This window comes from Coffea arabica, chromosome 2c (assembly GCF_036785885.1).
Source record: "Coffea arabica cultivar ET-39 chromosome 2c, Coffea Arabica ET-39 HiFi, whole genome shotgun sequence".
Taxonomy (NCBI): domain Eukaryota; kingdom Viridiplantae; phylum Streptophyta; class Magnoliopsida; order Gentianales; family Rubiaceae; genus Coffea; species Coffea arabica.
In genome coordinates, this window is record NC_092312.1 from 10,899,197 (window position 1) to 11,040,000 (window position 140,804).

Below are 140,804 nucleotides of genomic sequence, written 5' to 3' on the forward strand. Positions count from 1 at the left end.
TAACCTTACTTTCTTAGGAGAGTTCTACTGTAACTTTTGGATATGGTATCATTATGTATCAATTTATCGTTGGATGTATAAAAATAGATATCAACCCTTAGATAATTTTAAAAGTTTAAATTATTGAATAATGTGATAAGAGTTTATTGAATTATAATCATCAGTATCAGTATGATATATAAAAGGGATGGTAGAATTTGCATTAAAACTTGTATAAATTTTGCAATTTGCAGAGAATGTCTCCGTTGAATTAAGGAAATTCATTTTTCCATTAAAATCAATAATTGCATTAAAAGTTGTGATCACGAAGACTCATGCACAGTACGTGATTCACTGCCATTTTATGAAAGACAATAGTTGAAGTTTCTTCTGGAAGCAAACGGCCATTTCATCACCAAGAGGCCTAAAAGAAAATTTTTTTAGCAAAACCACAACCTACCCAAATTAATGGACCAAATTCGCTGTTGCTTTTGGAGTTCAACCAGCTAATCCAAACTTTGAAGGGTTTTCTGGACAAGATTTCATGAATAATAGCATGAAAGCCAGGCATGCCATCCTCATTGGTCATGAGCAGCCCAAACCTGGTTTTCGGCAAATGATTCTTCCTCTTTGTCTCTGTCAGACTCCGGATCAGGCACATCCATTGTCATAATATCAGTAGCTTCTATGTTTGAACAATTGGATGAAGCAGAAGACAAATAGGCAAGCTCCCCAGTGCATGATCTGGCTCAAGAGTACAAATGGTGGCAGCTGTGATGCCTAATTTAAGAGAGGTTTCTAAGTTAAATGCCAAATTAAGTGAGCTAGTTAGTGAGCTATTTGGGCCTTTACCGTTAAACCTTTTGTGTGATTTTGGATTCTCTTCTAGTGTTTTCGACATTGGGTGCTTTTAGGTATAGAAACTCTTTTCTAAGGTTTTATACCCTTTCTGTTATAATAAATTTGCTGTCCCTTCATATGTGAATGTAAGTCATCTGATTAAATTATATAAGGTTTGGTGTCTCTTTGTTTGATTTATTTGTTTGTTATTGTCTTTATTGAGTTGTCAAAAGTCCTATTATTCTCGTTGTTCAATTTCTTGAGAATACGACCAATCCTAACAAAAGATTATTGACATACTTATTAATAAAACTCAACAATTTTTCCTTAAAAAACAAGAAAAAAAATGAAATCTAAAAGTCTCCAAAACCTGAAACTTGTGAAAAACCGTAGGTACCAATTGTGCGAAAGACGTGGTGATTTACAATGACGACGCCCAATTTACTGTCGAAAAGGGCCTGAAAATTTTACTGGCTTTGTAACAAACACTATCTGCATCCAACATAGTCAAGTCTCTAGTTTTCCTGGACCTAAACTTACCAAATGGAATCACAAAACAACCTCACAATCTCTTCTAATAGCCTTACCCTTTTTTAACGTATCCTTGAACTATTTTATTCGTATTACTTGAAAGATTGGATATGTTTACTTTCCAATGTGCGTTATTCACAATTCTAATGGTTTCCAAGTTTCACCAAAATAGTATTTATTTACATGTTTCTATATACTAATAGAGATAATCTAACTTGTGTTTGGCTACATGGCTTCGTAGTAGTGGCGGAGCCAAAACTTTTATTCATGGGGTGTAATAATAATAATTTAGACTTATAACGTGTTGGTTTGTAGATTTTTGAAACAACTAAATATTTATTATAGCAAACATGCAACTTGAGATTCATTATTTTTCAACTCATCTAATGGTATAAATTTATGCATAATAATACAAGATATGTATTCTAATTAAGATGTACAATTGGCAAATAATTTATACACAAATCGAACTGTCAAATGAATATTTGATTGGCTTGTATTATAGAATAGCTAAATATTAAATAAATAACATTTTCTTACAAAAAAATTACATTTAATAGAAAGGGAAAAAATAGTATCACTTAATATATTGTAGTTCAAGGTTTACCATTGTGGAAATGGGGAAGACAATTGTACAATATTTGTACAATTTTGGGGGGGCAATTATGAGGTTAAAGGGAATACCACCAAAATTCAGGAGACCAAAAGTGGGGCAATACTATAATTTTATAGGCTATTTTACAGTTTCTAAAAATTGAGCTGGTGCAATTGCACCCTCTTCGACTCAACGTGGCTCCACCACTGTTAGGCCTGTCAACGGGTCGGGTCTAGACCCGGATCCGGACCGGATCCGTTTTGTCAAACAAAAACGGGTTGGATACGGAATATAGTATTCCGACCCGTATTAGACCCGGATCCGGATATAAATGAATTAATAATTTAAAAAATATATATTTATCAATATAATTTGATTAGGGTGATGTATTTGAGTAAAGTCAATTTGATTTCTTTTCTTATTTGGTTTTTTCTTTGCATTAGTTAGAAATTAGTTTACAAATATATTTTTTTCTCATTTTTATTAGAAATTATAAATTTTGCTAAATTTGTGCGGGTAGAACCGATCCGGATCCGGAACATAGAATAAAAGACCCGTCGGGTAAACGGGTCGGATCCGGTTCCGGAATAGTAATTCGGGTCCGGGTCCGGAATAATGAATTCCGGCCCGGACCCGGCCCGTTGACAGCCCTAACCACTGTTTCGTATAGTAAATTATTGAACCAATGCTTTTCCGTATAAATCCTCTATAATTTGGATTAAAGTGTAACTATTAGTTTTTTTTTTGTTTTTTTGTTTTTTTTTCCAAACAAGATATCCTTTTTTTTATTCAACCAACATCAACTTACAAACAGAGACTAAGACTAGTCAAGCGGATGGAATCCGTACCGACGGATGGAAGGAAAACCTAACTTATCCATCCTGACTTCCCCTTTAGCCAGCTGCAGAAGGTTGTGAGCCTGATCATAAACCGTAACAGGAACCTGCGGGTGTAAAAGACCTTCATTAGCTAGGATGTCAGCCACCTTGTTTGCTTCTCTAAAGCAATGAGAAAACAACCCTGGATCGTCGATGATCTGCCAAATGTGGGTTACTTCTCTACGAATATGCCAAGGGCACTGGAACCGCCGTTGCAGGATGCCCACTAGAACCAATGAATCAGACTGTACTCGAACCTGTGTATACCCTTTGTGGACACAGAGACGAAGGCCCGTTAACAACGCCAAGGCCTCAGCACACAGACTAGTATTGATCCCCAAGAAGGCCGAGTACCCCACCAACACTTGCCCGGCTGAGTCCCGTAGGACTCCACCCCCACCACTAGGACCGGGATTGCCCTTGGAGCACCCGTCAGTATTAAGCAATATGAACCCACCACTCGGTGCATGCCACCGGACTAATCTGCAGCGCTGTATGGGCCTGTGGGCAGAAATTTGATCAAGAAACTGGTTGAAAGTCAATGCCACCGTCACCTTGCCGAACTTACCCGCGACCACCTCGGAGACATCCCGAAGAATGGCACGACAGACTTCCCCGCACGACAGGTATACTCCTTCCCAGACCGCCTTATTCCTCGCCTTCCAGACATGCCAACAGATAAAACTCGGAAGAATATCAACCACTAATCGCTTATGCACATCAGATTGGGAAGACAGCCACCAAGCAACCAATGTATCGCGCAATGGGACTTGAGATAGAAATAGACCACAAGTGGCTCCAAAGAAATCCCAGACCGCCTTTGCCAACTGTCCTTGTGCAAAAATATGCTCTATAGACTCCCCTTCGGACAGTGAGCAACAAAAACATTTGGATGGACCTTGGATGCCAAACTTCCCCAGTATGTCATCCAACGGTAGCCTCCCCCTTAGAAGCCGTAACATAAAGAATAACACCTTCAGTGGGATTTGAGGATGCCAAATGCGCGAAAATAGCCAGGAAGCATTCCGAGCTTGCCTCACCTTCTGGAAGGCGGATGACAAGGAAAACTGCCCAGAAGGCGTTGGCATCCAAACAACCTCGTCTGGCCGCTCTCCCTCTGGGGTTGGGTGCTGCAAGATTAGTGCCATGATGTCACTTGGGAAATATTGGGCTAGTACCAGTGAATCCCACCTCCCGTCTCTGATAAAGTCCTTGAATGTCAATGCCCCGTTGACCGGAGTTCTAAGAAACAGAGCTCCAGAGCCCAACCAGTTGTCGTGCCAGAAGTCACAGGTTCCCGCATTAACCAGCCACCGCATGGCTAACTCCATTTGTCGACTCGCATTGACCATTCGTTTCCAGGTAGAAGACGACCCTGCCCTATACTCCACCTGACAGGGATGACAGCATCGACAATATTTTGCTTGTAAGAAAACGGCCCAGAGAGAAGAACCTGTGCGAAACTTCCACCCCAGCTTATGAGAGAAGGCCGTATACACGTCCCTGAAATTAAAGACATAATGGCTACATTATGTTGCTCAATCATTCAACAACAGGTTTTTGCAAAAGGTTTTCATTCCTCGACCGAATCCGATGTATACTTGCCCTTCTTAACCAAGTAAAGCCCAACAAGAAGTACCGAAAAGTCTAGTACTATAGTACCCGTAGACCTCAAAGCTGCAACTTTGTTTCAGCATCCACTCCGGAAATATCTTTTTCTTGAGTGGTTTTCTCAGATGCTTCAAGAATTGGAATAATGGGTAGCAGTGTTAAAATCCCTCCTTTGCAATTAAATTCCAGAGGAACCCTTCTTCTATGGGATAAAAATAAAGAAAGAAAAAGTGGATTTGAATTGGTTCAAATAAAAAATGGAAAATCAAAGAGATGAGTATTGAGTTTAAAGAAAACTATGTATGCAGTTGGTAGGGTGATAGCTCATGCATTCCTTCTAAATTCAGCAAAACCGAACACCAACTCAAACAATCAGTTTCTTTTTGCTCCACAATTTATGAACATTTCATGCCCGCATGATCAAACAATAATGATATGTAAATCTCAAGTCGGTTTCCTTGGATAACTGAAAGCTCTCTGTCTCACTTTTTAGTTGCAAATTCATCTGGTCCAGACTCCAAACTGAATTAGAATTTGACAAAGTTTTGTTATGTAGTTTGGTCTATTTTGAAATTAAGTCGAAGGCATCCATGCATGTTTTGAATCGTTGTATAATTTGCATTAAAACCTGTATAAATTCTGCAATTTGCAGATATATGTATCCATTGAATTAAGGACATTCAGTTTTCAAAAAAAAAAATTGCATAGTACTTGTGATCATGAAGAGTCGTGCGTAGTGCGTGATTCGCTAACAATATCAACTGTATTAAAATTTCTATACAATCTACCAAATATTTGTTCAATTTCTATGGCTTACTTTATCCTTGTTTTTTTAGCCTCTTTACAAATTCCATACTTAATTGGATAATTCAATTTCTATCATCGACTTCATCTTCAATTTTTTTAAAAAAACTTCCCTATATCACAATTGGTATCAAAGTTGTCAATTTTGTAAAATCACAACCAACCATTATGGCAATTGGTATAGCAAGTTTAGCAAAACCACAACTCACACCAATTTAATGGACCAAGTTCGCTGTTGCTTTTGGAGTTCAACCAGCTAATCCCAACTTTAAAGGGGATTCCTAGAGAGGACTTCGTGAATGAAAGCATAAAAACAAGGCATACCGTCCTTATTGTCATGTGCAGCCCAAACCTAGTTTTCAGCAAATGATTCTTCCACCACCCTGTCTTTGTCAAACTCCTGATCAGCCACATCCATCTTCATGATTCTCATGAATATATCAGTAGCTTCTGTATTTGAGCCATTGGTTGAAACAGAAGGCAAGCTCCCTAGTGCAACTGGCTCAGGGGTACTAATGGTGGCAGTTTTGTCTAAGAAGGTGGTTATTGAAGAAATTGACTTCCAACAGATTCTGTGGGAGCAGTATTGAAGTTGGCTTCTCCCTTGCTTCTTTACCTGAAGACTTCTGTACAGAAGCCATATTCCATTCCTGTAACTTCTTGTGGATTTCAATCCTAGCCTTTCCCCTCAGCATATCTCGAATTTCTGACTGTGATAATTCCCTTAAACTTCTAGGTTGGTTATCAGAAATAATGACTTTCTCTGCTCCAAACCTACCCATTTGGTTTCCATAAGAATTTCCTCGTCCACTATCCACTGTCAATTTTGAAAGATCACAAACTACTTTTATTCATATCTTCCATATCACCACTAATACGACAATCATTCATGATCTTTTTCTCTTATTGCTGTCCAATATGAGAAGATTTACCGCGGTTGATTTTGTAGGTACAACAACTTTGAAGATATTTCCTGATTTGTTTACTTTTCTATTCAGAAAACTACAGAATCAAAAGAACACATTCTTGATTCCAAGATCTTGAGATGCTGTGTCGGACTGAATGAGCTAGATCATTAGTGTTGAAGACCGGAAGTGCTATGCATTTTGTACTTTAATCTTTCTTGAAGCCATGTTTAATTACTCTTAAAATGTGCTTGAAATATTGTCATCCAGAATTTTCGTGCAAAGTACGTGATTCACAATCCATAAATTTGAACTGTCTTATTGGTATCACTTGAACAAGAAATTATATAGGAATTTGAAAAACATAGCAAAAACCTCCCCATAAAAAGAAAATCATCCAACAAATTTGATACTTCCAAAAAACAGTGCAAATAGAATAAAAAGGAGTAGCTTTGGAAGTTAAATCAATCAAAAGTTCAGTAATTAGTGATACATCCAAAAAAAAAAAAGCAATATTTCCTTAGTTTCACCAAAATAATCACTATTTGTATGCTTATATCCATACTCCTTTATACTAATAGAATAATCTAACTCGTATTTGCTTCCATCACTTAATTAATAGAGTATATTCTGTCAAAACATTAGAAAAAGTCATTCTCAAGATTTAAATGACATATGGTTCCCCATAGCTGAGCATCAAAAACCAAAATCTTTCACTGTTACTAGTAGAATTTCTGTCATTTTAAAGAAATTGATCTTGTATAGATGTTATAAATACAATTGAAGCTATAGGATATTTATTGCTTGATTTTTTCTCACCTACGTTCTTGGAATCTTAACTATTACCACATTGGAATTTGTGTTCTTTAAGATGCATGGCTCTAAAATTTAGTGGATATAAATAGATGTTACTCCCTCCGTCCCACTCTGATAGTTCTGTATTTCTTTTTTATCTGTCCCAAATTATAGTCCACTTTCCAATTGAAGAATGTAGTTGTATTTTAATTTTTCTAAAATACTTTTATTCAATGTAAGTAGTTATTACTATAAACCTACCTCATTTAATGAGAGTTGATTCTTTTTTTACCATCAATTCAAGTTCCCATAAAGTTGTACCATATTTAATGTGAGGGTATTTTAGAAAAATAGCAATCTAAATTTACTTTTCCAACAAAATTAACTACTTTTTCTTAAACTGTGTGAAAAAAGAAACGGGACTATCAAAGTGGAACGGAGGGAATAGTTACTCCCTCCGTCCCACTTTAATAATCCTGTTTTCCTTTTTCGTCTGTCCCAGATTATAGTTCACTTTCCAATTGAAAAATGTAGTTGTATTTTAATTTTTCTAAAATACCCTTATTCAATATAAGTTGTTGTTACTATAAACCTACCCTATTTAATGAGAGTTGATTCTTTTTTTACCATCAATTTAAGTTCCCATAAAGTTGTACTCTAATTAATGTGAGGGTATTTTAGGAAAATAACTACCTAAATTGATTGTTTCAACAACGTTAACACTTTTTCTTAAACTATGTGAAAAAAGAATTAGGACTATCAAAGTGGGACGGAGGGAGTATTAAATATCTCTCTTTAATTTTTTTTTTTCATGTGTACCCAACTACATTGAAAACTAAAGAATCTATATCTATATAAATTTGAGAAGGGATTTTTAGCAACAAGTCTCCACGCATCTTTTCACTATCAATTCCATTTTTCTAGCATTTCACATTTAATTTAATTTATAAAATATATTTCTCTCAACTTCCATATCTACTTTTCACATTTGAAATTATTTGTTACTTTTTAAAATCATTTCATTTCAAATTGTTGGTTAATGTGCATGTTATCCTATTTAAACTTCAACCCATCACTTTTCCTATTGTTTTGCGTTATTTATGATTCTACAACAATTAAAACTTCTATAAGACCATAAGAAGAAATAACAAATATAACATCCTTTCATACTTTCTTATTAATTTAAACAAGTAAGATTATTTACACTCCAGTTTTGTTATTCACACTTCAATAATCATTTTGATCATATAATTTTCATTAATTAGACTATATGATAAAATAAATAGTGGAATTGCAAATAATAAAAAATGAAGTGCAAATAACATTTTCTTAAATAATTAGTGGCTCCACTTATATAGCGGTTTGGTTTGAAATTTATTAGTGAGAGGGTAAATAAAAAGAAAACATTGCCAAACTTAGTAAAAGTAAAAAAGTAAATGATAATATTTTATCTTTTAACTTAGTAATCCTAAGTAAAAGGGCAAAATTAAATAGAAAACAAAAAGGAAATAATGTCGTGGATTTAAAAAATCAAGAATAGTACAATTCATGAAATCCAAATTATGAAATCACTAAATAAAAAACAAAGTACTACTAGCCTTTTAATGTGAATTTTTTTTTGAAATATTCATTTTTGATAAAAAAAATAATGATAATAACAACACCAATTCTACCAAAATTTTTAAAAAAAGCAACATTATAGTTTAAGAGAGAGATATAGAACATTCAACCCTAAAATACTACTTAATTTGTATACATCTAGCCCAAATTTGACATTAGACTTAAATAAGAGTACAAAACTCAAACACTAAGGATAACTTTTGGTATTATTAATTATTTTATGTATTCTTATTGCTGTCTTCATATGTAAATATGTATTTGTTATGCTATATATATATATATATATATTGATTGTAGTACTTGAGGATATTATAGATATTATCAGTTTTTCATTTCCATTTTTAGATACTAATAATTGCAACCATTGTAATCAATTTTGAATTTTATATTTTCATTATGATAGGTAAAATTAAATATATTGGGTAGCAGGGATATGAATTTAGAGGTTAGGTATAGGAGGGGAGGGAGGGAAGAAAATGGTGAGGAGTTGAAAAGTGGTAGAAAAGGTTGAAGAAGAAATATGGATTACAAGGATAGATGGAGAAGGAGAGAAGAAAAATGAGGATTGCAGGGATATGACAGAGATGACAAAATAATAATAATAATAATAATAATAGAAAGAGTGGTACCATGATAGAAGATATGAAAGTCGTAGGAGACATCTGATGACTAGCTGGTAGATAAGAGAAGAGAGAAATAATGGTGATTTTTAATAATTTTGAGAACTCTAAAAACACATATTACGGAGATTTTTTTTAAAATATACGTTAAAATTTATGAAAAATGCTAATCTAAATGCAGTCAACAATTTTAGGGGCACAAGATAGAAGAAAGATTTTTTTTTCTAAAAATGGAAGAAAATAAATTGGTTATAATTTATTTTTTTATATTATAAGTTTTGATATATGGATATAACATAATATGTTTTGTCTGATATTGATAAATTGACTTTTTTTTTAGAAAACTCTTCTTACATTACCATCCAACCTAACCCTCTCCTTAAATGCGTTAACAATTCTTTTATCATGTAAATCATTATAGATTAATTTTTTTTTCAAAATATTAAGCATACACTTCTTTAAAATTTTTAGTATATATATATATTATTCTATACCACAATATATAAATATATATAATATTATTTTGATTTGAAATATAATTCCGTGCATAGCACGAGTCAAAATACTAGTTTGATAGAATGCATGACATTAAAGACACAATGACGGAACTTAAAGTTAAATATTTTAATGTACAATGTTGCTTAATCAAACAACAACAAACTTTCACGCAATTTCCATTGATTAATCACAAAGTATTCCTTCGTTGGCTGAATCTATTTCAATTAGTTGCCTTCTTCTTATCTTATCCTATCAATTGGACTATGTGAGTTGGTCTTTAACATGCTCAAACTCAGTTTACATAAAGTATCATTCTTTTGAGTCCAAGTTTTACTCAACTAAAATCACATTTCGGATAGGTCCAAACTCATGTCATGTACTTTTCATGTTCACAAAATCTAATTAAACCAAACAGGCAACTAATCCATGGAAAATGCACGACGGTGCCCCTCATGGCTAGGCAGTTGGCCTTAGGCTGCACGACGGGCGTGGGCTTGCGTTGGTTAAGGCATCGGCACGATGGCACACCGACGGCAAGAAAAACGCACGACGGTGCCCCTCGTGGCTAGGCGGTGGGCCTTAGCCCGCACAACGGCCATTGCCTTGTGTTGGCTAAGGCATGGGCACGATGCCACACCGACGGCAAGAAAAAAGCACGACGGTGCCCCTCGTGGCTTGGCGGTGGACCTTAGGCCGCACGACGGCCGTTGCCTTGCATTGGCTAAGGCATGGGCACGACGGCCTCACCGACGGCTAGAAAAACGCACGACTGCCGTGGGGTTTCGTGCCCAAGGCCACGGGTAAACCTCCGCAGCCATGCTGGAAAAGCGTTGTGGTTTGGGAAGGGGAGGGACGAATCGAAGCGACAAAGGGCTGAATCTCAGAGGATCGTGGCAGCAAGGCCACTCTGCCCCTTACAATACCCCGTCGCGTATTTAAGTCGTCTGCAAAGGATTCTACCCGTCGCTCGATGGGAATTGTACTTCAAGGCAGCCAACGCGGCTCTTCCGCAGCGAGGACTTAGCCCACGACACGTGCCCTTGGGGGCCAGAGGCCCCTACTGCGGGTCGGCATGTATGCCCAAGAATCAAGGTGGATTAGACTTTCGGAATATGAAAGCCTTCAACTATGCTATGCTAGGGAAGCAAGTTTGGAGGATTCTTACTACACCAACATCCCTTCTTCATCGTGTACTCAAAGCCAAATATTTTCCTAAGACGGACTTTCTCTATGCGACGTTGGGATATCGTCCTTCATTCACGTAGCGAGGAATCCTTGAGGGACGGAAAGCCCTAAACCTTGGTTGCAGATTACGTGTAGGCTCTGGGAGCTCTATTCGTATCTGGCATGATCGTTGGCTACCCCGTCCTAAATCCTTCCGAATCTGCTCTCCTCCCCGGGTATTGGGTTATCATGCTCGCGTTGCGGATCTTATCCATCATGACCTCCGCAGCTGGAACACCGCTTTGATTGATGGAATATTTTGGGAGGAGGAGGCTTCTTTGATTAAGAGCTTGCCTCTTTCCAAACACTTGACGAATGATAGATGGATTTGGCATTTTACACAGAATGGCAAGTTCTCGGTTCGAAGCGCTTATCATGCAATAATGGATTCTGACATCCTTGATGTTGGTCAGACAGCGCAGGCATCCTCTAGTGCTGGGATCGATGCAATTTGGAAGAAGCTTTGGTCGCTTGATGTCCCGAACAAGAAGAAGCATTTCCTTTGGCGTATTTGTCACAACTCTCTCCCCACACCAGACAATCTCCAAAAACGAAGGATACCTGTCGAGAACATATGTTCGGTGTGCAATGAACCATCAGGTGGCTTAACCCATCTTCTTTTCGAATGTCCTGTCTCGGTTCAAATCTGGGCGCTTAGCTTCCTGGAGAGGAAAATCCAAGCTTATTGTCAACCCTTTGCAGCAGCTTGGGTACGGGAGATTCTTGGGAGCTTGCTACCTAAAGACTGTGAGGATTTTGCTGTTCTCAGTTATGAAATCTGGAACAACAGAAATGACGCTCTCTTTAATGGTAGGACTCGGGACCCCTTAACTTTGGTTAGCTATGCTCTCAATGGTCAGCAAGCCTTTCATGAGGCAAACCTCCAAGCTGCGCCAGTCTCGTCACCACGGCCTTCTTCCCTTTGGACTCCGCCGCACGCCCCCCACTTTAAAGTCAACTTTGATGCCTCTGTATCCACAATTCACCGTGTTGTTGGGATTGGTGTGGTTATTCGTGACTGTGAGGGCCAGTTTATTGCCGGCTTATGTAGGAGAATCCCAATCCAAACTAGTGCAGACCTGGCAGAGGCTCTTGCTGCAAGGGAGGCGGTATCGCTGGCTAGCACTTTGATGATTCCAAGCTTCATACTTGAGGGGGACGCGTCCTCAGTGGTTAAACAGATTAGTAGCTCCGATGAGATTCTCTCTGACCTCGGCACTGTTATAGAGGATATCCGTCTTTCCTTGCTTAATCTACCCATTCTGAGTGTGGTCTGGACTCCTAGGGAAGCAAATAGGGTTGCGCATAGTTTAGCACAGTTTGCTAGATCTTCTAGCCTCTCTGAATCTCTCTGGAACTCCCCCCCCGGCTTTTGCCAAACAATTGGTGCTGGACGATATCCAGCAATCTAATTAATACAACCTCTTTCCTTTTTCAAAAAAAAATTCAGTACAAATGAAACTCATTTAAATCGGGCAAAGTAGTTTAGTCCATACGCAACTCAGCCCGCATTGCATAAGGCACAACCTACTACATTTGAGGTTGATCGGGTTGAGCTTGGGTTAGCCCAAGTCAATTGACAGGTCCACTTCTTATCTCAAAAAAAAAAAAAAAAAAAAAACATGCGAAGAGCAGTGCCTGAGTGCCTCTTCTTTTCGTTTTCGTAGCTCCAAAGCTGCAGTTTTGTTTCATTATCCACTCTAAAAATCATTTTCCTCGAGGAATTTGCATTATAATTCTATCTGTGGTTAAGATAATACACTATAATATTCAGGAAGTGAAATTCTGAATCAACGAGTTTAAAGTTTTTGGCTCTAGATCCTTCAAGAATTGGAGTGATGGGCAGCAGTGTTGGAAACTATCCTTTGCAATTAAAATTCCGAAAGAGCCCTTCTTCAAAGGGATAACCAACAAGCTACGTTGACATTGAGGGGACAAAACACCTTTAGGCACCGTTTGGATTGAATGAAAGCAAGGGAAAGGAAAGGATATCACCATTTGGTGTAAGTTGAAAATTGAAATTATGTTTTATATAATTAATTTACCAGCTTTATAATTTGCATTACTTGTGATCATGATTACTCGTGCATTGTGCGTGATTGAGAATCACCACACCCAATTTATCATCACCTAGTTATCAAATTGATAATTTTAATAATTTTGGCCTATATTATTTTTATTACTTGAAAAATATGTGTTTTATTTTTTCTGATATGGATCACATACACGTTCTAATAATTTCTAAGCTTCACCAAAGTAGTGTTGATTTGTATGCTTTGGTATACAAACAGGAAAAATCTAACTTGAATTGTACATCGCTCCATTACTTAATTAAATAGAGTAAATCCTATTAGAGCGTGCGTTGAAAGAAATCATTTTCAATTATATATCAGTTTGACATCTGATTCCCAGTATAGACGACGAAATATTTTCGCTAATACTATTAAAAGAATCCTATCATTTAAGAGAAACTAATCTGATATATACTGATCTTAATACAAATAAAATTAGCAGCAAACTTATTTTACAGTCTTTCTCTTTTGTTCTTGGCATCCAACCTTTTACGACTAAACATGATGAGTAAATTCTTCTTGATTTAAAATTTAGTAGATATATACTGATATTAGAGCGATGAGATGTTTCTCTTTCATTTCTTTCATGTTTGCCCTGCTAGCTATATGGAAAAGAAAAAGCTTTATCTACGTGCATGAGTTTAAAGACATAATTTCTAAATTTAGAGATCAAATTTAAGGCACACCCACCCTTATTTAGACCCACATTTTATTTATTCTAAGGGAATAAACCCCACAATAGATCACAAGTCATCTAAAGACAGAATCCCAATGTCAAAGCCCTACAGATAATAAAGCAAACAAAAAGTTAAAAAAATTGCAGAGAGTTAAAATGCCTTGAGCAAGATTCCAATATCGCCAAATAATACAACAATGAACTTGTTAAAATTTTCATTCAATAACAAATAGTTCTCCGTTAATGCACTTTAGTTGCCCTTCTTCTGTCTAAATATACCTAGGGCGAGTGCCCAAACGTCTCTTATTATTGCTCTCGGAGACCTCAAAGCGGCAATTTTGTTTTGACATCCACTCCAAAAGTGTTTTTTCTTCGGGAGTTCGCATTATATTTCCGCAAGTGTTTAAGATCACAACCGCCAGAGAAGGTGCATTGTCTACTATAATCTTGAGGAGCCGAAATTCTAACTCACGAAATTTGAAGTTCCCTATCCTCAGTTCCTTCAAGAATTGGAATGATGGGCAGCAATGTTCAAAGCTATCCTTTACAATTAACTTCCAGAAGAGCCCTTCTTCGAAAGGATAATCACCCAGCTGCATTGGAGGTGGGGAAAAGTCATTACACAGAATCAAAGCAAATGGAGGAAAATTCATGTAGTAGGAATTCGAGTAGTGACTATTGTAGAGGCAGCAAATCTAGCTGCGACATGTGTTGTGCCGAATAAGCCTGTTCGGTAAAGATACTGAACAAAGCACTGGGATCAGAAGGGATAACTTCGAATTTGTGGGGATACACCTTAGAGATGAACATAATCCCTTCTGCATATAATCCGTAACTGCCATATAAACCTTGTAATTATCTGGTAGAATATTATCATTAACAGAAAGATAATTCCTACCTCTTCAGCTTATCTTATAACACTTCTAAATATAACAGGTTTGTTCATACAAAAGGTACGACAATTATATATTATATCAATTTTCCTACATTATTCTCAGAAAACTCCTCATTGACTTGTGAGCGTCGGAGTTAGTCCCGTATTTATCTTTGTGTAGGTTATTCCGATACAGCAGTACTCATGGCATCCTAACTCGGTTCGGCTTAGGTGATTTTTTGTACTTTCAACTATGCAATTTACGGGTGCAATAAAATATTATGTATGATTCTGTACAGAAAATATGTGCCACAGTTTTAATCTGTTGTGTATCATTGTTAATATTTAATAATCCATATGACCACACGTAATTGGCACGGTTTCAAATCCAACAAGATTAGCAGAATAATGTTGAATAGTCTTACATCAATGTGTATCTTCTCGATCAGTGGACATTTCATGAGGAAAACAACGATGTCGCAAGGGTTAACAAAAGTTGTCCGCCCACGATAGCTCGATCCTCCAAGGAACAAGGTAAGTTTCCTCAGCCTCATAAGGCAGAACTGGAATTCTTTGTACTTAAAATCTTTCAACCTGGGAGATAGCCCCTGAATGAGATAAAAATCACAATAACTTTAGCATTTTAATTTGTTGCAATACCTCAAAATAGACATATGATAGTAAGAATAGAACTGGACGATTATTACCTCAAGGATGGAACTGCAAATGGTGAGGTCAGTGCAAAAGCTGACAGACATGATGATTTGCTCAACTTCATCAAGTTGACGCATCCTATTTGGTCTGAAGTCGAAAGCAGCCACATCCAGCGAAGGGAAAGAGCAGCTGAAAGTGAACTTGCAAATGTCTCCATTGTAATGCAATGACTTCAGAGTTGGAGCATTGATAAAAATGGAGAGAATATTCCTAAACCCTTCCACTTTCAGTGATTTAAAATGCTTCAAATATCCAGCGGAAATTCTGAGTCGAGGATCATTGTTGCAGTTCACAAACTCCAGATTCTCAAGTAGCAAACAGCCGTTGAAAATTGTCTCCGTGAACTTGTTCCCGAGACGAACATTTTTAAGAACAAGAGTTTTCAGAAATCGCAAGCCATTGAGCTCCGTGGCAAACCCAACAAGACAGTTATTCAGCTCCAATGCTCTTATAGGTGTAGCATCTATAAGGTCAGAGCTAAAGGGATAAGGTTGATGCGCACCTCTGAAGTCCAAACGGAGCTCTTCAACCCCCTTCGCGACCGCTGTCTGAATCCAACCGTTCACTCGATTCTCCTGACCGGTTGGATCAAAAGTCAGGACCAATCTCTCTACTTTTGGCCCCCAATGTTGGTCCAAAACACGGTCGACGAGACTAGCATATGCATCTCTAGGAAATCTCTGTTTGTTTACCACGAAACACAGGTTACGATTAAGCTTCCAGGAGTTGATAAACCTCTTCGAAAGAAGTGCAGCCCTTGTGCATTCTTTGAGAGGGAAGTGCGATATGATCTTTTCGATCAGTTCATCAGGGAAGTTTTTAAGAGTTGAGGGATAAGTTTTTCCATCTCTTGTAATCATGGCTTTCTTGCTCTCCCTGGGAGAAGCCATGAGAAGGGATGAAATCAGTTAACTCACTCTCTCTTTGGTGGGCTAAAGGATGGGTGAAGAAATACCAAGTAGATGGCACACTTTTATACAGACTCCAAGGGTGGTTGGTGAAGAATCTGTATGATTTAGGGCATTTTAAGAGTAATTACTTACCCATCTTGTAAGATTTAATTCATAATAACAATCATTGCATGAATATGCAACAATGCATGTAACCGTTGCACTGTTCCAAACTCTGCAAATCAATGTTATAGACAGGGTGCAGGGTCAATTGATTGTTCAAGGTGCAAATGGCTCCTAATGTCTATTACTTGTTTGATAGGTTTTTGTCACTCACCATTCTCGGCTTGGGGTTTTGAATGTAGAGGATAAGATGCAAATCATTAGCGGCAGAAAAGGTAATGAAAAACGGCACCTGACTAGAGATTTGTGTTGTTGCACTCAGCATGCACAAATGATTCTGTTTTAACGTGGCCTTTGAAAGGATCAACTTGGATATTTGGATATCGTCCCTGTTGGGAATAATCTATGGTTGTTCACATTAGAAGTTCATGTTTGTTTTGTTAAAACCCTTTTTATCAGTTTACCATATTTTTAAAGTTGAAAGAATTAGTAACTCCTTAAATTCCTAACACTCATCCGGGGAAAAAGAAAAAAACAGAAAGAAGGGAAACATATGATACGAGGTTCCAATATCAAATTCAGTCCAAAAATAAAATAAAATAGTACACAATGTCCCACAGTGGCCGAAATATTTTTTGCAATGCAACAGCAGAAACAAAAAATAATTATTAAAGGGGAAAAAACAGCCCACCAGATACTATGCAGATTATTAGTTTTCACGAAAATTGAACTGTGAGGGAAAAATCTGCTTCTCACTAGTACCCGTTGCAGTCATGTCAACCATTGACAGTATCCCCAAATCAAAAAACTAGAGCTATGATCAGTTGTGTCGGTACTAAAGTGACCTCCTAATACTATACTGCTGTACATTGTCATTTCGAGAGTGGCGTCTGAGGTATCTGACGGCTAAAATTTGCGGTTGCCGTTGCTACGTAAAAGACACTGCATACAATCAAGAGTCGTTGAGGTTGTTATTGTCAATTTCGTCATTCAGCTCCCCAAAACTTGCTGCTGAAACATCATCACTGTTTGTGAAAGAAAAGCTCCATATGGAGACACAATTTTCATCACCTAAACAGGGAAAAATTAGCAACTACATTAGTAGGATCAGCGCATAACACCAACCGTGCGTGCAACCTTTAGGCTTTAGTACCAACAAACTGGGGTCGAAATACAAATCAGGCAGGTAGGTAGAATGTTAAAACCAGAATGCCATTCCCTCCACTATATTACCAAACATCCTTTTATTTATTTATTTGTAAGAAATTGTGTGATTATAACAAATTGTAAACTTCAAAACTGATGTACTACAACATAATACAGGAATTTTAGAGTCAAAAAATTATCCAAGGATCAAACCAAAGAAAATATTGCCAACAGTAAAATGAACTATGTCAGAGTCAGAAAACTTACTACCAAGGATCACATCCTCGGAAGAATCATCAAAACATCCGTATCTCCGGTGCCCGGAAGATGAAGCAGCCATTGGCAAAAATGGATGGAAAGCGAAACCATTCACAGTATCTGCAACACCAAATAACAATATTAGTAACAGTTATAGTAGAAATAAAAATAATAAGACCAATAATATTGATGACAGTGAAAGAATAAAGGAACTACATATCAAAGTTAAGCTGCTAATGAAAAATCAAGAAATTTTAATACCTAATGCTGCTTGAAAACTTGATACCCACTGGCCATTTTGTAGATTATACACATGAACCAAGCCATCCTAGGATAGTGATCAGAATATTAAATTATTCCGCATTGTACTGCATGGTCACTTGCTGTAGATATGTAGAATTAAGCTAGAATGATACCTGACCACCAGTTGCAAGATGTTGGCCCATAGGCTCAATATCAAAATGTATCCGCTGATTGGTAGTTTCAGTTGATCTATACAGCCTGCTCACAGAGACAAAGAGGATAAAGTTTAACACCTTAATCTCCTTCAAATTTAACAAAATTCCTAGAAATTTACTGCCAAAGTGCTAAACAGTCATGTGCAGGAAGAAACACATGCACAACGTTCCAAAGCAATAAAATGGTAAAGCAGCACGTGGAAATGAGGCATGAATGCAAAAACCAGATGGAACTTCAATGTGAATATATTTCCTTATAAGTAAATTCCATAATCTGCTACCAGAATGGTTTTATCAGTGAGAATGACCATATAATTTTGATCAATAATGATTCATAAAGAAAAGGAATTAATTTCTGAAGGATTCACTACCGAATATTCTAGAACTTGTGTAATGAAAGCATGAAAATTGACTGTCAATGTTGGGCATGCAAATCAGGGCATGCAAATTTTGATTTGCATGCATATGCACTTGGATTGTCTCATGAATGCCTCATCTGACACCTAACAGCTAAACATCAAATATTAGCAGAAAACCTCAACTGGTTGTGTTAATTTGTGGACAATACTAGTATGATCCACGAAGTTTACCATACAGCATTCTACTGGTTCAGAAGGTGGGAAAGAAAGGAATCATGTAAACTATCATGGTCAGAAATAAATGCAACCAATAAGAAGGTGAGAAGGATATGATCATTAAAACTCATGCAAACAAATCAATTCCAAAACCACCCCTGAAGAAAACAGAAAAGGCATAGCAAATCAGAGTACTAGACTCATAAGGTTCAATATCGACAGATGATGTGATGAAACTAAACACCAGGTATCTAAAATTGTCTCAACAAAAAGAGAACAAAAAAGCATATTACAGGGATATGGATCTCATGTAATTTTCTTACAAGAAGTTAGAGGTTGTATAAAAAGCCATTTGGCAATCTCATGTGCCACTAATAACGAAAAAGAAAAGAGGAGCAAATCAGACATAAGGACTCAAATCCCATATCAAGATAAAAATTTATAATATGACAGTTAAGGCAGTGGTAAATCCAAAAATTGCATTATAGTTAAGATACACTAATAATAAGAAGAGATAAGCAGGAAAAAAAAAAAACTTTCAATCAATAGAACAGCCAGTATCATCTGTGGAATGTACAACATAAGCATACACACCTCAGTTAATACCTCCAGTAAAGAGCAGAAACTTCCTTCCTTCACTGATAGAATTGCAAGACATGCCAGCATTTTATAGTTTTTGAATTTGAAATTTCATGGATGGAAAGATGAGCCAATATAAACCAGCTAGTATCTTAAGAAGTACTGATTACTAAATAGAAACTCGTTCTTTTCTCTTAGCACCACTTTTCAGCATGACATAGGTAATGAATCCCACCAATATCATAATAGGAACTCTTAGGCTTGTTTATCACTAAGAACATATCACTTACTTGTAAACAATTTCAACAGCCTTGCGGATATCCCAGCACAGTACATAAGGATCCTACAATACATGTAAGAACTTTTTAGCAGATACTTTTTAACTTACCATTATAATGCATCCTTAAACTCTTATATATAGAGAAACACAACAGGTACAAGAGACCACAGAAATTAACACATAAAGCAGTGGAATTAAACTGTAAGAAACCTCTATATAATAGCAGAAAACGAGTATTTTTACCCAAAACAAACCTAACGATTCCACAACATAATTTTCACCGAAGGGCTTACTCAAAGTTCACAACTGAACATGATGCAGTGGAGATACATTTTTAAGCAGATACTTTCAAAGTTATGTCTTTATTGCAACAAAAGAAAATTTCGAGTTTGCAGGGGACCGCACTTGTACTAATTTTATGACTGGTGTTTCCCATAAAGATCATCATCCTCCAACCAAGATTTTAAAAGGTCCATAATCACATTGGAAACTCAAGAATATGTCTTTTACACAAGAAAAGGCATTTTCCTCCTATCTTAAGCTGTAGCTTACTCTTTTCTCATGGAGAAAAATAAGTTATCCTCTCCTATTCTTCGTGAAAGGATGTTTAGTATAAGAGCATGAGATGTCCTTAATCATCATGCATCAAAATATGTCGAAGACAGTTGCTTTTGCAAATGTAGTTGTATTAATGAAAGTGCTACAACCTGTATCATGGGAATATCGAGGAAAGAAATAGTTCTTCAGAGATAAGGCTCGTTTCCCTTTTCTTGTGAATACAATAAAGTTAGCGTTGAATGTCAACAAAGTATGCACACCACCCTGATATAGACAAGATTCCTTTATTTGACATTAATGACAGCGCTGATGCCTGTAGCATTGGACATCAAGACAGGAAATTATTGTTCAAAGAAAAAGCTCTTTTACTTTTCACTCAATCAAGTCAGCCTAAATCACAACAGTATGCACACTACTCTGATAGACAAATTCCTTTTATTTCACTACTTCTCTACTTTATCGTTTTTCTTTAGTCTTTTTTTGCTCATTTCTTCTTGCAATGTTAGAGATTTCTCATAATCAATTTTACAATGTTAGAGATTTCTCATAATCAATTGCAAAACTCGCTCATCCACATTACTCCACTAGTAAAAGAGTAACACCAATTATTTCTCCTGAAAAAGAAGCTAAAACATGAATATGCATTAATTCTCTTAATCAAACTGTACACAATCCAAGTATATACTAAAAGAAAAAACAACAAATGTAGAAACATACCCTTCGCCCTCCGGTATACAAGTAGTTTCCATCTTTTGAAAACTGCACCTGACAAGGTTAAAAAAAAAAATGAAGAGTCATACAGCAAACACTGCAGAAAGTTCAACAGAGAATAACTAGATATTCCAACTTACATGTGTGACGCCACCTTCTTGGCCATGCAGGACATATAGCAACTCCATATTATCTTCTCTATATATTGCAGTAGTTTGATCATATGACCCTGTAGCTAGCATTCCTGAATTACTTGAACAAAAAGCAATTGAGGATATTATACCTGGAAAAAAAAAAAGGAATTAGCTCATGTCAACTTTCCAGGAATCTTAATGAATACAGCGTATTGATTGAAAGTTCCAGAAAAATGGAAAAGCTCATTTGAGATTTTAGTTTTCAAAAACTCATGCACCAAATTTGACTGATTAAATGCACATTTCCTAGCATATTTCTTAAATCATTCCTCAGCAGCCAGTCTCGTAAAGTGCAAAAACAGTGGAACATGCTTTCTTCTATTGCAAGGCCAGTGAGCAGATTTGGAAAACTTTCCTATCAAATGAAATGGACTAGAGCAACTGAGAGGGAACTTTTGCTCGTGGTGGGCGAGCTTACAACAGGCTAGAGAGAGTAGATGGCAAAGTTCACATTGAAATGACGGCCAACCTACTTTGGTATGTTTGGGAGGCCAGGAATAATTGGAACTTTAACCTGCTCAAGCAGGAGGGCCATTGGATCTCCCAACATGGTATGGAGGATTGGTTTGAGTTTAAAGAGGCAAACTTCCTAAGTATCTACGAAGGAGAGGTGAAAAATGATAAGCTCAATAGACATGCCAAGATTGCATAGCTCCACTGTCCACACTCATCCATCATCCACACAGATGCAGCTTCGGACTCTTAGAGGGACAAATATGGTATTGGGTATAGCGGTCAAAGACAATGGGGGCAGATTAATCACTCCATGGTCAATTCCAACCCCATTAAAAGGAGATGCTGCAATATTGGAAGCTCATGCTATTGGAATTGCCTTGCTTAAAGCACTAGAGGAAAACTAGACGTCCATCTTGATACTTTCTGACTGCAAAGTTCTGGTTCACAAACTGAATCATGGTAGTGAGGACCTGTCTGACATCAATATTATTTTAAAAGGATATCAGGGCCTTGAGTAGATCATTTTGGTGTTGTATTTTCTTCTTTGTTAAGCGAGAAGTCAACATGTGTAGTCATGGTTTGGCAAAATTTACCACTAACCTCATTAATGAAACTAGGTGGAAGGATAGTTTCCCTGTGTGGACTTTGAAAGCTGCACAAAGTGATTATCTGGCAGCTGCCAGTTAGTTTGTATATAACTTTGTATGTATCAAAGATTATGGGTTATATAAAAGAATGACTTTTGCCAAAAAAAAAAAAAAAGGCTAGGTTTCTGGATCCTTTATGGACATAAACTTTATGTTAATCTACGGGCTTGCCCAAGAGGAAAAAAAATTAAGAAAGAAGATATGCTTCACTTTAGTGTGTTGTCATTCATCAATTGTATACACTAATAAACATTACCTGACTGTCCTTCTTTATTTCCTTGAAGAGTTGAAAGCTGTTTAAAATCTCTTCCAGGGCGATGAACATCAAATATTCTAATAAACTTGTTATATCCAGCAAATATCCTGAGATAAAAAACCTCAATTAATTTTATCAAAAATATTACATCATATGACTGACTCCTGGACATTGCATCATGCTGAAGAGGATAAATGCTAATCAGATACTTTTGAGGAAAGTGAAGGATGGTGGTCCAATACAAGGAAAAGAATTGCCACATATAGTCACTACTATTTAGACATGTCTCTTGATGTGTTTGCTGGAAACCATTTATAACTTTGTAAATTGTTCAGATAAAATGACATTTTGACTGCTGAATAGATAGCACCTTTTTTTTTACTCTGTTCAGTTTTGATAGGTGGAACTATCAGATATTCAATCAACCAGTCTTCTCTATATACTGCTTATTCAAGAGAAACTGTTAGACAAGCATGACAACTTTAAACAATTTAGCTACTGCAAATTGGTAAATTTTTTCTTGGTGTTCGATGTGTGCAACTAATCTCATTCCCTTTAAAGACGAGTAATGCAGGACAATGCACCAACCAGTAAAAAAATGGGATCCAAGAGCAATAAATAGCAGGATAACCATTTTTCTGAATAAAGAGTATTTTTTCCAGAACATTAAAAAATGTGACATAATCTACCTAGCTCGGACTGCAGACATTCATTGAGTAATGTGAATACTCGCAAAAAAGGCAGATGGTCAAAAACAGGAATGAATGGCATCTTTAACTGTCGGTTTAAAAAAAATTCTTACTTAGTTCCAGCAAGGTTAAAGGCAACTGAAAAGGCAGTAAAGACGGGCAATGCACCAACAAGTAAAAAATAGGACCCAAGAGCAACAAATAGCAGGATAACCATTTATCTAAATAAAGAGTTTTTCCCAGAACATTCAGAAATGTGACATAATCTACCCAGCTCTGACCACAGACATTCATTGAGCAATGTGAATACTTGCAAAAAAGGGAGATGGTCAAAAACAGAAATGAATGGCATCTTTAACTATCGGTTTTAAAAAAAATTCTTACTTAGTTCCAGCAGGGTTAAAGGCAACTGAGAAGGCAGCAGAAATCTCATCCATAGCATCATATGCACGGTATGTACAACGAAGCTGCAATTTCAGTTAAAACAATCAGACTGTAATTAATCTTGAAAAGTAGATACAGCTGATGCAACAGCACAAAAGACATCCACAATCACAGGATTCCAACAAGTATAATGGAGAAAAACTAACTATAAGTGATTGTATACATTAAAACATGATTTGCACCTGTCCTGATGTAGCATCCCAGAGATGAATAGGATGGTCGCGTGTAGTACTTGCAAATACACAGGTGTCTGGAGCTGAAACACAAACCAGACAAATCCAGTAAAACAGATCAAAATCACATAAAGAAACAGATCAAATCAGGATTAAAACAGATCAAATCACATCAAGAAACTAACATACTTGAAGCAGACATGTAGGGATACCAACAATAGTCGTATACTGATTCTCCCTCCCCAATGACAAGGTTTGCAGGGTATGAATCTGTAATTAATCAGTGATAGGGTAAATGCAAATGTAGCAGAGAATCTAAATGGAAGAGCATAGACCAGTGAAAGATACAGAAATGGTACAATTAGGATAAGAAAGTACATAGGAAAGAACGGCTTGCATATGAAAGCCTGTGGGCATTGGAGCAAGTGCAAGGAAACATTTGGTTGCAAAGCAAGAACAGATATAAGAAACTCAAATCAAGTTACCAGCATCCGAAGCAGAAGAACAAGAGTCCAGATTGCTGCCACTTTCATAGTATTGCCTGGTACAACAAAGAACAAAATTCATCAGAACAACTAATAGCACCATCTTCCAGAAAACCAAAACAGATAATATCAACAGTCCAACAAACCATATTCACAACCGTCTTGATCCACCAATAACAACAAGCTAAGCTGTTTTCTTTTATTTAAGCTTGATAACCAAATGCTTGATTGTCTCAATGATAATACTTTAAAAGTCTTCCCATTTACCAACACCAACAATTAAGACAAAATCTGATAGACACTATGTAATTCGTAAAGCCTGTTCTTTGTTTTGGGTACATGAGTTTCAGGTAATAGTCAACTTTTACCTATAAACTCTTCAGAATCACTAAATAGAAAAGAACAATCATTTTTTTTTACAGTTATCCTACTCATAGGTGAGAGGAAAGAAGAAAAAGCTATAAGCAGTAATTCTTTTACACTGTCATATTAATCTCATATAGCTTCTCTTTCAAGTGTGTCAACCTATAGCTACGGCAGATAAAACAAAATGAATAAAAATAAAAAGTATAACTTGGTAGACAAATAACATAAGTGCTAAGAATGCAATTCTGTTATATGAACTACTCAACTAAATGCCATCCATGCTTTATTTCACATGTCCAGTAAATAGAATATTTTCCCAATACCATAATGCTACTTTTCGTAAGTTTATAGTCTTTCCCCCTTTTTTTAGGAATAATTAATTGCATTATTATACGAACATTAAACTGCTATAAGTAATTCAATCACTTAGTTGACTTTCTGGGTGAAAACAATCAGTCTAAGAATTGCATTTTCTCTTATTCCGAAGTATCTTTTAAAAGCTAATCACCTTCTCATTGTCATTCTATTATTTTTGGTTAATATAACTTTCGAGTGCAAGAAAAATAAAAGCTTTTTCCGAAAATGCACGAGTGTGTGTATGTGTGTCTGTGTGTGAGAGAGAGAGAGAGATGAACCTTACAATGGGAATACTCGAAGGGTGTTATCGTCACAGCAGCTGAGAAAGCAAGAACCATCCGGCGACCTAAGTTCAATGACATATAAAATCAATGAATTGAAAAATCAATCAACAGCAAAAAACGAATTTTCCACACCATATAAAGGACATTCTCGAAAATAAAAGAACAAAATTGAAGGAGCTTACCATTTGACGGCCTTGAGAAAATTGTTAGGGATGGAAGAATTGGTCCTGAACTGATTGAAGAAATGGTAAGTCCTGTAGGGAGGTACTTGGAAATTGATTATTGGCCATGAGTAGGAGGATGATTGCTCTTGCTCTTGCTCTTCCTCTTCCACTGGCTTTTCAGTAATTTCACCGCTTTCTGGGTCGGACGTCGTCAGTCGCTGATTAGCTACAGCTTCAGCTGCTGATGCTTCTTCTCCCATGGAGTCCGGCGTCGACCGTTTTTGGCTTGTGTTGCCGCCAAAAACCCCCTGCCCGAATTCCTAGGGGTTCAAGGCATTTATAGAAAAAAAAAAAAAAAAAGAAAATGGTTATGGGATGGGATAATATCAGAAACCTCCTCTAAAGTTTCTCCTAATATCACTTAGCGCCTACCTCTGAAGTTTTAAAAAATCACTTACCTCCTCCCATAATTGCAGAATGACTATATTAACCCACATTGGATACACAATTCACATATCAAATAAAATTCACCTTTTTCTCTTTTCCGTTTTTCCAATATTTCCTCTTACTCATTTTTTGGAGGAATATGCAATTTTTTTATTTGTAGATATAGTATATTAAATTTTATTTATCTTTTTCTTTTTACGATTACAATAAAGTAGGGTATGACTTCTTTATTTATTTTGAATAAATTTTTATAATGATTTAGTACAACTTAAAGGTTTATGCCACGAGTTGAGAAGATGTTAGGAAAAAAAATAAAGTTCATAAAAAATTGGTTTTGAACATATAAAATTGAATTAGTATTAATGCATTTGCTTACAAATATGATTTTTATTTTCTAAAGTATATTTTTATGGACTATAACTTTGTAATATGGTGGTACTACTAAAAATTATTTTTTATGTTGTGATTTTTTTTCAAGTATACAAAGTGGTTTAGGAGTATTTTATGTAGTACAATGAGAAAAAGGGAGTTTAGGATTTTTAAAAATTTTGTTACACAAATAACAAAAGTTAGGGAGGTAAGTGATAATTTTAAAATTTTAGGGGTACTAAATGATATTAAGAGAAATGTTAGGGGAGATTTTTGAGATTATCCCAATAGTTATTTGGGTAATTTCACACACTTTTTTTTTAAATTTCTTGCCAATCCTGTCATAAAATTTGAACAACATATATTATGTGTCGTTTGATGAGATTAACTTTAAAAAAAAAAATTTTAACTTGTCTAGCAATTGGGATTGGAAAGGTGTGAGTTGGGATGAAAGTGTAAAGGTAAACATAAAAAAAGTCTAAATTTTAATATCCTTGTGTTTATTACTCTGTGATCAAAATAAAAAGGATGGAGGATAAGTGGGCGACCAGCGTCCTTATGATCATCCCACAAGCTTTCTAGGCATTACTGACGGATTACCTCGGTTTTCAAAGTTATACGAAATAATAAAAAAAGAGACAAAAGTAATCAAGATGCAAAAGCATATTTTTTGTTAAATGTCTGTGAAAATGCATGAATTTGATTTCTTTTTTTTTCACAAATCCCACGTAAATTTCCAAGGATTGTTTCACTTTGTAATAATAATTTAGTTTGAATCTCACTTTAAGACAACGGAATAGCTATTCAGACTGTAACTTGCAAAGAATTACTACTGCATAAAATGTTGGTGCTACAATCCACAAGAGCATCTGGTCTACAATAGTAATATGTTTGTACAGGTATTTAACTTGGATATGCAAGCATGATAGCGTATGAAACATGCAGTTGTCGAAACCATGGGTACTTCTTTGGCATGGGTGTCAACATATAGTGCAGCAATTTCTTGAACTAATGTTTTCCATGATCACAGACAATAATACATCCGTATTCCATAATAATCATCTTTACTGATTCAAGCAACAGACTGATTCAAAAACAGCCTTGGCCAACGTTTTAGAGTAACGTATAAAATCCCCTTTCCGGCTTTTCAGTTCCATTATTCTAATGTAACGAATAACTCTCCCTAGAATGCAAACATAAGTGAAGCAATGGGGGAGAAATTGTTTTGCTTGTTTCTCAAGATATAATCCCTAAAACAGAAATCCTCCTCGATTATACATGCCCATGTTGCAACACTGAGTGAGTCAAAAAATGCAGTCATCCCTCAAGAGTGACCTGCCCAGCCAATGTTGTCATATGAAATCATAATGCCACTGTATAATTATCGGCACAAGTAATTGAATCATTAGTTGTTGCTAGGAGAAAGGCTCGTCAAGTAAGGATCATCCTTGTACTTTGAATACTGGGGAAGATCAAGAGCTCTCTCCGCAATTTCTCTGTCCTCGTAAATTTTTGCCACCAAGCTCTCAAGAGATGGAAAATTGGCCTGCCACATACCAAACACGATTATCAGAAGCACAATGAGTGAAAGCAGAGAGATCCGCAGGTTGAAGGCTGTATTTATGCGGGTTATAAACGGTATGATGTAACAATACCTCAGGCCGAATATATCCAACAATTACTAAATGCAATTCCTCTCCATAGAAATCCTCAGTGAAGTCATGCAGCAACCATGGTTCCTGAAAATTTATCAAAAATCCTATAAAGCAACAATGGGATATAAAACAGCAGTGCAAATATGTAAATGCCAAGTCATGCTACACCCACTATAGTTTTCTCAGCATTGTTAAAATATGGATTCCAACCAATGCTCATGACCATCTTGAAAACACCTCGAGTTGGTAATCCCGCCCACCCAAGGTATACGCCAGATGGATGTTCCGATAGGAGATCCAGATAGCCCTCTGTGGATATATTTGCTGAAACATAAAAGGCGATATTGTCAGTGTTGAACTTTCTAATCTTTTACATTTTTCCCCAGATAAAGAGTACAATAATCGTACAGACATATTTATTAACAAATAGCAAGTTTTTTCCTTCTGATACAACCTGAAGGCCAGCCAAACTACCGAGATTTCAGAAAGAAATTATACTAATAATTATAAACACACGAGATAAAATGCAACTGTTCACATATTATACAATCTTAATGAGATTGATGCCAACTTATAGAGTTTGAGATCGGTGCTTCTACAGTTATGACCATAGCATGCGTCAAAGCTGTGACAAATCTCATGGTAATGCACACAAAGATGTCAATACCTGTAGGAATTCCCAACACCTTTGATCCACGCCCAAATCCCTTAATGACAGGGCCTCCAATATGCCAAGGGTTAATTGGTAAAGTCCCTTCTACCCCTGCAATATGTTTTCAGGTTGGAAAAACAAAAGACAAAGTATCACTGACTAGAATGAAACAGTCACAGGGGCTCACAATCTTGGAATGCAGGTAGGCTCCACTTTTCCAGCTGCAGATCTAAAAGAGAATTAATCACCTCATCTGCCGAAGTGTAGAGATGGGATTGTTTTGGGATTGATGGTACAGCAACCACATTCATTCCAGCAGCCTTACCAGCTGTAATGCCTGGTCTGTGACATCAAATGGTAGTCTCAAAGCTTATCAGACATCAAATATATGACTAAAAAGGTGAATAAAGCTTAATGCCACAAATTAATTGGAGAACAGATCATAAAAATGCACAAACAAGAAGTTTCACAAAACAATATTAAAAAGCTAAAGATGAATGAACTTATAGTCAGATGAATATAGGGAACCAATAAAGTATATCAATAAAAGCAGCAAAAGAAAATTCAAAATTAACAATAAATAAATTATCTGACAGACTCTACATACAACTCTAATAAATATTAGTTCCCAGAATTTTGTGCACTGCATTGGAAAAAGAATAATTCATACAGGCAAGGACTCTCAGTGAACTTGACGTCTCCGTGTTACTTCATATACTTTCCTCCTAGATCAATGGACCCAATTTATGCAGCAGACATGAACAAAAGTAAGCTTGGGTCTTAGATTTTGGCTATGTCCAACTTTCACCCAGCAGGAAATTCAAGTAAAAGTTGTACAATGAACAAAAAACTAATAGATCGTGAGAAAATTTGGGACAGGAAAGGCAACATGTTATTTAGATTACAGCATTCAGTGCAACTCTTGAAAGACAAGTTTACAAGCAATCTTACATGAGCATAAACGAAATGACATCACATGCTGTCACTCAATTTATTTGCATGACCTGAGATTCAACATTTAAACACCATCAGACCCAATAACATATTGCACAAGGAAAAGCCTTAAATTACTAACAGCAGCTTTAGCTTAAACAGACAAAAATCTTTGGCAAGAGTTATTTCTGCTAAGTTATCAACTAGCTTCTAACTTCTAGTTAGTTCCCACACTTGTGGAAATTATAGCATTTAAATTGGCAACATGAAACTCTCTTGTGAAACACATACCACAAAATATTCAAGTGTCTTCATCACTTCTGAGAGCCTGTTTGGATCTAAGATGCTTTGGAAACTTCATTTCGATATAAACCAAATAGATAAATATAACATGAAGATATCAAATTTACATAACATGATTACTTTAACAAACTGAATAGAATTGCTATATGTCTACAGCTGTTGTATGCTTGAGAATTTCTCTCTGGGAAAATTCAAAAGATACAGAAAAAACTTGACTGGTTGAAATAACAGCCATATGCATACTAGCATGTCAGCTTGTTGGAGCCCAAAATTTGTCCAGAAAGCTTAACCCTAGTTTACGAATATATCCAATATGGAACATTTTAATGCATTAAAGATAGAGTCGATCAATGTGGTTAACACTCCAACAAACTGCTCATAATAAGAAGATCAACTGATTTCAAACAACTCATACCTCAGAATGCATCCTAAGCTAACAAACTTTCACATTCAACCAAAAGCAAAAATATAACAGCCTTTTAGTTTCATTTCCTGAAGCTTAAAAAATATGTCAAACACCAAAAGCGTATCCATATACAAAAGAAACAACAAAGTTTGATTGGTGCAGTAGCAATAGATTCTATCTGCTAAGAGAACTTCCTGTGTACACGACACTTTTCAACATTTTGTACCTTTTTTTTTTAAATTTTTCTAAACAACATGGAAATAAAGCCAGCATGTGCCACCATGCTTGGCTTGAAGTATTATCTTATGACTAAAAGGAATTGCGTGTATTATTCTTCACAAACTATATGGAGTACATTTGCATATATTTTACTTGTGCCTTGGTTTCAGAAAAAACTTGGGATACTTACAGAGAATCTTCAATAACGAGGCAGCTGGATGGATCTATGTTGAGCCTCCTAGCTGCTTCAAGAAATCTTGACCAACAGAACCCACAAAAAGAACGTAATGAAATCAATATCATTGTTGTATGAGTTTCTTAATTTCCCATGAAAGCGGCATGATCTATTCATCTTACATATCAGGAGATGGCTTTCCATTTGTAACTTCATCACCTCCTATAATGGCAGAGAAGGATTCCTTCCAGCCTAGAAGTGAAATTGCAGATATACTCAGGAAAATTGGAAAGAAAAAAGGGAAAAGGTTTCATGCATTTACTACTGGAATCAGAAAGATATTTCACTGAGAAAACAGATCTTTTTCTCAAATTAGCAACTTCTTTGATGGGAGCTTTATGCACCAAATTTACCTTGATGATAAAAAATTTTAGTTTCTACATTTTCCAGTGGTGAATTTGAGGCCAATGCCATTGGCACACCATGACCCCTTAAATGATTGATTAACCGGTTTGCACCAGGTTGAGCTTTAATATTGCACCACCTGCAATGATAAGAGGTGACATGTATTTCAGAGCTTGAATAAAAACTTAGGGACACCTAAAAACTAGAGATGAATATACAAACGACACAGAAAAATCTTCCAAAAACAAAAATTAAGATGATAACTTTTTAAGAGCCTGCGCATTGTATCATTTAACAATAACAAGTATATTATGAGCCCTATGATAGAAGCAAATTGTCAGACTAAGTACAACTTCCAAAACCAACCTGACAGCAATATTGGAGAAAAGTATTTGTTGAATAAAGTGCAACATATCAGAAAAAGAAATTCATACTAGGAGAATTTAATCATCACCTCCTCGAACTTAGTTGCTTAGTCAATAAAACTTCACAATAGTAAATGTCAAAAATGTAATGTAACCGGAGACTATCTCCAGGTTATTCTTCTGTTTTTGAACATTCACCCAGGATGGTCTTCCAGAGGGGCGGGGGCTCTAGAACACTCAATGACCAACTGATAAGAATTTACTTACAGATACAATGTGCATCATGTTTTACTCAAATTATTTGGCTGAAGAACATGGAATGCTACTGTTTACAAACAAAAGGAAGTTGCTCCCTCTTAAGCCAGATGAAAAATTACTAGTCAACATAGTAAATTCAAGGCTATGTTTCTTTCTATCTAATATGTCAGATCAAAGTCAAAAAATAAAGTCAAACACACTTGAAATAGTGACATTTTGTTTTTCTTTTTCCAAAGCCAAAAACATTGGCGAACATAATGCATAAAAGACTGGGTATACAGTGCCATTACTGCTCAGAGAATATTGGATTAAGTTCAGCAAGAAATACATCAGGTGACATTGGAAGCTCATAATCTTCTACAACTGCAGCAGCAGCCTCCAGAGGTGTCTTTCCTACTATCCTATGAGCATTTCCCGCATCCCATTGCTTCCCGTACTTAACCAGGTGAACTTTTAAGATATCATTTACAATTCCATCTGTTCACAAAATCAAACTCAAATTACAAAAGGAGTGAAATTAAAAAAAAAATGTTCACAAGACAATATCTGAAGCAAAACTTTCTAAACTCCCAAAGATGTTGATTGTTACAAAAATGTGAAATAATTCTTTTACCATAAAAGCAGACAACAATGCGCAAAACCCAAAAAAAGGACAACAAAGACAAAATTCAGGCATTACAAGTGACCGACATCTTCTATACTTGAGATAGCGAAGAGTATTGAACTTCTATGGCTACAAAGCACTTACATAATTAAGCAGAAACAGGAGGTCAAAATAATTCTTGTCTCATTAAACCATGATTAATCAGATGTACGCCACTAATTCTAAATTAAGGTGTTAAAGAATAGCATAAAAAGTGCAACAGTAATACAATAAAGAGCAAAAGCCCACCTGTGTTTAGAAGTGTACCGTCCAAATCCAGAATGACACCTAATACTAGCTTCCTTAGAGTTCTTGCCATTGACATAGGAACAGGTATGTACCAACGTCAAATAATTATTTCTCCTAATCGTCTTGTCAACAGCAAACCTGAAATTCCGGTTGGGCAAAAAGCAAAATGACTCATCAAATTGTGTGCATCCTAAACCAACAATAGAAATATTTCACTGAGGACAACCAGACGAACGAATGAATATATTAGCAGACATAAATAAATTCACACACGGTTAAACAGATGAGTCTGAGATGAATGGGCATGTCACTGAACCTAATAACCATCTAAACAAAAATTTAAATCATCTGGATGAAATATCTTATTTTCATTATTTCTATCAAATTCTCTCTCAACTTTTGAATCACTGGGAAAACTCATTATGCATTAAAAATTGCCTCCGAGCCCATTTGTTCTATTTGGATTGATGGCATTAGATTTGACAGAGGATTTCGAATCTGGTCACTTGAAATACACATTGATTGGAGTGCAACGTTTGGGGAAAAAATTTGAATATTAAAAGATGATTTCAAATTCCAAAACACTAATTGTTCAGGAAAATAAACAAACACTTCATAGGCAGATTATTGAAAATCATCAGTAACAAGACTCTTGGATCCCAAGGCCAGCACCAAATCACACAACAACAATGCTGACTTCCGTCTAGTCTTTAAAAGCAGAGAGATAGCACTACTTTGTGCTATGGAAAAAGGTGGGGAATCCAGGCTTGGGAGGAGATGGAGAGGGTGAGGAAAGGAAGGAGGAAAAGAAGAGACATGACTGAAATTGCAATCAAGAGAGCTCAGGGGCCCGCCACTTTCTGGAGAAATTTCAAATAACAGACTAGACAAGTGAAATTGATATAAGCTGGCTTTTAAGTCCCAGAAGAAGTTTAACTTTGTTGTCCTCAAACACTATGCTATCCAACTCAGGATTATATGAATTGAGGATGTGAAATCCAAATTAACTGAATTTCATCAATTTAAACAATGAGATGCTCCATTACTTGCTTCAACAATGGAACATTAAAAAAGAAACTAAATCATTCTAAAATAAAACGTTAACACAGTTTTTTTTTTATTTACTTCTAAGCTAGAATGAATATTTACCAAATTATATTACTACTAATTACCTGAAGGTAATCAAGAAAACATTTTTAGCATAAAAATTCAGGAAACAGAAATAGGATAAAACTAAACTAAATTAGGAAGAAAGAATATAACAAGATAGGATACCGGCCAACTGTTCATGTCCTCAGTAGCAATCTAAATTGATCATCAAAAATAACCAACGGAAATCCCAAATCATAAGTAATAATCTGCTTTTAATACCACCATTTAAGCTAAGGATTGAAGATTCGGATTAAAGTCTACCTTCTCATGAATTTCGAATTAGAAAGAAAAATAAATTAAGATCAATCAATTTTTACAAGCAAATATGAGAAATCAGAGAAATTAACCCAAAAAAATTCTCTAAGTTACAGTGAGAAAATAGAAGAATTACTTCAATTTGCCTCAAGGGCTCAGTGTTGAGGAGGACAAGAGAAATTTACGAATAATCCGACCAAGAAAGTTTTTTTCGTGTGGAGTAGGGCAAAGAAAGTACGAGGCTAGCGGAGCAGGAGCAGAAGTTTAGCAGTGACGTTTGGCACTTGAGCTTGGTGCTGCTGCGTTATTCAAAAAGCTTCCTGCCGCTGCGTCGTTTATATATGTAACGGGGACCTGAGACGTCGATGCTAATTGCCATCTCCGGTTTGTTTGGGTTATATTTTATTTTAGACCCCTACAAACTTATCCACGTGAAAAATATCCCCACCATATCCTAATCTGATGAATTTTCGAATATCAGAAATTAATCTAATAGATAAACAAAGAATTAAACAAATAAAATACAACGAAACTCAAAAATAAAGAAAATTTTCGTCTTCACAAATCCCCAAAGAGTAGAGAGTCGCCTATGTTGTCACAGTGTCACCTAGACTTATGTCACCTATGCTGTCACCTAGACTTACATGACGAGATAGATTTACTAATTGATTAAAATGAAAAAGAGGTAGCTACTTTTGATTTTCTCTAATTTTTTTTAGCTCTTCGTGTGCTGTTTTATACTTATATATGTTTTCATTTGTATTCAATTTTAAATATGACTAGCAGTTTTAGCTCTACAATTCCTAACCACCTTGGGCATGTTTACAATTTTTTTGAAAAATTGAGTAGTAAATGTGCAACAAGGATCCTAAAATCTCTTTGTTTTAATAATAATAATAATAATGCTATTTTTAATTCTCTTCTGTGATTGTTAATGCTGAATATGCTTTTGATGATGACTTCACTTTCTTTTCTTTTTTTATCCTTTTCTGCTTTCTTTTGTTTCTTTTCTGTAGTTGAAGATTTGGCTAGGACTCAAAGTCATAAGGTTGAACCTCTTTATTTGTTATTAATATCTGTCTTGTTCGACCAAAAAGAATGAAGTCCAGCATATCAATTGTTACTTTACTACTTTGTATTATCATTTGTACTATTTATTGTAAGGCCTTTGTGGTATATATTTAGTGAATGAAATAAGAATAATGGTCACAAAAAATAAATATGTGGGCAATTTTCTAACCAATTCAATTGAAGTCTCAAACATGGCTCTCGAATGTGCTAACTCATGCGACAATTTAGCCGTGCAAGTTTTTAATAATCCCACTTTTAGTTGGCAACAATTATGCAGACAGCGCTAGAAAAAGATGGAAAAAATTGTGCATACAATTTTGCAAGACCACTAGCACATACATATATCTTGATGAATTTTAAGGAACCGCAGAATTTCTATCTAATTTAGTGTGAACTTCAATTCTTATTAGAAAAATGTGCAATATATGTCGAGCAAATTCGTAATTACCACAATTTATTGAGTTTCATATGGTTGAGAATTGAAAAGGGATCTTGCAGATTGAACATAGAGCATTAGCAGAACGCAGGGGATTCAATGTCTGCTACAAGTTTTTTAAAAACTTTAGCTACAATAACCTCAAAAAACTTTTCAGGGTTTTTAAACTATACATTTCAAAATATATATAAAAAAAAACATACTTCAAAATTTTTTTTAAAAATTCTACAATAAACTACAGTAAAGTTTTACACAAGCACATAAAAAACTCACGTTCCAAACGGGGGATAAAAGGCACATAATTAGCTAACAACGTTAAAATTCAAATTATAAAGTCCTAATGACATCATGCAATTCTAACACAACTAATTTATACGAACCCACACGAACGGCATATCTCTGTTACAAGGTTACAGACTTGCATGGTGAATTACAATGATTTGAGTTGGCGTTTTCTATCCCAAATGTTTAAAATTTGGATCAATATAGTCCCATAAATTTTGAATAGTTATATATAATGTTTTAAGATAAAATAGAATCAAATATACGGCATAGATATTCTAAAATCCCTAAATAAATCGAAACATGGAAAATCTGCACTTAAATCATAGCAGTGTCGCAAACAAGTTTAGTGTGCCACATATCAGACCTTGACAACTAAAGTTCAAGAGAAAAACCACACGGCATATACAAGTAAATTAATTTAATCTAATCACAAGACTCAGGGCCCGACGAAAATTGCTGCTTGTCGGGACGATCTAGGATAATTTATCAAGGTTTGAGCTACCTCGGCAAATCACCAAGTGTAGAGCATCTTCTCATCAATCCATCACCTTCAATAACTAATTCTTCCAAAATATTTGCATTGGAAAGTAGAAATTTTATTGGCCCCAGATAGAATGCCAGCTGTTCTTTTTCTCTTTTGTGTACGAGTCTATGTAAAATTTGCAAGCTTGACTGTTTTTAGACGAAGAAGAAACAAGTTGTTGGACATCCATCCTTGAGACGTCCGTCCAGAATCTCTCCCAATCGATGTCCACAGATTTAACAGCTTCAGAGGATAAAGCAAGAAACCTTCTTGAGAAATATGATTGATTATGAAGTGCTCCATTCACCATCAAATGCTGAAGAGAGAAGAAATACAACGGATCTGAAGGAAGTGCAAGAATTCGTGGACCACAAACATTTCGCAAGCTAATCCTCTATAGGGAGTTAAAAAGAAAGTTCATAAAACTGCCCAATAATTAAAATGATTAGGCTGGTTGAGTTTATAATCAAACTTTCAAGCTCAATTTGTGTTAGCATGAGCCATCTCCAGGGATTCCAACGCGGCACAAGTAGATAATATCTTCTCAATCGAACCCCCCCCCCCCTGCAGCCGTACATGTTTTACTGATAATCTCCTGAGAGATTTCCATTTGATCATGCTAGAAGCAGATGGTATTTCCCACCTTTTCAATCTCAACGATTTCGAACTTGAAGCAAGGAATAGATGGCTTGGCAACACATAATCATCAGCCCCGTATGCATGGCTGCTGTTTAAATTTAAAGAAAAGTTCTCAACGTTGTTTTCGGAAACAAATTCAACACAGCGATCAACACATTTTTCCAAAAGTTACTTTCCTGGCTTGTCTCCTTTGAACTTCTCGCTTCTTTTGCAGCCGTAGCACTCCCACCGCCGGCCGGCCAGGGTGTCTCTCTGGTTTTTCATTAGAGTTCCGAGTTGTATTTAGGCTATGCCTTGGGAACTACGGTTGTTTGCCCTTTGGCCATTTACTTTGGAGAGTCCAAAACATAAGTCACACAAATTTGTGAGTGTTAAATTTTCAACTCTTAACAAGATGGGTCGTTGTAGTATAGTGGTGAGTATTCCCGCCTGTCACGCGGGTGACCCGGGTTCGATCCCCGGCAACGGCGATTTACTTTTACATCCATCATACATTTTTCTTTTGTAGGAATTGAGAGTGTGTTTGATAAAATTGAAATTTAAAATTTAAAGACATCCATCATACATTTTTCTTTTGTAGGAATTGAGAGTGTGTTTGATAAAATTGAAATTTAAAATTTAAAGTGATAAAACTGAAGTCTGAAATCTAAAATTTGAAATATGAATCCATTAAGTTATTACATTATTAAGTTGTAAATCGATACATTTGAATATATATCACATTAAATGATAAGTGAATAGTTTATCACTTATTTTTTGGAGCAAGTTTTGCCTACAAAATTTAGCGTCACTTAATTAATTTAGATATTCAATTTTTCTTTATCAAATACGTCTAAACATATTAAGATTCGAATCCATTAAATTTAAATATTAAATTAAGCTATCAAATAAGGCCTAAATCCGGATTATTGTAAGTTAGTGACTATATACTACTTTTTTTTCCTATACACCCCCAAACAAAAACTGTCTTTTCTGCTAGTTATCTGCACATTCTGGTGTTGTTGGGCCTAAACTCCTGGTTAGGTTATGCCCTGGGAACTACGGTTGTTTGTCCTTTGGCCCTAAAACCTAAGTCAAACAGGTTTGTGAGTGTTAAATTTTTAAGTTTTAGCAACACCAATCGTTGTAGTATAGTGGTGAGTATTCCCGCCTGTCACGCGGGTGACCCGGGTTCGATCCCCGGCAACGGCGATTTGCTTTTGCACCCTTGGGTGAAAGAGATTGTTACACATGTAGTGGTTTTTCCTTGTCAGTCACAGGATTTTTTTGCTGATACATTGATCTGGAACTGAGTAGATAACAGCATAAACTAATGTAACATCAGATCAAGTGAATAATCTCATCTAGGCTATCCTGATCTTATTCCAAAAAAATCTAGTTTATGAGACATAAATCTGGGAACATGGCTTGCAGACATAAGACACTCCACTGCATATCCCATTGAAATTAAAGCTGGAGACGACAATGGCCCTTTATTGTGTGAAGGTCTTTTAACACCAAGCATAAGCCAGAAACATTTTTTTATCATGAGGATTTATTCTTAAGGTTTGCTGAAAGGGAAGAGAAATTACGCACCAATATAAGTTCCTATTTTTCTTCTTCGTCCAGGGTTTGTTTTATTTCAGTTTTGCTTTTTTGATGTGTGCTCCAATTTGTCAGAAAAAAATTGGAAAATCTCCTTATCGATATCATTCTCACCTAGTCAATAGCAAAGAATATTGACACGGAAATCTGAAAGTAAGCAGCTGCACTAGCACATATAACAGGTCGAGTATGCGTTAGTTAAGTTCCAGAGAAATACTATGCTCTGAGAGAGGATCTTTTAATGTAAATGTAAGGACACTAGAAGAATATGTTGACATGGAAATCTACAATTAAGCAAGAGAACTGCCGGAATGAATGATCTCAATGGTTGCTCTTGGAAGGATATAGGGCTAAGTAGATAAAGATCAAGTAATAAAATCCTGATCTTTTTCCAACAGAATCTTTTATATTTTTTTCAATAAAAGCATGCAGACGCCACTCCATTGTCCCCCTTTGTTTATCTTCCCCACCATTTCTTATGACTATTTTTCCCTGTTTCAGAGTTGCCAAGCTTCTTGATTGTGGTTTTTGCTACCATCAACTTATTCTTGAAGTCTTTCTTCCAAGTTTTAAACTTGAACTTCAGTCTCTCGAGCTCCTCTTCTGGATTGGTGCTAGAAGCCATCCTTCCAGGTTCAATGTGAATAAAGATTCCAGTATCTTCATCCAAAATCCCTTTCTCATGATCAATGAGCTGATCAGAATTTGATCTGCCATTTAATTGAAACCTAGATGTAGGTGATGGATCAGGTGCATCTTCGTCCTGAATTTCAGGTAAAGCCAAAAGTAGGCCGAGTTTGCCCACAGCATGTTTAGAAGAGCTCTTTTTAGTTGCTAGATTCATCTGCAATAATATACAAACCAAGATGCTTGTCATCAGAAACATTTGCCTACTTTCCCTCAGTTTCTTGATGCATAAAATTTTCATAGGGCATCATTTTCTCAGAAGGCAGCCTAAGGGAGGGAGTTGTCTAAGTGCAGTACAAGTTTATTGCGTATTCCAGTTCCTTACTTAGCTACTCTTGAAATAAATAAAATACCAACCTGTACATATTGAAGTCATCCAAGTCAGATATCATATGACATTCTGATGACAAAATCAGAATCAGATACTAATTTAGCAAGCTAATAGGTTTTATTGGGATTAGGAGAATGATTTACTCAGAAGAGAAAAGAAGATTCCAAAGGTCTCTTGCATATTTGTATTTTCTGCCAAGTGATACGACACTCAGGTCATCCATAGTGAACTTTGTATTGCCTAAATCGCTATGAGATGCTAATGTTATAAGGCATCAGGTTCTATTTGTCACGGGCAACCATATGTAATTTGAAAAGGGTGATTCCCACACACGCACTCAGATATATATATATATATATATATATAGAGAGAGAGAGAGAGAGAGAGAGAGAGTCTGAAACTCACTTGCATAGATGTTAACTGATCTTGCCATGTCTTCTCCATCAATTTCATTTTTGTCTCATATTGCTGCCTTTTTCTCTCGTGTTGCTTTATTTGTAGCTTTAAGGTGGCATTTTCCTCTTTCTTCTTGTCTAATAAGGCCTCTGTTTTCAGAACTCGTCTTTGTAGATCAACTAAAACCGAGTATGGAACCATAATTTGATCCTGACAACAAAAAGACCGAATGCGTCTATCACGCTTCCCATGGAAATCACAATCTACCATTGAACTAGTAATATGAAATGGCAGGATAGCTTTATTAGATAACATTTTGGATTATGAGATACGCTATATCAAAATGCAGATCACCAAAACAGGATTGAGGACAGTGGCTATGATAGTAAGAACAAAAATACCTTATTTTCTAGGTTTTTCACATTCCTTGCTTCCTCATTGAACTGTCTCTCTCTTTTGTCTGTGGAATTGTAGTGCCTCCATGCCAACCAACCACGGATGCCTGAAATGCAAATTAGCCATCAAGGCATATTGCCTAACAACACAAATGAATTCTCATCCAAAATTCACATTTTCTTACTTGCTTGCAAGAATATTGCTGCCTGATCCTTTTCGTCTAACATGGTACTTCTGAGCTGACTTTTTACACATTTCTGTATGGCTCGAATGGCTTTCATTTTTTTCATGAAACATATTCTTGCATTTTCACCACGAACAACTGCAATGCAACACAAAATTGAGTTAGGGATCCCAAAGTGATGTTTTCTTGACTTCAAAAGTTCTCAGCATCGGCATTTTTGCACGTAATATGAAATTCCTGAGTTTTTCCACAATAGCTCTAAAGGACGTTCGGGACTAGCATCTTAGAAGAGATAAACATGAAAAAACTATTCTGAAGAAAAACATTCAGGCATTCTGAGTAGAAGAAAAGATGACAACACTTGCATGATTGCAGTGTAATTACTCCTATTTTAAGCTCATCATACTGGCAGCAGGTTTGACGACCATGCAGGCGTTTCCCCAGCATCCACTGCAGTGCTATTTCCTTTGCCTCGTCAAAGTTACCAACCTAAAAGTTACTTATTTTGTATCAGAAAACAGAAAATGTTTGTAGAAGTAACTGATTCATAGAAAGTACAAAAACATAAACGCTAAAACAAGTCATGCATCAGACTTTTGTTTCTCGCGACAAAATCTCAAGAAAAATATTAGGATTGGAAAAGATGATTTCCATGTTCTTAGTCACGTTTGCAGTTCTTTGCCCAGCAGCAGAGACAGTTTAGTGTTTGTAAATATCTCATGTTGTTAAAGTTTGCAGTAAATGATGGATGAGAACAAAAGGTGATCTTTTGATGATTAAATTGAACAGCTAGAACGAGAAACAAGTTAAATCCATGTAACATAAAGATAATTCAACAAGTTATAAGACATGAATTTACCGAAGTATAAGTTAGATCCGATAAGGATCCTTTAAATACATAGATAAACATACTTCTTGTGGGATTGCCTTGTCCGTCCCAGCAACAACAATAACTTAGAATCACAGTCACTATGCCGTTTTTACTTGGATAATCTGTCTGACGACCAACGCTAAGGGCATCAGGCATGAAGATCACAATTTTAAAATTCCTGCTACTGTCGATAGTAATTAGGAATGAACGCATGCTCTTTTATCATAGCCTAAACAAGTAATCGAGAAAGAAATATAGTCTAATCGTTCACATTAAACAATATACACACCAAAAGAAAACTCAGACGGCCAACTTAAAAAATTAAACTGATGTATGCAGAAAGCAAGCTAATTGGAACGTAAGCAGCCAAAATTATCAGTGTATTAGCGCACTATACCTTATCTGCATTACCATTTTCTTGGTTTCCGTGGCCACATCCCGCAAGCGAGCCATTCGCAGACTCAACTACAAATGCTGGTGCTCCCACATCAGGCCTTTCTGCAGACTCAAAAGAATCACCGCTCATTGCTCTTCTTCTCCCAATCATCCTCTCTTCACAACTTAAAGTGATATCTAGATCACTTTTCTGGGAGCTAAGTGATAGTTGCCTTCTTGACCGAGGCAGCCGAGCCCTGATTACTGGACGAGTTGGTAAAGCAGGAGGCTCATCCGCTGGCTGATCCTCCATTTGCTGGAGTTGTTTCAGCATAAGCTCGAGGGAGCTAGGAGTCACCATTGTGTTTGTTGCAGGCATAGTTGATTACGAGTGGTTCATAAAAATTTCAGACCTTGGCCATCACAAGTGTATATTTCCAGACAAAGTAACCAAATTCTTACACATGAAGACAAGGTTTGCTGACATATTCTTGGCTTTACTTGTAGATACAGAAAGCTAGCACAGTCATTTAACTACTTTTATTGGTGGAATAACAGTACAAGACTCAGAGTACTCCTGCATCTGTCACCTGCAAGAAATCTTGCTTTGTTCTGCTTTTGCTTTATCTGAATCTCAAATTTAAGGTGGGGCCCTGGTCCTGCAGCTTTGTTGATGCAAGAATAGTTGAAGTTCTGCTGGGTTAGGACCATAAACCCTATGCTAAATCAAATGAAAATGATGATGAACAGTTTTCCGAATTAGCTAATGTAAATCAGTATATATAAAGCTTCTTGGAGCACGAGTGTTTAACAAGTAGGAGTGATTAAATGATTAGTAAGATAGCAAAACCTAATTATCTAATCCCACCTTTTTATTTTGATCAAAAAGAGGGAACTTAAATTATGAACGATCAAATTGTTTGATCATTTTGATCATTGATGAGCCCAATTAATTATATCTACATGTAGATCATGTTCATCCTATCAGAACAGTTGCACTAAACTCTTAGATTTGAGCATGTTAAAGAGATATAGGGATTTGGGGGAGGTCTTTGGGGGGGTTTTTGCGATCATCAATCACAATTGCATGGTAACATAATAACCGTAAACATAAATATAATAATATATAAACGAGTTAATCTTGTATATATTAATACTGTATATATTATGATGATTGAATACATAATATGTATATATAAATTTTAAATTTAAATCATATATCATACATTTAACGGTAACTTCACAATACACAGCATGATTGTAGAAGCGGCTCGTAGCCTTAGGCCATATAATCTATATCCTAGAAGAAGGTGGGGATAATGATGAAGAGGACCAAGAGGATTGCTTTGCATGACCGCATTATCATGGTTATTCGCTTTGGAAGCACCACTATTGTCAAAAAACAAACAGTTTAACTCATTATTGTCATTCAGTTTTCCATTCTTCATAATAAATTATCTCCATCTTGACCACTGAACTTCCTCAGATGGAGTGGGGATTGGAAAACTCCTGTGTGCTTTGTCTTCATTGAAGGGTAAAATAATGAGAAAATAAGTGTCCGAGCATTTCATATGAAAAGCTGCCTCCTGTGGTGGCTGGCTCCATAACTGCAGAAGGAATGATGTCTTGTGAAAAGGATGCCTCCATCAAAAGACTTGTCACATGGGGCAAATATTATTGATTTTCTATACCGAATGATGCTTTATCAACCCATCTCTACCAGAACCACAAATTTAATTCCATAACCAATAAGTAGTGATCATATTAGCCTTCGGAGCACATTCTCGAGTCGGATATGCAGCAAGCATGCAGTACGAGACACCATCCAAAACAATAGAAATAAAGCAAAGCTGATAGTGGCAGCCAGTCAAAGGTGGGGCTGATATCTGGTCTCCAAATAGGGGAATTAGGAGTCTCAAAATCTGAAAAAAGAAAAAGATACTACAATTCTGTCCCACTAATTGCTTCTCGGCCATTTCAACTACAGGGCAAAAATAGAATAGTAGTACTATTTATTAACAGTTAATTAGTCCAAGACTTCAAACCACCAACATTCTTTTGTGTTTTTTTCTTTTTCCTTTTTTTTCCCCAAAAACAGCAGTATATTTTGCAACATACCCTAACACGCGTCTAATGGTTGCGGATTAAGGGGGACGGTAAACACAAGTATCTAATTGCAGAATCAATCACCTTATTAGAAAACTTTTGGGCTTTTCTTCCCCTTATTTGTCTGTGAAGAACGGTTAATTAATAAAAAAAGGGTTTCACGATATTAAGATTTAAAAGGCAGATGCAGCGTTCTCTCTCTCTCTCTCTCTCTCTCTCTCTCTTTATAGTTTATAGGCGGTAGAATCTGAACTCATGTAGTTCAGAAAACATTTTCTTTTAATGTAAATCAATGTAAGAGGTGGATGGAGTGGCAGGTTTTTTTTTATAGATAAGTGCGATGTTTTAAATCAGAATTATATATTTATAATTTTTCTCACTTTATCATTCAATTCAATTATTACAATCCCTCTTTTTTTATCGTTCAATTCAATTCAATCCTTTTTTCTAGAGCCAATTTTTTTGTCTTTATACATTTGAAAATTTGAAAATAGTGTGTTTTTAACTTTTATGCCGGTCAATGGTCCTGATGGAAGCAAATAATGACCACATACCAGTAATCAAGGTTTGACTTTGCACTTTAGTACACTGGTCTTGCCCAAAACCCTAAACACTAAAACAGGCTTTTGCGTTGAATTTTAAACAAAAGAGAATTATTTTGAACCACTGGGCTTTTGGCAGTGGCCACCACCTACTTGGTGGTGGGTTGGGAGGCAAGGGTATCAAAAATATCATATTTTTATGATTTATCTCCAAAAGAATTCAGATGAATGTGCTGTGCATCCGTTTGGTTCGGTGGTAGTTCAATCCCCTCCGACTTATTCTTGCGCCTTCTTAGATCCGTCCCCTTCCCCTTAATATATGATAGATTAGATTTATCGTCTCCGACAAAAAAAAATATATTTTTTGATCTGACAGTCACCGTACTAACTGCGGAAACAAATCAGACCTACGCTGCTCCTCCCTAAAACCCATGCAGTGGAACTCCAAGAAGTAGGCTTTGACCAACCCCTCGTGGAAGTGGATCTGACATACTTCGTCACCTTTTTGTGGCAGCCCAAAAGGGTTCTACCTAAGAAAGTTTTGGGCCTCAAAGCTACTCAATCTGCAGGGGCACTCGTTAACAACGAGGCGGCTTCGACAAATGTTTGTGCTGTAATTTTTTTTTTTTTAAGGAAAAAATTTGGGTGGATTCATCTTCTATCACATATCAAAATATACCCCCAAAATTATAATTCACTTTCGAAAGTTCTTACATATCATTCGCCAATATAACCCTCGTATCGACAGCGAAATAAATTAGTTTGTTCTTACCAATTAAAGATATCTCACAAATACTAACTTTTTCAATTTCCTTCTGAAAATAGAAATATATTCACCGGTCTAAAATATTTTCAACAAGTCAAATAAAATTTACAAGTTCGGTGATATGCACAAGCTAACATAGGAAAGCTTCAACCAAGTGCTTAAGTTTGGCCACTCATAGGTTTGAGTGTTCATATTCCCCTTCCAATAGATTTAGGATGCGTTAGATAAAATTGCAATTTTAAAATTGAATTTTGAAGTCTAAAATCTGTATGCATTAAATTAGTTAATTGTTAAGTATTAAATTTCACACATTTGAATATATATTACATTAAGTGCTAAATGAATAGCTTATCACTTTTTTTTTGAAACAAATTTTGCCTAGAAAATTTAGTAGCATTTAATTAATTCAAATATTCTAGTTTTAGTTATCAAATGCATCTAAACGTGTTAGAATCTGAGTTCATTAAATTTAAACATTGAATTAGGTTATCAAACGGCACCTTAATCTAGAAAATGCAAAAATGATACTACTATCATGGTCAAAAATTGGAAGTTCGGTTCCCATCTCGTAAATTTATTCACTTATTTATCTGTCTATTTGATAAACTCGTCAAGCTAAACAAGAAAGTGCAAAATTAGCACTACTTTGCAATCCAGGCAGGATTTCACATTTTCACTCCGTCTGATTTCATTCTCCAATATACAGTTTGAGTCCTCCTAAATGTTTATACAGTAGAAGTAGGTTGTCATCTTTGTTTAAAAACCACCAGAAAAAAAAAGAATAAGAAAAGGTTTGTAGCTTTCTCTATAACAAGATAGATATGGACCATTTTAGGTTTAGCCCAATCAAATTTTTAGAATAATATGTGGCATTTTTTGTGATGCGATTGAAGTGAAATAAAAAAAAAATATTAAAAATAAATTTGTGGTATAATAAAAAATATTTTGAAAACAAAAATCACTATCCAAACATGACCACCTCGAATTCGATCAATTGGGAATCATAATCATCGGTAAGTGAACGGATCTTATTTGGTCTTTAGTGGTTCAACAGAAATTTGGCACTTGATAATCGCAAAATAATACTAGGTTTGTTCATCTTGGTCATTGTTACGGCTATGATTTTTTTCTTTTTTCTTTTTTGGGGACAACCTATAAAAGTACTGCTAAATGCCAATTAAGTAAATAGCTAAAATAAATTTAATAACAAAAAACAACGGATCAATAATCGCCATTAATTGAACCTAGATGGGCAGACTGGTCTTTCAAACAATAGATATATTTTTTTAAGGGAAAATCGTTCAAAACGTTCCTTCTATTTTGCAAAATAACTTTTTTCATCTCTTATTTTTAAAAATGTAATTTTACGTCCCTTACAAATTCGCATTGGTCAAATTTGGCCCCTATTTAGGTTTTCGATTAGTTTTTTGTCAGAATTCACCACGTGTCTTACACATGATCATATTTTAAGGGTAAAATTGTCAAATCAAATTTTATATAATTCGATTCATAATCCCTCACATTTCATAAAATAAATTTTTTCGTCCCTTACATTTCACAAAATGAATTTTTTGATCATTCACATTTTTCAAAATGAATTTTTTCATCTTTTATTGATCATGTGTGTGAATAATTTTTGTTACTATTCGTATTGTTCAGGTGAAATCAAATAGATACATACATGGATTTAAAACTTTTGTTAGTTTTTTCACATATATTCATTTTCCTTTTACTCGAAATTTGAAAATAAAGAAGACATTTAATCATAAATATTAGCGAGTGTTTATATCGAATTAAATTTGGACAGAAAAAATAAACAAAAGAAAAGCATGACAAAAAGAAATAAGTGATTGGCATTTTCAAATTTTAAAACAACTATAAGGCAAGTAATTCAACTGTTGGTCTTAAAAGTGCTGAGTAGAAATTTCATATTTAAACTGAAATTTGTTAGTATAATTATGGAATTCGAGTTATGACCCATTAATTAGATGACCTTATTATACAATTCAATAAATAAATTATTACCAAAAGAGAAATGTCACAAATATTGAATAGGTTCAAATGGTAAAATCATATAAATACATACATCGGTTTCAAACAAAATTATTAGTTTTAAACCCCTATATATATATCTATTGAATAGCATGTGTATAACAACAATTAATATGTTTAGATGAAATCTAATAGAAATAAATTACATGTTATTCGTATTGTTTAGGTAAAATCAAATAGACATATACATGGGTTAATAGAAAAAAAATTATTCATACACATGATCAATAAGAGATGAAAAAATTCATTTAAAAGAATGTGAGAGATGGAAAATTCATTTTTTGAAATGTGAGGAACAAAACAATTCATTTTGTAAAATGTTAGGAACAAAAAAATTCATTTTATGAAATGGGAGGGATTATGAATCAAATTATGTAAAAATTTGACTTGACAATTTTGCCCTTAAAAAGTGATCACGTACAAGTCACGCGGTGGATTTTGACCAACAACCAGTCAGAAACCTAGGTGGGGATCAAATTTGGTCAATGTGAATTTATAAGGGACGTAAAATTACACTTTTTAAAGTGAGAGACGAAAAAAATCATCTTGTAAAATGTGAGGAACGTTTTGAACGATTTTCCCTTTTCTTAATGCTTAATGCCCTTTTTAAGCATTATTGATTAGCCATTGGCACCCTATTCCTGAACGGTTGATCAATTCTACCTTAAACGATCAAATTTGTTGCATATTAATCAAATTTCATGGATTGGCGGATTTATCTTGCTAGATTTGTTGCCCAACATGTCCTCCCATATGCATTCAACCTATATCACATGTCACCATAACAATCTAAATTAATAATTGTGTCACATTATTATTCGTGTCATTAGAAACACATGTTATAAGAAAATGGGAGTGAATGAAGGAATGGGAGACAAGGAATTTTTTTATGAAAGGCATTTGAAATATGTTTTTAGGGAAAAAAAATCATGCTATAGATTTGCTTTACTTTGTAGGCAAAATTTTGATTGCTTTACAGGTGGTAAGGTTATCGTCATATATATTAATACTTGTTTTTAAATACAATTGGGTGGGTTATTATAAATCAATAATTTGAGATCTTAAAATATGCAATTGATATTAAAACGGATAAATCATGACTTTATAAATAGTTTAGAAAATACTTTTTCTTATTCGAGTATTAATTTAGAAATTTTTTTTAATAGACTAGTACATGAACTCGACATCACTTTCTTGCATATTATCTATTATTTCATAATTATATGACTCTTGAATGTATGACATGATTCAGAAATGAGGCCATACAGTGATTATCGAGTAATGCTTAATAAACTACAAGAAAATTAATGTCCCTAAGGAATAGACTAATAATCTGCACCAGTGAACCTTATACCGAATCCCTTTTTTTTAAAAAAAAAAAAAAAAAAAAACTTACACCGAATAAAACGAAGTATTTTCCCAAACTCCCAATTAGGGGTGAAATCGAGCCGAGTCGAGCTCGAGTAGTGGCGTACTCGAGCTCGAGCTCGACGCAGACCATCAGAGCTCGAGCTCGAGAAACAAAAGATCGAGATCGACTCGACACAAGCCTACGGAGGCTTGAATTTGACTCGATCGAGCTCTACATGTATCTCGAGCTCGAATGAGCTCGAATTGCTCCTGGTTCTTGCACAATTCCAAAGAATCTAAAGAATTCTCAACGATGGGCACTGAGCACTACTAATTTGTATTAAACAATAAACTAAATTGCACTAAACATTCGAATTAAAGTACATTAATATCAATTGAACAAGATTAATTGCAATGCAAAGAAATCAAACTTAGAAGCCATAAAGTCCTGGAGCCAGAAAGTCTTGCAGACTTGCACTAAACATAAGGTCAGATGCAATCTTGCACTGCACAGCAACATGAACGACAAGGGAGAGTGGAAACAAAGAACTTCATTGCTCTACGCCTCTACATCCACAAAAGCTAAAATTTACACCACAACTCGGTGGCATATATGTATATATATTACACCACAAAAGCTACTGATAGAACTCAATATGAGCAAGTTTTAAATTTCTCCTTGAAGAAGTAAACCAAAAAGTCAATCCAACCCATTTGGAATTCCATGCAGCAACATTTTGCATAAATGAACACAAACAAAAATTCACCTCTCTGTTTTATGAAGCAAGTTTTCCTATCATGGTTGGTATACAAACCATTGATTGTAAGATATTAGGCACCAAAAAATAAAAGGGAATAAAAAACCCAGCAAACGTCTTCACTAACTCAAAATCAGCAAATAGGAATTTCCACTTGCAAATCATCACAAAGCCCAGATTGAAAAGCAACACATGCTTCTTACCCATCCAAATAATTGTTCTTTGGACATTCTTAACATACAAGTCCTTTTTCTCTACCGGAACATAGTTAGGACCCATGATTCTAATCTTCATGCCAGTAGCAGTTTTTTCAGAAAACACACGGCCAAAAGCAAAGAATCTACCTTTGTCAGATGCTGGAATCATCTTGGATACATAGAGCATAACCTGTTCCTTGGGACACACCTGTCCATCTTGTTCACAGGTTAAGACAGGCCGAATCCTTTCTCCCAGAGCCTGTCCAATGACAGTTTCTGTTTAGACACACACACACCCTCAATACAATCAACCACCACAAATGCACCATCAGTAATACAAAGGGCAGCAGCAGCAGTCACCTCAGATGAGAAATCAACATGCCCAGGGGAATCAATAAGATTAATAAGGATTCAAGATTCAAGAATTTTAGCTTCCAAAATTCAGAAATTTCGCAAAAGAGAAGCCAATGAGAAACAAAAGGATAGGCAGATTAAAGAAACACCATACGCATGCAGAAACTAAGTGGCCATGATCCACATTAACATTTCAGCAATATACATAAGCAACAACATGTTCTCAACATCATCAGAATTTCACGAAAATAGAAAAAAGAGTGCAGCCAATTGAAAAGGAAAATTTAGGGAAATTTAGGAGTGCAGCCATCAGAATTTCTGGAGTCTAATAAGCATTTAGAAGCTCATGTTTGTAATCTGGTAAATGAAACAGCTTGTTTGCTCCTTATGCATCTTCAAACTTCGGTGTATAATCTACGATACCTAGCCATACACAATAGACAAATCAACCAACTTATGTACAATATAAATTTAAAATTTGAACACAACTTAAAGCAAATTAAGAATAAGAAAATAAGAATTCACAAAAAAGATGGACCTGATTTCCAGCAAGTTATTTGCTCCTTATGCAACTTCAAACATTGGGCAGTTCATATTCAAGGACAACTTTTTGTGGCTGCATTTAGGTGGTGGAAATGCAAATAATGTAATACTTTAAAATCAATAAACAAACTAATAAATACTAATTTATTTTTACAATAACAAATTTATATAGATATAACTTACTTTCAATTTCTTTTTGAGCCCGTGTAAATTTCTACACCAATCGCCTGCACACATTAACGTCTGAACTGTCTCCGGAGCAAGTGAAGCACGGTATGAATCAATCACCCTAGTTCCAGCACTAAAGGTGGACTCAGATACGACGGTAGTGATAGGAATGGCCAATACATCAGCTGCTAGTTGAGAGAGTACCGGGTATGCTGATCGGTTAATTTTTCACCAATCAAGACATTTGAAATCCTTTGAATTTTGCCCAATAGGTTGGCGAGGCTTGTCTAGGTAATCCACCAACTCGCTCTTATGGGGTTCATCAGATTCGAGTTCACCACAATACTCATCCAAATCATCCCAATAGTCAGCACTTGCTCGAGGTGGACACACTATTTCAGATGCAAGATTTAATGAACAACCTTCCCCTGCATTTCCACTTGTACCCATAGCAACGTACTCCTCATAAAGCTCAAAGATGGCTTTTCGAACATATGTGATATTCTCTTGAGTTTCATATGTGGAATACATCTTAGGGAAGACAAACTCTATTGCTCGCATTTTCTGTCTGGGATCCAAGATAGCTGCAATGGACATCAATAAATTGCACTCTTTCCAGTATTTGTCAAACTTGAGCTTCATTCTTGTAATCATATCCCGGACAAAATCATCTTCATCATCTACTCGTGCATCCAAGAGTTTCTTCACCTTTAGAATCTCAGGGAGGAATAGATTGTTAGTTGGATACTCACTCCCCGAAATTATGTGCGTGGCTGTGTAGAACTTCTCTAAAATGGTGCAAACTTTCTCAACTTTCTCCCAATCCTCTGAAGATGGACAAGACAATTAAAGGGGCTCTCGAACTTGAAAACGAGGAAAAACCTCTTTATATTTTATAGCACAATTCAACATTTCATATGTTGAATTCCATCTCGTCCTACAATCATGGAGCAATTTTTTTTTCCCTCAATTCCCCATTCCTTTGCACACTTAAAAACTGCATCCGAAATCTCAACTCTTCGACGTGGTGGTCGAATATGAACAAAATTTAACACCCTTTTCTGAAGCTTCCAATTTCCATCAATCCAATGTCCGGTCACCACCATTTTCTGATTCTTTGATTTTCACATATCAGTGGCCAAGCTCACTTTCTGTACTTGCCTCAGCAAGTTCTTCAACTTTTTTTCTCTATCTCGTACACCTGTGTACAATCCTTTTTTGTTGTCATACGTGAGATCTTCTGCCACTCCGGCCAGCCGCGTTTCATCATTAGGTTGAAACCCTCTTCCTCCAAAATTGTGAAAGGATGCTCGTGCATCAAGATCCAATGTGCAGCAGCCTCTCTCATTGCTTCCATATCAAATTTGCCCGTGTGCAATGGTGGTACAGTTGAAAAACGCTCATCCGCCGGCTGAAAGTTAATCTTTGTTTGCTGCTCAGCCATCCTAAGCTTGGCTTTTCTAACGGAACAGTTTTCTCGATGCCTCCACATGCTGCTGGTTTGTTTAGTTTTTCCCCGATTTAGTTTCTTGCTACAATGTTTACAAATGGCATAATATATGCCATTTTCTTCCAAATCGTCGAAATCTTCCCATGCCTCTGATGTTTTATTCCTTTTAGGTATTCGGAATTTACCATCATCTTCAGCCGCGTCTCCTTGGTGCCTATTGGTGTTTTCGGTTCCCCCTTCTTGTGTTTCACCACCCTCCTGTGTGGGATCGCAGCCATCACGGCTTACAAATATTGGGCTATCAATCATGACTGGTGTGGATGAATCAGCCCCAGACACACGTGGTATTGAAGTAACCTCGGGTGGACTAATAGACATGCCTTTAATAGAAAAACAAACATTTGCATTGAAATGAGTTCCAGTACAAACATTTGTAGCATGATACAGAGCTTAAAATAGGCCAATCATACTAAAGATTGCTCATATTTCTGCTGCACAGATAATTTTCAGCAACTGGAAGAATAACAGTCATGTGATTTAAGTTGATAGGCATCAAAACATATTTGCATTGAACTCTTAGTGTTTCTTATTCCTATCATAAGCACAAGGGTTAGATCTTATGAGCACTTACCAACCAAAAAAAAAATTCAAACACGGTCACCATCACCAAACAATATATTCCAAGCACAATTTCTCAGATTGAACTCCAACCATCAGGATATTTCAGATTAAAAGTTGCAGAAGAATTAAGAAATCAAACCATAACAAGCAACAAAATTAATCAAGCAATTGCAAGCCAACTCCTGCAAGAGTACACACACTAAAATGGCAAAGAACCATCTAAACAGCATGAACTACTAGCTGCCAGGTTAAGAGAACTACCAAAAAGGAACTACCAACAGTAATGAAGATTGTCTTTAATTTTTCTAATTCCTGGAATAATTTGTTACGTTAAATAAAACTGCATAGGATAGCATCAAAATTATTCTCTAAATGACCAACTTAAGAACATAACTGAATATTCTCATTAATCTTATTAATATACTAGCTAGGTAACACTTAATAATCCAACTGAAATCAGTGCATTTTCACATCAAAGAAAAACCCACAAACATGTTTAGAGCCAATGTCAAGAAACTTACCAATTCTTGGAGCTGTAGCGCCAACTGCCGAATCACTTGTTGAAGGAATCGAGCTGCCCTCCATTTCCTCAAAGGTCCAATGCAGCAATGGAGAGCGAATGAGATACGCAAATGGAATATATTGAATCGCAGGCTGCAGCCCCCAATTTTTTTGGTTAGGGTTTGGAGATTAAAAATTAATATTAGACTTATCAAATTTAACCTCATAATGCACATATTTACTACACAAATGCACAATAAGTACCTCAATTTGTCAAATGCAGCTGTTGAATTTGGTGGGTTTTGATTTGATTTGAAATTGTTCGGCTACTGAGCTGCTACTGCTACCTACTCCATTTTGAGCTCCAGGAGAAGGAAGAAAGAAGAGTAGCTTGAACTGCGGAAGTGTTTAAAGCTTCAGATGTCTCTACTGTGACAGTTGAGAAGATGAGCCAAAGACTTGAGAGATTGGGATTTGAGAGTGAAGGACTGAAGGCTGAAGAGTGAAGTACCGAAGACGAATGAAGGACGGATTCATTATTTCATCGTTTTTAGTTTTCAACCAAAATTACATATTCACCCTTCATTATTATTACAATATAGCTGACTAAGCCCGTAAATATTCTAACTAACAAACCTAAAATGGTAAATTGATATATAAAATATACATATATGTCACCGAGCTCGAGCTACTCGACGAGCTAAAATTTATTGTTCCTAATTACTCGAATCGACTCGATTTACTGTAGCAATTAGCTCAAGATCGACTCGAGATCGATTTTTCTCGAGCTCGAGTCGAGTACTTAGTCAAGTTACTCAAGCTCGATTCAAGCTACTCGAATTCTCTGCACCCCTACTCCCAATAATTTGGGCGGGCTTTTGCAACTAACCCACAAAAATTAGGAAGTAAAACAAGGCGGGGGGTAGATCAACCGGTTTTTTAAGAAAGCGTGGTCCTTAACGAAAATCGAAATTGGAATCGTCTTCCAGGGAATAGTAATAAATACTGCTGCTACAGTGCTACTACATGAGCTGCATAAAACGACAGATTTAACCCTAAACTCCATTTTCTCTGGTTTCTTCCTTTATTCTTTGTCCCTTTTCTGGAAAATTTCCGCTTGGATTTCTGTCCGTTACCCTAACAGAACCCTAATCGAGCAGCTAGGTTCCAAGATATCGACTGGGAATTTCTCGCCGGCCACTTTAACCTTGAAACTTACTGGGCCGCTCAACTCTCCGTACTCATCAGACGGTAATATCATCGGTTTTTCTTTTGCTATTTTTTTAATGCTTTCTATACTTGCCTGCCAGTTTTTTTCATGTATTATTGAATCCATAACATTTTGAGATATCAATTCCCGAGTATTTTTGGCTATTTGTGGCTGATTGGATTGGAATCTTGGCCCTTTTTTTAATTCTAAATTTCGGCTAGTGGGCTTCTAGTTTTTATTACTAGAATACTTGAACTAGTTTTCTTGTGTCTGCTTTTTCAATTAATCGATAGATTTTGTTTTGTTGGAGGTAGTTTTCTGTCTATTTTGACGGTCAAATATGAAGTGATTTTTTCAATAAAATTTCTTTTGTGGGTTTTGATGTTAACTGATTGCTAGCTATTTCAGTCATAATGATGGAACTCCCTTTTTTTTTGTTCCTCCTTTTGCCCATTTGGATTGATATATGAAACTAACGCAGGCATTTGAAGTTGCAAATCTATTCAAAATCAGAATCAACAGAAGATGGATTGGGGTAATGTTCTGTCTTCTTCTTTCCTCTTTAGAATCATGCTAGTCCTTGAACTAATTGCCATTTGGTACTCTTTGGGATTCTGTTGAGTGTTCATGTCTTTGCTTTAATAAATATCGTGTTCATCCTGCATTTCAGCTTTGATTTGCTCAATATTGATTCGCTGTAAATTTTCAATTCAGTTTGACGAGTGGCTATTTTTTAGGTCTCTGCGTCGTAGATTGGAGTCAGCATGAGTATGGTTGACTGAAGTGTTATTTTTTGCTTAATGGTTGTGATATACCTTTTTTCGAGGGGGTTATAAGATGTAGTTTTGCTTCATCTTTATATGTTAATTCCTGAAGTGACCATCTATTCCTTTAGACCAACTTATGGTATTTTCTTCATATTCATGTGATGTCATGTACTTGTTTGTGTTGTTGCCAAATGGTCATTTCATCTTGCTGACTTTGGAATTTGGTTAGAGTTGCAACTTATATTTATCTAGGATTGGCTGTAAAATGTTCATTGTCCATTACCCTTTTTTTAGCATTTTGTTGTTAAATTGCACTCAGAAAATTCATGTCATTTTTAATATACTTTGTGACCACCAATATCTGCTCTTTCTTTATTAAGCTGTTGGTCATATGTTGTGTTTCAGAGGATGAACCTATTCCAGATATTTTGAAAAAGGAACAACCTAAGACTAAAAGTTTGTGGGATGATGAAGACGTAGATGACAATGATGTGAAAGAGTCTTGGGAAGATGAAGATGAGCCTGCTGCGGTATTTTCGTTTTCTTTCTCTGTTCTGTTCAATCAATGTAAGATATATTCAGGTGTTGAATTAGAATGAGGGAATGCCACCTTAGCTAAACCATATGCACAAAATTCCAGATAATTGTTTGTTCCGTTACTTAGCATGAGTGATAACTACATTCTTGATTTTTCTTAGTTATGTACTTTTGTCTTCTATTATTGAAGATTCTTCTAACCTTCTTCCATGGGGATCTGTATTAAGTTGCTTGAGTTATGATACTATCTTTTGGGTTTATTGATATGTTTTCCAGTTGAGTGCTTAGTTATCTTTAAAACTTGTGACACCGATTTCGTTCACCCTTGTGCTGCAAAATGCAATTTATTGTTTTTTATGTCCAAGCTAATCACTGATTGAGCTTTATTGGATTTACATACGTTTTGAACAAAATTGGATCTTTGAAGAAAGATGCAAACTTCATGCCAGAATAAGAACCGTGCAGCTTTGGTTTAGATTCGTCTGATTTATGTATTTGCCTCTGTACTTCTGTCTTATACCCATCCTCAGGGAGTGGTCTCTGCTTTATGCATTAACCTTTTCTCCCAACTAGAAGAGTAAAACTTTTGGTGCTATTGTAGTACTTTTACCAGTAGATATCGATGGAAACATATTGTAGGATCTTCTGCTTTTGTTACCCTCTTCCATCAGCAAGTTTCTTGATGTCATAGGAATAGATGACATGCGGCCATGTAGGTCCAAATGTTGCATGATGAGTAGAGATCACCTTTTCATATCCAACTTGAGTAACTAATTGATTGTTGATTAGAATGAATAGATGATGGTTGTTGCTTAGAAAGTCATAGCATGAGTTGCACCAAAAGCAGTTATAGGCGCCCACTTAGGTACAAATGCTGCCTGATGGCTACAGATCGCCTTCCAATTTTTTCATTCATTTGGCTTGCCAAACTAACTGATTGTCGCTAATAAGAAGTAGATGACATTTTGTTACTTGGAAAGTTGAAGCATGAGTTACACCAAAAGCAGCTATAGGTGTATGTAAAACTAATAAATTGTCCTGAAAATGGCTTAAGATAGGATATCTTAGATTGGAATGGTTGTGTGCATCAAGAATTCAGAATTTTGACTGTAAATGGAGTTAAAACTTTCCAGTACATCAATCCTAGGGCTTAAGTTAAACAATGTGTGGACTAGTCTATACGCGTGTTTGTACCGCATGTGGTTTAGGATGTTATGTCACTTGGGATGCATGATGTTTACAATAGTTGCTTTCGAATTGTTTATGTGCTTTATCTTGATGTATCAGGCACCCATAGTAGAACCACCTGCTGCAAAGGTCCCAAAGAAGCCAACAGCAAAATCAGGTGAGCAGAAAGAAAAGAAAGGGAAAGCTACTGAAGTTGCAAAGGAGGAGCCACTAGATCCTGTAGAAGAAAAACTTCGCCAGCAAAGGTAATGCTTCTAAAATCTTACTTTTATTGTTTTCATAATTTCATAAATAAAGAGTGAGATGTATTTCAAGAATAAGCTTTTAAGGAAATAGAAAATGGGGCTTCAGAGATACAGAATTAGTTGGGTTGACAATGGTCTCCATTGTTGAAGGAGTAAACATGATGAAGTGTATTTTTTGGGCGAGTTCAATCATACTTGATCCTATTTTAGCTCTAGTGGAGTGGTAATGGAAGTGCAGGTTTGACTGCCACATGGAGTCTTTAAGTGGAAAATTTTGCTTTTTATGTTTAAATGGATCTTTTGTCTGAATCATACAGCAGGAGGTATTTAGTCTGGCTGTGGTCAGTCAACTGGAGTCTTACTGTCTGCTTGATTGCTTCTAATTTCTTACTAAATGCACAGTAAATTTAGTGATACATGTACTTCAATCTGAAAAATATATTATATCGTTGCAATGGGAGATAGTTTTTATTTATTTTCTTGAGACCATTGAAAAACAAATTTGGCTCGAGCTTATAAGCTAATTATGTTTTGTCATTTCTAAGGTCTTGTATGCCGAATTGTTTTTTTTTTTTTAAATTCACAGTTTTGTGCGTCCTCTCTTATTAGTTATTCTACTGTCTTGAAATTCACTGGTTGGTTTCTCTTTTTCTCCTCCATGTGATGATTGATCAAAATGAAATTAATAGTAAAAACATTGGACATCAGGTCAAGGAATTTGAAATTTTCTTAATCTATTGACTCATTTAAATTTTTGTCAGGGTAAATAACATTTGTGTGTGTGTTTTTTCGGAAATATTCAAGATGCAAATGTTGAAGAAGAAGCAACAATGAAGAAAGAGCTAACTTTGTTTAAGAGGGTTATACAATAGATTTTCTCACTGTGGGGCATCCATTAGTATACTTAGTGAGGGACAAATATAATCCTTTAATGAGCCTCTTCTACTGTAGGAGATACAGGTGGTTTTGCTAGAACCCAAACATCTTTCAATGGACATGAAGGACTTCTAAAATTAAGATTGTAGCATTCAAAGAAGCTAGAATAAAATGTATGTAAAATTATACATTATATGGTGTCAGCATGCTTGCTTTTGTTATGCTATCTGAATCTTGCTTCCCCCTAGATTTTAGCAGTGGAGAAGAATTCTGCTTTAGAGATGAACTTTCGAGCAGTAATTTTGTGTGTGTAGCCCTAAACCCTAAAGCATCCTTTTCCTGTGCCACTCTTTTCTTGAGAAAGCATATGAGTTTCCTTCTTTGCAAATTGAGCCTGATGAAACCAAAAGAATTATCCCATCAGGATGGAATCTCAATATCTCATAAAGAAGCCATCATGGAGCAGTACACATGTATGGAACATAATTTGTGAATATTGTGACTTGCACATGCTCACGGTGACTTAATGAAGCATCATTCTGTCTCTTGTGCTTACTTGATCACTGGCCACTGAGTATCATGTTTTCAATGTCTGTTCATTGGGTTTAAATATTTCTATTGCAGGCTAGTAGAAGAAGCTGATTATAAGTCCACAACTGAGCTATTTGGTAAGAGAGGTGATGAGAAGACCCTGGACAATGTCATTCCCAAATCAGAAGGTGACTTTGCAGAATATGCAGAACTCATTTCCCACAAGCTGCGTCTTTATGAGGTCTGTTGAATTTGCTCTGCTTATGATTTCACCTTGTTGTACGATTTACTGACCATTCTGTGTTGCAACCAAATTGGGTTGATTGCAGAAAAGCTACCATTATATTGGTTTGCTCAAAGCTGTAATGAGATTATCAATGACTTCACTGAAAGGGGTGGATGCCAAGGATGTAGCCTCTTCAGTCACTGCAATTGCAAATGAAAAGATAAAAGCCGAAAAAGAAGCAAATGCCGGGAAGAAGAAGACAGGAGGTATGTTGGTCATTATCTTCTGGTTTGTTGTTAAGTAAATTGGTTTTAAACTAGTGGTGGGTTGTGAGAGACTTTTTCTCATCTCATCCGCAGGTGCAAAGAAGAAACAGTTGCATGTTGATAAAGATGAAGATGTTGGGGTTGTTGATGCATACGATGGCTATGATGATTATGATTTCATGTGAGCATACTTTTGGCGGACCATGTTTAGATAGGCCGATTGTTGTCAACTTTTGAGTGTTTCACACATAGAATTTTAGGATCTTGCATATACAAAGTGGAGGAGGATGATCCTGCGGCCTGTTTTCTCTCCCAATTGAGGAGACTGATTGAGTGCCATATTGTTGTCTTTTGAATAAAAAGTTTTAAATAATTTTGATCAGTTTATTTTCTTTTTCCTACTGCTTGCTTACTGGATCGATGGATTGTTTGCTGAAGCTCGAGGAAGTATTTATATGTTGTTACAGTAGTAAATATCATTGTGCAGTCAACTGTTAAGCATATGTTTCTGCAGTTGTTTCTTTACCTATGATTTACATCTTTTCCTCCCTGGATCTGTATTTTGCAATAGTCTTGAGCCAGATACAAAATGCTTGACTTAAATGGGAGCAAACGTTATCAAATGTTTAAGCAAGTACCGGGTGTTATCGACTGGGGAGTACTGTGGTTTTTGGCCAACAGGATTTGTGTGCAGCTACTACCACGCACCCCAGTGATGAAGGGAATACGACGGATGCCTTGTATCTCCGGTGTCCTCTCGGCCATTGCTGACTTTTGTAAAATCATGAACTTTCTGTAAATTTCCAAGCGTAACGCGATAGTTTGTCTAAAATAACGAGAAAAGTCATCTAGTGTTATGAGAGGAGAAGAGTTCGAACTTAGAAGGGCCTGGTAGGTTTGTTCCTGGTTGATAAGATTGAGAGGCAGCTTAACGTAAGCATATCGTGATTGAGAACAATGCGGAACGTTGGCCCCAAAAACACAATAGAAACAAGAACTACTGCAAGAATGAAAGAAAACACATTGCTACAATTGACACTGAACCTGTGAAAAATTAAACAATAGAACAGTTAAACTTCAGAATGAATAGTCATTGCTTAAGAATGGAATTTATCCTTATAGTCTTGCATCATTGTTCATCAAAAGATTGGGAATTAGATATTTATGCATACGCCATTTTCTTGATGCAGACATCTTTCTTTCTCTGTGCATTAAAATTGTTTCATTTTAAACCCGAGGAGTTGGGGCCAGTGGTAAGCGACTGGTAATGCGAGCAGGACGACCAAGGTACGATCCTTGCTACGCTCCTGCGATAGCTCCAGGGCCAAGCCTTCACCCTCGAGTAAGAGTCAAACTCTGCGGGCGCTCCCCGGGCCGAATCCGGATTAATCCGAAAGGGATATCGGGGGGTTAGACCAAAAAAAAAAAAATTTTGTTTCATTTTCTTTTTTTTCCGTCATTATTATTATTTTATATTATCTCTTAGACTTTCCAACTGAAATTTATCCATTCATTTTTTTTGGGTACAGCATTAACGCATTAGCAAATTTAAAAGGCATTCAATGCTCTGGTCTTGAATCGATCTATTAGCGAACCATAATTTGTATATGCAAGATCCACTACCAAACATTCTATTCTACGAGTAGACCAAGCCACAAGATGTCGGCGCCATAATGGTTACACTTTTGATGAGTCTTTGGCATTCTATGTAATAGTATATAGGAATAGGACCTTTCCAAATTAAAGCTAAAGGAGGTAACTCAATTTGAGGGCACAAAATAGAATATCAGAGGCTTTGGGGACCAAGATGCGATATGCCGTGCCAGCAGTGAAAGACTACCAAATAGAGAATTCACAATTCTCAAAAGCCCGCCACCTCCATTTTCAGCCTTCTCTCAGGTTGAAGTTGGGGAGTCTTGGTACCCCGAAAGACCAAAGCCCTGGCATTTCGGACAACACAACCCAATGGAAACAGATGAAGCTCAGGGAATTGCAGTACCCTTCCAGCTACAATTCGACAAACCCATTGCTTCTCAGGTCCACTTTTTTTTTTTTCACTACACTTCACTATAAACCCACGGACACTTGCAAGTTTATTCCATTTTTTCCCCTGCTTATTGTTCTGACAAAAGATTGTATTTTTATCGAGCTTTTGTATAGATTAAAATTGCTGAATGGAACCCAGAAAAAGATTTGCTGGCCATGGTCACAGAGGACTCAAAACTCCTCCTTCATCGTTTTAACTGGCAGAGACTTTGGACCATTTCCCCCGGTATACATTGCAATCCCCACTTTTTATCTATTGATTTATTTATATCTTTTGCTTTTAGCATTTTCATCTGTCCACTTCCACTCTCCTTTTATGTACTAAGTTGTGGTCTCAGATTATGCGCGAATAAATTTCGCCGAAGTTGTTGTTGGAATTTCCCAGTTATGGATTTTTTAAATGCATTATTAGTTCAAATTATAAACTTCAAATTAAGCGAGTTACCGTCAGTTTAAATTTTTGAACTTTAGGCTTTTCAAGGTGGATCAGTTAACTAATTGTATGACGAACTACATTACTTTGGGCCGTTAGATTGATTTAATGTTCATTTCTTGGAAATGAATGATAAGTGTTCGATAGAATGTCTGGTAGTAGCCTGCTTTTACTTGTCCCTTTTTGCTTGAGATGTTCAAGAAATTATAATAGTGTAGTTGTTAGGTATAATGTGGTAAGGAATCTAACATTTTTCTTTCTGAAGCTTATATGAAAAGAAGCTGTTTTTGTTTTTGAGGAACCCCAACATTAGATGGGACAAATAATTTGGAATTTTGAATTAAATATACTGATCATTATTTCAAAACTTGTAGTGGAATAAGAACTTTCTTCATCTTATGTAGAGAGGTGCATCACATCCTTGTGTTGGCGTCCCGATGGTAAAGCAGTTGCAATTGGCTTTGAAGACGGAACAGTGTCATTGCATGATGTGGAGGTGAGTTAGTTTGAATTTTGACATTTTTTTTGGGAAAGATCATCCAGTTGAAGATATCAATTTTGATTAGATTGCTTCCCGATGTAAAACTGTATCTACTAGGTTTTATACCTACTTGACTGAACTTCATATAGTTTTGAAATCCTGGATCAGACGAGATATTAGTTTTCTATGGTTTAATTTGTCCCAAAACTATGAAACAAGCAGGACTTGGTTTGATTGAGGTAGAATCCCCTTCTTCAGATAACTATGTCTATCAACTATCATGAATAGAAGGCTGGTAAACATCATTCTTTTACTGTGGATTCAGAAATTACCCTGAGGCTAAAAGTGAAGGTTCCATAATAGACCACAAATTTATTGCATCAATAAGTTGTTTGTAATTTTACCTGGTTATGAAAACACAGTCATCTTCTACACTGGAAACTTTGTGGGTACATATTTTTGTATATATAAGTCAAGCATTTTAAAATATATCAGACCTGGGATGAACCAAATTTGTGGCTTTCCAAAAAGGGGTTATTAGGTTTTTTAACATCTCTTTAAGAAGCATCGCAAGAATTTACTTTTGGGGAGTTATGGATGTTTCAATTAGTTTAGTATAGTACTCTAAGCTACAATTAGCAGATAATCTCTCTTCTGTGTTAGAGGTAAGAGAAGGAATTCGGGCTCTTGCGACCGGAAGTGACAGACCTTAATTCTTGTTAGGGTTCATGAGATTAGACCATATTGGATTACAAATCCAGTTACTCGATATTTGCTTTGTTCTTGAACATGGAACCAATAATTATACTCAAAGATTTTGTTCCCTGTTACAGGGATAAAATAATGCCATGCCTGAGCATTATCTGTCCTAAGATAGCTAGTGAGTTGGTAGATTTTGACATTGACTTATTTGTTCCAAAATGGGACATATATTTCTCTATTTAAATTTATTCTAAAACAACCCTGAAATATGCACAACCTTCATTTCTAGGAAATATGGTCAATTAGGTAATGCATATTCAATATTAAATACCTATTTGCAAATGAATAGGAATTTCAGATGTGTAGTTGCATGATTTCAAATGCCAGGATAATCAAGTTCACCTAATCTTATTCATGAATAGAATTATATGTAGATTTTTTAGAATAAAGTGGATGCCTTCTTACAGATAGTTCATCCCACTGGTTACACCCTATACATGGCTCTAGCGTAAGTTAGGACCATTTTATGTTATGTGTTGTTTACTTTCTGAAAGACAATTCAGTTTTTTCTTTTTTTGTCCCCTCTCAAGTTTGAGGAATTGTTAACACCATTTCATCTTGAAAAGAAAAAGCACGGAGTTGTTGAAACATTATGGTTGTGTTTGAATATGGAGAAAATGGGTCCTGGCAAAAGCCTATGGAAGCGAAATTTGATTATAGTGTAAATGGTCTGGAATCATCAGACCATAGCTGTCAAAGGCTTAGTTTATCGAATAATTATCCTTGTGATGAAAATTTATTGCCTTTACTGCTCTCTCTGACATTTTAGCATGCACATACGCTTTGCAAGCCTAATGTAATCTGTTGTAACTATCTTTCTCATGGACATCTCTTGCTTCTTGCTTGCTGTGTAAAGCATATCTTCTTCTTTTCTTTTGGATATCATGTACTTAAGTTATCCATTTTGTATTTCTACACTAATACTGAATTGAATTTGATATTTTGGTGATTTATGGTACACATGAGCCTTCTTCATATACATCTGTCCTATAATGATACAGCAGTTAGTTATCAGATTATGTTAACACTATTACCTTGTTTCACTCAATTGATTTCTTATTTGGAATAGGGTCGAATCTAGTCATCTCTACCCTGTTCTACATATCATGGTGTATGCTCTATCTTTAACTTTATCATGTTCTGATCTTTATGCATGTCATTTTGCTTGGGATGCATGTTACTGGAACCAGAATGGAAAGTTGTTGCGGAGCATAAAACCACATACAGTTGCTGTCGTGTGCCTCAGCTGGGAGGAGGATGGACAAACTATTGCAGTATGGTTTCTTTTTTTACCTTTTCTCTTTCTGTTTTCTTGTCAAGTTAATGGCATACTTTCATTGTATACTGAACACAATTAAATGCTGATCACTTTTAATAGCCATTCCATTCCAATATAATATGAATACAGGTCTATTCATCATATAGTAGCCACTTTTAATGCTGATCACTTGGCATTCCATTCGAAAACTATTATGTTATTCATTGTTGTTATTGATGTGTTCTAAACTAATTAAACTTCACCTGTATGTTAAAGAAAAACTTCTTTAAAGAAACTTGTTTCTTTATTGTGCAATGAGGTCTGGCCTACTTAAGACTTCTTTTATTTGCATGTTTTTCCAGAAACATTACGGCATCATCAGTGGTTTACACACACTGACATACTGAAGCAAATGATTTTTTTTTTGGGAGCTATAACTTCTCATGTAATAACAATACCTTTAGACCACAAGTCAAATCCTGTATGACTGCTGAGTATGGAGGGCTATGGATCCCGCACATGTAGGTGCAGAAAGAGAAGTTTACCCCTTTCCTTGACCTTGAGCATCTGTATGATCCTGTTGACTTTCCTAAGTTGCATATTGTTGGAAAAAAATTGTATTGCTGATATATATACATTAGGTTACGAACGGATAGCTTACTGTCTTACAAAAGAAATAATCCTTCTGTAATGTTGTTAGCACGAAAAAATAATTTTTGAGCAAAAACAACAGGAAAGCATTATAAGATGTATTTTCCAATAAAAGCTTAAAAAAGTCTTAGCTTTTCATGAGCGAAACATTCTTCTGCTGCCGGGCTCCTAAATGAATTGCTAGGAACAGTGAGAATCTTTGTCACGCGGTACTTTTTAACAAGATTAATTTCTCCAAAGAGTGATATGTTGTGATTCATCCTTTATTGTTGCCAATTAGCAGACATTCTGTTGCCTGTTTTCCATGTTAAGACTAGTCGTGGACTAAGGATATGCGGCATCAAATCAATGATACGTGATAGCGTTATTCACTTTAATGTGTAGCTGCTTCACTCTGGATGTTGGCGACTAATGCAATTTACTAAAGCTTGTATTATATCATTGTCAATCTATTGAAGAGCAAGCTTATCTTCTATGGGTTCACCATTTTTATCTGATTCATCTGCACTTGAACTATGGTAGTTCAATGAAAAAAAGTGGTATAACTTCGATGAAGCTTCCTGACTCAGTGATATGGAATATACCTTAATTCTGGACTTGATGAAAATACTTGATGTTGTGTTTTACAAGTGGTACGTGGCAATGGTGATGTTCATGTATAAAATATGGGTTTGTTAACTCAATGCTGTGACAGTATTTAACAAGCTATCTTTGCATCTCAAGTTATGTAGACATGCATTGTCAATTTATATTTTCTGAAAATTGCTAGATTGAGCTTTCCTTTCTTTGAAGTCTTGTATGTATCTCATTTAGATTTTCATGTTATTGTATCAGTTGGCTTTTTAAGAATAAATTCCTACGTACTGTGTTTAAATGCTTTATAATTTTTTCCATTTGTTTTCGTTCTCTTCTGGCCTATTTTATTCACAAATATATTTGTCATTCATATTCTCTCGGGTCTGCATGAGTCCACTTCTGTACCTTTTTTTATTCCTTCTTTGTATATGGGACTAATTTTGTTCTCATTCTTCTACAACTTTGTTATTCTCTTAATAACTGGTATTAGGATGGTAGCAATACTGTTTCAACTTATGAGGACCGCACTTCCCGTTTCTTTCCTCCTCCCCCAAGAGCTCCTAGGATGCCTGGAGTAGTTCCTGGAGACAGTGGCTTCACGGATGATAGCGAGGATTCATTCCAGGATCTATCAAACACATCGTGCCGACGTTTTAACATCTTATGCAGTGGGGACAATGATGGAAACCTTTGTTTTAGTATTTTTGGCATATTCCCAATAGGAAAGATTGTGAGTTTATTCATCCTATGACTGAAATATATATATATATATATATATATATATGTAGTGAATACACTAGAAATGTTTCATCTATTTATTTATTCGGTCAAGTTATTTTTAAGAAACTTACATTTTTTCTGTTTTTTATATGTTTTTACTTGATATTACACCCAAGAACATTCATTGCTTCAGTCTTTGCCGTCAAATTCAGCACAGCCAAGTTAATTGTTGTCTGCAGAATGCTTCCATTCATAAGGTAGGATTACTTTGTCATTTAGCATCTTCTTCATTGCATTCTTATAGATGTATGCATTTCATAGTGGTTCTTGATATAGTTATGTGCATCAAAGCATGGTATTTGATTTATCTGAATTATTCATCCATATTTTGCCAATACAAGTTTGAAAGTCTTGTACAGTCGTCCAAAAGCAGAACTTTAAGAGGGCTTGAAATAGTGCATATACAACTCAGGAACTAACAAGATTTTTGTGGTAGCAAAAGTGCACGAAGTGTCCCATGATGTCTTCTTTCCTTTCCTATATTGGGACTCTATTCATTTGGTGCATATTGCATGAAAGATGTTAGAACATGATTAACAAACCACAGTTGTCTAGTCCAATATGTGAAAGACTAGTTCTTTTATTTATCACCTCCCTTTTCTGGTGTCTCAAGATTAACATGGATGACAATTGCTTCTTAGGCATATAGATCTTGTAATTTTTTGATAGCTTTATACATTCTTTGAAAGAATTTCATAAAGGAATTCATATCCTAAATAACAGTAGGTGCTTTTATGGAATCTTTCACAAGTGAAAGAACAAAGAGGTGAAGGGAGAAATAGAAGGGCTTTTGTGAGAATTGCATCCTTGTTGTAAGACAAGGAAATGGAGCCTTATCTCTGGTCTATTCCGTACAGTGGTTGCCCTCCTTATATCTTGAGAAAAAGCAAATCTCATTTGCAAGGGGAGCAATTCCACATTTTCTTGTGAAACTAATACATTAGATTAATGGCCAGCTGCAAGAATATATGATTGGGAACCTATGCAGCTCCCTGAGTGTTTGCCATGGAATGCACAGAGTTATAAAGAAATAACAAAGTTAAGTTGGTGAATCACTGCACTTCATTAGGTCGTATAATGATGAAAAGATTGGTGACTTTTGGATTCTGCTAGATTCTTTACTTTTGTTTCATTGGGTGTCATTTACTGAATAATAGTAATTAGTGGAAATCTGATGGGTATGTTAATTGATCAAAATTGAGAAGTTTTTAGTTTTCCATTCACTTGGGGAAAAATCACTGAGCTCATCTTATAAAACCTTGAATGCTTTTCTCTTTTCTAAATTGACATTGTAGCTTTTCCTACTCAACTGCTCTGCCGGAGCATTCTGACATTGTTCATGGGACTGTTATTAGGTGGGGTTCTCGAAAGATCTTTGTGATTTGATAGTCATGTGCTCTGGGGAACTTGTTGAAGTTGGGGTTGAATCAAGTCAACTTGGTTTTCACTGCTTAGTTCTTGATACTTCAATATTTTGGAAAAGGTAACTCTATCTAAATGCAATCCTGGAATATTTAGGGGCTTCCATGTCTTTCATTTTCTTTTCATGCTCAATTTGCTTTTGCCTTGGTATGGAAACCTACCTAGTGATAGCTATTAATCTCAGATACACCCTAGCATTAATAAGAAGGGAATGAAAATGCCTTCGTTTTTGTTATTTTTCTTGCATAACGACCAAAACATGATCTTTTATAATGGGATTTGGATTACAGCATTCACCTCCTACACCTCTCTCTCTCTCTCTCTCTCTCTCTCTCTCCGATCCATCTTTACTAGTTTGGCAGTTTTTTAGAAATCTGCCGAAACAGTCTACCACATTTGGATCATAGCCTTGAAAATTAGAAATCTCTTGCTGACAAGGAAACGGCACAAAGGTGAAATCTTACTTTTTATTCTTCTCTGAATTAGGATAATCAAGTTCTGGCTTTGTTCTTAGAATTGAAACCCTTATTTAGTTGATCATGATGATTAATTTTCAAACCTAAATTATACGATTCAACTCTGAAGGAAACACAGTTTGTGATATTCTGCTTGATCTAATAAGTTTTAATCACTGCTTCATTTGTTGAAGCCATTATATATATTGGGCCTGTGTCCTTCTCTGTAGGATTGCTGGTATTGTTTCTTCCTTATTTGGGTCTAGGTAGAGGTGGCAAAATGGACAATCGGTTAGTTAATGGTTTTACTTGAATTATGGATGAAATTAATCCAATTCAATTACAACCAATTAGAAAATGGATCTAAATGGATTGGATCCGGATGGATAAAATAAAACTATCATCCATCCAATTCTGCATTTAATTCTCCTACAACTAAAATTATTCATTTTTCTCCAGCCATACACATTTAGATATCTTTAGTTTTTCTCAGTCATGTGCTCCATATCATTTCCACATGCAGCTTCTGTTTTAGTCCCAAGTCAAGCTAGGTTCCAGTTACTCAAACCTGGCTGAGTGTGATCCTCTCCCTGTTTGTGAACCGAGCCACCCACAAACTTGAGCCTCTATTTTGTTTATTTAGCTCTTTGCTTCTCTTTCACCGAGTCAAACTCAACTCAACTCACCACTTTCTCTTGCCACTTGCAGGTTGTTACCATTATGCCTCTTTCTTCTTTCTGTTTTGCATGTTTGGCTATGATTTAATTTCTGATTCACCCCTTTGAGAGATCTTCTTGTACTTGTATTGCGGCATATGGAAATGACCAAATCCAAACACTTTTTCAAGTGGGTCATAAACCCGACTCAATTCAAGTTAACTTTGCATTTCCCCAAGTGATTACACTCAAGTTTTGCAACTTACAAGCTTCGAATAGCCTCAACTCCACACTTATCATCCTCAACAACACTAATATCGTACCCAAGTTGACTTAAAAACTTGACCTGATTAATTCCTCAATTGGACTTCAAAACCATCACAAACACAAAATTCAGATATAAAAGCTTAGCAAAGTCATGTACACGGTTTTAGTGGCCAAAAGAGCAGCAATGGAGACTCTCCCATAGGTGGAATTAGAATTTCAAAGATTCGGGTTTCCAAATGGGTTGAATGGCTAAAATTTAAGCAATATATTTTGTGGTTATTACATGTTTGAGTGTGTGGGTTAGTTATCATTTGAGTGTGAATGTGTGTGCCAGCATGGCTGTACAGCAAGGCTTTTGTGCTCATATTGGGTTTGTTTTTTGGATTATTGGTTTTACATGGATGACATGGATAATCCATTTAAATCCACAAGCTTAGGTGGATTTAAATGGTTATCCATTTAAAACCATCAAAAATTTCTTACTCATCCAAATCCATTAAAGCTAGGATTAATTGGATGGATAATTGGATATGGATCCAAATTGCCACTTCTAGGCCAAGGAATGTTGTCAATTTGCATAGAGTGACAAATGCAGAAAGATTAAAATTTGCAGAACTTTTGCAAACTCCAAATACATAATTCATGTGCCATACTTTGTGCAGTTAGATACTTATTTTATTGTGAAATGGCTGTTTTGTTCACAATGAAGAGCCTACAATATTTCCACCACCAGTTTATCAAGTTTGTGGGCATCCCTCCTGTCATCAATTGCAGCTGTTGAATTTGGAAGTCAAGGATCTCTTGTTCTTTTGACTACTTGCTAGTTGAACAACTTTAGGTTGACTCTCATTTTAGTTTCACTTCATTTGCCATGTAAATTAGGAAATATGAACTCCATCAGGTGGCTCAACAAGCTTCTAACATTGAGGATCTAACGCAAGTCATCCGCACATCACTATCAGTCATGTTGAAGCAGTGGAATGATGCCATGCATACATTCCATGAGAAATTTAACTCTATATCTTCCCTGATTGCCGATCACGGTAACTATTTAATGAAGTCAATGGTTTTCAGTTCTCATTCTTAGACACTTACTGTAATGCAACTATTCGAATATAGGACTGGACTCGACCCCTCAAGAGGAGTTTCTAAGCCTTTTAGGTGGTGCTAGGACAAGTCCACCCCTTCATCAATTTTTAGTCAATGCTCTTGGAGAAGTGGTATGTCTCGTTTGAGAAAATGTTAACACAAGGCTTGTGATTCAAAGTCATTGCTAAGTTTTTTTTAGTTTGCAGGGTCTCAAGCGGATGGTGAAAGTGGTTTGTGGTGCTGGAAAGGATCTTCAGCTGATTGTTCTTGATCATCTACAGGTGCACTTCATGCATTTTATGTTTGCCTAAGTAGAAACTGTCAACTTAATTTTGAGTTGGCTACCAATAATTGGTCGTGGAGTTTTTATTTTTTAAGCGCTTTATTCTGATTATTCTTCTAAAGTTTCTAAGAATAGTTCTTCCTTGAAATGCACGTAACCATGAGGCCAACACCTAAAGAATAGTTTTTTTTATCTGACTTATTGATGCAGCAATATCTACATGTTTCTTTTTTTTTCTTTTGACTTTTTTAAAGTTACTCATTTGACTGCTGAAGCTAACCTCTGCATAAAGTGGGAAAGCAAAAATCCACATTTGGCAAATAGTTTGTAGCTGTTTAGGGTTAAAAACAAAAAATCCTCCTGTGATATATCTAATACACAGAAAAGCCCCCTGTGGTTTCAAAACATACAAAACCACACCTCATGTTTTGAACAAAATTGTAAACTAACAGAATTCGTTAAATTTAACGAAATCTGATAAATTTAATGGAAAACTTAGCAGAATCCGGTAAATTTAATGGTAAACTTAACGGAATCTGGTAAGTTTAATGGCCTAGACCGTCATTTTTGTTAAGTTTAACGAATTCTGTTAGTTTACAATTTAGTTCTAAATATGAGGTGTCGTTTTGTATGTTTTGAAACTACGGGGGGCTTTTTTGTGTATTAGGTATACCAGAGGGGGTTTTTTTGTTTTTAACCCAGTTATTTATCATTGTAGATATATAACTTCCCTTGATATTTATTTAGCCTTGTTTTGGTTTAAAGTGTGCTCCATAGATTATTGTATTTTTGCAAAGGGTTTTAAAAATAATTTAAAGGTCTATGGCCATATTCTCCAGCCGGCTGCAGAAATTATAGGCTTTAGAATGGGAGAGCTTAGAGGCCTTTCAAGATGGCGTGCACGTTATCAAAGTATTGGTTTAGAAGAGAAATTGATTGAGAATGCTGCAGAAAAAGCTGGCATGTTCCTTGTACAAGTTGAACGATTTATGAAAATCCTATCTTCTGTGGTGCAGCAGGTATGTTGCAGTTAATTGCTGTTTCTGTCTTCTCACTATAGATCTTAACTTTTTCATGTGCAATAAGTTTTCTACCCTTTAAAAAATGTACTTGTTGATGCCACTTTTCTGCCTTCTCAACCATGCACTCGTTGCAGCTAACTTTTTCTTTCAGTTTTCTAATTTCTTCAGCTGGCTGCTGAAATCATTTAAGATTCTAATGTCGGAACCCAGTGATCAGCTTCTACCCTTCAGTAGGTTTGGGTTTATATGATCTACAAATTGACTGATCTTCCTTTCTACATTGGTTTGAAGTTTTTCTTCTTCTTATATTTAGTTGCTTTTGACAGTGAACTCATCATCATATTCTTGAAATTTTTATACGATCAAGATCCCGTAAGGAAACTACTGGAGTTATCTGATGTTGAAAACCCTATTGAAGTTGACTTGTAAGTGTACTTTCAGGACATGATATTCTTGTATGATATAATATGTGACTTCCAATTTCTAGAGTCTGGTGCTTTGGTTTTCTAGTTTATGTTCTTTTCTATGACTTCCTCACATGAAATCCACACTTCAATAAATGTGGTTATTGTTGTTTTTCTCCATTTTTTCTGGTGTTTTGAAGGTTGAGTAGAAATCCAAACTCTTGTGTGTCCAAGCTGTAACATGATACAGAACATTGGTGGTTAATATGAAAGAATTAAAAGAGAAGTGTTCTGCAGTATTTACTTGGTTCATTAACATGGTTAATGAATCAGTTAGGTCATTCATCTGCTGATAAGTCATTTCAATTGGAGCCTTAGGAGTAATAGACAAAAGTTTGGGGATTTCCTTCGCAGAAACTGTCCCCAGTTTTTATGGTCAGTATTAATTGATATATAGTTAGTGATCCACCGCAGTTTGCTGATGGAGTTGGAATTCTGTAATTCTTCCTTTACCTATTAATCATAGAGAAGAAGAGACTCACGCCTCTGCTTCTTCCCCTGAGTAGGACATAGGAAAGAGGTGGGGTGACCAGTAATTTGCCCTGTTAAATGATTGCTGCAAACCAGACTCAAACTGAAATTTTCTTTTGTTCTCAATTATATATAGCATTGTGCACCTGCTTAGCAGACAGAGGTTATACTCCCTCCATCCTCCTTTAAGTCTGCTCAAATGTAATGTCACCTCTTCTGAAGTAGGAGCTTTGAAGCATATATTGTTTCTTCCCTTTTTATACTTTAAACACAATAAGTCAGTTGCACCACGTGTTCCGTCGTAGCCCTTAGATTTGAATTAATTGATTCAGTAGATCTTACCTATTTCCAATTTTCTCTTTAATTTACTACATGGATTCCTTAGAACCTGTACACTTCCCATTAAGACAATCACTTCGGTACAAGTAGAGATCTGCTTTAGTTGCATGCTGATATATATGTCAGAAATGTGTAGGGATCTCTGAACTAGGAGAAAAAGGAGGACACAGCCCCTCAACCTCGATAATCAGTTAAGTTTTAAATTTAGTGTCCATATAAAAATTACACCATTGACATGATGTTTCCGGGGCAATATCCCTACACCCCTTTCCTCACACTTCATATAAGAACTTTGCCATTTTTCTTTGAAATGCTAAATATTTGGGAATATATAGAAGTGTCTTAGGAAGATTGTTGAAACTGGCCAAGCTTCTGGTTCCCCATTAATTTGTGAGGGAAGAAAACACTTCCAGTTTCTTTACTCATAAATTTTGTCTATAAAAGCTGCAACTTTGTTGATAGTCCAGAATATTTGTTCTTTTTTATCCTAGATTAATTGATTGGTGGTACCCCCTCCCCCCCCTCTTTTGAGTGTACTTGTGAATTCTTTGATAAGTGCATCTTGTTTACTTTATATGCTGTCATCTTATTATATATCAGCTAAGTTCATCATTTTGGTTCTACAGGGAAACAATGCAAAGAATCAAAGAATTGGCACATTTTGGAGGATTTTCAGATTCTGAATACTTGAAAAGAACATTAGCAGAAGAATTTCAACTGATGGTGTGCTGGTAGATATTTTTCCCTTGCTTTGTCATTCTTTTGTACTACTATTGATATTGTATTAGAATCTTGGCATGTCCTGTTGCAATAACTGATAAAAATGTGTAGGTTTTTTATTTCCTTGTTTGAAAGTTTACTTGTTCCCCTCATCAGGCATCCATGAGGATGATGCATACAATAACTAGGCTTGGTTGAACTAATCTGTATTTATGTATGGAAGAGGTAATCAGAATTCCTCTTATTAAAGGTGTCACTAGTACAGTAGAATGGTCAATACACATACCAAGTGGGTTTTCTTGGAGCTAACGTATCATATTTGTTCACATGAAATGTCTACTGCCATATTGAATACACTTTGCCGAGGACTGCATAATCCATTTGTTTGGACTTACCTACTTCAAAATGCCCTCCCCTGTCCCACCAAAATAAATAAATTAAAGATCTCTTCTATTTATTCTTTTCATCGTAGTTGAACTTTTGGGATTTAAATCTGTATACAGTTTAACAAATAGCAAGTTTGATAAATGAGCTCATTTATAGAATCTTCTTTTATTTCAGGCTCTGGGTCATTGTTGGCTATCATTCTTTGTTTATTTTTTATTTTTCAATTATTGTCTGATAATCATCTCTATTTCCTCGACAAAATAATCTCTTGATTAGCAAGTATATTTGATTTGACTTTCAATAAATTTTTCTTGGGAATATTTCATCCTCTTGATTGCAGCACATCTCCTGATTAATGAAATTACGTAACTAGCCCAGAGCCAGCACAAGACATTCATATTGGCCACTTCACAGTTCACAGGGAATTTTTTTTTTTTTGCTCGACTAATTCACTACCATTTCCATTTATATTCCAGGGTTATGCCTTAATTTTTTAAACAAGAATTTGTTGATACCATATCGCAGGCATAATGTTGTCATGTGCTCCATCTATTTAGAGCAATGTAGTTGCCCATTTAAGTGCACTTTTCTTACATAGGATCTAAAGAATTTTGTTTTATTTGCAATTAACTTAATTATGTGGCTTCACAATTGCAGTTTCAATGAAGCTTTTGATGTGCCTTTTGCTACAATGTCCAAAAAGATCCTATGTAAGGATTTGTTTCCACTTTTTCCTTTGGAGTCTTTTCCAAGGGAGGTCTCCTCTAATATTGCTGCGTCGGTATCATATTACCAGGTAAGTTAGTTAAAATGAGCATACTGTCTAATTTGGAATAAAAAATTCAACATTGTCCCGATACAAAGTGGCTGCTTTTTACTTTTACAAATTCCAAGAGGTTGAATTGGCACTTATGTGAGATCCTTGAAACTTATTCAATTGTCTTGTACGGTTAGTTAGAGTGAGCATATGGTCTATTTTGATATATTGAATTCAAGATTAAACCTTTGAAGCAATTTATTTGAGGACAAATGATTTGATAAAGTATGCTAATCAATCACAAACTTGATTCACTTCACCTGGCAATGTGCTTGACTTTATGATATGGAGAAGTTGAGAGGTTATATGTACACCATATTCAGAAGCTTGAATAGAAATTTTTAAATCAATGTGACATAAAGAGGAACTTTGGTTTATTCAGGGGGCTAAAGAGAGATAGAAAAGGACATAAAATTTTGCAAATTCTAATCCTGATGATGGAAGCAGATATTGGTTAAGGATGCAGTACACTTGGACAGAATAGGTGTAATTGGTGCTTGTGATTGATAGGAAATCTGATCAAAATAATGTGAAAATCTCAATGACAGAAAAGTTTCATGTATGTTGATCAAGTAACGTATAAATCTGTATCTATGTGTGGACATATATATTGCTACCAGTAAATGTAAGGGAACATTTGCTGATTCTTCTTGATTTCTTTCTATGTTTCATGCTGGAGTTGATTCTTTTTCTTCCACTTTCTAGGGTGCTTCAGATGCTGGCTCTAATCATGATACTTGCGGGCAGAGGATGACTGGTTACATGTTGTTCAAGATACCTGATGAATCTTTTTCAGATATTTCAAACTGCATTGGCATAGCAAGGGGGCTTATTCATGATTTTGGCAATTCAGCAATGGGTCAACTCCCATTAGAAGCTGCACTTTTTTCTGTTCCTAATGGCTATACCTGTGTAGATCTTTCTCTATATAAAGTAAGTATCTGAAGTTCAAAATATTCATGGTTTCATATTGCCAGTCCTACTATTCCATCGAGCTTCTCTTATGTGATATATTTAATCTGAACAGGAAGGTCAGCTTGTTCTTTTGCTAAATGAAACAGTTACAACTTGCGAGAGCTCTGGGAATGCTTACCTGATGATCATTCAAGCATGTGACCTTCCATTTGTGCCTCTTTCAAGATCCACAAGTTTGAGCTCTTGGAGACTTGATCAACTTACGGTACATATCTGGCTATCTTTCGTGCATAAGTTAAACATTTGACATAGATTAGTTGAGACTCTTCATGGTCGTAGCCTGATTAGAGTCATTTAGTTCTTTCCAAATGGGTTCTCTGTTTTTGAGTAGCATTCTATTGCTAGGAGCAGCACAAAATACAGCAACAATTTGATAATATGGACTTTTGACAAGTGTATTGATTCATCAGTCTCTACCACCTTTTCACCTGTAGAATTTTAAAACCCAATCTTTCACCAATTAAATGTAAATTTAGAACTTCAAAGTGGTTGTGTTCTCAAGACCACCGTCCCCTTTCTCTTGATCACATGCAGTGTGTTTGATTTGTAGCTTTTCTTCTAGGATTCTATTGTGAACTTACAGTTGGATAATGAAAGGGTTCGAGATATTCCTCACTGTGTGGTTGCTCCACTGGCAGTTAGTGGTGAGTCTTCTCATTTGTATCTGGTATGGTTGTTGGTTTTTCTGTGTACTTTATATCCTGTTATGAAGTGATTGTAGATCCACAGAATCACCTAATGCATCTTCAATAGACCAGCTAGGTCAATTAATTTTAAATGAAGCAAGGTTTTAGATCTCATTATTTTTTAACTGCATTCGTATGCTTGCCCTTGCCTTTGCCTCCTGCGTCGGAGTGCAAATTTTGAAGGCACGTATGGTTAGTTGGTCATTGAAAACAATAATATTTAGGGGTGTTTGGTAAATGGGTATGAGGGGCAGGAATGGGTATCAGCGATGTCATACAAGCATGGAAGCAGTATATATGTTATCGTACTGGGATACATAAAATGTTGTAAGAATAGACAACGAAGTGCATTTATGAGTTTGCAGTAATTAGACAGTTATTCAGCAGCTTTTTCTCTGGGTTTATTTTATATGCTTTACATGTGCATGAAAAGAAAAACAATATTCAAGGGCATGTCTAAAATTATTGACATAATTATTAGCAAAATTTTACAAGCTATACCAGTAAATTTTGTATTACGTTGTATTTAATATATGTCACAAATCATTTCTAACTATTGGATAAAACATTATAGCACACAGTACGAAAAAGGATACCAAATTTGTTTTTGTTTCATTCTGTAGTATTATTTTGCATTATTGGTTTCTTGTGTTAATTTCCATTAATGGGTCAACCACATTCGATATTGAGCTGAATGATTATCTTGTGCATTGTTTAACTAGACTTTTGCGTTTTGGATATCAATCAAAACAAAATGCTGACGTTTAGCTCATATAATAGTTAATTGTTTCTTAGATTATTTGACCCAAAAAAAAAAGTTCACTGATTAAGGGAGTCTTATTGTCACTATTTAGATTTGTGAATAAACAATAGTACAATTATAAAGCCACGAGCTGTCTACGTGAAAGTAACTCGTCTATTGCATTTAGTAGCAGGATAGATTGTGCTGTTGAGAAACACTCTGGATTTGACATTTTTATATCTTGATTATTCAGCTTCAAGAGGTGTTGCTTGTGTCTTTGCTGCAAGAAAGCGTGCACTGGTTTACATTCTGGAGGAAGATGAAGATGAAGTGTCAAATTCAGAATGAGCAACTTTATTCTACCATCCATCTTAAATTTCTTCAATCCGTACATTTGAATTTTAATCTCCTGTTTTGTTGCCAGTGGGTTCTTTCCAGGAATCAGAGTGTATCTTTCAAGTCTGTAAGAGGCATTTAATGGAGATGTGCGGTGGTTTTATTTCTTGAGCAACATTCGTAGAACTGCAGTTTACATGAATACATTGGAGAATGCAAGGGTGAGGTGGTTTAATAGTCATACAATGTGCGTTTGTCTGTACATGAGTTTGCATGATGCATCTTTATCTGGAGTAGAATACACGATATTTCCATATGCACAGATACCAAATTTTTCCATGCGAGGACATTTCTTATGGTAATGATTCTTCATGAACTATTATCCTTAGTAATCCAGCTAGCCAGTCACCTCTGGTAGAGAGCTGAAGTATCCGAATCTTGTGCCAAGTTGGTAAAGAGTATTGCTGCTTTTCCCCCCTCCCATGGCCAAAGAATCTATTCTATCTTCTAGGCCTCTGCATGATTTCATATGATGATGTGCGCATGATTACAACCCAGACTACAAGGCTGTGAATTTCGGTTACATCTGTAAATCTTCTTGAAGACTAACTCTCTATAACCATCCCCCAGAGAGGGGAAAAAAGGGCCCTCAAAATTATTCCCGTTTGGATTACTCTGCTTTGCTGGCTTAAGTATGGTTTCTCTCTATTTTCATGGGCGCTTAATCTTAACAATTTATGATTTTTCCATGATTTGAAGTCTGAATTGGAACAAAAGTCAGATTTCTTACTGTTGCAGAACTTGAGATTCGTGATGCCATGAAGAAAGTTGGAATCAACTTAATTTCAATTCTAAAGAGAGCCACTGGATATGCGAGCGATATTCACGTTTAGTACTTCCATTCATAAAGTTACAAAAAATAACGTGTGTGTGGATAAGAAATTATTTGGAATAAGTTTTTGAAAAAAAAATACTATAACACTTTTTTAATGTGATATACGTCAGATAAAAAGATGACTGAAAAATGTTTTAAAAAAAACACACAACACTAGCATTTAAAAATAGGGAAACTTTGCCTGCTTCTACACTGTTAGGCCAAGGAGGAGAAAACTCGCATCCTTCCAAAGAGGTTAACGTGCCAGTAAAATTTGGAATAGCTTCAGCTCAGGACAATGCACCATGGTGCTCTACAAGCAGCAACTGTACATTTAGATGGGCTTCCCTAAATCCAGAAGAAGTGCAGCTGCTATAGAACCGTTAACCAGACTCAACTGTAAGGCAGCTGCTAAACTCATGATAAAGAAGCCTCAGTGCCAAAATCAACCGGTTTCATTTGGAAAGGAGACCCTATGACTCTTCCAATTCAACAATTTGTGCTCTTCTCTCAGCAGCTTTCTTCCTGATGAAGATGCCCCATCTCAGGGCTGCTTTGAGTTTTAGCCATCCAACAACAGCTTTACCTGATGGACGTGTTCGATCCTCATCAAAAGCATAGCCTGAAGATGTACCAGCCATGTATCCCAGTGGGTATTGGTAGTTATTTTCTGTCCCATTTACAGGAGTGTGACCATAACCTCCCATGTTGAAGATGCGAAGTAGATTCTGCATGTCTTCATTTTCAAGCATCTCATGACTCCTTAAGCGGATGTCTTCCTCACTGAAAACATCATCAAATCCCCTGTAATTGGAAAGATTGGATGGGCCAGGTGCATGGAAGCTTGACATGGAAGACTGTAGTGGTCCAAGGGCCAGCAAATTTGTATTTGTTGGAGAGTGAACTTGTGATGATGTAGTAATCATCTGGTTATGCAGAGGTAATGAAGAGCCATGGATATGAATAGTTGGATTGAGGTTCATGCTCTGAGATTGCATTTGAAATCTACTGCCGCCATTCTCATCGTACCCTAATGAAAGAGTCAGCAATCAAGCATCAGTGACAGGTAAATTAAAGCAACACAATTTAAAATGGTTCCAATGAAACTAAACATATCCAAAAGGAGGGTGAACAATACATCACAGTAACTGATCTAACAAGCACAAATAAAATAAAGGAGTTTGATACATCACATTTCTAGATACCTGATTCTTAGTGGCTTGCCTTTTGTGTTAGTAATTTAATTGCCCATCTCATTTTGTGCTTGTTAGCATGCCATGTTCAAAATGAACTTATCCTCTATTGAAATGTCCACTCTTTACCCAATTTTATGTATGTTTGAAAATTTAAACACATTTATTTTGTGATCCACAAACAGAAACCAAAATCATAACAAGATAAAGAAAACAACATTATATACCACCTATGGTCTGTACTGGACTGATTGAAGGCTGCTCTGAAGGAATCAAGGGTGGAAGACTTGGTAGATTGACTTGATAATCAAAAGAATTTGAATCGTTTTGTGATCCAGTAGCAATATCACTCTGAGGAGCACTTGAACTTTTATTTTCAGCGAAGCTAAGGAGAGCTTTGCCATCATACTCAATAACATGCATCCAGTTTTCATACGCCTTCTTCACCAAGGTATCAACATAAAGCTGCAAAAATTGAAAAAATTGGGGTTCAAAATGGTCTGATTCTTCCAAAAAAGTTCTAACATCTATGTATATCAGCAGGAATTGAACAAGAAGAGGGTCAGCAGTGGCATGCAAGTGTGATGATGTTCAACCATTTACCAAGACTGGTCGCCTACAAGATTTATTAGCGAGACACAGATACATGTCCAGACCAATAATGTTGCATGTAACGCCATTAGCATTAAACAACACATCTGACCTTGACGACAGGTAATGAACAGTGAGAATACCAGAATATGCATGGTACAGAATCTTGCTAGGCAAAAGGACTGCAAAAACACAAACCTTCTGACTGTCAGAGAGAGTGTCAGCTGGATGGTATTGGTCACCAGCAATCAAACCAGTCAATTCATAGATATTGTTAAACACCACTCCAACATGTCTGAGATCATCTGGATAGTAAATATAGTGATTCCCACTCAGAACACAAGTCTTCGCATGCTCCACCAGAACGTCCCACATTTTATTTGACATTCCACTTCCCAGTATCTGAGACAATCAAAGTGAATGCTATGTAAGTATACCACTTCAAGTAGAGAAAAAGAACCCAAAAAAAAAAACAGTTTTCTGTGATTCTTACATTTCGAAGCTTCTGCGAATCTCTTACTACAAGTCGTAGGAAGTCTTCTACAGTGTATAGTCCAGCTTTATTTAGCCTCTTGTGGAATGATCCATCTTTTCCAATCTTCTCTAATCTCCAAACTTCATCGTGCAATGCTGGTGGATAATGTTTCTTGTACACTGCAAACCAAAGTGGTCACATATTTAATACAAATACCAATACAAAACAGCAGCTTACAGAAACACATGCTGAAAATATTTTACTTCTATATTTTTATCTTGTACACATGCTGACAGTCATAAACAAAGTAGCAGCACGAAAGCTTGAAATGATGTAAACTTACATTCTCCTCTATGATCCTTGACGGTGAATGCATCTGTTTTGGCTTCACGGATACGAATGGCCTCACAGCAACCCAAAGCAACCTTCAAACCTAATCTAAATTTTCTGCTCCTAATCCAGCTAGAGTTGTCTGTGAATGTCAAGTCCCCTAGTGTCCCTACACCATCCTTCAAAGTTACTTGCAAGTCCCCAGTTAGAAGTGGCCTCTTTCCTTCACGCTCTTTCACTACGTGGGAATCAAATTCTTCTTGAGTCCATCCATCATCATCTTCATTGTTGAAATCACCTTCAAGAACAACAATGTCCAATTTTGCTGAGGACTCTGGACCAGAAGTTACAACATGGCCACTAACAGCATCAACCAATACTATGTGAATTGCAGCACCTTGCTCCCCTTCTACTTTCCCTCCTGTAAATAGAGGTAGGGACAACTTTGTTCTGAACTGCAGCTGTAGGTTTCTTCCGTCAGGCCCTTCTATTCTTTTTGGAGATGTCCTGAAAATTTATGAAAGTTTAATGCCACAGAGGATATAATATGACCAGGGTTGCACTCCCCTTCAAGCAGCACAAACTCAAGTATAAATGATCATCCAGCAACATGATACTAGGAAGTTACAGAACAAAATTCTTGAGTGAGGCTTCTAAATTGAACACAACGAACATAACAAGAAAGTGATGTTCATTTCAATTAGCATGCATTTGATTTGATTAAATAAAAAAAAATTTCTTTTTAAAGAGATAAATAAATAAAAATAAACCAAAGACAAAATTCAGTATAAGGGAACAAACATAAAATCTATCCAAGAGGTATTCAAGCCCTGTACATTTCAGAAGTAACTTTGCTCTCTTTAAAGAAGTCTGCAGGGTCCATAGGATGCCACCAAAAGAAATGAGATGGCTTGAAAAACAATTATTTCAAGTAATTAACATTTAAGTTCATACCTTCCATTAATTTTAGCGGGGCCCAACTTCGCCAAAGCTCGCTCCACTTCTTCACTAACCTGGTCAGTTGAAGAAATATTCATAGACACATTAGACATGATAATGCCAGATATACTTCTAAAGAGAAATCCACAAATTCATTATGCATGCTTTAGTTGTGTCACTCATTCCAAGAATTAGCAAAGGCAGGAGACATTTTCTTACATAATGGAAGACATTAACTGAAGAAACACAATTTTAAGCACATAAAGGATCTGGATATGGTCCATGTGGAATGACTTAACAGTAATGCTATTCAGAGATATTGCCTATTTGACAAATATGACCTCTTACTTCCCGGTATTAACAGCAAGAAGTGAAAAGTCAAGAAATTGGAAAAGGCCCAGTACAATAACTGTTTGGAGACCAAACCATTGAAGGATTGAAGAGAATACTAAAGTAGGCTGTTAAAGATCAAGTTGGAAAAAAGGCATGACATTCATCTGAAATTCTCTAAGCACAAGCAAACCATATCTCATCAGAGACAATATTCTCTATGATGCATGAAAACTAGGATCTCCATGGTTTCAGGAATTATAGACTGTTTTACATACTGATATACAGAGAGGAAGGTATATAGAACTAGGATGAAAGAAAGAAGTTCACATACAGAACTTTTTTAGCAAAAGAAAGTATTGCATTATGTCAATAGGGAAAAACTAAATTATGAGACATCCTCTTTGTGTCAATGACTTCTTAAGTGGAGCATCCAGAGGCACTGTTCTATAGGTTGTCCTTAGTCAGATAAAAGGCCATCAAGTCAAAAACAAAGACAGATGCATGCAAAATAAGTCTTCATTAATTATTTTCTCTCATCTCTTGAGAACTATCAATCATAATTCTTCAATTTTGTGATGGACAAACTATTACTAGACACAGGCAAAAAAAAATTTTGCAAAGCAAACTACACGTGGAAAACGTGAGACCCTGATCAATTCAACAAATTAATTTCTAGGACTTGCTTCAGCCGTTTATATGGGAAATAAAGCTGGTATGTCAATAATCAAATCGTTTCTGAATTGGAGTATACAAGGAAAAAAAGGCATAATTATCTTACAACTCTTCGAAGAATGGGCTCTAGCGATGAGCAAAGTTTCTGCAGACTGTCCACCTTTAGAGCTTCAACAATAACACTGCATAAACCATTTGTAGTTTTCCCTCATAAAGCAGTTTATAAACCAGGAATGCTTTGCAAGGTTGAGATAAAGGCTTAAACTTTCGGCAGTTAAAATTCTCAACTTCTCTGACATTTATTCAGTGATAAAGACAGATAAGTATGCTGCAGGATTTCTTTCCCAGTGTGTCAATTCATACTTGAAAGAGAGTTAATTTACAAGAGCAGGCAAAAGTGTACAAAAAGGAATATGGCAGGCAGCATACTAGAGTTTGTCAACCTTGGAAGTATCGGAGCAGTCTGGCCTAACTCTAAAATATATGATGGGAAGTTACTTATAAATTTCTTTTGAAAGAACCACCGTGATGGCAAATGATCATATCAATGACAAACTGACGACCAACATGAAGCTTAAAGATGTAATGAGATGTGAAATAAGTGATGAAGGTCATGAAAGCAGATAAATAGACTATTGGCGTGGGAGGGAAGGTGGTCACAGAAAAAGAAGAAAAACAAGTCCATTATTGTCAAACTATCTGGCAGAAACCAAAACCCCATCCATATTTGTCGCTTATACCGAAATCCAAATCCACAAACCTTCCAACTCCAACAACACCGCTCCCCCCCCCCCCCTTCAAAAAAAAACCCAACACAATGAAAGAGCACAATATTTATGAATTATTGCCTACCAAGCACGAAAAAATCATTCCCTTCATCCTACAAGCCTCGACCTTTTTGAGAAATTAATCGTAAATTTAAAAAATGGTGAAGACCGGATTCATAGGAAAACTCGAGAATATCTTGGAAGAACATATAGTTGGTGTATATCTGGATGGCATAACACTTGGCAAGGTCAAACAGCCCTTTTCCAACCAAAACCAGCAGCTCCTTTAGCCCGGACAGGAAAAAAAACAAAAAAAGGCTACAAACTTAATCCAAAGATAACTAATTGAACTAGAATGCAGAAGAAAAAATAGAAGCGACCAAAGAGAAAAGAAACTCTGGGGGAATTTACCTAGCAAGAGCGGGCCTTTTTCTTTCAGGCTGACCATCATCACTACTTGTGGATTGATCCAAACTGCGTTTTTCTCTGGCCATGCTATTTGATTTCTGAAAAATCCGAGCTTGCATTTTGAACCTTTGGTTACTTCAGATGCCCGAGAAAATAAACAACTCAATCTTTTCTTTCTCTATCTGCAAAGCTCGGAGACTCGAGATCTGATCTGAAATAATAATGTCAAATACCAGCAGAGGAGTACTTGAATTAGTAATTAATTAATGGATGGTGGTAGTTATTTAAACTAGCCACTCCAAGCTCCAACTGGTAGAAGTATTTTGGATATCAGCTTCGGTTAAAGTCTACATTCTCAACGGGAAAAGCTGTGAGTTGGAGAATCTTATAAAAAGGGAAGGGGAAAAGAGAGAATTAGGAAACATGATGGAAAGCGGGAAAATTGAAAGTTCTGAGAAATGTTACAGAGGCGTCAATGAAACTTCAAGGAAAGATCAGGGAATTTTCTTTGATTTGGAGCTGATGGGCCCTCTCAGCACTCTGCTAAAAAAGTACGCTAGGAAGGGCACAAGACTTTGGCTTTATCTTTTCTTTTTTCTTTTTTTTTTTTTTCCCTGATGGAGGGGGTATCCGGACTATCGGGTAGATCAGACCCGACTAATTTCCCATCGGCTCGAAATGAGAGGTCCTATCTCCCTGAATATAATTACCTGGGACTCGAATCTTGACGCACATTAAACAACGATTCCTTAAGAGGCGTGCCGTGACCAATCGAGAGAGACCTTTGGCTTTTTCTACTCCAATCACTTTATTACTAGTACTATGCTTATCATGAGGGAGTTCTTTTACGGTCCTTTAGGTAGTGTACCATATGGATGAGGTGGAGTTTAAATTCACCGTTAAATATAAAAGAAGAGTTATTAGCCCTTAAATTTAGATTTTAAGAATTTAAATCACCAAATGATATAGCAAGATGTGTACCATACCAAAAAGGGAATGTAGCGTTTTCCCTATTTATGGGAATAGGATTGCATAGTTGGGGCGGTATTTGGATTGTAATTTTTTAGAATTTTTGTAAAAATATACTGTAACGATTTGATATATGTGAGATAAAAAGATGATTAACAAATATGTTTATGGAAAACGTATAAATTTTTTTATGATAAATCCCTTTCTAAATAAGGGACAGGAGATTATTTGTCCAAATTTATTTGCTTATATCATCATTACAATTTCCAATATACATTTTTATCTTTCAAATTATCTTTTTATTTCATATACATCACATCATAAAAAAGTACTACAGTAAAAATATCTTAAATAGTTTACAATCCAAACACACTGGTAGGTAAGTTTCTAACATACCCCTATTTTACATAGTTGGAGCTCTTTGACACGGCTTTAAACCACATAGTTTGACTATTAAGTATTGTACGTGTCAAAGCTCCCCTATAACTTATCCTCAACTTATCCTATCATAAATGTATGTCTTTTGTGTTATGGTAGCATAATTCATGGGTACTGCTGGTTTGTTATTACTATATTGATTTGCATAGAAATAAGACCTATGAGCACAAATAATTTCCAATTAAATACTATATTACTTTTGATCATTGGTGAGTCATCAACTAACTTATCTTATAATAGAATTGCATTAAATGTTGATATAACTCATTCTATTTAAAAACAAAAAAAAATGTTTAACTTCTGCATGATACATATAAATGATGAGTTTAGCACGTCATTGCATCACAAAATAATTTTTTTATGTGAAGGAGAGTTGGGTTAGATGATAAGAAGAAAGAGATTATAAGTAGGAGAACCTATACATTTATAAAAAAAAAATTCAAAAAATATAAATTTTTTTATATTTATGAAAAGAAACATGTTCTCTTTACTAAATAGTTCATATGGCAAATTGCCATTGACCCTTAAAATTAAATGCAAGAATGATCCTCTATGCAATTTTTATGATGAAAGTACAATGTAACATGTACCTAAATAGAATAAAGTAATGGGGATTAAATAAATTTAGTTGAAAATTCTAATAGCATTCCCAAAAAAAAAAAAAAACTACTACTCCTCGTTCTTGTGTGTTCATGAAAATGGATAACTTTTGGAAAGAAACAAGTAGGAGAAATGCTCCCTCCCACATCGGTTGGATGTGGGTCCTTTAACCTGGATTTAAGATCTATAGAACTCCCATCTTGTCACCAATTGGTTGGACGTGAGTTTCTTGTAGGTTCTCTTTAGATTACTCTTAACTGGGTCATTTAATCGCTAACCTCCTCAGTATTTCTAATATAATTGGGTGTGTGAGTTTCTATCTATTGACAGAAAAAAAAAAGTAGGAAAAATGCTTTAAAATGCTAAATACAAGGTCAATATTGTCAAGTTCCTCATGGACAGATCAATTGGTTACGACAAGCCTCCTTAGGAGTCATTGTCCATTCCCACCAGGGGTCGAGTCCCATGGTTATTGTACTCGGGGAGATGAGGCCTCTCCTTTCAGGTCGGTGGGGAATTAGTTGGATCCAATTTATCCGATGACTCGAATATCCCCTCCGTCAGGAAAAAAAAAAAAAAAAAGGTCAATATTGTCAACCACCAACCAGCTTGGTGTAGAGGAGCGTCGGCTGGACGGCTTCGGGGCTAATCGTTAATGTTTTGATGTTGCTTTTGGTTTCGTCGCTGACATTTCTCTGAATTTAAGGATTAGGCACGTGCAGTACTTCTGGAATTCTGCTTACGTCTCATAGCTGACGTTGGATTTCGCTGGTTTTTATATACAGTAGAATTTAATAATTACTAATATAAATTATTAATCTACACATAATCCTTTGCCAACCTAACCCCCCGCCCCAAAAAATATTCCTTTTTCTAGATTAAGTAAGCATTGAGATTGGGCATTGGCGTGCTCCCTCCGTTCCAAATTATTTATCACATTTTGGGATATAAGTTTTTAAAAAATAGTGGTGATGTTAGTGAATTTATTTCTTAAGTTGTCATTGAAAATATAAATTTTAATTTTGAATTTAATATGAAATATAGATAAAAGTGAATAATATTAAAAGAAATTATCAAAACTAATTTTGACTTTAATAAGGTGACAGGTATTCTAAAATATCTCAAAATAAAAAAAATGACGTTTTTTACAGGACGAATGAAACATTGGTTGGACAAAAAAAAAAAAAAAAGAAACATTGGTTATCTTATAGCTTATCTTCTACTTTTAAGTGTGTTGTCGGCCAATTTGCCAATTAGTTGACTTGACATGGATAGACGGGAGGTAGCAGGTGACCTAAACGCGCATTTGTGGAAAGCTTTGGCATTTCTCATGGTGATGCTCAATGTTAAAGCCCAAGTAAGACAGCCACGTGAATGTAGAGTATAATGTCCTTGCTCAATGATGATGGTACTAAAAAAAGTGCATAGTGTTCAACCAACTAATGTAAAGAAGTGATACACTTTGTCTCTGGGGCCGCAAACGAATCGAATCGAATCAAATTTTGACCTAATCAAGTCGAGTTTTAACTTAATTTTAATGAACTCGAGGTCGAGTTCGACGAGCCGACAATTTAAAGTTCGAGCTTGAGCTCGAAAAAAATAAAAAATAATTATTTTATTTTTTTAAAAAATAAATAAAATAATATTTTTTCTTAATAAATAATAAATTATTAAGGATATATATATATAATTTTATTATTAAAATATAAAATAAAAAATATATATACTTAAAATAAAAAAATAAAAAATATATATATATATATTCGAACTCGCGAGCCTAACGAGCTTAGGTTGTGTTTGGATTGCATTTTCCGTCATTTTTTTATGAAAAAATTACTGTAGTGATTTGATATATGTGAGGGAAAAAGGTGATAGGAAAATGTGATCACAGAAAACGACAATATTTTCCGACGGAAACAAGTAATCCAAGCATGGCTTTAATATCTTGAGCTCGAGTTCAAGCTCGATTTCGACTCGAACCAGCTTGAGTTCGAGTCGAACTTGACTCAAGCCGCTCGCGAGCATTTTAATTCGTTTGCAATCCTAGTTTGCACGTTGTAAACCTTTTTTGCCCATGGATGTATGAATTTTGTTAGTCCCCTAGTTATATTTTCCCGTTTCTTAGAAAAAGACGTGAAACTCTTTTAAGTCCAATCGCATGATGACAGTATTGTAAATATGTTTTTGTTTGATAATGAATAATGAAGTCTTCATATCCTTTCCCGCCCAAAAAAAAAAAAAAAAAAAAAAAAACGATACACTTCTAAATAGTAAAAGGGAGACAAGTTATCTTCAAACAGCCAAATGTTGGGTTTAATATTGGAAATTAAAGAGATTAAAATCAATACGTCTAAATCCATGTTAATTCTTGACTCAAAGAATCAAGCTTTTTTTATAGCAAAATGCCACAACTTTCATAGAGCTAGATATGCCAGCTCCATAATTTGGTGTTCCTCCGGAACATGGTAGAACTAAAGGGGAGATGCCAAAAGAACAAAGGAAAAGGTTTACGGCTAATGCTTTTTATTTTTGCTTTTTCTCCTTCCTCTAATCCCGTTTAATTTATGGCTTTTGATGAGTCTATTCCTTTTTCCGTTCTTGAAGTATTTTCTTCTTGCAAATAGATACATGGTTTTCTTCTCGAGAAAATGGTTCAAAACGTCTCTCACATTTTGTAAAATGACTTTTTTTGTCCCTCAATTTAAAAAATGTACTTTTATGTCCCTTACAAATTCACATTGGTAATAATAAATTCGTAAAAATTTGAATTTGTAAGGAACGTAAAATTACATTTTTTAAAAATGAGAGATGAAAAAAGTCATTTTATAAAATGTGAAAAACATTTTGAACGATTTACCCTTTCTCCTTTTCTGACCCTCCAACAAGTTGCTGAGGCACTTCTAGTTAATGCCTGGCAATGGCGTTTTATCTAGAAATCCAAGTTTCCCGCCTAGAATTTTACTCAAGGATTTAATTCTACAATTACATTTTCCACGATGTCAAATAACAAATCGAAGTAAAGGATTTCAAGTTCTTCAGTAGTATGCTATACTTGGAGGGGGTGTTCATCATAGAATTGGATAAAAAAACGTTTGTTTGGACAAATTTATTGGAAGTCAACCAGAAGAAAACAAGCATGCATTTGCACATTCAAGTGTACAAAATTAGGGAAAGAGAACCCTTTCCCTCAAATGAATTTTATTTTACAGTAGAGCTTATAACAAGAAGGGAAGGTTAGGTTAAATTGTAAAGTGTAAAGAATGACCTTGGGTTCAAGACCTCCCAACTTATAAAATAAATAAATAAAGAGCTTAAAACGACACTTTTGGTGTTAGAGGTTTAAAAAAAAAAAACCTCGAGACCGAAGCATAACTCTAATTAGAATGCCCTTATGATTTCTTCTATTCAGTTAAGAACCCAATTTTCTAGAGGCAATATAGCACATATCAAAATACTAAGATTAATGCAGTTAATTCAATGTCGTTGACATTCTCTTCTTTTTTTAATGTTTAAAATGGGTGTCTAATTTTCCTAAAATATCTAAATAAACTACTAATGCAATTATGAATATTGATTTACAGATTCATTTTTGTTTCTTTTTGCATTTGTCTATTCTTTAAAAGATGAGAAGTCAAAGAACTTCTCTCTATTTTTCTTTGCCTCCAATTTCTTTTTACTTTTTCTCATCTTTTCAGTAGATTTTCTTGTTCAGATCGAATTTATTTCAAATATGATTGTCAAATCTAAAATATTTTTGAATCTTGGATCTATCTCGACAAATCTCATTATCATTATTGGAGGTTAAAACCATTGATTAGCATGTCTATCTAGCTATTGGAACATGTGCAAGGAAGCTGCAATAATTTTATCTTATTAGAAGGCAAATTGAATATTTCTTGTATATTTCAAATATGTTCAAAATCATTCCGATATCTGTTATTAAATTGTACATCTATTATTTCAAGTGCTTGTTTAACTTGCTACTAAGACAAAGATGTAAATCAAATTGTACTGGACGATTTCCAGCAATTCGTTAATAAAATTTAATTTTTTATAAAAAAAAAAAAGATGGGAAGTCAAATATTTGGTGGCCAAAGATGTCATATTAGCATCATCTTGTAGAGACCGTCGGGGGAAAGGACCAATGCTCCTGTATAAATAAAAACAAAAATAAAGGAGAGAGAAGAATTGCATGTTTTCTTCTTTATCCCAACACATTGGCTCTCAACTGTATTCACGAATTTAGGAGGAATGATAGGTCGAGTGAAAGGTCATATTCGAGACCTCCCCTTACGTTAAAATAAAAAAACACTGTATCCACGAATTAATTGATGTGAAAATTCTGTAAAACATAATACTAGTAGGACATCATTAAATCTCAAGTAGACAAGTGTTAATCAGGCTAGTGTAAGAGCAGGAAAAAGTTAAGAAAGAGCTTGGATAACACTTAGTATTTATAAAATCAAATTATTTTAAAAGATTTATTCCTGTTATATATTTTTTGTCTCATACTATAGTATACAACAAGTGTTACAGTGTTATGTATCTACCTAGGAAAGAGTCCCACACAATGCGTGGGAGTTGATACCTGTGTTGTGAATGAGTAATTGGAGTAACAATCAACAAATTTGTAATATTTATCTGAAAAGAATATGGAACAAAGTAAAAGAAAATTGTTAAAATGTAATACTCTAATTTATTTTTCTAAATATATAGAACTCATCATTCATAACAAGTGAGTGCTTTAATCGGTAAATTCACTATGAAATAAAGCATGATTTTGTATAGATTCAAAAACATTTTGAATTCCTTGTTTTTGCCTCTGTTTTTGAAAAACTGTTTTTCACATTCCAAATACTACAGTAAATGTGTATTTCCAAAACAACTCAAAAAATACCATATCCAAACATTATATCAAAAACAACTCCATATGTATATTTCAATTTGTATATTTCAATTATGTATATTATATATATTATATTAATATAAATTAAAATATACAAATTGAAAATAATATATTTATATATTTATATATTATATAAATATTTATATACATTAATATTATACATAATATAATATAATTTACATAATGTGTAATATTGTATACATAAATGTATAAATATTTATACATAATATATTATGTACATTATATTATAATATATACATTATTAATGTATAATATTATTATGTACATTATTGTGTATAATAATGTTATGTATAATATATAATATACATAATATGTAATAATGTAATAATGTATATTATGTATAATATATTATGTTATGTATATTATATTATATATATACAATATTATGTATATTATACAAATTGAAAATTATATATTATATATTTATAAATTATATAAATATTTATATAATGAAATATACAGTAAATATTACAAATTGAAATATTATATAAACACCATATTTATAATATTATAATATTTATAATTAATATTAATGTATATTATATATACTAAATATTTATATATTTATTTATACATATTATAAATATTTTATTTTATTTAAAAAATATTTTTATATATTTATAATATATTTATATAAATATTATATATTATATATAATATAATACATAATATAATACATAATATATATTATATATATTATACATTTATAATTATACATTTATAAATATATTTATATTATGTATTATATATAATATAATACATTTATAATGCATTTATATATTTTTATATAAATATATTTATTTATAAATGTTTATAAATGTATTATAAATGTATAAATTTATATTTATATAAAAATTATAATTTATAATTTATACATTTATACATTTATATAATATTCATTTAAAGTTTATACATTTATAATAATATACATTTATAAATATATTTATGTTATGTATTATATATAATATAATACATTTATATATTTTTATATAAATATTTATAAATGTATTGTAAATGCATAAATGTATATAAATATAAAAATTATAAATTATAAAAATACTCAAAAATATGTTTTAAAAATGCCTCTAGAAATAATCCAAAAAACATCTACAGTAAAAGTTTTTCATATAGTTTTTTAAAATAACCCCAAAAACAACTAATCCAAATGGACTTGTATTTCAAAAACGAAATGCTATAGCACTGTTTTTGAAAAACAACCCCAAAAATAACTAATCCAAACGGAGCAATTGTTTTCTTAAAAATGAGGGAACCTAGTGCAAAAAAAAAAAAAAAAATAGAGAAGATCAAGGCTACTAAAGTGATGATATCACATTGGTACTATAATAATAATACCAAACAAAGCCCTTGCATCAAATTATTTTGGAATGAAATGAAACTTTTGAAACAGTTGCATTGACACTCTCATAGGGTGAATAATAATAAGTTGAGTTCTCAAATATATAGATTACCTGTAGGTCATTGCACAGCATGCCTGGAACAATATCATCGGCTGAACCAATGATTATAATAGGAAATTTAGGATGAAAGCACATGACTCAAATACTATGGCCTTCAAGCATTCGGAGACAATTTTTGACTTGATCATCCCACAGGTAATTGAAGTAAGACATGAAAAGGAGATCAAAATTGTATATAAATTTCGACTATTTAATATATCATAAGTATATGAGGATATGAAAAGCAAACCTTAATAGTGGGATCATCAAGATCCAATGATTAGTTAAACCTTGCTTCCACCAAAACTGGAACAATTAAAAAAAAAGTAGCTTCTAAAAAAAAATACAATCCATTGATATCTTATCATACATATATAACAATGCTAATATGGAAAAAAGAACATCAGATTTTTGAATCAAAGAACTTAAATAACAAAAGACAAGCTTTAACAAATCTAATCAAGGAACATAAGAGGGAGTAGGGTAGCAAAATAAGGATACCTTCACGAAGGATTGAAATGGAAACCACAAGGAAAGGAAAGGGGAAGAGGAACAACCTATGGTATGAACCATAACCAGCTGAACCAATGATATTTTGTATTAACAACCCCCGTTATTGTAGCTACCTCAAAAATCAGCTCAACAAATGCTATAGAAGGGAAAAAGTTTTGCAGTTACACTTCAAAGATGCTTTCCAAGAGGTTCCTCATCTCTCATGCATTACTCCTATCTTAAAGATGCCATAATTGCTCATTCTAATTAATCCACTATTTGTATGAGTTCAATTGCACATGTAGAAGTTTAGGAGAGGAAACAATTACACCTCCACTATGGAGTAGTCAATTAATCATCATCTTGATACATTCATATAGTCTGAATGATGCTTCGATTATTGAATTTAATTAGTCCCACTCTTTGCCCAGTTCAATTGCTTGACTTACCGTTTGCAATAATTCCAAGTTCACCCAACTATCTTTTTGTGTTAACTACAGATCTACGAATGGTTAAAAAGGTAAAACTGTCACTACTACCACATAAGTAGAATTTGAGAATATAATCATCATCCCACCAAGGGTACGCTTGTCAACTCACATAGCAATAAGTATAGCATGCTTGCACTCAAAGCTGAATCAATTGTGCTATGACGACATGTTACCTAAATTGCCCCTAAAAAAAGCAGATGAAAAATAAACAACAGTCAAACACCAACTCCCTTATATATATATATATATATATATATATATATATATATATATATATATATAGGATACAATTCTAAGACTGCTTCCACATTGTCAAACCCACATATTCAGCTTAACTGATTGGTTTATATCAATGATGTTTGTCATGCTCCAAATTAATGGGTTTTTTTTTTTTTTTTTTTACTAAGCAGATTGTAATCATTTGTTTACTGAGAAAATTACACCTTACAGAAAGCTTTTAGATTTTTTTTCCAATTTCAACTTCATATATCTTAAGTTGCAATAGAATCAGAAATACACCGTCTTAATCACTATCAAGTCAAACCACCCACTCGCAGGCTACGCGTGGACCGCTTCAAGAAAAAAAAAAAAATATATATATATATATATACATAAACATGCGTCTATTCAATATTCATTATTATATCTGTAATGTATTTCTGTGACCTCCAATGCGTCTATTCAATATTCATTATTATATCTGTAATGTATTTCTGTGACCTCCAATGTCTAGTTTGCGTCCTGCAGAGAATAGCAACGGCCATGCTACGTTAATTGAGACTTGACTTCTCTCTCTTTAATGTTGCAGAACAAAACCATGTCAAAGGAACTTGGGCTGCGGTTAGATTGAAAATTTTGACAAGAGATTTGAATTTCTCATAGACTTCATTTGGATTGAAATTTTTCATTAAGGATTTGAAATCCACTCAAATCACTCTCGTTGTTTAGATGTCTTAAGAGGCATTTGGGTGCATAATTTATTTATTATATAAATACATTTTAAACTCTAGAATAATTGATAATTTATAAATCCAAATACCTTGTAAGTAATCTAAACAAACAGAGAGATCTAAGAGAATTTCAAATCTTTTGTCAAATCCCTCAACCCAAACGCAACCATAAATTCTTATAATTTTCCACGTTATCTGGAAAGTATTTAGATTTGTAAATTTTCAATTATTCTAATATTTAAAATATATTTTAAAAATTGATATATTACAAAGCCAAATGCCTATCAAGTAATAAAAACAACTAGAGCTATTTTGAATGGATTTAAAATCTTTCATCAAAATTTTCAATCCAGTCTTGTATTGTTCTTCGCAGTCTCATGCAAACAAATAATGGGTTTGCTCCTCAACTGATTATTTTAACTAATGATAGATTCTGATTTTGGACAATCAGTTCTTGCTATGTTCTTGAGTGCTCTTGTATTCTAATTATATATCTTTTCAATGACCAAGAAAGCTAAAGCAATTATATATCATCTAAGAGTAGCTTTTGCTGGACCTGATTATTTTCTATAATCAATTTTTATAATCAAATTTTGCAAATTCTAAAGCAACCAAGAACAAGGCCAATATCTTCACCAACTTTTGCGCGTCCTGTGCCAATTCAAAGAGTGAAAGCAATACAAATTTGGAGACAGGAACACAACCTATTTCCCAAAAAACCAGTAGAGGGAGAAATCAAATAATTTCGCTTGAAACCGGCAAGGCCATCCCAATAAATAGAAATGGCCCTGGACTACTAATTGCTCCCAGCAACCCCACAAAGAAGAGGGATGTGGCACTGAGCAAACAAGTAACTTCAATAGACTAAACGAGAATGAAGCCGTCTGGAAGAGCAGCCTTTCGCATGAGGGTTGAGAGGCTCGTGGGCCTGACAAGCCGCAAGTACATTTCTCCCAAACAAGTTGGTAGGCCGTGCACCTTAGGGCTTTGACATCGCAAACTAGACACTTCCATAGTGAAAATAAAATAATACAATCAAGCAAGCACCAAGAAACTCAAATCCATGTCAAGCCTTTACTCGGGGAATAGATCCTTTTTTTTTTTTTTGAGCAACTTTTGCAGAGTAAGATGCACCAATTGCATGACAACGTAATCTCCAAAATATGGTCAGACAAAATGGAAGGTGCCAAAAGAAAAGAAAGGACAACAAAAGATTCACAGCTAATGCCTTTTATTTATCCTTTTCCCGTTCCTCTTATCCCTTTTACTTTGTGGCTTTGGATGGGATCTCATCCTTGCTGCCTTCTTGAATTGTTTCTTCTTGCTAACAGATACTACGTGTTTTTTCTTCTTTTCAGGGCCTTCATCCAACTGAGGTGCTTCTGGCAATGGCCTTTGACTGGGATACTCATCCTCCCTAGAGATCTCCCTTGTGGTCACTGTGACTTTCATATCACCATTATCATACATCATTGTCCCTGTTTCACAAAGCAAAATTATAATTTAAGAGGATGACAGTCAAGTTTAATGCACAATTTTTCTATTCACGCACCAAAAATTAAAGGATAATGGAATTACAATTAACAAATTTTATCTGTTTTAGATTTCAATAAATTACTTATTATCATGTACATAATTGTGCAATAATCCTGTATCACAGGACAAATGCCGGAGTTAACACTTATAGGTGACTATATACATGCATATCACCATACCAGCAATACAGAGAAGTGCCCTCAAATGAAGTCCTGTACTTATCTTTGCACAAAAGTATCTAAAGAGAACTTCTTTGGATGCCAGTCAGAGAATTCAGAAAAATCTGGCTGCCTCAGTTCCCCATTATTTTGCTGTCGTGGATACACATCCATGGAACCACAGAAATTATCAAAATAAAAAAAGTGACAATAATAACTATGATTATGAGAAAGAACCCCTTTTTTGTAATTTATGATCCGATTGGAGCTTGTCATCAGACACTTTTTTTTGTTTGGGGGGGGGGGTGGGGTTGGTTGGTGGGGAGAGAGAGAGAGAGCATCAGCATATTGACTGGTACCAAAGAAGTACAAGGGCAGCAGGACGCAGGGGATTTGTATTGGAAGACGAGCTATTAGCTAATTTGCATATCCTATGGCCTCTAATATTAATAATAAGCATGTTCTAAGATACAAGAATGATGTATGGAGGTTATCAAAAAAAAAAAAAAAGAATGATGTGCAGAGATACCAGAGACTGATGTGGTTGGCTCCTCTTCTCCATTGTCCTCTCTGTCGTCATCTAATTCCTTAGGTTCAGAACTTGAATCAGGTTGAGCTCCACCATATATGACAAATTCTCTTTCCAGTTTTCTCTGTCAAATAAATCAGAAGGAAAGTCAAAGAACCTCATCTTAAGAATTCACTCAACAAGCCTGCTCGCTGGAGCATCTTTGGTGAATTACAGGCACCAACACACTGTTTCAAGCTTAATTAAGACCACTCAAGTTTTCAAACATTAAGTGACAAATTGTTTTGAGTAGTTTTTTAATGCTATTTTCAACAGTAAACAATAAAATCGGAAGTTCTAATTTGTTTCAATGCAAGGAGCAGATTTTAGTTCCATGAAAGACTAAATCTTTAATAAAACTGCAAGAGAGATGGATGCCTCCAATCCAATGGCTTTTGCTTTTTTCACTTGTTTTATTAAATATTTTCTCCGAGAAGCCTTCCCACCCAATCCCATTATTTGTGTGATTGAAGGTTTCAAGAAAGTGACCAGAAACATGATATTGAAAAATGAGAACCAAGTACAATGGACCAGATAATATCACAAACTGTCAACTAAGCAACAACTGAACCTAGTTTACAGATCTCAGCTAAAAAACTCATTTCATGGCCAAAATTTACTGATAGGATTTTCTTTACAAAAGGTATTGTTTACATCTCAAAGAGAGTGATAAAAGAATTCCACTCTCCTCAGATCCAAATGTCTTCATTATTACCAAGCAGAATCAGACACCACTTTACATTATTAAAATACTTATTCAATCTACAAAAATGCAAACCAAAGTTACTCCTATACAATCTGAAATATAATTTTCAACTGTCAAGGAAAGAAAGTTACATCTGGAAAAAACAAGAAAAGATCCACTTGACTAAGAGAAGTCAACTATTCCAATAATATTGGAAAGAAGGTAGTATCTAAGAGATGGTAGACTCAAGGCAGAATTGGAACCATGGAAAGGAAGCATTAAGAGCTTATATTCCAAAGAAGTGGAGTGGCATCTCAATTTCCAGGAACAGCTTTCAAAATTTTGGATGATTACCATTTCATGGAGCATGCTTCAGGTGTATATCATGAAGAAGAGATAGACATGTACTGAAACTGCTGTAAAATGAGGGCTAAATGGAGCTTTTCAAGGGTCAGAAGAAGTCGTAAATTGACCATTCCCCTAGGCAACCTAGTAGTTTCAACTCTGACAGCTGCTATTACATGACTGTTGTTCCCCTTTCCTCTTGGCATAATAATATGAATTTAATCCAAATTTCTTAAAAAAAATGAAAAACAGGGAAAGAGGGGGGTGGGGGTTTATAATTGCAAAATGAAGATAAAAGAGACAAAGAATTCGGTACACCATGATCTCATATCCAAATTAGATAGCTCCTCAAGAAACATATACAAGGAGACATGGTGTGCTAGCCTTGTAAAACCGAGTAATTTCTCTACCTAGAAACTTGGTTTATAACATATAAGCTCCCCCCAATTTTTTACCCTTCAAAGAATCTCAAGTAATTCACATGCCAAGACACAGACTTAAGGCCTTCAGTTTTGATATTTACATACTTAACCCGACTTTAGAAAACTATAATTAAATCATCTAAACTGCCCTCCATTAGCAAATGACAACTATAAAAACACTCCATTTTTCAGTATATCTAAGGTATTCACAGCCAAATACAATCAATACGCAACCTCAAAAATGATGTCCTAATTCCTAAAGCACCATTCACTGAATTGAAGCAAATAATTGCATTACTTTTAAGCCACTTAAATAGGCCCATGAAAGTACGCAAGTTTAGAATTCAAGTACCACCATACAAATAAAGCATTTTAAAAACTAATCACCTATACCTATTCCAGAAAGAAAAACAAACAAAATAAAAAGAATAACTCGAACAGGATAAAAATTGAACCTTTTTGCGGGCTTCAATCCGCTTTCGGCGCTCAGCTTCCTGTAATTTTTGCTGTGCTTCTCTTCTTCTCTTCTTCTTCCTCTTGTGAAACCCAGTTACAAAATCCCTACAATTGATTTTAAAAAAATCGAAAAGCTCAAAATTTGAAAAAAAAAAAAAAAAAAAAAAAGAATGGCGTAGAACTTTAAACTCGAAGCAGTGAAAATTTTGAAAACAGAAGAAGAAAGAGTACTTGAGGTCCTTTTCATTGAAGGAGACTGAAAGGGCTTTGTTCTTGAGGGCTCTTTTCTTGATATGGCGGGCTCCTCTTCGCGCGTCAGCTTGTGAAGGCACCGCTTCGGCTTCTTCCATGCCGGAGCACAACTGGTTGGTACTCGGGCTTTCTTGGAGTAATCAGTAACGAACTTATTGTTGACTAGGGTATACGCTTTTGACGAGTCGTACTTTCTTCTTATGATGTTGTACCTTGGTCTCCCATTTTATAGTTTGGTACTCTGGTTCAATAAACTGGGAAAATTTTGTAGAAAGAGGCTAAGAGCTAGTGGCTGGGTGGCTTTTTTCCTTCTTTTTTTTTTTTTCTTCCGTTTTGGGCTGGCGATGCTGCCTGAGCTAAAATGTTTTTGTCAGAGGAATATTTATTCAAATATCAACATTATTCTTACTAGTTAACCCATTGTCAGATCCATTTTTTCAAAAAAAAAAAAAGATTCATTAACCACTAATTACTCATTATCTTTTCTTTCTAATTAATTGAATAGCTTGCCTACTTCTTTACCCTCTTTAATTTATTTATCTATTATTTTCATAGCTCATTGATTTGATTTTGAGTTTTTTATCATATTTTTCTTATATTGTAATTCTTTTAGTTTATTTTTTTATTTTCGAAGTTGTATTTAAAAGTTTTTTTTTTTTGCAAATACAATATGATTTAACTTGAACAACTAACAATCTAAAATGAAAATAATCCAAAAAAACATAGACATACTTTTCCTTCAATATTCATGGGATATAAAATGTAATGCAATTTAAACTAACTTTAATCTAGTTATTAGAAAATATGGACACATGTTGAAGTCAAGATGTATATAATTAGAAAAGTGGAAAGGATAGTGAAGTTTATAATAATATCAACTGCACACTAGTACAATAAACAAACAAAATTCAAAAAAATAAAATATGTTGCATATTTCACAAGATTAGTTCGAATGACATCATAATAACAATCAGACAATTTTCCCATCATCTTTAATTTAAAAAAAAAAAGAATCAAAAACATAATATACCCTCCAAAAAATTGCAACAAAATTGCATTGCAATTTTAATCAAAATTTATGGTCACTTCAAAAGGCCAAGAAAAACATACTGATGGTGATACAAAAATAGCAAGAGTGGAGCAGAGAAGAGTATTATGCAAAGATCTTGAACCATATGTTGCAAAAGTTTCAAGAAAATGAAAATAAATTATAAAATAGGAAAGATAAGGAGAGATTATAATGCAGGATTGGAGAGGAAGTGAGAAAGCAGACAAAACATTGTAATGTCAATGAGAAAGAGGGAAAAAATGAGTAATTGGTGGATAATAGGTCTAACAAAATCAGTGAGAATATATGGAGTTAACTAGTGAGGGTAATGTTGGTATTTGCATAAATCTTGCTCTAACAAGAAGGTTTTAGCTCTAGTAGTATCGTTTGCCTACATTTTGGAGCAAGGTTAGGTAATGAGCAACTTATTTTATAGGAATAACTCTGGTAGTATGCATTAGGTGTTTCTATTTCTATAAGTGTTTTTTTTAAAATTACACTGTAAAATTGCATATCAAAAACTTTTACAATAGTTATATGTTTGGGGTGTTTTTAAAACTTAAAATTTTATTAGAATAATTAAAAATTTTTAAAAATTTCCCACCAAACAGTACCACCTATCACTATCGCTGTCCCTTCTGTCCTCTCTCTTCCACTGCCGCCAACCCTCTCCCTCCTTCTTCTCTCTCTCTCTCTCTCCCTCTTCCTCTTTTCCCTTTCTTTTTCCTCTTCTCCCTCCCCCATATCCTCATTTCTTCCATGTGATCAATTTGGCACAGTTGGATGGCTATTCACATCAGTTGAAAACATTTGTAACACTTCTTTATTGTTAGAAGGGAGGGGAGGGAGGGCAAGAGGAAAGAGGAGGAAGAAGAGGAAATGAGGAAAATGGAGAGGGAAAATAAGAAATAAGGGGGAGAAAAATAGAGGAAGAAGGAGGTGAGGGTTTGGGTGGGGGTAGAAAAAAAATTGGGCAATAGGATTTGGTATATTTTTGTTTATCTTTTTTAAAATTTTTGTCGGAACACCGTTTGAATTAACTATTTTTTGGGATATTTTTGAAATATTTTACTATATTAGTATATATGAAAAACTTTTATTGTAAATGTTTTTTGTGATTTTTTTGAAACATATTTTGGGGTACCTTTTAAAATTAAAATATTTTTAGAGTACTTTTTAAAAATTTATAGTACCACTCACAATCACCGCCACCGCTACTCCTCTCTCCTCATTCTTCCTCATCCCCTCTTCTTCTTTCCTCTTCATCCGGCCCTCCCATCCACTCCTTAAATTGGTCATAGCCAGATTGCGACAAAAAAAGTTGCGACCTTTCTGGCCATAACTAGAGGCCTTGATTTCGTCTCAAATGGATCGAGGGGAAAAGGGAGGTCTAGGGGGTGGGAAGGAAGGGAAGAGAAGAAGGACAAGAGAAGGGGAAAAGAGGAGAAGAAAGAGGGAAAGGGTGGTGGCTGCGACAGCAGGTGGTGATAATAAGTGGAAAATGTTATTAATTTTTTTAAAAATTTTTTTGTACATATTTATGAGTTGTTTTTGATACATTGTATAGATGAGATATTTTTGAATTGTTTTTATTTGAGTATTATTGTAACATTGTATTTAAAAAACTAGTTTTTAAAAAATAGGTCAATCTAAATAGGATCGAAGATTGTATAAATTAGATATTTTTTAAGATATTTTTGAAATGTGTTACTATAGCATTACATTTGAAAAACTTGCTAATCCAAACATTATTTTTTTGATAAAGGCATTTATGATATATTTTATAAATAATATTTTTTTAAACAAAAGACAACACCTATTCTAACTTACTCTAATGATTTTTTATGTTATGCACAAACTAATCTATGGTACATTTGCTTACAAGGATGAAATGGTGCATTCTTTGCTAATTAGTTTTTAAAATGTGTTCTTTCATTTAGTTTCTGAACCCTTAAATTTTTGGATTTTTTATTTAGGGATAGTAAATTAAGTTTTAATTTTCATAAGAACGTGACTCGTAGAAAATCCTATTACTCAAATACGATCTATTGAACATTATCATTTTTATCGACGTCATATAGATGCATCTAAAACTTATATATGCTTCTAGAAAATTGGTTTGAGACTTACAAAGATACAAATGAGCGAAGAGTAATGGGGTGCGTGAAGAGGGGATGTCATGAAGGCTAAATTTCCTGTTGTGTTTGTTAATTTTCAAATTTTTAAACTGAAAAATTTATCATCCAGTAGTTACACCAAACAGCATTTATGACATTGTCATTATGAACCTTTTTTTCAAAAAAAATTTGAAGTATGCATTTTTATACAGTGGTGAGATAGAATCAAACCCTTATCATAATTTTTCAAAAAAAAAAAGATAAGAAAGATGATATGGTGTATTAAAAAAAATTATCCATAAATCTCCTTTTTCGGTCGAAGATGAAAAGCTTGTTTTGATTTGTGCATGATAGATTAATCTTTGAAACTCAAAAAACCAGTATTAACTTTTAAACTCTTGTATAACAATTAGATAACCTTATCCAATCACGTCTTAAATTTTGAATCCAAATCCATATGCTTCTCTGTAACGGTACTAGCAAACATCTCATACGATTTAAATCCCTCACCATTGGACTTAGATTTTGGTCCTAATTATCAAGAGATCTGATTATTTAACGGCTCAAAGTCTATAGATCAAAGCTACCCAAAAGCGTAGGATCATTACTCGACCAACCAACTAACCTTCGTAAACTCCAAAACTCAAAATATTGTTGAACTTTCATTCCGAAATCCGGTCTAATCTACGGCGGTGGCGACAGGTGGTGATAATAGGTGGAAAACGTTATAAATTTTTTTAAAAATTTTTGTCGATATTTGTGAGTTGTTTTTGATGCATTGTATAAATGAGATATTTTTTGAATTATTTTTATTTGTGTATTATTGTCACATTATATTTAAAAAAAATAGTTTTTTAAAAAAAGATCAATCCAAACAGAGTCGAAAATTGTATAAATTAGATATTTTTTAAGATATTTTTGAAATGTGTTACTATAGCATTACATTTGAAAAACTTGCTAATCTAAACTTTATTTTTTTTAAAAGGCATTTATGATATATTTTGTAAATAATATTTTTTTAAACAAAAGACTATACCTATTCTAAGTTAGTCTAATGCTTTTTATGTTATGCACAAACTTTTCTATGGTACATTTGCTTACAATGATGAAATGGTGCACTCTTTGCTAATTAATTTTTAAAACGTGTTCTTTTCATTTAGTTTCTTAACCCTTAAATTTTTGGATTTTTTGTTTAGGGATAGTAAATTAAGTTTTAATTTTCAGAAGAACGTGACTCGTAGAAAATCCTATTTCTCAAATACGATCTATTGAACATTATCATTTTTATCGATGTCATATAGATGCATCTAAAACTTATATATGCTTCTAGAAAATTGGTTTGAGACTTACAAAGACACACATGAACAAAGAGTAATGGGATGCTTGAAGAGGGGACGTCATGAAGGCTAAATTTTCTGTTGTATTTGTTAATTATCAATTTTTTAAACTTAAAAATTTATCATCCAGTAGTTACACCAAACTGCATATATGACATTGCCATTATGAACCTTTTTTCAAAAAAAAATTGAAGGATGCATTTTTATACGGTGGTGAGATAGAATCAAACCCTTATCATAATTTTTCAAAAAAAAAATATAAGAAAGATGATATGGTGTATTAAAAAAAATTATCCATAAATCTCCTTTTTCGGTCAGAGATGAAAAACTTGTTTTGATATGTGCATGATAGATTAATCTTTGAAACTCAAAAAACTAGTACTGACTTTTAAACTCTTGTACTAACAATTAGATAACCTTATCCGAGAACGTCTTTAATAGGTAGAAAGCGTTAACAAATTTATTTTTTATTTTTTTGTCTATATTTGTGAGTTGTTTTTGATGCATTGTATAGATGAGATATTTTTTGAATTATTTTTATTTGTGTTTTGTTGTAATATATATTTAAAAAATTAGTTTTAAAAAAATAGACCAATCCAAACAAAGTCGAAGATTGTATAAATTAGATATTTTTTAAGGTATTTTTGAAATGTGTTACTATAGCATTACATTTGAAAAACTTGCTAATCCAAACATTATTTTTTTAAAAAGGCATTTATGATATATTTTATAAATAATATTTTTTTAAACAAAAGACAATACCTATTCTAAATTAGTCTAATGATTTTTTATGTTATGCACAAACTTTTCTATAGTACATTTGCTTACAAGGATGAAATGGTGCACTCTTTGCTAATTAGTTTTTAAAATGTGTTCTTTTAATTTAGTTTCTGAACCCTTAAATTTTTGGATTTTTTGTTTAGGGATAGTAAATTAAGTTTTAATTTTCATAAGAACGTGACTCGTAGAAAATCCTATCTCTCAAATATGATGTACTGAACATTATCATTTTTATTGACATCATATAGATGCATCTAAAACTTATATATGCTTCTAAAAAATTGGTTTGAGACTTACAAAGATAAACATGATCGAAGAGTAATGGGGTGCTTGAAGAGGGGACATTATGAAGGCTAAATTTTCTGTTGTATTTGTTAATTATCAATTTTTTAAATTTAAAAATTTATCATCCAGTAGTTACACCAAACTGCATATATGACATTACCATTATGAACCTTTTTTCCAAAAAAAAAAATGAAAGATGCATTTTTATACGGTGGTGAGATAGAATCAAACCTTATCATAATTTTCCAAAAAATATATATATAAGGAAGATGATATGGTGTATTAAAAAAAATTATCCTTAAATCTCCTTTTTCGGTCAGAGATGAAATGCTTGTTTTGATTTGTGCATGATAGATTAATATTTAAAACTCAAAAAAGCTGTACTGACTTTTAAACTTTCGTACCAACAATTAGATAACCTTATCCGAGCACGTCTTTAAATTTTAATAAAAATCCATGTGCTTCTTTGTAGCAGTACTAGCAAACATCTCATACGACTTAAATCCCTCACCGTCAGATTCAGATTTTGGTCCCACTTATCAAGAAATCTAATTATTTAACGGCTCTAAGGCTATAAATCAAAGCTATCTAGAAGCATAGGATCATTGCTCGACCAACCAACTAACTTTCGTAAACTCCGAAACTCAAAATATCGTTGAACTTTCGTTCTGAAATCCAGTCTAAATCTGCGGCGGTGGTGGCTGTGGCGACAGGTGGTGAATAGGTGAAAAATGTTATGAAATTTATTTTTAAAATTTTTGTGTATATATTTGTGAGTTGTTTTTGATACGTTGTATAGATGAGATATTTTTAAATTATTTTTATTTGTGTATTATTGTAACATTGTATTTAAAAAACTAATTTTTAAAAAATAGGTCAATCCAAACAGAGTCGAAGATTATATAAATTAAATATTTTTAAGGTATTTCGAAATTTGTTACTATAGCATTACATTTGAAAAACTTGCTAATCCAAACTTTATTTTTTTTAAAAAGCATTTATGATATATTGTATAAATAATATTTTTTTAAACAAAAAACAATACCCATTCTAACTTAGTCTAATGATTTTTTATGTTATGTACAAACTTTTCTATGGTACATTTGCTTACAAGGATGAAATGGTGCACTCTTTGCTAATTAGTTTTTAAAGTGTTTTCTTTTCATTTAGTTTTTGAACCCTTAAATTTTTGGGGTTTTTGTTTAGGAATAGTAAATTAAATTTTAATTTTAATAAGAACGTGACTCGTAGAAAATCCTATTTCTCAAATATGATATAAACTTTATCACTTTTATTGACGTTATATAGATGCATCTAAAACTTATATATGCTTCTAGAAAATTGGTTTGAAATTTACAAAGATACATATGAACGAAGAGTAATGGGGTGCTTGAAGAGGGGACGTCATAATGGCTAAATTTCCTGTTGTATTTTTTAATTTTTAATTTTTTTAACTTAAAAATTTATCAGCCAGTAGTTACACGAAACTGCATATATGACATTGCCTTTATGAACCTTTTTTTCAAAAAAAAAAAAAAAAAAATTGAAGAATGCGTTTTTATACGGTGGCGAGATAGAATCAAACCCTTATTATAATTTTCCAAAAAATATATATATAAGAAAGATGATATGGTGTATTAAAAAAAATTATCCATAAATCTCCTTTTTCGGTCGGAGATGAAAAGTTTGGTTTGATTTGTGCATCATAGATTAATCTTTGAAATTCAAAAAACCAGTACTAATTTTTAAACTCTTGTACTAACAATTAGATAACTTTATCCAAGCACATCTTAAAATTTGAATCCAAATCCATGTGCTTCTTTGTAGCGGTACTAGCAAACATCTCATACGACTTAAATCCCTCACCATTGGACTTATATTTTGGTCCCAATTATCAAGAGATCTGATTATTTAACGGCTCAAAGTCTATAGATCAAAGCTACCCAGAAGCGTAGGATCATTGCTCGACCAACCAACTAACCTTCGTAAACTCCAAAACTCAAAATGTGTTGAACTTTCATTCTGAAAGTTGGTCTAATCTACGGCAGTGGCGACAGGTGGTGATAATAGGTGGAAAATGTTATAAATTTTTTTTTACAATTTTTTGTCTATATTTGTGAGTTGTTTTTGATGCATTGTATAAATGAGATATTTTTTGTATTATTTTTATTTATGTATTATTGTAATATTATATTTAAAAAACTAGTTTTTAAAAAATACGTCAATCCAAACAGTGTCGAAAATTGTATAAATTAGATATTTTTTAAGGTATTTTCAAAATGTGGAAATACGTCATTTTTCATCCCCGCCCCGTTGTCAAATAACTCCTCCCATCCCCCACCCCCCGTCCCCGCCCCCTCCCCGTTTTCCCCACGGTCCTCCGTTTCCATATTAGATTAACTCTTTTTCTTATATAATACTAAAATCTTAAATCATTTAATTGCCGTAAAATGAGTATTAGTACATAAGATACCAGAAATTCATATTCAAAGTCTCAGCATAGCTTTACAGCAACATAGAGTTTTTCCCATTAAATAATAGCATTTACAGGTCTCATGAACTAATTAGCTAAAGATGACCCGTCCATAATAAGTTATATCAATAGCCATCTAAAAGGATTTAACAACTCAGAATTCAACAAACTAAAAACACTTAACAATAAATCCAACTTTTCTCTTCATTAATATAGCTCAACAATTTCAGAACATTTGCTCTTCATCAATCTCGAGATGTGATAACTCACTTGATAAAGTAACTCTGACATTTGATGATAAAATAAAAGAAGAATCTTGTCACCATACTATAGTGTATAACAAATAATTGGAGAAAAATAATTTAGATGAATCAAATTTCTTTAATACCTATTCAGTAACACAATCAACATCATCTTCTTAATCCAACAATGTATGACATCCCTTTCGAAGTAGAGCAAGTAGCTGCACCAAAAAAAGAAACCACTGATTTACTAAATAAAGAAATGCAAAAAAAATTATATAAATTTAAAAGTAGAAGTTAAATTATATCCATGAGTGCTACCTGTCTCGTATTTCTTTCTACAATACTTGCACACACCATAAAAAATGCCATCTTCACCTTTCTCTCTATCATTTCTTTTTCCTCCTTCAATTTCATATTCATCTTCTTCTATTGCAACTGTCAAGTAAATTGATTCAACATTCATTGATTGTGGAGTTGATGAATTATCCCCCTGTTCAGATGCAATTACATTTTCAGACTGGTTCATTGTGATAAGAAATCTACAAAGACAAAAAAGCAAATAGCACAATAAATGGACTGATCACAAAAAAAGCAAATAACACAATAAATCAAGCTCCATAAAAAAAATGCCTAAAATGAACAAACCCAAGTCAAATGAAAAGACCAGAAACAACGGGATGATTTTGTGAGACGATGGAAATTAGCTGAAAAATCAAATAGCAAAATTACAATCGGTAGTTCTTAATCTCTAACAACCTAAACACGAAGTATTAGAAAAACAAAAGTAAGTTTTAAGTGCCACAACCCACGACAAAGGAAAGAGACATCTAAAGGAATTGACAAAAATTGACAAAAATGGAATCTTAAGCTTTAAGCACCACGGCAAAGGGATTGGCACAGATGCAATCATTTATTCACCATGCGTGCTTCATTAATCTATCAAGATAAGAATGATAAAGGAGCAAACCTAGAAAGGATTCAACAGCAGATGAAAGCAAAACGTGAATAAGAATGCAGAACAAAGAGGATGGAAGGTCCAGACCGTGCGACAATCGGCAAATGATGTGAAGGAGCAGCTTTAAAAAATTTAGGGTTGTTTTATGTGTGTTTGTGTATATATATATATATATATATTTTTTTTTTTTTGCAGGGGATAGGGCTGGTGTATGTTGCCCCATCCCTCGTCCCATTTTAAGGTGGGGGGGAATATTTTGCCCCCACCCCCGTCCTTGCCTCACCCCATACCCCGCCTCATTTCTATCCCCCGGGGCGGGTGCACTTGTTGTCATTCCTAGTGTTACTATAGTATTATATTTGAAAAACTTGCTAATCCAAATATTATTTTTTTAAAAAGGCATTTATGATATATTTTACAAATAATATTTTTTGATACAAAAGGCAATACCTATTCTAACTTACTCTAATGATTTTTTATGTTATGTACAAACTTTTCTATTGTACATTTGCTTACAAGGATGAAATGGTGCACTCTTTGCTAATTAGTTTCTAAAGTGTATTCTTTTCATTTTGTTTTCGAACCCTTAAATTTTTGGATTTTTTGTTTAGGGATAGTAAATTAAGTTTTAATTTTCAGAAAAACGTGACTTGTAGAAAATCCTATTTCTCAAATATGATCTATTGAACATTATTATTTTTATCGACGTCATATAGATGTATCTAAAACTTATATATGTTTCTAGAAAATTGGTTTGACACTTACAAAGAAACACATGAACGAAGAGTGATGGGGTGCTTGAAGAGGGGATGACATGAAAGCTAAATTTTCTGTTGTATTCGTTAATTTTCAATTTTTTAAACTCAGAAATTTATCATCCAATAGTTACACCAAACTACATATATGACATTGCCATTATGAACCTTTTTAAAAAAAAAATTTGAAGGATGTGTTTTTATACTATGGTGAAATACAATCAAACCCTTATCATAATTTTCCAAAAAAAAATAAAAGATAAGAAAGATGATTTGGTGTATTAAAAAAATTATCTATAAATCTCTTTTTTCGATCGGAGATGAAAAGGTTGTTTTGATTTGTGTATGATAGATTAATCTTTAAAACTCAAAAAACCAATACTGACTTTTAAACTCTCGTACAAACAATTAGATAACCTTATCCGAGCACGCCTTTAAATTTGAATCCAAATCAATGTGCTTCTTTGTAGTGGTACTAGCAAACATCTCAAACGATTTAAATCTCTCACCGTTGGATTCAGATTTTGGTCCCGATTATCAAGAGATTTGATTATTTAACGGCTCTAAGGCTATAGATCAAAGCTACCCAGAAGCATAGGATTATTGTTCGACCAACCAACTAACCTTCGTAAACTCCGAAACTCAAAATATCGTTGAACTTTCGTTCCGTAATCTGGTCTATTCTGCGGCGGTGGTGGCTGTGACGGCAGGTGGTGATAATAGGTGGAAAATGTTATAAAATTAATTTTTAAAATTTTTTTGTATATATTTGTGAGTTGTTTTGATACATTGTATAGATGATATATTTTTTGAATTATTTTTATTTGTGTATTATTATAATATTGTATTTAAAAAATTAATTTTTAAAAAATAGGTTATTCCAAACAGAGTCGAAGATTGTATAAATTAGATATTTTTTAAGGTATTTTGAAATGTGTTACTATAGCATCACATTTGAAAAACTAGCTAATCCAAACATTATTTTTTAAAAAAGGCATTTATAATATATTTTATAAATAATATTTTTTAAAACAAAAGGCAATACATATTCTAACTTACTCTAATGATTTTTTATGTTATGCACAGACTTTTCTATGGTACATTTGCTTACAAGGATGAAATGATGCATTCTTTGCTAATTAGTTTTTAAAGTGTTCTTTTCATTTAGTTTCTGAACCCTTAAATTTTTGGATTTTTTTGTTTAGGGATAGTAAATTAAGTTTTAATTTTTATAAGAACTTGACTTGTAGAAAATCCTATTTCTCAAATATGATCTATTGAATATTATCATTTTTATCGACGCTATATAAATGTATTTAAAACTTATATATGCTTCTAGAAAATTGGTTTGAGACTTACAAAGACACACATGAACGAAGAGTAATGGGGTGCTTGAAGAGGGGACACCATGAAAACTAAATTTGCTGTTGTATTTGTTATTTTTGAAATTTTTAAACTTAAAAATTTATCATCCAATAGTTACACCAAACTGCATATATGACATTGCCATTATGAACCTTTTTTCAAAAAAAAATTGAAGAATGTGTTGTTATACAGTGGTGAAATAGAATCAAACCCTTATCATAATTTTCTAAAACAGAAAAAGATAAGAAGGAGGATATGGTGTATTAAAAAAAAAATTATCCATAAATCTCCTTTTTCGGTCGGAGATGAAAAACTTGTTTTGATTTGTGGAGAATAGATTAATTTTTGAAACTCAAAAAATTATACTGACGATTAGATAACCTTATCCGAGCATGTTTTTAAATTTGAATCCAAATTCATGTGCTTCTTTGTACCGGTACTAGCAAGCAATCTCATACGATTTAAATCGCTCACCGTTGGATTCAGATTTTGGTGCCAATTATTAAGATATCTGATTATTTAACGGCTCTAAGGCTATAGATCAAAGCTACCCAGAAGCATATTATCTTTGCTCGACCAACTAACCTTCGTAAACTCCGAAACTCAAAATATCGTTAAACTTTCGTTCTGAAATCCGGTCTAATATGAACTGGCCGAACCGATTTGATACAGCTTCCATAAAAATAAACGAGTGGAGATGGAAGACGGAGTGAAGACCACTCAGGAGAGATGGAGCAGAGTAGAGCCCCTGAGGCTCTATTCTCTGACCGGGTAAAAATCAACGGCGTTGTGACGCTGATGACTCTCACCGTCAACGGTCAACTCCGGTGGTCAGATCGTTGCCTGGTTGTGGAGAAAGAGATTCTCGGATTTGTAGTGAATGGCTCAAAAATTAAAATTAGGACAATTGTTGAAACGGGAGCTGGAATCTGCTGTGGAGGCAATAAAGGCGCTCTTGTGAGGAAAAATTTCGCTTTTGAGCCGTTATCCGATGATCTCCTTCGGCTTTGGTGTGACAATCTCCAAAACTACATTGATTCTCTCGGTAAAAGGACCTTTAGTTATTTTCTTAACGGGTATTTATACGTTGCTTGAGTTATGGAACAGCACCCTTTCGTTTTTCTTTTATTCTTTTGGAAAGCTTTGATGTGTGATTACTTTAATTTACGAGATGACGTTTGAAATATAGGTTTTGTCATTTCGATTGTGATCTGTAGTATGAAATTGCTTCTAGTGCAATTTGATCATTTCTTTGTCTTAATCTTAGCACCCAATTTTGAATTGTAGTAGCTTTGTGATCAAATGAAGATATTAAACTATGTTAATCTGCAAGGATATAGATGCTTTTGCTAGTTGTATGGACGTGTGAGTGCCTTAGTGTTTAGTGTTGCCGTGTAAAGAAGGCCTTATTGCCGCCACCTTATTTTGTGGAGGTTGAGATTACATATTTAACAATCTTATAATTCTGTTTGAGATTGGCTTGTTTATTTTTTTGGAGCTGAACTTGAGAAGTTCTTATGGGTCAGAGGTCGATTCAAGTACAGCTTTAGTTGCCTTTATGTGAGTTATATGCTAGCTTTGAAAGTTAATGAGCACTAATTACTGATCGGCCTTGGTTTTATTACTTGACAAAATAATCTCACAATTAGATTTTATGAAGACGAGCTATTTGTGTATCAAATAGCATGTTGTCATTTGAGCCCTACCTTAGTTGACTTTTGTCTTTGTTCTCCGAATAACTAAGCAAATGTTATTTTCGTCTGGATGATTAGGTCGGCCTAAGAGGCTATTTGTGCTTGTAAATCCATATGGAGGGAAGAGATCTGCTTCAAAAATTTTTCTTGATTTTGTAAAGCCACTTCTGGAGGATGCCAATATCGAAATCACAGTGCAAGGTGAATGATTTTATATGATTCTCCATGTGTCTAATCTGTTAGTAATTAATCTTTTGTGTGCAGAATACTGTTATAGGATTGGTGATTGCCTGCTAATTATCTCCTGATATGACAGAAACTCAGTACCGGCTACATGCCAAGGAAATTGCTCTCTCGTTGGAGCTACCAAAGTATGACGGAATTGTCTGTGTGAGTGGGGATGGAATTTTAGTTGAGGTAAGTTGGTCACCTTGGACTGCATAATGATTTGTTACAGAATTTCCCTCAGCAGAAGGATTTTGAGGGTCAGTTTGGTCTGTGCTTAAAGAGTTCAGATGGATAAAGGGTGGTTTATTGTAATTTTGGTAAAGGCTTTTCTCCTGTTATAATTTGAGCATTCTGTTCTATAACAGTACCAATGCTGCATAATGAACCATTGCACAATATCAAAATTTGGTTCCTTTCAGAAACACAACCAGCTCCTGAGATATCCCTTACATAACTCATGCATTCACTAAATTGCCATATCCTGAAGAAAGGAAGTATCTTGAACATGCTGATATATTTTCTCTGGTGCTTACCGTTCAGATGCTCAAGTTTATAATGTAGCTTAAGTTGTTTTAAGTTTTTCAAACTGTTCACATAATGGGGGAATTTTTGAGCTTTTAATTCTTATATTGCTACCTTAGTAGGTAATAAATGGACTGCTTGAAAGGGGGGATTGGAAAACTGCGATAACCATGCCTCTTGGGGTAGTGCCTGCAGGTTTGTCGTTTATTTGTTTCTTTTCATTTCAATAACAATTTGATAAAAGAAACAGAATATATTTCTACGTTTACAAACCGTTTCTATCTCCTACCGTTGAAAAGAAAATGTCAATGAAAGTAGCAATTGATTGCACAGAAAATGATGCCAGAAATTTCATCTACAGGTTATATGTTGGGAACTTACATGGTTTTTGGATGCAGGAACTGGAAATGGAATGGCAAAGTCGTTACTGGATTCAGCTGGTGAACCTTGCACACCAGCTAATGCTGTTCTTTCTATAATTCGAGGTTGCTCCAAAATCTTCAGTTATACATGTTAAAGATAATATTAACATTTTTGTCCTATAACTCCTCTCAAGTCTCAAAATTTTCACTTAAGAAGTCTTCTCTATGCTCAATATCTGTCAGGGCATAGGCGTTCACTCGATGTGGCTACCATTTCCCAGGGGCAGACCAAATTTTTCAGTGTGCTGATGCTCGCTTGGGGTGCAACAATAATTTCTGTTACACTTTCATTATTTTGAAATAATTTCTTAGATAGATTAATGACTAAATTGTACGTACTTGTTCATGTTTCACAATCACTTTTCTAAGGTCTGGTGGGTGATATTGACATTGAATCTGAGAAATACAGATGGATGGGTAGTGCCCGCATTGACTTTTATGTGAGTCTTTGGACCTCTTTTTTCTATTTTTTATGTGTTTCATTTTTAAAGTTCTATTGAAATATGTGAAGTATGTGCCTACCCTCTTGAGCTCCTGATACATTTGGATCTTGAAACCACATCTGGTAATAGATGTATTGCATGAGTCTATCATTTCATCATAATAAATTACATAAATGATACAATACTACAACGAGTTTCTCCCTTATTGCTTGTCAATTCGCCTTTACAGCTGCCCAAGTTCTTTATTCCGTGTGGATATATTCCCTGTATTAACTAGTCTCAGATCTTTACCAGATGTTTTCTGAATGTGATGGTGCACAAGATGAAACTGATTGAATATCTAAAATATTGTTGCAAGTCTAAGCAGTCTTTGTACTTTTCATTGCTAATATTCTCCTTTTTTGCCTGTTATCCCCGCAGCTTATGGTTTTGCAGGATTTTGCCTTTAAAAAAATTTGGCTAATTTGTTTAAGTTCAGATTATACTCTTCAGTTGAAAAATAATTAACAAAATCATCGATAGTGTTCTACACTTGAATGCGCCTATCAGTTTGGTTTCAATCTGATTCTTTTGCTGAAGAAGATTGTATTAATTAGAAAAATGACTTATGAAAGTTGAAACACAAGAGAATCGTTATCATGATCATCAATCCTTTAGAAATGTAGGCGTTGTTACATATAGCATGTCCCTTTTTCGCAATGCTCACTTTATCCAACTATCGCCAGTAAGGGGTTTCATTTTTCTTTTGCTTTGGGGTCATGGATGATATTGGGAGTTCATAAATATTTTTTCTGTAAATATAGTATCAGTTGCACTCCTTTGCTTTACCCTGATAGGATAGGAAGAAGCAAGAAAAAGAGGCTGTTTCCCTGATCTTCGTGTCTCACTTTCAGGCCATTCAGCGAATATTTTGTCTGAGGAAGTACAACGGTTGCATAAAGTTTGTCCCTGCACCAGGATATGAGGCTTGTGGAGAAGTTACCAGCATAGAATGTGAATCTGCTGGTGAAGTCATTCCCAGTGAAGATGGAACTGATAAGTTGCTCGTCAATGGTCAGCAAAATGGCTATCAAGGTGCTGATATTGACATGAAGAATCTAAACTGGCGGAAGGTTGATGGACCTTTTGTTTCAATCTGGCTTCATAATGTACCTTGGGGAGGGGAGGACACCATGGCCGCTCCTGATGCTAAGGTCAGGTTCAACTTAGTTCTTAATTTACTGGTGATTTCACTGAATCATGTGTTTTCCAACGCTAAGAAGTATAAAATATGTGATTGTTGTGGGCATCCTGTGACAGAATATTTTCCTTATTGCTGAAATTGTTTTTGTACTCTTTTTCTTCTTCGTAATTTTTTTGCTTTTTCCTTCTTTTCTTTTCAAGTGTAGTCTTTGCTTTGTTTTCCAATTATTGGAAACCTTATCTTTTCCAAATCCACCTCTTTCTCTCTCTCTTCCATGAAAGATTTGGGGCTGCAGTCAGACTTCTGTTTCAAGTATTTTTGCTGAGTGATTTGCAAATGTTTAACTTCTTGGTTCTTTCTTCCTCTGCTTGATTACAGTTTTCAGATGGTTATCTGGACTTGATTATGGTAAAAGACTGCACCAGGTTGGGGTTGCTAAGATTGATGACTGAACTGAATAATGGTGGTCATGTTAAATCGCCACACGTCCAGTACCTTAAGGTGAGTTCCCCGTTTTAAACCTAAATCCTTCTGTATTCTGGTCCTTTAATTTAATCAAGTCTTGACTGTTTCTGAAGTATTCAATGCAATACCATCATTGAAGGGGGAAATTTTTCTCTGTTTCTATTTCATTATTGTTTATCTTACATAGAAAAGTATGTGGTGCTTTTGATGGGTGGAGTTGTTTCTCTTTCAAATTTTTTAGTGATATTTATGAGGATCTCGGAGAACTTTTTGAAGACCATTTCAACCATACAATAACCCACCCTAAGAATGAAGGGGGAGCTGAGGAGGAAGAAAAAATGTAGTTTGTACTTTAGAGTAGGCTTTAAGTTTGGACTCCTGTGGCTATCCAGATTGCTTTACTTATTCCATATCTGCAGGTGAAGGCTTTCATTTTGGAGCCTGGTCCGCGAAATGATGATCCATCCAAGGAAGGGATCATAGACGTAGATGGAGAGCTTCTGGCCAGCGGAAAAGGAACGTACAGATGTGACCAGAAGACCCTGTTGGCTTATGAAAAACTCCACATCAATGTGGAGCAAGGATTGGCTACATTGTTTTGTCCTATTTAGAAGTCAATTTTTCTTTCAATCGATTGGGTTTCCAAATGCAGGCTTTACATTACATATATTGCACAAGATAGCTGTTTGTTTCTCGCTCGACCCCATGTATACAACCGGTGGCGGAGCCACGTATAGTTGTGGGTGGGCAGTTGTGCCCCCTCAACTTTGGTAAAATCACAAAATAGCCTTGGAAGTTTTGAGAAGTTTTCAATCACGTTATATCTGTCCCCCCTTAAATTTTGTGAAATTACCTTTGACAGTTTCATTGCTCCCTTAACTATTAAGATATCATCCTGAAATAGCGATTATTTTCTGTTCTATTTCAAGTTATAAAAAGATCGATCCATTTAGATTGAAAATTATTTTAAAAATTTTCTTTAATGTAGCAATTTTTTTAAAGTCCTAACTCAAATATGTAGAATGATCATATTGCTAAATTAAATTCACAAAATTAAGTTTAATGATACGTATAAGAAACATCATAATAGCAGCAAATTGCACCCTTAATTTAAGGTCCTACACCACGTAAGGGAATAACCATGAAGTAAAGGAACTAGATAACAATAAAGCAAACATTTTGTCTGTGTCCCATTCTAAATAACTAGGACAGAAAACTATGAAGGTTAGAAGGAGAAGATGGGCAAAATATGGATGTATCACAGATAGGAAAATTCACCCATGGATATTGGTGCAAGTGAAAGGGATATGCATCCCTTAATTACGAGGTTCCTGATTTTAAATTTATGAGAATGAAAAGGATAACGTTGGAAGAGTTTCCCTCACAAGGATTCTAACACGATTCAAATAGAATTAGTCGCAAACTTTAAAATGATACGAATACTTGTAATTTATATCAAAAAAGATAGGAAAATTTGAAAGAAAGAACTCTACGACTGTCGCCTATGATCTAGAGAGTGCAAGAGACTCCAACCCAGTTCGAAATGTACGAAACAAAATAATCAACTTGATGATTGAAGCCATTTTTGTCACTAGTCTTGCTTGGACGACGGCTAAGCCGGACCAAGCGGCAATCAAAAGCATGATTTAATGGTACGCTACAAGTGACTCTTTCTTGCTTGGCCGCCTTATCCATTTTTGTCTACATTAGGAATGTGCAATTTCGGAAAAAAATCGATTTACTGATCCATTTCAATATTAATTCAGAACTTCAAAATCGATAAAAAGGGAAATTGGAATTTTCGTTTCTAATGGTACGATTAGATTCAAAATTGGGATTATGTTTTACCAAATTTCGATTCCAATTTCGAATTCATAATTCGAAAACGGTAAATCTGATTCCTATTTTGAATTCAAATTTGTATATATAAATAAATATGCATAGATATATATTGATATTAATACATATATGTAATATAAAATATTTATATGATATAATAATACCTCTGAGTTCTAATCACTAATTATATTATATAATAGTACTATAATAGTGAGTCTAATTAAGTTTGTTGTACGGAAACAAAAATTAGCATCTAATTTAGCCAGTCGAATTTGGTGAATACGGTAGTTTACCGAATTTTGAAATGAAATCGAAACGAAATTGAAAAGTTCTTTCTTCATTTTTGTTGCTAAAGCTTTACGAGCTCTAGTTAAGCTTTTCTGTTCACATGATTGACTCCTTAATTAGTGTTAGAATTAAGCTTCAGCGTTGTTGACCTAAACATCCCCTCATTGATGGATCACTGTATATTGTTAGAGTAAATTAGTAAGACTTATTGTGCATCGATATATTGGATTATTTGATTTTCTTATGCTACACAGTGTACGGATCTTTGTGTACATAAATTCTCCAATCTTATGCTTGTCAATCCTTTCGAAAAGTAAATTACTAATGAGAAGAGCTTATTAATTAATTGATTCTTGTCCTCCATTGTCTTTTACAATCCAGCCGGGCAAAAGTGATTCTCACCTGAGTATAATTTTTAAAGAATAGATCATGGTCGTTTATTTCTCCAAGGTATTGTCGTTTGCGGGTGGCTATAAGTTTCTTCTGCAGCTGATTATTGTTGTCGGTTATGTCTAATCTTGTTTGGAATCTAACCTATGTATTTCATTTTTAGAAAAACTCTTTTTTTCTCAAAAAAAAAAAAAAAGAGTTTTGCTGATGCCAGTTGCCGCGGAGGTGCTGATGTCATCGGTCGGCTGTAGGAGCATTTCTCTCCTTCTTCCCTGTCCCTTCTCTTCTCTCCCCATTTCCTTCCTTCCTTCTTCCTCCCTCCCTCTCTCTCCCGCCACCTCAGCCTCCCCCCTCCTAATTTTCCTGTGCAACTCTGAGAGAGTATAATCGATCACATAAAAGAGCATTTAAATCTAAGAGCTGATTCGCTACTAATCAAACATAATTAATCAGTATTCAAAAGTTAAAAGTTTTTCATTAATTTGTAAAACTTGGTCATAAATAACATATAAAAACGATAAAAGTTTATGTGATTAAACAAAATGACTTCCAATGAAAATCTCGTCATAACCCCTATAGTAGATCTTTTGTGTTAAACCATAAACGGAGAAATAGAAAATGGAAGAAAATGATAACTTTCTCAAATGAGAGTTATGTCACGTTTCAAAAGATAGGAATGCTACCGTTAACTTCCATACCTTCTTGTATAATAGGTAGGTAGGTGTGCGGTGGTTGATTCCAAAAGGGGTTTAAAAAAAAAAAAGAGTTATACCAGCACCTAAGACAAAATTTCACATTTCACTCCAATGGGTCTAGTAATAAATTGCATAGTCTAGTTATTTATAAAATATATTTTTTTGCATCCTAAATAAAATTTTTATTATTTTTTATCTCATATATATTATAAAAAAATGATAATAATTATTTTAAATAATTGTATCAAATAATCTCGACACACACAAGAGTGCGCGAGATTCAGTGTACACAGAAAAGAAATCGCATTCAGATAAGGTTGGAGAATTCGCCCACTGACAGCGACGCCGAGGTCGACCAAAACTCAAACTCAAGTCATCGCCAAAAAACGACGCCGTCAGCTCCTAGACTAAAATTAACCCCTTCTTCCCTATTCATCAACGTGCTCTTTAAGCCATACTACTACATGTAACACGTATCTGATCTCATGCTCACGCGCCCACACCCACCCACCCACACACACACACACACACACTCCTTTCCCCACTGCGTAACAAAACAACACTCTTCTCTCTCTCTCTCTCTCAATCCTAAAACCCTCTGCTGAGGAAAACCCAACCCGTAATCAAATCAAATCGTCGCCCTTCACCTCCTTCACTTTCTCTCTCTTTCAATAGAGTTTTTAAGTTCACATAGGATTTTTACGCTTTTTTACGTTTTTCACGCTTCACCTTATCTACCACGAAAGTTTCATGGTTCGACTTGCACGACTCAATCGACGGAACACGTTTTCCTCGATAAATCTTTTTTTTTCCTCTTTTTCTTTGTCGTTTAGGTTTTGGTAATTTATTGTTAGGGTTTTTATGCGGCGGCGGAGGCGGGGTTTGTTAAAGGTTTATTAGGAAACTATGGCCGCGTCGGCGGCGGCTTCGACGGCGTCGCTGGCGAAAGTTTGCTTCAATTCCAACTGCAAGGAAACTCTAGAGAGGCCGAGGAAAGGTTGGCGTCGCCGGACCGGCGAGTTTGCTGACCTTTGTGATCGTTGCGCGTAAGCCAATTTATTTCTTTTAATTACCGTTGCGGATTTAGAAGTTTTGCGTTATTTTTATGACCCCCATTTTACTTGTGTACTAAGTTTTGATTTCATGTCTTGTGTTTTGGGTTTATTTTAGTAGTTTTTTTGTGTCAAAATCGTATCTTTGGGAATGCTAAGCAGAACTAGAGTCTGACAAATGCTGCTGTTGAATTTCACTTCTCTGTTACATTTCCTTATTTTTAATTTTTTCCTGGAAAATAGTGAGTGGTGTTTCTGGTGCTTACTTGAGCTTTGACTTATTGGGCATGACTGTTGTGTTTGGTAAGATCAGATTTTTTATAGGATATGCCTCTTAGTAGCATGTTCTATGAGAGTTCAGGTTGTGATATATTTGTTCGGTAAAAAACCGTTGTACTGTTTATGTTACTATCGAGGCAAGAGGTCATTGTTAAAACGCTGTTATTACCTGAATTCCAGAAATGGGGAAAAAAATTTAAAGTTAGTGTGCTTCTAAGTAAACGAATTTAACTATGTTGGTTGCCCCTTTTTGGTTTTGAATTGTTTTTCTGAAGTTTCTTGTTAGTATAAAGTTTCTATCTTGCTCTTTTCCTTTTCTCGCCTCTGTTGGTATCTGATTCTTTAGGAGTCCTGAAGATAAATTACTTAAAACTCTAGTGAAGAAAAATTCCAAAATGAGGGAATAAGGCAGTCAGGAAGCCTTCCGTCATTTAACCCCAAGGGACTTGGTCAGGTTTCGTGTATTCTTGCTACTATGGGACTTGTATGTGTGGGTGAAAACTATTCTACTAGACATGGTTTTATGGTTTTTTACTTGTTTCTTTGGGGGTGAAAACTGTGTTGACAGTACAAGCTACTTATTATTATTCCATGGTCATGTGTTCTTGTCATTATGAGACTTGCTGTCCTCTTGTTTAGTTGTTGGTTAATTTAAATGTATATGTCTGGAAAAGGGGGGCAAACAGATATCGGAGTATGCCTGTCTTTTTTTTTTATAGAGTAAACGTTGAGGAAAAATAAGGGTTGGGCTCTGGAAGGGAAGGAAATTAACATTTCCTTTCTAAAATATGAGGTGCTAAAATGGTTGCATGATACATCACATTTTTCTATATCTGGGTTTAAAGAATCATACCTCAGGTCTACTGATTCTGGAGCTTTTGTTGGACACATTTCTTAATTAATGGGTACAGCTTTTTGAAGGTATTTTGCTGATTCTTTGACAAACATGTACAGTAGGCCAAATACATAATAAGGTGTGCAAGAAGCTTCTTTGGGTGCACAAATAACATTTGTATGGGTAATGGTGCTATATGTCGGCTTGGTCTGCGTTATGGTGGTTGCATGCACGAGTGCAGATGCTCTTAAGACGTATACATGGCGGCACATATCTGAATTCATGGACTTCCCACCTATGAAGAAAATTTAAAACCAATGTCACTCTGAATGTATAAGGGACTTTATATTCTTCAATCGTGCATCTCAGAAACTATTCTTGAATACTTTCTGTGCTTCAGTTATTTCTCTCAATAATCCCTTCATATTTCTTTAAAGTTGTCTCTATAGATACCCTGAACCTGACAAGAGTTATATTTGATTGTAGTTCTGCTTATGAGGATGGAAAATTCTGTGAATCTTTTCATCTTGATGCTTCTGGTTGGAGATGTTGTGAATCTTGTGGGAAGGTAAGCCAGATATTCATTGGTTTTCCAGGATTTGAATTTAGGTTCAGGGAAACAACCACAGGACCCTGTGGCTAAGTAACTTTTGTTGATCTGTGCTGCACTAATGATGACTTTGTTGGTTTTCAAATTTGAAAGCTCCATCCTTTTTCTTCAATGGGGTTCTAAATCTTTAAATTATCAAATGCAGCAAATACATTGTGGATGTATTGTCTCTTTCCATATGTTTGTCCTACTGGATGCTGGTGGAATTGAGTGTATAACCTGTGCTCGGAAAAGTTTCATCTTGGTAAGAGTCATTTGTTCCATTTGATGGTTTCTGAATTTCGCATTTGCTTGTCTATCATCTATTGCTTCCCATAGCTTCCTTTGCACTCTTTTAAGCATTAGGAAGTCTTGGTGGCAACCGTTTGATAAGGGCATAGACAGCTTAGATTTAATGATGGAAATCCTAAAAATAGGATTTATTGTCTATGTTTTAGAGAGATTTAATGAGCTAATTATTTCACCATCCTTTTACCAATTTATGACTTGGAACATAACTATGATTTAGACACTTGTATTATGCTTATTGAGTGTCTATGTACTACCAGTTTACCAATTCAAAACTTGAACATTGCTATCTTTAGACAGGTGTAATGAGGTTAGTAGCATAAACAGCTCCCCTGTATAAAAATTCGTCCACGGAAATAAGCACTTGTGATTGTTAACTAGTAAAATAGTTGTATTGGCATGATTTTTTGGCCAATAATTTAGTTTTTAGTATCTGTTTCTGCTATATCTTTTGACACCTTAGAATCTCTAAGCTTGCACAAGTTTAAGCATATGAAAGAGTAGCCTCTTCATCTGATTGTGTTTTGTCTGATTTTCCTCTAATTATGTAGTTCAGAAACTTGTTTAAATTAATAATTTTGAAAATTCAGTAATGCTGTACTATCCATGACTTGAATGTTTAAACCATAATCAGTATTTCTTTCGTATCCTTTCTCTAAGATATTGTTTTGCGGTTCTCATTTTTTTTCTTGTCATCTGTCTTGTAGACGCCAAATCCAGCTTGGCCTCCGCCTTCATTGTTCCTTCCTTTACAGCCTGAAAGAATTAAAGATATATCTGTCAAAAATTGGAGTCCGATAGCCGGTTCAGGTCCAGTGCCTTGGCGTCAAGCTCCTAGTTTGTTCAATGGTTCTGCTATCCAATCTGAGTTGCAGCCAAGGGTTCCCACACCAATTGAATTTGATGTATCAGGTGGGGTTGATAGGCTCCAGCTTAATGAAAGATTATCTTCCTCTTTGGAGAAGAAAAAAAAGGAGGAATCTTTTGAAAGGTTCATGAATGGGAGCCTGAGGATTTGTTCTTCAGAATTTGGGAGTGGCACTTCTGGTAATTGATTTCACTGCTCAGAGATGTACTTGAATTACATAGTACATAGATATAAGGAATTAACATTATGTCCACCAATGTAATTCTTTGTTGCAGGAGCCATGGGTAAGGAGCAATCTTTTCCCTTTTCGAATGCTTCCCCTCAAACTGGGTACCCATCAACTTCAGATTTCAGTGTAGCTACAGCTCCTGCATTGGAAAATGGAAGCAACAATCATACTAAGGCATCTGGCACTCTTATTCAACAGACAACCCAGCCAACACCATCTGAGAAACGACCTTGTGGTCACAACCCAGCAGATTCGTCTGAGGGTCAACCACGCAATGGACGGGCCAGACCAGAGGTACGAGCACGGAGTCAATTGCTTCCTCGTTATTGGCCCCGAATAACTGACCAGGAGTTGCAGCAGATATCTGGAGAGTATCCTTATGATAGAAAAATCTTGATAAGTTTTTGTGACACCTTTGACATTGCTTTAGTTTTGGCTTTTGGTTTATGGTTGGGTCGAAACTTTTACTTTTATGCAGACATGGCATAAGCTTTCTCAAAGAAGCATTTAGTTATCAGAAATTGTTAATGCACATATAATTTTTAGATGCTTGAGTTGACAAGCTGACTACGGCAGTTAAGCATCTTGTTTTGACTTAACTACATCTAGTTCAAACTCGGTAATTACACCTTTGTTTGAGAAGATGCTAAGTGCAAGTGATGCTGGCCGGATAGGGCGCTTAGTGCTTCCCAAAAAATGTGCAGAGGTAAGTACTTATTAGGTGCTCAGCTTTCGAATTTTTAAGTGTTTCTGATCTTTTGGTTTTCTAGATTGGATGTTCTTGGCATTTTGATTGTAAATTAATTGTTTTCTAGATTGGCATCTGTACACTGTAGCCTATGTTTGGGTTGTATGTAAATGCTGTTAGCTGAATCTTCATTTTCTGATGTGCTACACTGAACATTGACTGCTGTCAGCTAACAATGTCACCAAGTTTTGAAAGTATATGACTTAAACTTTTTACTGCCTGGAAGTGTTACTTACTGTTCTTTATTACTTGTTAGATGGGGGCTTACTTAGAATTTTCTGTATAAATATTACCTTCTTGTATTCATTTCTGAGAAACATATGTACTATGATGTAGGCCTATTTTCCACCAATTTCTCAGCCAGAGGGATTGCCACTGAAAGTACAAGATTTGAAAGGGAAGGAATGGGTTTTCCAGTTTCGGTTTTGGCCAAATAACAATAGCAGAATGTATGTTCTAGAAGGGATAACTCCTTGTATACAGTCTATGCAATTGCAAGCTGGTGATGTAGGTAATTATTATTGTTCAGCACTTTGAAATCCTTGAATATTTCCCTAATACCACGTGGATTTTTAGTTCTTTGCTTATGATTAATCATGGAACCTGAGAGCTAAATAAGGTTTTTCATTTTTTTTCCATGTGGGCTGGAATGGGAATGGGAATGGTCAACCACATGGTAAACATCTATTGTTGTCTGATTCTAGAATCATATTCCGGTAGCCGTGCATTGTTTGGTCAGAACCGTCATTTTAGTTTCTTCTAATTAAGTATCAATTCTCTTACAACTGGTATCAATTTGGAAAGGATATTAAGTGGTGTTGCATGGGTGCTTTTGAACGGTGGGGGACTGAGAAAGGTTAATAATTCTGCTTCTAGTAATGTATCGTACTACCTCTATTTCAACTATCATAAAGCATGAACATGGACGACAAATTTTTGTACTTCAATAGTATTTTCATAATAATTAACTATTTGATGCTAATAGCTTCTCCCATCCTTTTTTCTTTCAACTTTTTTCCTACCTTTACTTTTTCTCCATGATTATTTTATTAATTGCACAGATGTAGGGTGTGCCTCTCTCATTAGTGTTGAATCAAGTGCTGAGAGCATATTTTGTCATTTTCCTGCATTAATTCATAGGATGTAGTATTTGGAGAACTATATCTTTGTGTATAGTGAAGCATGTACTTAATGCGATTCTTTCTTCCACTGTTGCATTTTGCCACCAAATCCACCCTTCTCCCTTGTACTCACAAGAAAAAAGAACGCAAAACCTCTCACCACCCACCCAAGAGAGGAATGAAAGAGGAGAAAAAGAAAACATGAGTGCAGAATTAGGATATTTGCATTTTTTTGTATTTGTATGCTAAAATATCCAGACACTAATGATATGTGATCAAATGATTCAGTAACATTCAGCAGAATAGAGCCAGAAGGAAAGTTGGTCATGGGTTGCAGAAAGGCTTCATGTGCTCCATCAGATCAGGTTGGTCAATTTACTACAAAATGCAAAATAGTGCTCTTTTCCATGTTCATGATATCCTTAATTCATTATTTTGAGGATAGATGCACAGTGCTGGCTTGGCTTGTTTTCTGTTTCTTGTTGGCACATATCAGTAACCAGGCCTATAAGATTAAAGCTTTCTTAATTATTCTATTAGCATACAACTGGTGCATTGGATTCCTTTTATCACATAATTGTTGTGGACAGGGAGGATAAGACTGATTTGCAATATATTAAAATTGTAGAACTTTCCACATGACTACAATATTTCACACCAGAACTTGTCTTAGTTGTTAACTATTATGGTTCTGTTTTTCGCTAGATTGATCTTTCATTAAGAATACAGCGTCACATATTATGACCTTTTTACAATATACAGGGAAATGAAGCTTCTAATGCTGGGCAAGGATATTCTTCAAACGGGGATGTTGCGCCTAAGAGTAACAAAGCTGGTGAAATAACAAAACCTGGTGAACTAGTATCAACTAATTCTCGTATGAAAGGCTACTCAGCATCATCCAGTTGTCCATCACTAAATCGTGCTGCAGCAAAGTCGGGAAGTTCTTGGCCAGAACATGATAAACCAGTGCATGTAGCCAAAGTAGTTGAAGCCAAGCCTGCAGTCCGTAGTAAGCGAAAAAATAGCACTTTGGGTTTAAAAAGTAAACGCCTTAGGATTGAAAATGAGGACATGTTAGAGCTGAAAGTCACCTGGGAACAAGTTCAAGGATTGCTCCGCCCACCTCCTAATAAGGCTCCTAGCGTCTTTGTTATAGAAGGTTGTGAAATTGAAGAGTATGAGGTATTCAAGTTGGTCTGTTTAGATTTTTCTTGTACTTAAGCATTGAAGCTGGCTTTACTTGATTTGCTTTTCTATTTTGAAAGTTTTAGATAGGCAACCATTTTCATCTGTTACCTGCCTTATTTTGTGTGTGTGTGTGTATGTTGATATAGCTGTTTCTTTTGAGGAAGCACATTGTAGAATTTTGTCATGCTGTAAGTTCATGAAAAAGCACACCCTTTTTTGCGCCATATAGCTCATACGTGCTAGAAGCATACCAAGAAGATGGTAGGCTGGAAAAAGAGATTAATGGGTAGTACATTGAGGATGCACTTTTGAGTCTAATGTCATGGTTTTTGAGCATTTAGTTGCTTTAGTTAATGCAGCTTTATTCGTGAATGAGTTCATTGAACTGATTGTTGTTGCTGACATTTCTTAACAGAATATTTTGTAATTGCTGATATCATTGTCCTGCATGAAATTTTTAAAGAAAATTATACTCAAATTTCTAGAAGTTCTCTAAATTGATTCTGCTTCTTTGGTCATCTGTCAATGCTTCCTGATAGTTGCTAAGTTAACTTAACAATGGCTCAAGCTTTTTAAGGATTTTGAAATTCTGCATTCTGACTTCATTCTCTACAGCAGGACGCACCAGTTATTGGAAGACCTACTATTCCTGGTACTGATCATCAAGGGTAGGTTCTCTATGTGCTTCTTGGAAAACTGGAATTTTTTTTTGACTTCTGTTGCTATGATTTTATACAGGGTAACATGCCCATTTTTTTAAATTTCATTTTGCAGCAAAAAGATTCAGTGGGCTCAGTGTGAAGAATGTTCTAAGTGGCGCAAAATACCTGCTGATGCTCTTCTTCCATCAAAGTGGACATGTTCTAAGAACTTGTGGGACCCTGAGAGGTATGGTGGACAACCAAAACTATGCTTTCTGCTTTGAGGGATTGGCTGTTTGGATGCAGCAGCTTGTGGCTGTTTCTCCTGTTGTATTACATGCATTCCAGCCTATGATATGATGCATTGCTTAATTGATGATTGTCATTGTGATCTCCCACCATTATATGTAGTTACGTGTCTATTTGCTTGTTCTTTTGCGGTTCTTAGAGAATAGTGATTCTGGGATAACTCTGATAACAGCTAGTTATGTTTTAAAACCAAGTGTTTTTACTATTGCGGTGACTGCAGAAGCTCTCCTGTAAAACTGAAATGGAGTTGAGTATGCTCTTTATCCATGGTAAAATATTGGTGTCAAGTTCAGTAAGGAGGCATGTGGCAGCTGAGATTAACCTGTCTTAATTGAGTGATAGACCTAATAGAACTTTATTGTGTTTATTTAGTCCTATGGATATGGATTAATACCATGTCTATATCACCAAGAGAATCTCAGAATTTATACAGGCTAGTTTCTTGACAAGTTTGATGTGAGCTGGTGATAGTTGTTGGTAATATTGGTTTCTCTGGCTTGTAGAATATTCTCCTTCCCAGTCCTTGCATCTTTCAAGTTCAATATTCTTGCCTCTTAAATCAGATCTTTTGCTTTTTAAAAAGTATATGACCCATTTGTGATTTTGGACCTGATAGATTATTAAGTTCAGGCTAGAATATTTTGTCTTATAACTGGTGCAGGACATTGCTCTGTTTGATGTGAAAAGGTTGCAATGTATCTCACTTTATTTGGCACACTAGCCTAGAGCTCCATGGTACAGTGTGTGAGCTTATCCTGGAATCTTACTGATTCTTTCAACTTTGTTGCAGATCTCTCTGTTCAACGGTTCAAGAATTATCCATGGAGAAGCTTCAGGACCTATTACCTGCTATTAGCAAAAGTATGAACTTTTTCTTGTTTCCTTCTTCTCATTGCATAAAAAACCCAGGTCTGTTTCACCCTTGAGGAGCCTTAGTCTGCTAGACGAGTGCTAGTGTTGTCATGATTTGTTAATTTCCAAATAAATAATATTACTCCTTTGCAGCTGCTTCTAAGAAGATAAGGGCTCCTAAGCAGGATCCTGACTCAGTTGAGGCTTTGGAAGGGCTTGATGCACTTGCCAATCTAGCCATACAGGAAAAATCAGGGTCCTTTCAGGCATCCCAGGCAACAACAAAGCACCCGCGCCATAAGGCTGGTTGTTCGTGCATTGTTTGCATTCAACCGCCAAGTGGAAAAGGACCCAAACATAAGCAACCATGTGACTGCATTGTCTGCAAATCCTTGAAGCGTCGTCATAAAACCATGATGTTGAAAAAGGAGAAAAATTTAACAGAGAAAATTCCAGAAACGAGTGACCAAATGCTTAGCATGCAAGAGTTGCCTGAACAAGTGCCTAATGGCCTTGTGAACAAAAGTCCAAAGGAGGAAGTGGTAAGTGATGAGGGTTGTATTGACAACCCTGATGAGATGTGTTCTGCATTGCCATTTAAAGGTCAAATAGACCTCAATATACAGCCAGAAAAGGAGGAAGAGTTGTCGCCTAGTTTTTGTTCTGGTAACATCCCAAGATCGATGCTGGAGACTCGGGAGCGGCATAACAGGTAGCAGAGGTTATCAGCTTCTAGTGGTAGAGGAAGTTTAGTTGGCAATCAGACATAGCAGGATGCAGCTGGACGGACAAATTTCAGTAATATTGCTCTTCATAGCAGTTACAAGAGAACTGAGTCTGACCTGCGTTGGTCTTCATTGAAAGAGACAGTGGCATCGTTGTCACCAGCCTGATGAAGTGTCTTTCCTGCTGTCATATAGGGGAGTACCTGAACTACTTTTTTGGTGGAAGAGGCAGGTCTAACTTAGTGTACATTCATCTGCTTTTGGAATTACATAGTTGTATATAAACTGGTAGGATGTAGTTCTATCGCTGCAAAAACAAGTAGTACATTTTTCAGGTAACTATCTGGATATCATGGCCTTCCTCTGCTCGTCTTTGTAGTGTTTAGATGCACTTGGAGAGGCTGTGGTTGAAGCTGCTCCTTATGTGGTTAGGAGCTTGCTTTGCCGCCCTTAATGTGAGAACATACTGCCAGTGTAATTAAAGCATGATTTTTTTTTTAATTGAGTATAGAGCAATTGCGTTGTTTAGTCCTATTTGCACTTGTAAGTAAGTTATGTTCTAGAATTTCTTACAAGGAGGATATAGACGGTCTGCCAGATAGATTGCTTGATACATTTGTGGGGGGGGGGGGGGGGGGGGGGTTATCGCTGACAAACTTTTGAGACTATAAGTTGCTTATTTTTGTGTTTTTTTTGGGGGAGTGTTTACAAATAACTCGTGTTCGCATCAGTTATCTGAATGAGATTGCTCCGTTTGGCTGGAATTTTTGGTTGTTTGACTTGTCAGCAAACGGAATTTGGAACTATACTTTCTAGTGCTGTTGACCATAATTTGACAGATAAAAGATCTGTGTGACTAGTATTTATGCCCATCGCTTAATGTAGCAAAGATGCTACTCTCGCACTTGCAGGACAACACCATGAAATTATACTATCTCAAGAACAGTGCATTCAAATGCTTGATCATGGTGCTAATTCATCCAGTGTTTTGGACGGCAAGGTGCTACAGTGCTAGTCCACCATTCCGGAGATGTCGAACACTTAAGTGCAACTATTCTACTGAGGTCAATGCCACATTCTTCGGCAAGTTGTGCCAGCCGAAAACTCAAGATTCAAAAATACGATCACGCTCAACCCCGGTTATATTTTTATCACGTCTAATGAAAGCATCGAAAGAATTTCCAATTGGGAGGTCTTTGCAGGTCAAGAATTCCGTTAACATGAAAAAGAAAGATATATAAGAATCAAAGCATGCAAGTCACTCTGCAACAGCTATTTCAACGTAGACATTAATCTTCGTGCTCCTCTAGTTCTAAGATTCTCCGATACCTCAATGGTAACTGGCAAAACATGTGCTTGGTCTTATCTTTTGTGCTGGAAGACAGGACATGGTTGGGAGGCCCAAAGGGTAGCAAATCTGGAGGGAGCAACTGCCACCAAGGAAACCTCAGAGAGGGTCATAGAAATGACATCAAATTTTACAACCATGCCAAGGATGGACAGCGTGGGACAACCATGCCGCTGTAGTTAGGGCCAAGGATGGACAGGAATTTAAAAGCAGCTGAAAATTGAGGTAAAGCTTCTTTTTTTTTTCTTTTTTGTCGATGAACTTGGATAAACAATATTAACATATCAGATAAATATTTCCTATAGTTCATGCAAGTTAAATAGACAAACGAGAAGTTTTCTGAGTTTTACATCAATTAAGCTCCTTTTGAGCTCTTCATTCATTTACTTTTATTGAAGAAAAATATAGTGACTCTATGAAATTTACATAATATGCTTCATATCTTTACAACATATACTTGTGTTTAAAGCTTGTGGTAAGATCCCCAACTAGGGTTTGTTCAATCCCGTTGCCCTAATTAGAAGGAACCACCAAATCTTTGGCACCATGTACATGGAGTTGGACAGCAAGATGAAGCAACAGCACCAGAAAAGCCTTGGCACAGAGACGGAGAGCGTGGAGAGGAAGAAAGCAAGGGTTTGTAATGAGCAAGAAGAAGGTGACAAATCACGCATCTATTTTCTTGTCAAGAACCAGTCTTATGGTACCTTTTGGTACATAGACCTGAATGAAAGAGATGACGAGGGTCATCCATGTGGTCAGAAACTAAATGCGCAGCGCCCTCCATTCACAGCCTACCAACGGGTTGCTATTGGTTCTTGTGGCTTGCTGATTTACGCTTTGGGAGGTCTAACCGAGGAGTCAGATGATGATACTGGTCTTTAATACACGGTCTACTTTTATAATACGGCAAACCGGTCCCTTCAGAGGGATGGTTTATTTTGGAAGAAAACCGATGAGAGCGGCGGTGAACCTTGGTACATTGGTCGAGCCTCGGGCTTTAGATTTGCTACCCTTTGGAAGGCACAACCTTGCTGCATTATGTTCGGTGTGTTCACTGCTTCGCCTCCGGCCGGCACCGCGGATCACCCTCGTGATTTTTCTGTTACCATTGAGAAATATGAGCTCCTCACAATAGAGGATCCTCATGGAAATTAAGAAAGAGCTGCTGCCGTGTGAGTAACCCAGCTCTGATGTCAAGTAGTGATTGTTTATTCCTAAATGCTTGTCCAGTTTCCATTTTGCTGAAAAAAAAAAAGTCCGAAAATGTGGAGATTACTTCGTTTCTTGGTGCTCGACATGCATTGACCGTACCGTACTGATTTGTGCTTAATTTGATCGGTGCTCGACTTCATCTTGATTCATTTTCAGGATGAGGAAAAATGAAATTCTAGTAAAATTCATCATTTCATTTACGCGGTTGAAATCGCTAATGGATAATTTTTCTCTTCGAGTTCAATGGAGAAACAACCCTATATATTGTCAAGTTTTTTTTTTTTTAATCCTTGACAAATAAAATATCCACATCGGGATTTTCACCCAATAGGTTCAAAGTGAAGAAAGAGATTTTATCTAATGCATATTGTAAAGTTACAAAGCATATTATGTAATTTTATGATCATATGGCCAAAGTTTGGAAATTAAACAATTAATTCAAAATCATTACGTTTTTCTCCGTTAGGAACAGGGCTACAACTTTAAAAGAGGCAAGCGAATAAAGACTTTTCAAAAGAGCTTAAGCAATGTAAAACTGATTGACTTTTCAAATTTTTTCCTTTTTTTTTTCGAAGAGGATTAGTGTTTCTCCACTTATCCCCTTCCTAACAAAATTTGAGTTTTCAAAAACATAATCTAAAACATGATTTAAAAGCATATTATATGATTATGAGATATAACCAAAATTTGAAAATTAAACAATTCAAAATCACTACTTTTTTCACCATTTACAAAAGAAGCATCAACCTCAAAAGAAGCAGATTTTTTTTTCGGAGACGACAATAGTTGTATAACCTAATCTATTCTACATTAACGGAGAGGGGGCGGACCAAAGGAGACTCAGGAATAACTCGAAGGGGATTGAATCACCATCGAACCAAACGGATGCACGATACATCCATCTAGATTTTTTTAAGCAAACCAAGGCCCTGTTTGGCACCTCAAGTTTTTACCAAATTTGTATAATATTAGTTTTTTAACAACTTTTGCTACAGGAACCCCAAAAAACTTATCAAAGTTTTTAACCTACACACTTAAAAAATACACAAAAAACTTTCCTTTCAACTTTTTTTTTTCTTCTTTTTCCTCCTCCACCCAACCCACCACATCCTCCGCCGCTGGCCACCACCTCCACCACCACTTCCGGCGCCGGTCATCATTCCGGCCGCTAGTTCCGGCCTTCAACTTTTTTTTTCTCTCTCTATCTCGACCCCTCTCCTCCTCTCCCCTCCCCCTTTGACCAATCTATGGTGTCTTTCTGAAAATTTTTTCCTTTTTTTTTCTCCCTCCCCCTCTCCTCTTAGCGTCTGCCTCCCCCGCCACCCTCCCCCTCCCCCTCCCCCTCTCCCTTTGACTGATCTGGTCGCGCGACCAGATCGCAAAGGAGGAGAGGGGAAGGGAAGGGGCGGCGGGGGAAGGGGAGAGGGGAAGAGAAGGGGCCAGACCAGCGGGGAAAGGGAGGGTGGCGGGGAAGGGAAGGGCCGGCGGGGGAAGGAAGGGGAAGGGGAGGGGCGGCGGGGGAATGGGAGAAGGGAAGGAGAGGGGCCAGACCAGGAGGGAGAGGGAGGGTGGCGGGGAAGGGGAGGAGAGGGGAAGGGGAGAGGCGGCGGGGGAAGGAAGGGGATGGGGAGAGGTGCGACCAGAACGCGTCGCGAAGGGGGAGAGGGAGGGTGGCGGGGAAGGGGAGGAGAGGGGAAGGGGAGGGGCGGCGGGGGAAGGAAAGGAAGGGGAGAGGGAGAGGGAGAGGGAGAGGGAGAAGGAGAAGAGGGATGGTGGGGAAGGAAGGTGGCTGCCATGGAAGAGAAAAAAAGTAAAAAAAAAAAAAAAAAAAGGTAGAAGGAAAGTTGCTGCCATGGAGAACTCGGGAGAGGGAACAGCGGAGGGAAGGGGGAAGGAGAAGAAACGGGAAGAGAGGAAGGAAAAGAAAAAAGAAAGAGAGAAAAAAAAAAGAAAAAAGAAAGAGAAGGAAAGAAAATGAAAAGGGAAAAAAACTTTTTATCTTACAAAAGTTTTTCTACAACTTCTACAGTGATCTACAGTAAAGTTTTATACAAACACCCAAAAATCTCACCTTCCAAACAGGCCCCAAAAGAAGCAGGTCAATAAAGACTTAAAAAAACACACACGAACACACACACTCATTAGTTGTCCTTCAACTGACATAAATGATATGACACATGACCAGAGGTTCCTAACAAAATTTGAGTTGTCAACGCTCAACAACATTACTTTAATACGTGATACTATTAATTGGGAATAAGAAGAGAAGGTCATAGTTCTTTTGATTTTAAGCCATTAAATTGATAATCAATTATACTGTTTCTCCAAATCTACATGTTAACCATTTAGAGTTAGCATAATATCAACCCATTGGTACTCATTTTAAGCAATCGAAGAATATTTATTAAATATAGTATTATAGATGAAATACTATGAAAAGCTATATCTTCATAATAAACCTTCAATCCAGCCTTATAATTTACTAAACCTTCAATCCAGCCCTTAGACACGTACGTCTTTCATGATTAATTTCCTAACTGAATCTTATAATTTAGACAACTAACGATGTACATATACCAATTTCATTTTTTTTAAGGCAGTACCAAGTTCGTATTGGACCCATGCCGGCCTCAAGAGTAGTTGAATTAATCGAAATTAGCTGTATAAACATGGTTTGTTAGACTCTAAAATCTTGCTAAATTCGTTGTCGCATTTGTGACCTTAACCATGGCTTCTCATGCCAACCCAGATTCCAATAACAATGACTTCAACCAATTTCTTGGTCAAATAAATTCAGTTCCTCATCAGAGATTGAAGAAGAGGAGGATGAAGCTCCTCTTGGGAGCAATGAGATCTTGATCAAATAGAACAAGAAATATTTCAAAGATTTGCCTAGCAAATCCATCTGTAATTAGTTTGTATTAATTTGATCACACATTTTGCAAAACTCTCAAAATCCAGTTAATCAAAAGAGGAAACTTGTCAGATATGTTCATGTCTGGTTCCTTCAGGAAATACAAGGATTTGAAGAATCAGGCTCCGAGGGACAGCATGGAAATTGGTGGAAGGCTGTCAAATGATGCTAGCCATCTCGATCGTTTTATGCATGAACTCGAGATCGTGAAGGAAGACGTGAAAAGCATGGATAAGCTCCGCAATAGGCTGAATGAAACGAACGAGGAGAGCAAAACCGTCCCGGATGCGGCAAAAATGAAAGAACTCAGAGCCCGGATGGATTCAGATGTTGATCATGTCTCGATGCTGGCCAAGTCCATCAAGAAAAGAGTCGAAGCTCTAGAATTCATGTCGTCCACCGATACCATTGACCGAACCATGATTTCCGTGGTTATGGGGCTTGGAAAAAAACTAAGGGACATGATGGATGAATTTCAAGGGCTGAGAGTCAAAATGGCAACTGTATACAAAGAAACTGTCGAGTCCAAGTACTACTCAATCACGGGAGAAAAGCAATATATAGAGGCCATCGAGAATTTGGCATCCACCGGACGACTTGAGGATTCTCTGGAAGAGGCAATCCAGGAGCATGGGAGAGATAGAGTAGTGGATTTTTTTCAAGAAGTTCAAGAAAGGCGTGAAGGTTCGAAGAATATGCAGAGGAATTTGGTTGAGTTGCATCAGGCGTTCTTGGACACGGCTGCTGTAGTTGAGGGATTTGGTCAGAAGGAGAGCAAAAGTGGCGGCTTGGGTCGGGAAAACCAAGTGGTCCGTGAGAGTTCCTTTATGAAATCAACTGGGGCGGCACAATTGCTAGACCAGCCTGATCATTATGATATGGAAGCCAGAAGGCGTGCTAAATTTGCTATAGCAGGAGCTGTAACTCTTGTTGTCATGATCCTTATCCCACTCTTCGTTAATGAGTCTTTTAGGGATTTGGAATAGATATATTGAGATGCCCGTTGTGTGGCCAGCTTTTTTCATGATATTCGTCATTTGCAAGAATAAATCTCCACATTATTGGCTCACTAGCTAGCTGTGGGATATAGTTATTGATGTATTCCATGTTGGGAAGTTAGGGGGAAAATGAAAAGAAAAGTGATAGTATATCAAAATGCACCCATTGACAAGAGGTACCGATTGATTAAGGGGGTACCTATTATTCAAAAGGTTTCTACTTATTGAAAGGTATATATTAACAAAATGTTGATGATTAAGAAATGTTGATGAAGATGTATGTACATATGATAGTGTATATGCATGTCTAAAGAGACACATTTTTATAAAGGGGTATCTAAACTATAAAAAATAAAAAGATCTAGACATCATTTACTCACTTTTAACTTTTACTTTCATTTTTCCTTCTTCTTCCATACTAATAAAAAAAACATAAAATTCCGTAAATGTTCTTGAGAGAGTTTCTTTGTATTGCTGCAAGGAAATTCTAGTTTCTGGCATCGTAATTCTTAGATGGAATTGCCACAAACTCGATAACAAATAGCGGGGGCAAATTTCCTCAAGAAAAGTGAATCTATTCACGTCAAAACCACATCTTGGATTCTATATTTGCAGTAGTTATTTTTCTAACACAAACCAGGGGACATTCATTCCTTAAAAGAAAAAAAAAATTTACTACCATGTTTCTTTTGAAATATTGATGAAATACAACACGACTACCTCTCCAATCAGATGTAAGGTGTACTGAAATCTGTAGTAATTGTTTAGTTGCTTTCCTCTCTTATATTAGCTTTGTAGACAAAGAACTACTATTAGATGATCGTCCATTCTCATGAAAGGTCTATTATGTTCAATCTTAATACTAGTTCCAATGACCAATGCAAAGGAAGCAGTAGAAAATAGGCGTGTTGGCAAATTTTGCACTTTCAATCAGACATAAATTGGATCGTGTGTATGAATACCGAGAAAGATTACATGCAAAAGTAGGCATTCCAATCTTTATTAGTACTATATAACTGATCCTGGATTTGATAAGATGGCAAAAGTTTCAGAAGCACCGATAAATATGTTGAAATTGATGTGGCTTCTTGATCGCTCCGATGACCATTGACGTAGAAGTTCAAACCCACCGCCGAAAACTTGGTTTCGGATTTAACTAATTTTAGCCCCATTCGCAGAATTTCAGGAGCGAGTAGATCATCAGTGTTTGGCTGTTTTTCGGGCTGCCAGAGAACGCTGAAAAAAAAAAAAAAAAAAAAAACTTCTTTTTGCTTTTTTATTTTTGGAATTGCTTTTTCTCAATGAATTTATCTGTGACTTCTGACGTGAAAATAATAAATAAGAAGTAAGGTTGACTCAGTGTTCAGTTCATAATTCATTTACTCCATATATATATATATATATATATATATATATATATATATATATATATATATATATATATATATATATATAACTAATTAAGTTACTGTGCTATACAATCTACAACACTCCAGTTAATTGACAGTTATATCAATCTGTAATTATTTCGACAAGAATTTAGTCTAAGAATCCTAAAACCAAGATACCTTGTCATAGTTTATTCCTAGAAATCTTTTTTTTTTTTTTTTTTAGCAGAAGAGGGTTGAGAGATTTGAATTCAGAACCTCTAATTTCTAAATCTATTTAAATTCGTTTTCTTTCCCAATCAAGATATCTTGTCATATTTTATTCTTAGCAATTATTTATTTATTTATTTTTTTTGAGAAGGGGATGGTTGTGGTCTATCAAGTTCTTTTTCTTATCCGATCAAGTGGTCCATTATGTTTTTTACTTCTCATGCCAAGTGGCTTTCCGTGTCGGGCCTAACGATTCAGCAGGTTATGAATACGGATGACTAGCCAGTGTCACAACCCAAAGCCCTGGCCCATCTTATGAAAGAGGACCCAGCATTGCAATTGACTCTCGTTTTCTGTCGTTGGTTGCGGCCTATAGCATCAGCACGACTAGACCTGGCGAGGTGCATCGGAGAACATAATAAAGATACTAGTAGTAATTACCCAAAAAAAAAAAATGTATATGGTGATAACTGCAAATGAAACAAGCACCCCAAAATTAATCTTTCTTCATCTAATAAAATACTAAAGTGAAGTATTAAGAGCTATTGTTAGAGGTTAAGTACCTCTAATTGAGTTTCTAAATTTCAATCCTAACCAAATTACCAAAAAGGCCTGGAACAAGAGGCAGTAATAAATGGAGGAAATTAAAGAAAAAAAAAAGTAAAGAAATATATGCATAATAGCAAGTAAAGATAATACTCCAATTCAAGTATTCTATAACTATTAAAAAGTTAATAGGCTACTAAGTTTTCATTGATGTAAAAACATATAAATAACAAAAAAACTTTGCACGTTCATGTACATAACTTTTTGGTCGTATATGTAATTGGCCCGTCTTATATCCCTATACCAATTAGATATGGAAAAACATCACAGAACTCCCAACCGTTTTAACAAGTCAATCGAAAACTTCTATACACAACTTTTCCTTTTTTTTTGGGTTCTTGTGTCAAATTTTTCTTCGCTACAAAGAAAATCCTAAAATTAGTAGTATCAAATTTAATTGGCCCCACGGTTGATCATTTCCATGTACTGGTTCAACGACTCTTGCCTCTGCAGCCTCATATCTTCATTGAATTTCTTGATGAATGCTTCGACTCGGCGGTTCAACTCGTCCTGACCCGGTGAAGGCTCCCTATGAATCCTCCCAGGAACCGGCGGCCCGGTGGTTTGTGCGTCATAATAACTGGTGCGCTCTCTGAAGGTCTGTGATTTGGGCACGTGGTCCGGAGTGAAGTCATGCTCCGAATCTAGTGATGGGTTTACCAAGACCTCCCGCCCATGATTCTCCCACGTGTCAGATCTCTTCAAGTGCCTCGTGAGCGGCACGTGACGCCCATCCGTTATCATCTTCCACGTGCTCTCCAGCGTTTGATCCCTCTTTGGCCTTGCCACCCTCAGCGCTCTCCCACCTTCCAAATCAAAATAAAAAATAATATAATTAATAAAAAAGAATAAGAGCTCAATGGAGTAACTGTTTGACCACCCAACCTAACTACTTCAAATGAAATTTTAGGCAATTAATAAAAATTAGAAGACAAGAAACCTTTGTGGGCCAATATGGGAGCAACTACTAATAAGTGCGTGCTTATCTAGTGTAGCTAAACATAGCAATTTTCTTCTGTCCATACGTAAACACAAAAAAAAAAAAAAAAAAAGTAAAGGACAAATTAAAAATTTGGTAGAGTTTTTCCGTGAAACTTCTGCATTAAAATATGGTCAAACTTAGGACATCCTTAGAAATGGCTAATGTTTACAACCATCATCAATGAAAAGAATACCGCAAAATTTCAATTTTTTTTAAAACCTTCCAATTTCTCCGTCCCGTATCCTTTTCACCTCCAACTGCTAAGTTTCAAATTCGAACTCTCTGCACCGACCTTAGAAGCACACTCTAACGGTACACTCTAATAGTTCTCTCCTGATCATTAATGGATCAACCGCAGCTGTTATACCACAAAATTTCGTTGCATGAGTCCACAATTTAAATCTATATAGCGTCCGTGGTAGTTGACTTGTCTTGCTACCAATAGTAGGGTTAAAATTGTAATAGTAGTAGTAGAACTTAAAAAATGGGAAAAAAGTAGTAGTAAAATAAAAGACGGGAATTTTTAATTTAGTAAATTGAGTTTTTACCTTCGGGACTGGTTTTGATAGGCTTCCTGTGACCAAATCTCGACGCAGTTAGCGGTTTCTCTTTTTCCGGCAGGAGAAGATCCAGGGGAGACTCGGGAGAAACCATCTTCTGAGACGGAGTGGCACTAGACTCCCAAACCACCCATTCGTCATTCGCCACGTCATCAGCATCTTCAGTTCCTCCAACGGCCTCAAATTGAACACCGTTCACCACCACGGGCTTCAGCTCCACAACCTTCTCATCCTCGTCTTCGTCTTCATCTTCAGCAACATACACCTCCACCACAGGCGGCGGAGGCAGCGCCAGCGGCCCCGGAGCTTCCACTGCATTCCTATTAAGCTCATCCTCCCGCTGAGCCAATACTACCGCGGCCACCACATCAGACGGCGGAGGTGTTCTAACAGAAATCAGCGGCTCACGTGATTGATAGGAATCCGAGTTTTTGGATTGGTGATGATGACTGAAGCGGGAGGAGGCGGCGATGGTGATGATAATAACGTTGATGATGAAGTAGAGGTAAGGAGGCTTGAGCCAGGTCACCACAGATTTCCAAACTACAGGAAGGTCATAACAGGTGAAAGCTGTAATCGATGGAACAGAGAATATCATCCCCATAGCCATGGAAATGGCTCCCGTCGAAATCAAGATAATTTTCAGGGAAAGTAGCAACGTAGTAGGAAACGACATTATTTTTTTTCCCTCCGATTTGTAATTTCCAACAGACCAGAGAGTGGAGTGTATATGCTTAGCTTTGAGTCTGGGGAACTTTTCCTTCCAGGTTGCATGGTTCTGTGGGAGGTGGGTGGCTGGGGATATAAATAGGGGTGGGGAAATGGAGGGGGGACCGGGGAGGAGACGTGGTAAGTGGGATTTGATGGAATGAGGGCCGTTGGATATAAACATGGGGTGGGGACATGGAGGAAGGACTAAGGAGGAGACGCGGTAAGTGGGATTTGATCGAATGAGGGCCGTCGGATGTGGGAATGGAATGGAGTTCGTGAGTTGGAGCTGCGGGGTGCAGCAATGCAACTTGCTGAGGAAATTGGGGGGGTGGCCCACGTGTGAGAAGATGAAGTGATTAATTAGTCAAATTAAGGATAAAGTGATTTCACTTTAGTTAATTAATGAATTTAACGATCAAATACTTTGTATTATGAAACTAAGAGACAAATTGACAGTTTGTAGTTGTTGCACAAGATTCACACTGAATTTAAATGTTTTCGGGACCACAGATTGCTCATACGATTTTTTATAGATTGCTTGTTAATACAGTTCTCACATCGATAATGAAATTCAAACGCACAGATCTTTTGCATGAAAATAATCCATTCTTTTATATTGGTGGTGAAGCTATCAATCACTTGTTATAAAAGTAACCATTACTCCGATATCCATCAAATTTGCTTTAAAGCATAAATCATACAGTATATTATAACCTGTCAAAGTGTCTTGTTCCATTTGAGTTCTTGATTGGTCTATGCTGCTATAAGAACTTTTGGTCAAAGGTAAAAAATTTTTAATAAGAGTTGATTTTACCAAAGGAAAAAAGGGATTTTGTGTTCAAAATATGCATAAATTTCAAAAGTACCAGATATAATTAATCCTTTTAAGATCGCATATTTGCAAAAGTCTGCCATAACGGTCATATAACAGACTGTTTGAGTCGAGGGCTGGATCCGGGATCCTGATAGCCCGGTCCCATGGTTGCCCGCGGGCTCAATTGGTGGGTAGGGTACACCCCTGACCGACCATTCTTGCGATTTTTGTTTGCCACAAATAAAGGGTTTCTCTCTTCCAGCTGGAAAATTTTTTAGAAATGCTTTTCAAAAGTAAAAAAGGGGAATTATTAATCTATTTCCGTTATTAATTGTTAAAGCTATCGTTACTTCGGTTAAAAGAGAACAAAAAGCCAACGGTTTGCAATCTAAGGCCTTGCTTGGATTGCTTGTTTCCGTCGAAAAATATTGGGTTTGTTTGGATTGTAGTTTATTTACCAAAATATATTTGTTTACATCATCATTACAATTTCCAACACACATTTTTATCTTCCCAATTACCTTTTTATCTCACATACATCACATCACAAAAAGTGCTACAGTAAAAATATCTCTAATAATTCACAATCCAAACAAACCCATTGTCATTTTCTATGATCACATTTCCTTATCACCTTTTTCCCTCACATATATCAAATCGCTACAGTAAATTTTTCATGAAAAATGACGGAAAATGCAATCCAAACACAACCTAAATTTCGAAGCCGAGCCTTGATATTCTATTGATTTATTTTGCTTGTTCTGTCCCAAAGCAACATGGTCCGATAAATTAGTTATACGTGTCTAATCTGAAACATACGCCACTTAACTAAACATAATATTAGTATTAAATACCACCCAGCTTGCCTGGATTTGTAGCGTATCCCTTGGGGAGGATCCAATTTGACATAAATTTGTTTGTAAAAAGAGAATTCTAGTGACGCTGGTAGTTTTTTTTTTCCCTTTTCTATAAGATTACCTATAACCAGCGACTGTGGACCAATAAAAGGCATAAATTTGTCTGTAAAAGAAGAACTTTAGTGACGCAGGTAGTTTTTTTTTTTTTTTTTTTTAATAAGATTACCTATGTGGACCAATGCAAGAGATTGAGTTTACAACTAATTTAAACTGTAACTAACCCCTACCATCGATGGGAGAAATATTAACATAAAGTTAGGAGAGACTCACACTTTGGTGAGATTTAAACCTATAATATGTAAATCCTCGTAACTCAATCTTGATCAGTAGACTAAGGTCTTGTCGACATTAGGGGTACTGGCGAGTTCGATCAAACGCTCAACTCAAACTCGAATTCAAGTTCGAATTTCAATAACTCGATACAGGAACCAAGTCGAGTTTTAGTCTCTCTTTGTGTTAGTTGAGTGCTCGTCAAGTAACCCGATTAAGTGTTTATATTATATATTTATTTTGATTATGAAATGACCAATAAAGGTTTATGTTTTAGATAATTTACGTGAAGTTTCGTAAC

General features: G+C 35.4%; 13 protein-coding genes, 2 long non-coding RNA genes and 1 other non-coding gene across 23 annotated transcripts; 7 read left to right on the forward strand and 9 right to left on the reverse strand.

Moving 5' to 3' along the window:
- Positions 1–13,715: 13,715 nt before the first annotated feature.
- LOC113723883 (putative FBD-associated F-box protein At1g61330) lies at positions 13,716–16,126 on the reverse strand. The gene is made up of 4 exons (XM_072076740.1): positions 15,230–16,126; positions 14,948–15,130; positions 13,972–14,241; positions 13,716–13,754 (listed from the first exon to the last, which is right to left on the reverse strand). Exons 1-4 carry the CDS (start codon positions 16,124–16,126, stop codon positions 13,716–13,718), a joined length of 1,389 nt encoding a protein of 462 aa, XP_071932841.1.
- Positions 16,127–16,819: 693 nt separating this feature from the next.
- LOC113725919 (uncharacterized) lies at positions 16,820–25,683 on the reverse strand. 2 transcript variants are annotated; one of them, XM_072074316.1, is made up of 14 exons: positions 25,348–25,683; positions 25,165–25,227; positions 24,159–24,214; positions 23,863–23,943; positions 23,683–23,756; positions 23,441–23,523; positions 22,368–22,474; positions 20,955–21,097; positions 20,821–20,868; positions 19,556–19,608; positions 18,070–18,154; positions 17,915–17,981; positions 17,666–17,773; positions 16,820–17,320 (listed from the first exon to the last, which is right to left on the reverse strand). In XM_072074316.1, the coding sequence occupies exons 1-14, from the start codon at positions 25,587–25,589 to the stop codon at positions 17,202–17,204; spliced, it is 1,329 nt and encodes a 442-aa protein (XP_071930417.1). In that variant the 5' UTR covers positions 25,590–25,683; the 3' UTR covers positions 16,820–17,201. The 2 variants fall into 2 exon arrangements, with proteins under 2 accessions (XP_071930417.1, XP_027105160.2); XM_027249359.2 differs by having other exon boundaries at positions 17,663–17,773.
- A 1,663-nt stretch (positions 25,684–27,346) lies between these two features.
- Positions 27,347–34,124, reverse strand: LOC113725920 (bifunctional riboflavin kinase/FMN phosphatase). The gene is made up of 11 exons (XM_027249360.2): positions 33,952–34,124; positions 32,409–32,546; positions 31,807–31,993; positions 30,902–31,032; positions 30,671–30,740; positions 30,504–30,569; positions 28,640–28,794; positions 28,468–28,563; positions 27,973–28,124; positions 27,801–27,884; positions 27,347–27,691 (listed from the first exon to the last, which is right to left on the reverse strand). Exons 2-11 carry the CDS (start codon positions 32,482–32,484, stop codon positions 27,551–27,553), a joined length of 1,158 nt encoding a protein of 385 aa, XP_027105161.2. The 5' UTR covers positions 32,485–32,546; positions 33,952–34,124; the 3' UTR covers positions 27,347–27,550.
- A 3,043-nt stretch (positions 34,125–37,167) lies between these two features.
- TRNAD-GUC (transfer RNA aspartic acid (anticodon GUC)) lies at positions 37,168–37,239 on the forward strand. Its single transcript has one exon. It is a non-coding gene; the product is annotated as a tRNA-Asp (tRNA).
- A 1,312-nt stretch (positions 37,240–38,551) lies between these two features.
- On the reverse strand, positions 38,552–42,541 carry LOC113730904 (myosin-2-like). Its single transcript, XM_072074317.1, has 6 exons — positions 41,616–42,541; positions 40,754–40,836; positions 40,348–40,485; positions 40,169–40,269; positions 39,777–39,977; positions 38,552–39,197 (listed from the first exon to the last, which is right to left on the reverse strand). Exons 2-6 carry the CDS (start codon positions 40,773–40,775, stop codon positions 38,811–38,813), a joined length of 849 nt encoding a protein of 282 aa, XP_071930418.1. The 5' UTR covers positions 40,776–40,836; positions 41,616–42,541; the 3' UTR covers positions 38,552–38,810.
- Positions 42,542–48,858: 6,317 nt separating this feature from the next.
- On the reverse strand, positions 48,859–53,503 carry LOC140035028 (uncharacterized). Its single transcript, XM_072074318.1, has 5 exons — positions 53,266–53,503; positions 53,022–53,154; positions 50,445–52,259; positions 50,257–50,334; positions 48,859–50,141 (listed from the first exon to the last, which is right to left on the reverse strand). Exons 2-3 carry the CDS (start codon positions 53,083–53,085, stop codon positions 51,604–51,606), a joined length of 720 nt encoding a protein of 239 aa, XP_071930419.1. The 5' UTR covers positions 53,086–53,154; positions 53,266–53,503; the 3' UTR covers positions 48,859–50,141; positions 50,257–50,334; positions 50,445–51,603.
- Positions 53,504–53,888: 385 nt separating this feature from the next.
- On the forward strand, positions 53,889–59,248 carry LOC113725922 (uncharacterized). Its single transcript, XM_027249364.2, has 7 exons — positions 53,889–54,252; positions 54,693–54,746; positions 55,384–55,508; positions 56,803–56,948; positions 58,449–58,596; positions 58,685–58,847; positions 58,941–59,248. Exons 2-7 carry the CDS (start codon positions 54,737–54,739, stop codon positions 59,030–59,032), a joined length of 684 nt encoding a protein of 227 aa, XP_027105165.1. The 5' UTR covers positions 53,889–54,252; positions 54,693–54,736; the 3' UTR covers positions 59,033–59,248.
- Positions 59,249–60,416: 1,168 nt separating this feature from the next.
- Positions 60,417–77,304, forward strand: LOC113725923 (anaphase-promoting complex subunit 4). Of its 3 annotated transcripts, none has more exons than XR_011838955.1 (19): positions 60,417–60,884; positions 61,008–61,119; positions 61,731–61,822; positions 63,760–63,843; positions 65,545–65,784; positions 65,951–66,031; positions 67,190–67,317; positions 69,517–69,677; positions 69,754–69,854; positions 69,930–70,004; positions 70,825–71,025; positions 71,180–71,258; positions 71,342–71,453; positions 72,929–73,033; positions 74,067–74,205; positions 74,932–75,159; positions 75,254–75,406; positions 75,752–75,845; positions 76,883–76,953. XR_011838955.1 is itself a non-coding variant. In XM_072074319.1 (19 exons), exons 1-19 carry the CDS (start codon positions 60,813–60,815, stop codon positions 76,975–76,977), a joined length of 2,340 nt encoding a protein of 779 aa, XP_071930420.1. In that variant the 5' UTR covers positions 60,418–60,812; the 3' UTR covers positions 76,978–77,304. The 3 variants fall into 3 exon arrangements, 2 of the variants coding, with proteins under 2 accessions (XP_071930420.1, XP_027105167.1); XM_072074319.1 differs by having other exon boundaries at positions 60,418–60,884; positions 75,764–75,845; positions 76,883–77,304; XM_027249366.2 differs by having other exon boundaries at positions 60,419–60,884; positions 70,846–71,025; positions 71,180–71,262; ... (1 more) ...; positions 75,764–75,845; positions 76,883–77,304.
- A 688-nt stretch (positions 77,305–77,992) lies between these two features.
- Positions 77,993–84,152, reverse strand: LOC113725925 (calmodulin-binding protein 60 C). 2 transcript variants are annotated; one of them, XM_027249367.2, is made up of 8 exons: positions 83,551–84,152; positions 82,479–82,554; positions 81,383–81,441; positions 80,442–80,935; positions 80,117–80,277; positions 79,822–80,025; positions 79,260–79,497; positions 77,993–78,869 (listed from the first exon to the last, which is right to left on the reverse strand). In XM_027249367.2, the coding sequence occupies exons 1-8, from the start codon at positions 83,664–83,666 to the stop codon at positions 78,313–78,315; spliced, it is 1,905 nt and encodes a 634-aa protein (XP_027105168.1). In that variant the 5' UTR covers positions 83,667–84,152; the 3' UTR covers positions 77,993–78,312. The 2 variants fall into 2 exon arrangements, with proteins under 2 accessions (XP_027105168.1, XP_027105169.1); XM_027249368.2 differs by having other exon boundaries at positions 79,263–79,497; positions 83,551–84,144.
- Positions 84,153–94,923: 10,771 nt separating this feature from the next.
- LOC113725927 (uncharacterized) lies at positions 94,924–98,646 on the reverse strand. The gene is made up of 4 exons (XM_027249369.2): positions 98,273–98,646; positions 98,041–98,146; positions 96,095–96,218; positions 94,924–95,349 (listed from the first exon to the last, which is right to left on the reverse strand). The coding sequence occupies exons 1-4, from the start codon at positions 98,389–98,391 to the stop codon at positions 95,093–95,095; spliced, it is 606 nt and encodes a 201-aa protein (XP_027105170.1). The 5' UTR covers positions 98,392–98,646; the 3' UTR covers positions 94,924–95,092.
- Positions 98,647–106,364: 7,718 nt separating this feature from the next.
- Positions 106,365–107,794, reverse strand: LOC140035826 (uncharacterized). 2 transcript variants are annotated; one of them, XR_011839740.1, is made up of 4 exons: positions 107,546–107,794; positions 106,897–107,068; positions 106,722–106,796; positions 106,365–106,617 (listed from the first exon to the last, which is right to left on the reverse strand). It is a non-coding gene; the product is annotated as an uncharacterized lncRNA (long non-coding RNA). The 2 variants fall into 2 exon arrangements; XR_011839741.1 differs by having other exon boundaries at positions 106,897–107,117.
- A 2,351-nt stretch (positions 107,795–110,145) lies between these two features.
- LOC113725928 (sphingosine kinase 1) lies at positions 110,146–115,426 on the forward strand. Of its 2 annotated transcripts, XM_027249370.2 has the most exons (10): positions 110,146–110,698; positions 111,426–111,548; positions 111,664–111,764; positions 112,220–112,292; positions 112,496–112,582; positions 112,703–112,780; positions 112,889–112,959; positions 113,856–114,155; positions 114,524–114,646; positions 115,030–115,426. In XM_027249370.2, exons 1-10 carry the CDS (start codon positions 110,383–110,385, stop codon positions 115,219–115,221), a joined length of 1,464 nt encoding a protein of 487 aa, XP_027105171.1. In that variant the 5' UTR covers positions 110,146–110,382; the 3' UTR covers positions 115,222–115,426. The 2 variants fall into 2 exon arrangements, with proteins under 2 accessions (XP_027105171.1, XP_027105172.1); XM_027249371.2 differs by lacking the exon at positions 110,146–110,698 and having other exon boundaries at positions 111,524–111,548; positions 112,217–112,292.
- A 2,855-nt stretch (positions 115,427–118,281) lies between these two features.
- Positions 118,282–128,098, forward strand: LOC113725929 (B3 domain-containing protein Os07g0563300-like). Of its 2 annotated transcripts, none has more exons than XM_027249372.2 (13): positions 118,282–118,868; positions 120,475–120,556; positions 120,744–120,842; positions 121,594–121,933; positions 122,030–122,354; positions 122,593–122,689; positions 123,068–123,242; positions 124,141–124,217; positions 124,615–125,037; positions 125,659–125,711; positions 125,818–125,931; positions 126,784–126,854; positions 126,999–128,098. In XM_027249372.2, the coding sequence occupies exons 1-13, from the start codon at positions 118,729–118,731 to the stop codon at positions 127,559–127,561; spliced, it is 2,559 nt and encodes an 852-aa protein (XP_027105173.2). In that variant the 5' UTR covers positions 118,282–118,728; the 3' UTR covers positions 127,562–128,098. The 2 variants fall into 2 exon arrangements, with proteins under 2 accessions (XP_027105173.2, XP_027105174.2); XM_027249373.2 differs by having other exon boundaries at positions 118,298–118,868; positions 125,662–125,711.
- Positions 128,099–128,279: 181 nt separating this feature from the next.
- On the forward strand, positions 128,280–130,216 carry LOC140035029 (uncharacterized). Its single transcript, XR_011838956.1, has 2 exons — positions 128,280–129,143; positions 129,388–130,216. It is a non-coding gene; the product is annotated as an uncharacterized lncRNA (long non-coding RNA).
- A 1,439-nt stretch (positions 130,217–131,655) lies between these two features.
- Positions 131,656–134,033, forward strand: LOC113723884 (syntaxin-124-like). The gene is made up of 2 exons (XM_027246847.2): positions 131,656–131,918; positions 133,145–134,033. Exons 1-2 carry the CDS (start codon positions 131,656–131,658, stop codon positions 134,031–134,033), a joined length of 1,152 nt encoding a protein of 383 aa, XP_027102648.2.
- Positions 134,034–136,366: 2,333 nt separating this feature from the next.
- On the reverse strand, positions 136,367–138,785 carry LOC113725930 (uncharacterized). The gene is made up of 2 exons (XM_027249374.2): positions 137,780–138,785; positions 136,367–137,055 (listed from the first exon to the last, which is right to left on the reverse strand). Exons 1-2 carry the CDS (start codon positions 138,681–138,683, stop codon positions 136,643–136,645), a joined length of 1,317 nt encoding a protein of 438 aa, XP_027105175.2. The 5' UTR covers positions 138,684–138,785; the 3' UTR covers positions 136,367–136,642.
- Between the last annotated feature and the right edge of the window lie 2,019 nt (positions 138,786–140,804).

Bases quoted from the DNA above. Each gene is read 5' to 3' on its own strand.
- LOC113723883 (XM_072076740.1), bottom strand. From the start codon at position 16,126: ATGGCTTCTCCCAGGGAGAGCAAGAAAGCCATGATTACAAGAGATGGA. The intron at 15,131-15,229 runs GTAATAATCGTC...TATCTCATTCAG, and splicing joins TTTGCAGTTCCATCCTTGAG to GGGCTATCTCCCAGGTTGAA. The intron at 13,755-13,971 runs GTCTCCGAGAGC...TATTATCTGTAG, and splicing joins AACAAAATTGCCGCTTTGAG to GGCTTTGACATTGGGATTCT.
- LOC113725919 (XM_027249359.2), bottom strand. From the start codon at position 25,589: ATGGGAGAAGAAGCATCAGCAGCTGAAGCTGTAGCTAATCAGCGACTG. The intron at 20,869-20,954 runs GTAAGTTGGAAT...TAACCTTGTCAG, and splicing joins AAGAAGGTGGCGTCACACAT to GTGCAGTTTTCAAAAGATGG. The intron at 17,774-17,914 runs GTATTAAAATTT...TTGGTGTTGCAG, and splicing joins AAGTTTTCAAGCAGCATTAG to ATACTGTGAATGGTTTCGCT.
- LOC113725920 (XM_027249360.2), bottom strand. From the start codon at position 32,484: ATGTCAATGGCAAGAACTCTAAGGAAGCTAGTATTAGGTGTCATTCTG. The intron at 28,564-28,639 runs GTGAGCCCCTGT...AACATATTGCAG, and splicing joins CCTACCTGCATTCCAAGATT to GGGTAGAAGGGACTTTACCA. The intron at 28,125-28,467 runs GTATTGACATCT...TTTATGTTTCAG, and splicing joins GGTGTTGGGAATTCCTACAG to CAAATATATCCACAGAGGGC.
- LOC113730904 (XM_072074317.1), bottom strand. From the start codon at position 40,775: ATGGTCGTCAAACCTGCTGCCA. The intron at 39,978-40,168 runs GTATTTTTGTTC...TTTTGTTGTCAG, and splicing joins TGAAAAACCTAGAAAATAAG to GATCAAATTATGGTTCCATA. The intron at 39,198-39,776 runs GTGAGTTTCAGA...ATATTATTGCAG, and splicing joins ATCAGTTAACATCTATGCAA to ATGAATCTAGCAACTAAAAA.
- LOC140035028 (XM_072074318.1), bottom strand. From the start codon at position 53,085: ATGGAGGGCAGCTCGATTCCTTCAACAAGTGATTCGGCAGTTGGCGCT. The intron at 52,260-53,021 runs GTAAGTTTCTTG...TTTCTATTAAAG, and splicing joins CGCTACAGCTCCAAGAATTG to GCATGTCTATTAGTCCACCC.
- LOC113725922 (XM_027249364.2), top strand. The intron at 56,949-58,448 runs GTAATGCTTCTA...TTTCTATTGCAG, and splicing joins GAAAAACTTCGCCAGCAAAG to GCTAGTAGAAGAAGCTGATT. The intron at 58,597-58,684 runs GTCTGTTGAATT...GGTTGATTGCAG, and splicing joins ACAAGCTGCGTCTTTATGAG to AAAAGCTACCATTATATTGG.
- LOC113725923 (XM_072074319.1), top strand. From the start codon at position 60,813: ATGGAAACAGATGAAGCTCAGGGAATTGCAGTACCCTTCCAGCTACAA. The intron at 63,844-65,544 runs GTATGGTTTCTT...AACTGGTATTAG, and splicing joins AGGATGGACAAACTATTGCA to GATGGTAGCAATACTGTTTC. The intron at 75,160-75,253 runs GTAAGTATCTGA...TAATCTGAACAG, and splicing joins TAGATCTTTCTCTATATAAA to GAAGGTCAGCTTGTTCTTTT.
- LOC113725925 (XM_027249367.2), bottom strand. From the start codon at position 83,666: ATGCAAGCTCGGATTTTTCAGAAATCAAATAGCATGGCCAGAGAAAAA. The intron at 81,442-82,478 runs GTAAGATAATTA...TCAACTGACCAG, and splicing joins AGCCCATTCTTCGAAGAGTT to GTTAGTGAAGAAGTGGAGCG. The intron at 80,278-80,441 runs GTAAGTTTACAT...TTTGGTTTGCAG, and splicing joins CAAGGATCATAGAGGAGAAT to TGTACAAGAAACATTATCCA.
- LOC113725927 (XM_027249369.2), bottom strand. From the start codon at position 98,391: ATGGAAGAAGCCGAAGCGGTGCCTTCACAAGCTGACGCGCGAAGAGGA. The intron at 98,147-98,272 runs GTACTCTTTCTT...AATCAATTGTAG, and splicing joins TTCAATGAAAAGGACCTCAA to GGATTTTGTAACTGGGTTTC. The intron at 95,350-96,094 runs GTATCTCTGCAC...TTTGTGAAACAG, and splicing joins GCCAACCACATCAGTCTCTG to GGACAATGATGTATGATAAT.
- LOC113725928 (XM_027249370.2), top strand. From the start codon at position 110,383: ATGGAGCAGAGTAGAGCCCCTGAGGCTCTATTCTCTGACCGGGTAAAA. The intron at 111,765-112,219 runs GTAAGTTGGTCA...CTACCTTAGTAG, and splicing joins GGGATGGAATTTTAGTTGAG to GTAATAAATGGACTGCTTGA. The intron at 112,583-112,702 runs GTTGCTCCAAAA...AATATCTGTCAG, and splicing joins TGTTCTTTCTATAATTCGAG to GGCATAGGCGTTCACTCGAT.
- LOC113725929 (XM_027249372.2), top strand. From the start codon at position 118,729: ATGGCCGCGTCGGCGGCGGCTTCGACGGCGTCGCTGGCGAAAGTTTGC. The intron at 120,557-120,743 runs GTAAGCCAGATA...TATCAAATGCAG, and splicing joins GTTGTGAATCTTGTGGGAAG to CAAATACATTGTGGATGTAT. The intron at 125,932-126,783 runs GTATGGTGGACA...ACTTTGTTGCAG, and splicing joins AACTTGTGGGACCCTGAGAG to ATCTCTCTGTTCAACGGTTC.
- LOC113723884 (XM_027246847.2), top strand. From the start codon at position 131,656: ATGGGAGAAGGGAAGGAGAGGGGCCAGACCAGGAGGGAGAGGGAGGGT. The intron at 131,919-133,144 runs GTGGCTGCCATG...TGGTTCCTTCAG, and splicing joins AGGGATGGTGGGGAAGGAAG to GAAATACAAGGATTTGAAGA.
- LOC113725930 (XM_027249374.2), bottom strand. From the start codon at position 138,683: ATGTTTATATCCAACGGCCCTCATTCCATCAAATCCCACTTACCACGT. The intron at 137,056-137,779 runs GTAAAAACTCAA...TTGATTTGGAAG, and splicing joins TATCAAAACCAGTCCCGAAG to GTGGGAGAGCGCTGAGGGTG.